Here is a 121896-nt window from a genome sequence, read left to right on the forward strand (position 1 = left end):
GGTCCTTGCGGAACCTTCAGAGCCCGATGGCCTTGAGCCAAGCTTGAGCGCGGGGCTGAAAGAAAGAAAGAAGGATAGTTGGAAAAAAGCAACCGGAAAAAGAACTTGGCGAAAAGAGGCAAGAAAGTAAGAAACTCACCCGGAGGCAGTCGGCATCTGCTTGCGCCCGTAGCGGCGCACACCCACTTGCTTCTCCCCCAAGGGCTCAGTCCGGAAGCGCTTGGAGGGAGGGGCCTGGCTGGGACCGGCATCAGATGCCGGCAGCTTGTTCTTTTGGCCTTGGGCCATGAGTTTGTCCACAAACTCACGGCCGGCCTCAGCGCGCAGGGGCGGCGCGTGCTCGTGGATCTACAAGTTAAACATAGCTAAGAAGAAATTCGCAAGAAGGCAATAACGGAAAAGTATAAGAAACCGGAAAAGAAAATACCTCGAGCATGGTCAGGTCATCGGAGGACCCGGTTGGCTTCGGCGGAGACCGGCCAAGGCGCGCAGCCGGAGTCTTGCCCATCTTCAGATCTTTCCAGAAAATGTAGGGATCTAGGTCGAAGGAATCAAGGGCGCGCTTCACGCAGATCCCGCGTCGCTCTGCTTGGATGAGGGGGAAGCGGTCCTTGGCCTGAAACATGAAAAAAGAGGGTTAACAAGAGCAGAAAGTTACCGGCAAAAACAACCCCAATTGCATAACCTCTTACTTCTTGGGTCGGAGGGTTAGTAGTGCTGAGAGGAAGGAGGCCCCATTCCCAGTCAAATGGCATAGCAGTTTGGCAAATCTGCTTAGCCTTACGAACAACATCCTTCTTGCTAAGGGGACGGCCTGTGATCTTGGTAGGATCGCCAGGGCCGTACATCTCGCTCATCCTATGCACACGGCGCTTCAGAGGAAGCACCCGACGCGAAATAAAGGTGCGGATGATATCATCCGAGCAGATGTTGGTCTCCTTCTTCAAAGAGGCCATGAAGCGTACCACCCGGTTGGTTTCGGCATGATCCGCCTTCGGGTTGTAGCTCCAATTGGCTCTGCTAGGAGGCCCCACTTGGAACGGGGGAAGATCGATAAGATTGGCGCGGTCGTTGTTCTTCACATAGAAAAAGGTTCCTTGCCAGGCGCGGCAGGACTCGAGGCCGGTGAACTTAAAGAAAGGACTCCCCTGGCGGGAGCCAACGATGCAGGACCCGCACTCCACATGCGGCTTGGGCTTAGGAATTTCCTTGCCCTGAACGGAATTAATCCGCAGATAGAAGAAGCGGGCAAACATCTCACGAGTGGGATGGATGCCAATGTAGGCCTCCATGAAGGTGGCGAAGCAAGAGAGGTAGAAGATGGCATTGCCAGGAAGGTGGTGAGGTTGGAGTTCATAAAAGTTTAAGAACTCCCGGAAAAAAGGCGAGGCAGGAAGGCCGAAGCCACGCTCAAAATGAGCAAGGAAAACAACATGTTCACCGGGCTTGGGGTCCGGTTCGATTTCGTCACCGGGAATCCGGCAGGTTACTCCTTCCGGAATCCTGCGGGACCGGTATAACCAATCTATCTCGTATTCAGTGACGTTGGAGCCCATCCAGGCTCCACGAGTGATTAGGGAAGGCTCCGCGCCGGATGATTGGCTAGAGCTACTAGAAGCTTGGCTAAAGCTACCGGATTCTAGATGGCCACCGGACTCTTGGTGGCTACCAGATTCCTGCTGGTTGCCGGAATCGGTATCCATCAGATCTGAAGCCGTGGATTCGCCGGGAGATTGTCTACGACGCTTAACGGAAAGGGAAGAAGAAGGTGCGGAGGAAGATTCCTCGTCAGACATTGGTTTGGGAGGCGAAAAAACAGAAATCCCACACTTGAACCCCGCGCGAAGATCTACGAGTAAGAAGAAAACCAAAGAAAAAGAGGAAATAAGAACACCGTAGACCCAAGATCTAGAAAGCAAGCAGATGGTGAGCAAACTGAGATTGGTACTAACCTTGAGCGGCGCAGTCGCTGAGGAAGATGTTCGCCGGTGAAGGAGCGGACCTATGGCCGCCGACAAGCACCGTCAACGGCGAGGCGAAGAAGGTCACGAAGAGGCAAGAATGCAGCGCGCTCGAAGAAGGTGCTGCAGAAGATTCCCGCACGACGAGGTCCGGCGGAAGCACGGCGTAAGTTCGCCGGGCGACGGAGCTCGAGCAAGCGAACGGCGAACGGAGAGCGGCGAAGGCGCAGAGGCGAGGAGCACTGTGCGCGAAGGTTGGGGAATGCGAGAAGAGGAAGAAGAAGAGGCGGTTGTCCTTATAAAGGAGAGAGGAGGTGGGCCGAAAACCGCCGGGCCGCGGCGGTTCGCCTCGCGGCCCGCGACGATTCGCACCACGGGCCGCCACGTGACGAAAAGGTACACGCGAGAAAATGGGAGGCCACACGGGAGCGCACACAGGATCCCAAGTGGCTAGTGGGATCCGCAGTGGTGCATTTAATGACCGCGCGGGAGTCGAAGCGAAGTGACAACTGACGCTGGCGCGACAGTTAACAGTGCGCATGTCACTGACAGGCGCGGGGCCCAAAATATTCTCGACTTCGCCGAGGAAAGAGTAAATGCGAATGAAACCGGAGAAAAGAGATGCCGGAAGATGCCTTGCAAAGAGAGAAAAGACAAAAAAGGGCAAAGATGCCGGATCCAAGCTCAGGCCGGAGAGATTAAACCGGTATCCTAAAAAGATGAAAACCTGGCATGGTCTGTAGGATAGAATCCGCCAGACTATACCAGCTTCGGGGACTAATGTTGGGGGGATAACCCCCGGTATGCCAAAGGCATGCCAAACCGGATGGTTTGAGCCATCAAGATACCGGTTTAATATTCTTACCGGAAACAAAGGTAGGAGTTTGGGCTAAGTGAAGCTAAGCCGGCATCTCCAAGGGGTATGCCGGAACCCGGTAAAGAAGATACCGGAGAGAAGGGCCTGTCGGCAGGACTGGTCAAAGATTCTCTTCAGAGCAAGAAGACAAGGATGAGCTAAGCAAAGTGGCTTTAATCAGAGCCCTAGCGCCAAAGAGAGAGATGACGCTGAAAGAAGCCGGAGGACGTCAGCGTTCCTGATTAAAGAGGACCCCAGCGTCATCCATGATTAAAGTAGCTTTGTAAAGTAGTTTGTCCAGTCAAAGATACCATTAGGGTTTCTTGTTCTGTAAGCCACCCTCTCCCCTATATAAGGAGAGGGGGTACTGCCTCTTACAGGCGCGTGTCCACAGGGGAGATTAGACGATAGAACTTGTACTCAAGCACTTGTAACCATGTTAAGATCAATGAAGCTAGCGATCTAGTAAAGAGTTCTTCCTCTTGTCTCTCTTCTTGCATACCGGCCTCTGGTTGTGTTCTTGAGGAAAGCATCCGGAAGTTCATCCCATCTAGTCGCAAACCCTCCCCCGAATCCTCTAGCGTCCATTCGGCCCCAATCTAAGCCATCCTATGGCATCTGCTCGTTCGCCACGACGACAACATCCTTGAACATAGCACCAATGTTTTATCCCTAGTGGCAACAGCAAATCCATAATCTTAGAGGTTTCTGTCACTCCCCCAGATTCACGGAGACATGAACCCACTATCGAGCATAAATACTCCCTCTTGGAGTTACAAGCATCTACTTGGCCAGAGCATCTACTAGTAACGGAGAGCATGCAAGATCATAAACAACACGTAGACATAACTTTGATAATCAACATAACAAGTATTCTCTATTCATCGGATCCCAACAAACGCAACATATAGAATTACAGATAGATGATCTTGATCATGTTAGGCAGCTCACAAGATCCGACAATGAAGCACAATGGGTAGAAGACAACCATCTAGCTACTGTTATGGACCCATAGTCCAGGGGTAGACTACTCACACATCACTCCGGAGGCGACCATGGCGGCGTAGAGTCCTCCGGGAGATGAATCCCCTCTCCGGCAGGGTGCCGGAGGCGATCTCCTGAATCCCCCGAGATGGGATTGGCGGCGGCGGCGTCTCGATGGAGTTTTCCGTATCGTGGCTCTCGATGCGGGGGTTTCGCGACGGAGGCTTTAAGTAGGCGGAAGGGCAGGTCAGGAGGCGGCACGAGGGGCCCACACCACAGGGCCGCGCGGCCAAGGGGGGGCCGCGCCGCCCTAGGGTGTGGCCACCTCGTGGCCCCACTTCGTCTCCTCTTCGGTCTTCTGGAAGCTTCGTGGCGAAATAGGACCCTGGCGTTGATTTCGTCCAATTCCGAGAATATTTCGTTACTAGGATTTCTGAAACCAAAAACAACGGAAAACAGCAACTGGCACTTCGGCATCTTGTTAATAGGTTAGTTCCAGAAAATGCACGAATATGACATAAAGTGTGCATAAAACATGTAGATAACATCAATAATGTGGCATGGAACATAAGAAATTATAGATACGTCGGAGACGTATCAACGCGACTGGGCGAAGGGGCGGTGCCATTGAGTAGGGCATCCAAAGGTGGATTCAGTGCGGCTGGAATCAAGGAAAAAGGTGGACTGGTTTGTTTGTAACAAGGTGATGTTTGTGCGGTCACGAAGGTGTTTGATATGTCGTGATGGAGCGAGAGAGCACGCGGGCGTAGAGTGATCATTGCATCATGGTCTAGTCACGGTGCCTTCGCAGTGTGTAGCTGAGCACGGCTGAAGACGCTCCCGAAATTCGGGAACGCGACGGCATCCAAAACGGAGGTGACCACGTCCAAAGGCGGGCAGGGCGTGACTTCTGCAAGGTAGGGCGGGCCTCGGGAGCAAGCACCTCGGGGAAGGGGATGCCAGGACGTCTCCCTGGCGCGGCCTCGGAGGCTGGGACGCTGGCTTCCTTCTTGACCAAGAATGGGTGACCATCAAGGAAGGCTAGAGGAGAGGGAGAAGCTAGGGCTAGCTAGGTAGGTTTTCATGATGCCTTGGGGTAGTGCGAGGGCTGGCTGGTCGTTGGCATTGAGTGGAGGGAGGTGGGGTAGGCTGCAAGCAAGTATCTTTCCAAAAATTTTCATAAGTGCATGTGCATGTGTCCCTCCTCTCTTTACCAAGTTGCAGAATAGTCAAGGGCCACACTCTAGTACTTGTGGAGTCGACCAAAGAGAGACGGTGAGGTGCAGGTTTGTGATATTTGGTGGTTTGTCCAAACTAGAGAGTGTAGAGAGGGAGGATTAGGGCACATACACATGCATGCGTGCAATACATGGTATGGCCGGCTCACCTTTGGTCAAAGCAGAGCAAGTGATCAAGTAGGTTTAACAAGAGGTGGTGTGGTGCTAGTGATGTAGAGGTTAAGGTGATGATGGTAAATCAAAGATGGGTGCTATGTGGTGGATGGAAGAAGGTTGTTACTTGATATGGAACTTACCTTTGAAATTTTGGGAGAGGTAGAGATGCACATTTGAGTAAAATAGGTCTTAAAGGCATAGAATATTCTAAAAAAAAAAATTTGGCAACACAAAGTGCAAGAATGGCATATGTAACAAAACCATGTTTTTATTTTAAAGCCAAAACAAAATGTGCAATAGCACTAACTTTTTAGGGTGAAAATGGGATGATGTGAAATAACATTCACATCCTCCATTTTAGTTGAGAATTTTTTTTGAAAGCTTTGATGAAGCTAGAGATTATTTTGTGGCTAAAACTAGAAAAGAATAGTAATAGGGCTTTTGGGAATTTTTCCCAAAAGAGAAAGTAAAACACTTGGAGGAGTGATCTCAAGGGTAGAGTGGTGGCTACATGATTTAGCTACCATCTTCACTCTTGGTTTTGTGGAGGTTAATCTTGGAATGAAGATAAACAAAAGATAAGAGAGGAGCAAGTGATCTAGTGCTGAAATAGTGGATAGGGTGCAAGATCAAGTGAAAGTAAGAATTGTAGGGGTAGGTTGGGACATGCACGACGTGGAAGTTGTAGAGGATCTTGCATAGATGAGATACATGTATTGAGGTTACCAATAACAGTTAAGGGTGCTTAGATAGCAACTGCCAAAGTTTGGACATTTTAAGCCTGTCAAAACATCTTATTGACTTGGCTTCAAAACCAACAAGCAAAAAGTGGGTATAAGAGTGATATGGCCCAAGGCATTGGTATGGTTGAGGAGTTCATATGACAAGGTAGGTCTAGGGCCAAGTGCATTGCCTTATATGGCAAGGGGTAGCTTAATCCAGGGGCTCCAAAATGGAACCTGGAAACAGATTTAGGACTTAGCCAAATTTATGATGCCTTAGGGTTTTTGACTAGGGTAAGAGGGAAGGATGTATTAAGGGGTAGATGATCCCAAGTTTTGAATTCAAGGATGATTTTACCACTAGAGGTGTTGTTCTTTGAGGTAGCTCAAGACAAAACTTAACAAGCAAATCAAGACAATTCATCTATGAGCAGATCAAGCCAATTCATTATAACAAACAGATCAAGGCAATTCATCTAATTTGTCTTTAGAAAAAAAATTTGTTCCCCCTGATTTTTTGCAATATGGACAACTAATCAAGGTTGCAAAAGTTGGGGTGTGACAGATCTTCCACCCTTAAAATAATCTCGTCCCGAGATTACTAAGCGTAGGACTAGGGAGGTTGTATATGTCGACTTAAGTTAGACTCCATCTTCCTGTAGATGTGTTGTTGTTGCTGGGGTCATAGCTTCAGCTTCCGAGAGACATGATTATATTCTGTCGAGGGCAAGCTTCGTGAGGAGGTTGACTACTCCATTTAGGTGTTAGATCTGTAGCTTCTAAACGATCCTAGCGGGGGTTCAAGATTCTAGGAGAGTTAGTGCACTCCAGCTGTGCTTTAGTAGGGTTGAAGAAAAAAAATTAGAGTTAGCTTTAAATTTTAGGGGAAGACGAAGTCTTCCACCCTTAAAATTGTTCGTCGGGGGGGTTAAAAAAACTCTAAGCTTCGGGCACGGGTCTTGTCGGGCGCCTTTTTGGAGAAGTCATTGATCTCCCGTCTTGAGTTGAAGCATCTTCAAAGAGCGAGGTGCAATCCACAGCTTCATGGGGAGTTAGTGCATTCCAAGTTCCCAATGGTGTTTTAGAAAGGTTTAAAATTTTAGGGTCAGCTCCAATTTTTAGTGGAAAACGAAGTCTTCCACCCTTAAGATTTTTCATCGGGCTTTTGGAAAAACTCAGAGCTTCTGCCTTGTAGTCCTGTCTGGGGCTTCTGAAGAAGTCATCGATCTTCCATAATGCAGTTGAAGGATCTTCGGGGGAGACGTGTAGACCATGGATTCAATTGGTAAACACGGTGTTTACTAAACCATATAACGTGCGGTAGGTTAGTATGTTGATGAAACGCCTGGTTGGTATGCATATGAAGCAGCAACAAGGTCGTCTCAGACAATCTTCAGTTTGCGGGTCGGTGCTAACTTATACCAGTTGGGAAGTGAGTGGGTAAGTTGCACCTAATCTTGAGTCTTGAGGTATCTTCAGGAGCTTCACTTGGTGAGGAGCGGATGAACCAGGTGATGCAGCTTGGCTTTGATGCTATTGTTTTCTCAGCTTGTTAGACAGTGTGTTAGAGGGTGGTTTTCAAGAAGTTATCCTCGAGGTTAGCGCAATTATATTCCAAGGTTAGACCAAGTTAGTTTGTCTTCTCGCAAAGGTGCAGTCACTCTTGAAGGTAGGGGCTTCTGCTTTCTTGGCGTAGTAGAGATGCTCCATCTGATCTTGAAAGTAGTTAGCGTAAAGGGGGGGTCTGGGTTAGTTTTTATGACAGTTGAAAAAACAACTTTTAACGGGTTTAGAGCTAGAGTCTTTCGTTAATCTTAGCAATACATCGGCGAGGTAGGTAAGGGTGAAAACATCCTAGGGAGGCTTCCTACGCTAGGTTATCACACTAAGAATGTTTTTCACATCTAAGGACCAAGACAATCATACACACAATAAACAGATAAAAGACACTCAAGGCAGCACACTAGGGAACTACAAGCAATCATCAAACCAAACATGGTACTCTAAGTACCCAGGGATGCCTAATTCGTGGGGGTAGTTCAATCAAAGCGATTGAGTTTGTCCTATCCATCCTATAGGTTTGGGGCTGGTCGCGTATGATGGCGTCTTCATCTTGCGGACAATGAGTTCATCAAGGATTCTCGAACAAGGTCAGCTATTTGACATACTTTGGTGACAACCAAAGACATGATCTTATCCCCTACATGAGCACGGCTAAGTCGGCATCCAATCTTCAATAGCCGTTGTTGGAGACACATGAGTCTTCCCGAGGGGTTGATCCATCTTTGAGTTCGAGTCTCCGGGTCTGGGTTGGGGACATCGTCCAATATGTAGGTTTGAAGTGGACGAGACAATAGAGTAAGAATTTTCAAACATTTTTATAAAGCGGAGAGATAAGAACTTAGAAGTTTTGAAGAAATAAGAGGGGTAGAAGCTATGCTTCCGACTAAAGAAAGAATTTGTTTCGTAAATAGTTTTTGCCCAAGTACTTGTTTCCTAACTAACGTCCATGCTAACTAAGGTCTCCTACAGTCAGGATAGCTCTGATACCAGCTCTGTGGGGACCCCGGACTAGCTGTCCGAAATTCCCTGTTATGTATACAGTTCACGATCCCATGATCAGTGCGTCGTGAACACATAACCGAACTGATATCAAATTACACCATCCATTACAAAGCGGAATAATAAAAATTACAATGCGGTCACATGACCAATACTTACATAATAGCCTCGAATGGCCTAACTAAACATCAGAGTAGCATCATCACTTCAACAGCGCAGAGCCCAAGTCATCTGCCATAAACCCTACAGGCAACTGACTGGGAAGACGTTCCTAGCTCGCATAGACGTCGTCCAAGTCCTTCTTCATTTGTCGAATTCCTCCAAGTCTGGCCAAGTAAATAGCCAGGGACAAAGCCGTGAGTACATTTGAATTGTACTCGCAAACCATCAAGAAGGTGATAATATTTCTAACTAAAGAAGACAAGAGAGGAAGAATAGTTTCTCTTGTGGATATAGCATGTAGAAGAGAAGAGATGTTTTTGGTGGAGATAGCATCCCAACTTCTCGATCGAAGGGGACACTTCACGAATTTATCTATGACATCCCTATATCTCTATTGAAGAAGATTCTTCAAAAGAGGAACTACAACATAAAACACTAGGAAGGGTAAACCCATTTTTGTTTCCTTCCCGACCATCTCCACATGGTCACCACCACTTTTCAGTACCATCCCGGTACTCCAAAACAAAGTCCTTTTCTTTCTTTACTCAAAACACTTTCGTAAAACCAAAACACATTAGGCTAAGCAACAGCCATTTCAACCGTCCATGACCACGGACGTGGCTATTCGAATAGATTTTACTCTGCAGAGTTTGCACACTTTCCCCACCTCTATCCGGATACCTATCGTGTGGGCATCATCCCCGCATAACAACATATGCCACGATGGATACCCGAACATAGCCTTTCGCCCATTCGACTTAGCAAGAGGTCCTACCCGATGGAGTATGTACCTCCCCGGCACCATGGCAGCTCACCTCCCTTTGAGCGTGGCTCCACCGCCAAGCCAGGAGACCCATAGTGTCTTCCGAACGGGTCAGCCCCGAAGGCCTCCCGTTATACTATTGTCCCAACCATGACAACCCGGACTCGGGGGTAACCGTACCCTTGTATAGTTGTGCGGTGTCTCATGCTAAGAAGAACAAACGTCAAGCTAAGCTCTGTGCCCACGTTGGAGTAGCTGTGGTTGCGTGGGTTAATTGTCACGGGTGAATACTTAGGCGCCAAAGTTTTCGAAAACAAGATTTTCTTTCCAACCATCTTTGCCAAGATCCTTTCCTTTCATAAACACACGCTTGGGTAAGTCCAACTCACCCAAGGTTTTCAAAAATTCTTTTCAACAATGTATTTTTCCAAGGGGGTTCCCAACCTATAGTTTTATGGATGAACTAAGATACATCAAGGCATGATGCTAGCCATCATACCACTAAGGAGATGATAATTGAGGTGTCAAGCGGATCATACATACTTAGGATAAGCATGCATAGGGACATCATAAATAAGATGATTCAACAAGGGTCATGATGTTAATCATCGTACCACTAAGAAGGTGACAATATAAGTGGTCAAGGGGGCATACATGCTTAGGGTAAGCATGCCTAACATCAACAAGGGGTTCAACATACTTGGGAGTAAGTATGCATAGCATCAACAAGGGGTTCAACATACTTGGGAATAAGTATGCATAGAGTAGAGGACCAAACATCACACATGATACAAGGAACGAAGTATATAATGGAACAATGAACACAACAAGAAGGATAAATAGCAAGAGATCAAAAGATGGCTTGCCTTGGTTGGCTTATTTGTCCCTGGACTTCGTCAACTCCATCAAAAATAATTCCAACAATATCAATAAAATCTTCGTCCGAAACGCTTCCTCTTCTTCTCCGAAATTGCTCGCATCTATCGCCGAAAAATATAAAAGGAACACAATCAACACATGGCACCAACAAACAAACATGCAACAATCATAATTTAACCATTCAACTAAGAGCTAACATACAAAGAACTTATGGTTACTACAGAACAACTTTATAATTTCTATTTTAAGAAATCCCCATTTATTTACCTAGTAAAGGTATGAGAGCATCATACTTAGCAATTGCCTCTCTCGGTATCACCATGGAACAAACTAAGTATCCCCTGGTAGATAACATTAGAAAGAGTAAAAGTGCATAAGTTTGGCACCACAAACATTTATATTTTAATCAAACATTTTTGGAAAAGCACAAATCATTCTTCTTATCTTATTTTGTTACAAAACACTACCAATAAAAAGGAAGTAAAAAATTACCGCACCATTTGAAAACTTAAGCCAAACAATAGAACTAAGGTTAAGTTGCAGCGGTTTTGTTTTTCAAGAACAAAACATAGGTTGATCATTTTTAAGGAAAAGAGGTGTCAAAATTTTCAAATCAACTAAAAGTTTTGGTTTAACAATTCATGTGATACACCACTAACACAAACAGTAACAATAATGCATGAACAGAGACTAACAATATTTTTCCTAGATGGCCAGTACTAAAACAAGACTAACCTAATTGGATTCACCCAAAAATATTAATCCTACAATTTTAGGAATTATCTAGAGTCTGTAGTACACATAGAACAAGTTTAATTTACCAAACATCGTACAAAAATCCTAAAAATATGGTACCAGTGGCATTGGAAAGATATTTGAATTTGTGAACTAATGCAATTTGTTTCATTGGATTTGGGTCTGTGGATAAGGAGTTATTCACAAAATGGTGCTACTGGTTATAACAGCAAATTTCAATTTTTCAAATGAATATATATGGGCGGGAAACTGACTGGGCCGTGCGGGGGTGGAAGTTGGGCCGGCCCAGGGGATTATCCAGGTGGAGAGGTGGAAGAAAAAAAAGAAGGGGCCCAGGCGGGCCAGGCCTGTGGCTGACGTGGATAAGTGGCCACGCAGCCCTCCCTCGATCGGGAGGATCGGCTCGAGGCCATCGTCTTCACGACGCCTCACAGAGACGCGAGCGGCGGACGGGATAGGGCTCACCGGCGGCGGGCGGGGCGACGGCGAGGTCGGGGCGGGGCGGTGGCGTGCCGGGGCGGTCCAGGGCGCGTCCAGGGCGCTTGGTGGCAGCTCTCTCCTCCACGGTAGCTCCTCCCGGCGGCATCTTCCTCGCAGCACGTTCCGAACCGAGCTCAACGACGGCGTCCTCCGGCAGACCTGGGTGGCGTGCATATGTGCATTAGATCGGGGAGGAGATGGAGGACCAAATGGAGAGGAGGGGGAGGGAAAAGAGAGGCCAGGGCGACGTCCATCTCGCCTGTCACCTTCATGGTGACCACGGACAGGAGATGCCCTTGCCGGCGAGCAACTGCGGGGCAGAGCTCCTCGGCATCTTCTGGGTGGCCTTCTGGGAGGTGGGAGAGGTGGTGAGGAGTGGTGAAGGGGAGACTGGCCGGCTGGCTCGGGTTTTATAGGCGGGCAATGGTGTACGGTGCACCGAGAGCACGGGAGGAGGGCACGATGCTCCACGGACGCGACTGGGCGGAGGGGCGGTGCCATTGAGTAGGGCATCCGAAGGTGGATTCAGTGCGGCTGGAATCAAGGAAAAAGGTGGGCTGGTTTGTTTGCAACGAGGTGATGTTTGTGCGGTCACGAAGGTGTTTGATATGTCGTGATGGAGCGAGAGAGCACGCGGGCGTAGAGTGATCATTGCATCATGGTCTAGTCACGGTGCCTTCGCAGTGTGTAGCTGAGCACAGCTGAAGATGCTCCTGAAATTCGGGAACGCGACGGCATCCAAAACGGAGGTGACCACGTCCAAAGGCGGGCAGGGCGTGACTTCTGCAAGGTAGGGCGGGCCTCGGGAGGAAGCACCTCGGGGAAGGGGATGCCAGGACGTCTCCCTAGCGCGGCCTCGGAGGCTGGGACGCTGGCTTCCTTCTTGACCAAGAATGGGTGACCATCAAGGAAGGCTAGAGGAGAGGGAGAAGCTAGGGCTAGCTAGGTAGGTTTTCATGATGCCTTGGGGTAGTGCGAGGGCTGGCTGGTCGTTGGCATTGAGTGGAGGGAGGTGGGGTAGGCTGCAAGCAAGTATCTTTCCAAGATTTTTCATAAGTGCATGTGCATGTGTCCCTCCTCTCTTTACCAAGTTGCATAATAGTAAAGGGCCACACTCTAGTACTTGTGGAGTCGACCAAAGAGAGACGGTGAGGTGCAGGTTTGTGATATTTGGTGGTTTGTCCAAACTAGAGAGTGTAGAGAGGGAGGATTAGGGCACATACACATGCATGCGTGCAATACATGGTATGGCCGGCTCACCTTTGGTCAAAGTAGAGCAAGTGATCAAGTAGGTTTAACAAGAGGTGGTGTGGTGCTAGTGATGTAGAGGTTAAGGTGATGATGGTAAATCAAAGATGGGTGCTATGTGGTGGATGGAAGAAGGTTGTTACTTGATATGGAACTTACCTTTGAAATTTTGGGAGAGGTAGAGATGCACATTTGAGTAAAATAGGTCTTAAAGGCATAGAATATTCTAAAAAAAAAATTGGCAACACAAAGTGCAAGAATGGCATATGTAACAAAACCATGTTTTTATTTTAAAGCCAAAACAAAATGTGCTATAGCACTAACTTTTTAGGGTGAAAATGGGATGATGTGAAATAACATTCACATCCTCCATTTTAGTTGAGAATTTTTTTTGAAAGCTTTGATGAAGCTAGAGATTATTTTGTGGCTAAAACTAGAAAAGAATAGTAATAGGGCTTTTGGGAATTTTTCCCAAAAGAGAAAGTAAAACACTTGGAGGAGTGATCTCAAGGGTAGAGTGGTGGCTACATGATGTAGCTACCATCTTCACTCTTGGTTTTGTGGAGGTTAATCTTGGAATAAAGATAAACAAAAGATAAGAGAGGAGCAAGTGATCTAGTGCTGAAATAGTGGATAGGGTGCAAGATCAAGTGAAAGTAAGAATTGTAGGGGTAGGTTGGGACATGCACGACATGGAAGTTGTAGAGGATCTTGCATAGATGAGATACATGTATTGAGGTTACCAATAACAGTTAAGGGTGCTTAGATAGCAACTGCCAAAGTTTGGACATTTTAAGCTTGTCAAAACATCTTATTGACTTGGCTTCAAAACCAACAAGCAAAAAGTGGGTATAAGAGTGATATGGCCCAAGGCATTGGTATGGTTGAGGAGTTCATATGACAAGGTAGGTCTAGGGCCAAGTGCATTGCCTTATATGGCAAGGGGTAGCTTAATCCAGGGGCTCCAAAATGGAACCTGGAAACAGATTTAGGACTTAGCCAAATTTATGATGCCTTAGGGTTTTTGACGAGGGTAAGAGGGAAGGATGTATTAAGGGGTAGATGATCCCAAGTTTTGAATTCAAGGATGATTTTACCACTAGAGGTGTTGTTCTTTGAGGTAGCTCAAGACAAAACTTAACAAGCAAATCAAGACAATTCATCTAGGGATTTCTATTTTCGTGCCCTCGGGTCCTTAGTTGCACTCAGTTTTTCCCAGCTCCTTAGTTTTTCCTCAGTTTTCCCCAAGCCCTTGTCTGTAACCCGCAGAAAGAGCTCGGACGGAAGGAATCCCGTTTAGTTGATGTTGGTTGGTGCTGGCAAGTGGGGCTGCTGTTGGTGCCCCGCAGTGGACACGTCTCCACTTATCCAGATCATCGTGGGACCCACAACTTGTCCACGTTAGCGCGCCGGACCCACAGCTTACCCAGGTGACCGTTGCAAAATGGGAGCCCGAGCCAGCCCCGCGCCCGTGCTCGTGCCATTGCTTCCCCTTTCTTTCTCCGTGCCCCATTGTTCTTCTTCTCCGCCAGCGGCAGACCTTCTCCGGTAGGCGGGTGATGTCTAGTTTCTCTTCGACCTCCCGTTCTTCATGGCCGCAGTATGGACCCATGCCTTTGACAAGATGCCCTGACTGCCCACGCCAGGAGCCTCTGAAGCGGTCGATCTGTAAGACGGACGAGAACGGCAACCGTGGACGTGAGTTCGTTGCATGCGAGAGCTTGCCATATAGAGAGGGGGATAAGGTTAGATCTCGCTCCAATTTCTCTGTTTTCTCTCGATTTTCTTGTTATTCCCTCGAATTTGGGATTTAGGGTTCACGTTGTTGTTTTCAGATCTTGAAGAAATGCAGGCATTTCGAGTGGATCGATGTGTACGTTCAGAGGCTTCAGTTGCAGGAATCAATTGGCGCTATTGGGGGGCGCAATTTGGGAGGGGGACTTGCTGTAGAGAATGCGGCGGAGAGAGGAGCCGTTCCGATTATGCCTAATGCTCCCAATGCAGAACTGGTGGAAGTGAAGGGAGAACTGAAGAAAATGAACAAGCAGTTAAGGCAGCTGATCGAGTTGAAGAAGCAAGCTAACCTGATGGCTGGTTGTTTTTTTGTTGTATAATTACAATCGGATTCTTATCATTGCTCACCAGGCGCTAGAAGTTGTTACAAGGGATACCTTACAAATCCATTATTCAGTTACATGTACTTGTAGTTGTTTTCAAAGTTAGTGTGTGCATTCACCGAAATTACCAACTATATTCCCTAAAAGAAAAGGAAAGCTAAAGATAGTTGATAATTGTTAGAGGGGTGACAAATAATGCAATCACCGAAATCCGCAAATATGTATGCCTCATGTTTATACCAAAATTATACCACTTTTAGGCCGTTTCAAAATACCAATACCATATCCCAAACTATATTCCCTAAAAGAAAAGGACAGCTAAAGATAGTTGATAATTGTTAGAGGGGTGACAAATAATGCAATCACCGAAATCCGCAAATATGTATGCCTCATGTTTATAACAAAATTATACCACTTTTAGGCCATTTCAAAATAGGGTCCCTTCAAAATACCAATACAATATCCCAAACTATATTCCCTAAAAGAAAAGGACAGCTAAAGATAGTTGATAATTGTTAGAGGGGTGACAAATAATGCAATCACCGAAATCCGCAAATATGTATGCCTCATGTTTATAACAAAATTATACCACTTTTAGGCCATTTCAAAATACCAAACTATATTCCCTAAAAGAAAAGGACAGCTAAAGATAGTTGATAGCAATCACCGAAATCTGCAAATATGTATGCCTCATGTTTATAACAAAATTATACCACTTTTAGGCCATTTCAAAATACCAATACTATATCCCAAACTATATTCCCTAAAAGAAAAGGACAGCTAAAGATAGTTGATAATTGTTAGAGGGGTGACAAATAATGCAATCACCGAAATCCGCAAATATGTATGCCTCATGTTTATACCAATACTATATCCCAAACTATATTAAGTGGCAAACTCGTTATTGCACATAAATAGAGGGGTGGGCATTCTCCACCGACAGAGAGAGAGGGGTGGCCACGAAGAGAGAGAGAGAGAGAGAGAGAGAGAGAGAGAGGTTGCCACGAAGAGACGGATAGGGGTATACTGCCCGTTAGATCAGTGGATCAACGGTTCGTGGAGTCGATCCGTGTGACAACGGCTCAACCAATCAGGATAAGTTTGGGCTTCTCAGAGCATTTGTGACAGTACTTGAGGGCAAAACTGAGTAGTACTAAGAATCCAAGGGCACATAAATAGTAAATAGACTAAGGGATTCAAACAAAAGAATTACAAAATGAAAAATGTGTGTTTTGTACAATATAATTCATATTGGGCTACATCAAATTATTTGCAATTCAAATATACATGAGTGTGACAATTATGGCATCATTTAGACAAACTATGTTTTGGGAAAGATGTTTTGCAAAGGGGTTTGGGTGGAAAACCATGCATCTTCATAGCTACACTAGTGATTCTGAGAAGTGGCAATTTGTGGTAAAACTTGATTTATATATGTTTGTTAAGGTTTTCTAGGTGGCAGGTTGCGTAGGAAGACTCCATGAGTAGTTGCCACTATGTTTTTATTTTTTTGGATTTTTTTGCGCATGAAATGACTCAATTAGCTATGTTAATCTCATTTGTTGACTCTCTGTTGACCAGCTACTTGGGGGTAAAACTGAGTATATTGCACTTGCCGGTCTAAGTCCTCGAGGGGAAAACTGAGTACGTATAAAATTTCTGTATAAGGCCTGAGGTTATAACCGAGTACACCAAACGTCCCGTGGTTAGACTCGTGTAGCGGTGCACGCTGCAGCCGTGCATAGCGGACGCGTGTTGCGGTACACGCCACCTTCGTCTTTATAGAGCCCCTCTTTCTCTCCCTCGACGCACGTTCTCACCGGCTCACCGCAACCGCCTCTCTGTCCCATCATCTTCTCCACAACCGAAGAAAAAACCCCGAAGAAAACCGCCGGCGATGGAGAAGAATGAGATGCCCATTGTCGGCACATCAGCCGCCGCCCCCGTCCAGGCCCCTGTCGCTGCTTCCAACGTAGCAGCCGGCGCATTGGCCGCCGCCCCCGTCCAGGCCCCTGTCGCTGCTTCCAACGTAGCAGCCGGCGGATCGGCCGCCGCCCCCGTCCGTGCCCCCTGTCGCTGCTTCCAACGTAGCAGCCGGCGGATCGGCCGCCGCCCCGTCCAGGCCCCTGTCGCTGTTTCCAACGTAGCAGCCGGCGCATCGGCCGCCGCCACCGTCCGATCCCCGTCGCTTGGGACCCGTACGAACCAGTGCAATACGACGCCCGGAGAACTCCCTACGACACCAAGCATCGTCGACAACGAGCCGGAGGTAACCCTTTGTTCCCTTGTTCTTATCTCATTTCAATCATTTTGTGTTAGATCTAGCGTTATTACGGTTCATCTGTTCCTAGTTCAATCCTTTTGTGTTAGATCTTGCGTTATTCTTGTTCGTGTTCCTAGTTCGATCCTTTTGTGTTAGATCTTGCGTTATTAGTGTTTGTGATTTGCTTTTGTTTAAGATTTGTGCCGATGATGATGAATATTTGGGCATAAATTGATTCAAGTGTTTGGTCGATAAACAATTGGTGTGTACAAATTTGTTGTGCATGATCTTTGGTTTGCCGACTCAAATCCTGGATATAAGTGTGTCCAATGTAACCGAGGCTACCTCTTTTTTCGAGCCCATATTATCATGCATGATTTTTTGTTCACTCTCTGTTCCATCATCGTTGCAATTGACTCCGTTTTTTGCACGATCTTTGGTGCTACGTGACAGTGCGAGCAGCGACGTCGGCAATGACGATGAGTCCTTCCACACCAAGACTCGTCACGTCCTCGGGAGGCTGCAGTCCGGCCATAACTATGGCCCCTTTGCTCGAGGCATTTACAAGTGCCCCTTCTGCAACAGGAAGCTCCGCGCCACCGACTTCAACTCCCTGGTGAACCATGCTGAATCCATTGGCAGATGTGGCGCTAGAGTTGGAAGGACCGTGAACGTGCATGCGTACATGGCCAAACACAAAGCACTTGGGATTCACCCGCGCAACCTCCAAGCGAGTCACACGCGCTACCTGGAGGCGTTGAACGTGCCTACTGCACTCTCAGTATGTGACTGCTCTATCTGTAGAGCAGCTTAAATTCATGTAAAATGTAGCTTATGTTGGATCTATCGGTACTACTTTTGGATCTGTCCTGAATATATCTATGCTATGTTGGTTGTTGTATGCAGCTTATCCTATATTTTCTCTCTGGATTTGTGCCCTAGATTTCCTACCTGATTGGGTAAAAACGAAGGCATAAAGAAATGAATGGCGTTAAAAAACAGAAGGACAAGCTGCTCTAGATTTGCTACCAATTTGGGCTATCAAATATGAATGAGATCGAGCGAGAGAGAGGAAAAAGGTACATTGAAAACTGCTAATCTGGGCGAAAGAGACAGAAACCACTCGTGCTCCCGTCCCGGACCCACACGGCTCCACACGCTACGGCCCCACAAACATGGTCTCGTCCTGCCCCACGCGGTCCCTTCCTACCAGCCCCACACGACGCGGTCCCACACGACGCGACCCCACAAACGACACGACCCCACTCGTCAGCACGGAACGGTCAACTTAACGGATTCCTTCCGTCCGAGCTCCTTCTGCGGGTTCAGACAAGGGCTTGGGGAAAACTGAGGAAAAACTAAGGAGCTGGGGAAAACTGAGTACAACTAAGGACCTGAGGGCACGAAAATAGAAATCCCATTCATCTATGAGCAGATCAAGCCAATTCATTATAACAAACAGATCAAGGCAATTCATCTAATTTGTCTTTAGAAAAAAAATTTGTTCCCCCTGATTTTTGCAATATGGACAACTAAACAAGGTTGCAAAAGTTGGGGTGTGACAGAAAACAAAGGAAAAATCAGTTAGCCACAACGCGAAAGTCACCGGTACGGCAACCCGGGTTGCACAGTATCTTACTTCATCGGTAGGAGGGTTGGTGGAGCTGAGAGGCAGGAAGCCCCACTCCCAATCAAGCGGCATAGCAGTTTGGCAGATCTGCCTAGCCTTGAGGACTACGTCCTCTTTGCTTAGAGGAAGGCCGGTGATCTTGGTGGGATCGCTAGGGCCATACATCTCGCTTATCTTGTGAGCCCGGCACTTGAGGGGAAGCACCCGGCATGACATGAAAGTGTGAATGATGTCATCAGAGCAAATGTTGGTTTCTTTCATCAACTTCTCCATGAAGCGTACGACCCGGTTCGTCTCAATATGATTCATTCCAGGAAAGTAGCCCCAGTTGACCTTCGTGGGTGGCGCCGGATTGAAAGCTGGCAGGTTAATAAGATCCGGGGCGCCGGTGTTCTTCACGTAGAAGAAAGTCCCTTGCCATAACCGGCATGATTCGAGACCGGAAAACTTAAAAAAGGGGTTCCCTTGGCGGGAGCCGATGATGCAAGACCCGCACTGTACGGGGGGTTTGGGCCTAGGAATTTCCTTGCCCTGGACGGAGTTGATTCTAAGAGAGAAGAAGCGAGCAAAGGTCTCGTGAGTGGGACGGATGCCGATGTAGCCCTCCATGAAGGCAGCATAACAAGAAAGGTAAAAAACGGCATTGCCGAGAAGATGGTGAGGCTGGAGTTGGTAAAAGTCCAAGAACTGGCGGAAGAAGTCGGAGGCAGGGAGGCCGAAGCCGCGCTCGAAGTGAGCGAGGAAGACAACAAACTCACCGGGTTCAAGTACCGGCTCGATCTCGTTGCCTGGAAGCCGGCAGGATACTCCTTCCGGTATCCTTCTAGACCAGTAGAGCCAGTCGATCTCATGCTGATTCACATCGGAGCCTTTCCAGGCCCCGCGGGTGACGCCGGATAAATCTACTCCGGAGGCTTGGCCAGAGCTGCCGGCCTCTTGACCTATATCGGTTTCGGTTTCCATCCAGGCAATCTCGGCTGAGAGTCCATCGGAGGATTCACTCTGATGGTTGCTGGAAGAGGATTCGGAAAGAAGATCCTCGCTAGACATACGAGTTTGAGGGATGCTGGATTCTACCAAAAAACAGGTTTCCCAAGATCTACCCTTGCGCGAAGATCTACGAGTAAGAGAAAAAAAGCAAAAGAAAAGGGGAAGTAAATACCCTACCGGCCCAAGATTTGGAAAACAAAGAAGAGAGAGGTAAATGCATTTCGAGCCTAACCTGAGGCGGCGGAGGCACTTAGGGAGAAGGTCGCCGGAGCAGCGGGAAGCTCGTGAGCGCCGATGGAGGCTGGCGACGGTGAAGGGTGCAGACCGCCGAGGAAAGCTCAAAGCAGCGGCGGCGAAGAAGTACCAGTGGGTCTCTCCGCGGCGAAGATCTTCGGAGCAGCGAGAGCGGCGGCGCAAGTTCGTCGGGAGCAGGGCTCTGGCGGCGACCGGCGGCGATGAGGTTGCACGAGACGAGGAGCTCGAAGCACTGGGAAGAAGGCAAATGCGGGGAAAGAGACGAAGTGGAACCGCACTCCCCCTTTATAGGAGAAGGAGTTAATGGGTCGGCAACCGCTGGGCCGTGACGGTTCAGTTCGTGGGCCGCCACGTGGCGCGATGATACACGCGCAGAAAATAACATGCCACAGGGAGGCCGCACGGATCCGGAACGGCAGCAGGGATCCGGTGCGGCGCCATAAATGCTGGCGCAGAAGCCGAAGGGAAGTGACCCCTGACACTGGCGCGTCAGGCACAGTGCGCATGTCACTGACAGGCACTGTACCCGAGAAATTCTCGACTTCGCCGAGGAGGAATTTAATGTCAATGATACCGGAATAAAAGACACCGGAAACACTTTGTAAAGAAAGGAAGATGTGAGTTCGGCAAAGATGCCGGAAGATATAGATTTGCCACCGGAAAGGTTAAACCGGTACCTTGTGATATGGGAAACTGGCATGGTCCGTCGGATGAGATCCACCGGACTATACCAGCTTCGGGGACTAATGTTGGGGGGATGACCCCCGGTATGCCAAAGGCATGCCAAACCGGATGGTTTGAGCCATCAAGATACTGGTTTGATATTCATTCCGGAGAGCAAAGTTAAGCGTTTGGCTAAGTAAGTCTATACCGGTATCCCCAAAGAGAAGCATACCGGTATGGGCTAAGAAGACACCGGACTGCCGGTAAGAAGTGCACTGTAGCAAGTCGGCAGGACTGGTCAAAGATTCTCTCAAGAGCTAGAGGACAAGGGTGACCTAAGCAAAGTAGCTTTAAACGAAGCCCTGGCGCCAAAGAAGAAGGTGACGCCAAAAGCAACCGAAAGACGTCAGCCTCCCCGATTAAAGAAGATACCGGCGTCACCTGTGATTAAAGTAGCTTTGTAAAGTAGTTTGTCTGTTCAAAGATGCCATTAGGGTTTCTTCCCCTGTAAGCCACCCTCTCCCCTATATAAGGAGAGGGGGCACACCCCCATCACGGGCATGTACGATGAGATGTATGCACAAACCTGTATTCTGTTGAAATCAATATAGAGAAAGATCTAGAGCAGAGTTCTTCCTTGTGTCTCTCTTCTTCTACCCCTGGCTTAGGCCAAGTTCTTGAGGAAAGCACCCGGAAGTTCATCCAATCTAATCCAAAAACCCTCCCCCGAATCCTCTAGCGTCCAACTCGGCCCCAACTTAAGCCATCCCATGGCATCTGTCTGTTCACCACGACGACAAGCTTGCCATCTCCGGAGCGGAGGAAAAGCTAACCATAAGGAATGGGCCATTATCCTTCGTGGGTGTGGCTCAGAGAATAGGGTGAGCTTTCGTGGCGCGGGGAATCCTTCGTGGGACCTCCACTCCTCCAAACGTGGCGTACCTTCTTGCAAAGGAAGGGAACACGGGAATACATCCTCATCTCCGCGTGCCTCGGTTATTTCTATACCCGAGCTCTCTTTCCTTGTGATAGCCATCGTGCTTGAAGTAGATATATCTTGCTATCACTTGTGCTACATATATCTTGTGCCTATCTTGCTTAGCTCTAGTTGTTATTGTTACACTTAGTTGAGCTTAGCATATTTAGGGTTTGTGCTTGTAAACTAAACGTTAGTTTAATTCCACATTCTTACAAGACAAATCCGTAAGAGTTTTTAAACGCCTATTCACCCCCCTCTAGGCGACATCTCATCCTTTCAAGGAGAATCCGTGGCATGGCTTCGCAAGCCAGAGCAAGGAGAAAGAGGAGGGAGGAGAGGTGGCGGCTAGGGTTTCTGGTAGGAGCCTTGGCCGGCCACCCCTCCCCTGTTTATATAGTGGGGAGGGTCGGTTGGGGTGGCCCCCACGCACAAACCCATCTAGGGCCGGTGTAAGGGAGGAAACTTTCCTTCCCCCCAAGCCTACCAAATTAGGGTTTCCCTAAACCCTAGGGGCGTTTGGCTGGCCTGGGCCTTGAGAGCTAGTGCGTCTGGCCCATTAGGGCTAGGCTGCACCCCCTCGGCTCAGGTGGCCCCTCCCGGGGTAGTGGGCCCATGGGTGGACCCTTCGGAACCTTCTAGAAGCTTCCTAGTCTTCCACCGGAAAAATCCCGAACTTTTCCGAACCCCGGAAATTTACTTCTCTTATATGAATCTTATTCTCCGGACCATTCCGGACCTCCTCGTGATGTCCTGGATCCCATCCGAGACTCCCAAAAACATTTGGTCTCCATCTCATATTCCAAATCTACTATACGACATCGAACCTTAAGTGCGTCACCGTACGGTTCGTGAACTATGCGGACATGATCGAGACTCTTATCCGATCAATAACCAATAGCGGGACCTGGAGATCCATAATGGCTCCCACATATTCAATGATAACTTAGTGATCAAATGAACCATTAACATATGATAACAATTCTCTTTGTCGTGCGATACTTTACTTATCCGAAGTTTGATCATCGGTATCTCTATACCTAGTTCAACCTCATTACCGATAAGTACTCTTTACTCGTACCATGGTATGTCATCCCTTGTGACCTAGTCACATGCTTGCAGGAGGGCCCAGAGTATATCTATCCGTCATCAGAATGGACAAATCCCACTCTTGATCCATGTGCTTCAAATCATACTTTCCAAACACTCAATCCCATCTTTATATTCACCCATTTACGAAGTGGCGTTTGATATAATCAAAGCATCCATCCGGTGTAAGTGATTTACACGATCTCATGATCGAAGGATTAGGTTACTATGTATCGAAAGCTTATACCAAGTTGAACTTAATGACTTGATCTTATGCTATGCTAACTATGGGTGTGTGTCCATCACATCATTCACCTAATGATATGATCTTGTTATTAATAACATCCAATGTTCATGATCAAGAAACTATGATCATCAATTAATTAACAAGCTAGTTAAACGAGAAGCTTACTAGGGACTCTGGTTGTTTACACAACACACATATATCAATGTTTCCACTCAATACAATTATAACATGAGATGTAAACATTTATCATGAACATTAAGATATAAGAATAACTACTTTATTATTGCATCTCGGGCATATCTCCAACAGTCTCTCACTTGCACTAGAGTCAATAATCTAGTTAACATTGTTAAGGATCTAACACCATGGCCCTGGTGCTTAGCATGTTTGCTCATGGGAGAGGTTTCAGTCAACGAATCTGACACGCTCAGAAACGTATGTATTTTTGCAATTCATTTGCGTCTCCACGCATCACTCATTTTTCAAATGAGTCAAAATTAATCGTATATGTTTGGTCTTCTGGTGGAACCTTAATTTTGCGGTCTAAAATATGTTACCAATATTGTCACATACAATATATCTTCATAGTTCTGACACTACCAGAAGTACACCAAGTTCTTAAAGAACTCCTCGACTCAAACACCCTCGGTCATTGTTAAAACAATGATATACTCTTCCTTCATTTATAGATTCCGTCACAATATTTAGAACTCATCTAAATGTATCATAGACTTCTTCTATCCCATTGTGCTATCTTTTAATGAACACTTAGCCTAATTGAGATTGAAATTTATTTTTATATGTGACCAAGCTAATATCCGTACAACACCTTACATCGATGTGTTTGTCATTACCTCATACAAAACTATATATATATGCTTAGCTCTTCCAAAGTACCCAAGTATATTCTCACTGTTGTCCAATGATCATCACATGAATCATTCTGGTATATGCTCGTAAAACTTTAGAGCATAGGACATCTGATTGTGTACATATTATTCGTGATCTAAAATCACTTCATAAGTTTTTACTCACTGAGTGTCAAATACACTCAAGTCTTGTTCAAACCTCCATATGTAAAAGAACTCCTTCTTGATGTTTTTATATTGAACTACTTCAATATTCATTCTATGTACTTTGACTTATACTTTTTATGCGTTTCAATCTATCTTCATAGATCTTGACGCTAAATATGTTTTTAGTACACATCCTTTCACTGAAGGTAATTTTCAATGAAACCTTCTAATCACATCAAGTACATGATTACACTATTTATAATCAATGATATGTCATCTACATAACGTATTATAAATATGTCTCAGTGCCCCCACTTAATTTCTTGCAAATGCAAGCATCTTCATCGCTTCTGATGAAATCAAAACTCTTTGATTATTTCATCTGGTGAAGATTCCAACTCCGTGATACTCACTTCATCCAGTGAAGTTTGTATACCTATCTAGTATTCCACGGACTAGCAAAAACTCTTGGTTATATCTAGTACACATCCTTAATATACACTTCTGGTAGGGAATGTATTTCTGCCTTCCTACTATCATATCTCATAAAAGAAATATGTAGCAATTTCTAGAATAATCCGCATAGACTATAAGCATCACTACAGAAGATCTAATCTTATCATAGTCAATTCTTTGAACTTTGTCGTAAACAACTTTTCGACAATTCGACCTTCTTCAAGGATATTGCATCCATGTCCATCAATTTTATAGATCGATTTACTTTTAAAAAGTATTCACCTACCTTGGATTTCATGGCACTTAGCTATCTTAACGGAGTCAGGGCCCATCATAGCTTCTTTGTATGTAGTTGGTTTATCATTGTTCAAAATCAAACCTTTATTCACAAATCATTTATCTGATCACAAAGTAAACCAGAACCTACAAGGTTCAATAGGTACTTCGATCTCCATGACTATAAAAATTTGTAGACATGGGAGCCATGATCGTCGTGACCGCTTCCGGAACCATTTCCGATGCTGCGCTACTCTGATCATCATGCTCAGATTCATCAACCTTATCTCAAGTTCCATTGTTCTCCCACTCAAATACTTTGCTAGAAACAATTTCTTGAAATAAGCAAGTAACATCAACAAACACTTTTGTATTTGACTTCATAGTGGAAAGAATTCCCAATTTGTTCTCTAGGAAAACAACAAAGACATTCATCCGATTTTGGTTATAAACTCATTTACTTATGCTATGCATATCAAAATTTAAGAAATCACTATTGCGGTTTATACCCACGCCATAACTCATATGGTGTCATTTCAACGAATTATGATGATGCACTATTTAGTGTAAAAGCGGTAGTCTCTAAAGCATAATCCACAAAAATATAATGGCATCATTTTATTTTTATATCATCATTAATTCAACAAAGTTTGGATACGTCTCTCGAATACTCCATCATAACTATGGTGTTCCGAAAAACGTGAGTGTTGAACAATTTCGTAACTCTCTTAGATGTTTGCTAAAACTCGTAATTCAAATATTTCCAATCATAAATATTTGATTTTTTCATAACATGACTTCCACTTCATGCTGAAATTTATTTGAATCTATTCAAATATTACAAATTTCTTCCTCATTGAATAAATATGTCCATATATATACACTCAATTCATTGTTGAATGTTTTCATGAAGTAGAGGAATCTTTCGGACACAACTATGCGTAAGAACCATATACATCATCATGTATGTTTCCACTAAGCTAGTTGCCTGTTCAACTCTTGGCCTATGAACGGTATTTCAGTCATTCCCTTTAGAAGAGATTTGCAAGCGCCGAACGATTCAAAAATTGAATGACTCCAAAAATGCATTTGCATGGAGTTCCTTCATGTGTTCCTTTCTAACATGACCTAAATGGCGGTTCCACAAATAAGTGGAATTCTCATCATTTTCCTTATGGCATTTTAGCGTCAGTGTTATGCATGTGTGTTTCACCAATAAGGTTTATAATAACTTCTCCATTGTACATGGAGTACGATCATAATTTGAACAACTCATTGTTTTCATTTGACCAGAACAAAATAACAATTATAAAGTTCTTTATTATAAATCTGAAGGGGTAGATAGAATGCCAACGATGAACATAATAACATTTTATTTTGTTCCAGACATGCGTTCTTACCATATTTCTTGTTAGTCACTTAGGCCATTATGTTCTTATATTACGTTGTGGTGTATGACTTCTCATACCAACCAATATGGTACAAATACATAAGAATTTCATAGTGTGACTAAACAAAGAATACATTCATAACATGTATATCATCTATATACATCTGAGCTAGAATTTCTAGTCTTTTCTTTCTTTCTGCCAAAAAAGTTTTGTAGTTTCTCTTTTGGCTTTCCTCATTTTTCAGAAAACACTTCAACATGACAAGTGAAATACCAATAACTTTGAGGTTCTTACTTTAAAGTTGATCATCACATGACAAGTGTTTCAGATTTCTCTATTTGTAAATTTTTAATGTGATGAACAATTTCACTCACAATTTTTATCCATCAAATCATGACGACTTCCAAGACCATGTCTGTACATGCTAGGCTTGTCAAGTTTAACCTCAGTATTCGCATGTGCAAATCTAGCTTGCAACCGTTGTATGCACACGTAGAAACTATAACACCCAATCATCACGTGATGCTTCGAAACGACGAGTCTTAGCAATAGTGCATACTAAGGACGACCACTTCATGGATGTGCGAATATCGTTAGTACCCAAATAGTTGGAGATCGGGACGCCTAGCATCTTCAACCTTCGTACATTCTCATAAAACTTATGAATTTATGTCGTCTCACTAAATTATACTCTATCATCTTGCAACAAGGTCTTAGACATCACATATATCTCACACCTGGCTTATTTCTGAAAACAAACTTACAAGCTCCTTACTTTTCAAACAGATTTGAACATCAAGTTTCATGGAGACAAGATAATTTTTTATACTAATTGAAACCATTGCTCTTTGAATCAGCAATTTGAGAATTACCAAAAATTTGCAATAGTACTTAATCAATTCTTGATTCTTTAACAATACGGTACCAGTTCGTAGAGTTACTTGTCAGATTTAACAGTGTTTCTATCTCAGTTATCAGACTAGCGCATGGTAGATAACGGACGCCAATTATACAAAATTAATTCAAAAATACAATTCAGACTATGTTCAGGATAATTAGTTCAAGTTTTAATCTAATTACTAATGAACTCCCACTTAATTCAACATCCCTCATAGTTGTTAAGTGGCGATCCAAATTTACTACACCAAGTCCGATCATCACGTGAGATGATGTAGTTTCAATGGTGAACATCAACATGTTGATCATATCATCTATATGACTCGTGTTCAACCTTTCGGTTTCATGTGTTCCAATGCCATGTATGTACATGCTAGGCTCGTCAAGCAAACCCAAGTATTTTTGCGTGTGCAACATGGATTACACCCGTTTTATGTGAACGTAGAATCTATTACATCCTATCATCACGAGATGCTTCAAAACGATGAACTTTTGCAACTGTGCATACGAGGGGAGAACATTTCATTATCTTGATATTAATTTGAGAGATCATCTTATAATGCTACCATCGCGATCTAAGCAAAAAAAGATGCATAAAAGGATTAACATCACATGCATGGATAATGTGATATGATATGGCCTTTTCTTCTTGTGCCTTTGATCTCCATCTCCAAAGCACATGAGCATGATCTCCATCATCACTAGTATTGCGCCAAGGTCCATGGCGCTGCTTCATGGTTGTCCATCGCTAATAGCAACTATAACAACTACTTGAAATAAAGCTATTACATGATGAATACACATGCAGGTCTTAACAAAATTAAAGACAACCATTAGGCTCCTGCAGGTTGCCATAATACAATAGTGAACATCTCATACATCAAATATAGTCATCCTCACATAGCCATATCACATCACATGCTCCTGCAAAAACAAGTTAGACGCCTCTAAAAGTGTTTGCATGTTTTACGTGGTTCGGGGCTGTCGAGTAAGATCCGATCTACCTACCAACAAGAACCACAACGTTGATACAAGTGTTGTCAAGTGCAGATTACAAATTGGATCTTAACTATGGTGGAAGAGACAGACACCCACAAAGCCACTTATGCAATACAAGTTGCATGTTAAGTGTGGAGCAAATCTCATGAACGAGGTCATATAAAGTTAGCTCGGGCGGCTTCATCCCCCCATCCCGCAAGATGCAAAGTGCATAAAAAGCAAGCGACAACAAAAGCATCAACGCCCACAAAACCATTGTGTACTACTCGTGCAACAGATCTATGCATAGACACGGCTCTGATACCACTGTGGTTCGTTGCATAGGAAAGAAAAAATTCTACCGTGAATAAGAACAAAACCAAGATCCAATCTAGGAAAAGCCACTATCTAATCTATGAAGATCAAAGCAACGAGAAAGAAGAGAGACTAACCCTCAAAGATCCAAAGCCTAAACGAGATCAGATCTCGTGGTTGATGTAGACGATGTTACGGTGCTGCAATCCGGCAGCACTTTCGTACTCGGTTGCACGTACGGTGTCGATGAAGTCCTTTCTCTCCCCGTTCCAGCGGGTAGAGGAGGTGTGGTAGATCTCCTCGGAATCCCAGCAGCACGACACCTGGACGATGGGCTGCTTCTACACGGGCGCCACCTTTTCGTGCCCGCCCATGGTGACCTGCGCCACCAGGTCTTGTCCCTGGTGCACTCTGCTGGACACGAGGACGTGCAGAAGACCCTCCATCGCCTCCGTTCTGATTTCTACATCCCCGGTGATGGCGCGTTGGTCCGTGACTGGGTGCGGTCATGTGTGACATGAAAGCGGAACATGACGGAGACGCTGATGACCCACAAGTATAGGGGATCGCAACAGTCTTCGAGGGAAGTAAGACCCAATTTATTGATTCGACACAAGGGGAGCCAAAGAATATTTGTAAGCCTTAACAGCGGAGTTGTCAATTCAGCTGCACCTGGAAACAGACTTGCTCGCAAGAGTTTATCAGTAGTAACAGTTTTATAGCAAAGATGGTGAAATATCAGCAGCAGTGTAACAAAGACAGCAGTAGTGATTATAGTAAACAGCAGGATTAAAATACTGTAGGCACAGGGATGGATGAACGGGCGTTGCATGGATGAGAGAAGCTCATGTAACAATCAAGGTAGGGCATTTGCAGATAGTAATAAAGCAGTATCCAAGTACTAATCAATCAATAGGCATGTGTTCCATATTTAGTAGTACGTGCTCGCAATGAGAAACTTGCACAACATCTTTTGTCCTACCAGCCGGTGGCAGCCGGGCCTCTAGGGAATCTACTGGAAATTAAGGTACTCCTTTTAATAGAGCACCGGAGCAAAGCATTAACACTCCGTGAACACATGTGATCCTCATATCACCGCCTTCCCCTTCGGTTGTCCCAATTTCTGTCACTTTGGGGCCTCGGGTTCCGGACAACAATAGGTGTATAAATAACATGTTCAGATCTGAGATCATGGCACTCGGGCCCTAGTGACAAGCATTAAGCATAACAAGTTGCAACAATATCATAAAAGTACCAATTACGGATACTAGGCACTATGCCCTAACAATCTTATGCTATTACATGACCAATCTCATCCAATCCCTACCATCCCCTTCAGCCTACAGCGGGGGAATTACTCACACATGGATGGGGGAAACATGGCTGGTCGATGGAGAGGCGTCGGTGGTGATGATGGCGATGATCTCCTCCAATTCCCCGTCCAGGCGGAGTGCCAGAACAGAGTTTCTGGTCCCGAGACGGAGTTTCGCGATGGCGGCGGTGTTCTGGATGTCTTCTGGCGATTTCGTCTAACCCCCCATGCGTTTTTAGGTCGAAGACGTTAAGTAGTCTAGAGGGGGGCATCGGAGGCCGACCGAGGGGGCCTCACCATAGGGCGGTGCGCCCCCCTCCTAGGCCGCACCGGCCCATGGTGTGGGGGCCGTGGGCTCCCCTGGCCTGCCCTTCTGGCTCCGTGAATCTTCTGAAAAAATAAGCCCTTTGACATTAATTCCGGGGATTTTCCTGAAAGTTGAATTTCTGCACAAAAACGAGACACCAGAGCAATTCTGCTGAATACAGCGTTCGTCCGTGTTAGTTGTATCCAAAATACACAAATTAGAGGCAAAACAATAGCAAAAGTGTTCGGGAAAGTAGATACGTTTTGGATGTATCAACTCCCCCCAAGCTTAGCTTATTGCTTGTCCTCAAACAATTCAGTTAACAACTGAGTGCGATAAAGAACTTTCACGAACACATTTGTTCATATGATGTAAATATTCTCATGACATGGACAAGTACTTAAGCAATTCATAATAAGACACATGCAAATAAAATCATCTAATAGCTATGTCAATCATGGAAAAGGTACCAACAAATTAATAATAAGCATCATGAATCATGTCTATCAGCAAGATTGTAATGTTCATAGAAGGATATGATAAAGTGGTATCTCGCTTGCCCGTATTTGTAAAGCAAAACATAAATGCTCGGGCACCTTTGAAGTTCACGGAAAGACTGGAAGTAGAGATTATCAAAGATAAAAGCATCAAAGTTATACCACAGTTAATCACATTTTGGGACAAGCATATTATACTAAGAATGACAGTTGTGCTCTCAAGAAGGTGCTCAAAGAAAGGATGGAGACTCAATGTAAAAGTAAAAGATTGACCCTTCGCAGAGGGAAGCAGGGATTAACATGTGCTAGAGCTTTTCATTTGTAAAATAGGAGTAAAATTATTTTGAGAGGTGTTTGTTATTGTCAACGACTGATAGTGGGTACTCTAACTACCTCGTCAACCAGACTTTCAAGAGCGGCTCCCATGAAGGACGTTATCTCTACCAGCAAGGTAAATCATCCCTCTTCTCTTTTGCTTACACAAGCCATGGCTAGCCGAATCCTCGGGTGCCTTCCATCAATCACATACCATGGAGGAGTGTTTATTTGCAATTTAAGTTGCTTACTGATAAATCAGGGCAAAACATGTGAAGAGAATTATTAATGAAAGTTGATTAATTGGGGCTGGGAACCCCGTTGCCAGCTCTTTTTTGCAAAATTATTGGATAAGCGGATGTGCCACTAGTCCATTGTGAAAGTCTGTCAGGAGTCAATGACAAGATTGAAAGATAAACACCACATACTTCCTCATGAGCTATAAAACATCAACACAAATTGAGAAGCATTTTGAAGGTTTAAAGGTAGCACATGAGAATTTACTTGGAATGGTTTGAAATGCCATGCATAGGTATTTATGGTGGACACTCTGGAATAACTTGGTTTTCAGGGGTTTGGAAGCACGAGCAGCGTTCCCGCTCAGTACAAGTGAAGGCTAGCAATAGACTGGGAAGCGACAATCAAGAGAGCAGTAACTGTCATAATCATGCTTGTGACAAAATAAATTAACGGAGGCATAAAAGTGATACAAGAACTCTGAGGTAAAGTAAATCATCGAGGCTTAATTGACTTTTGTTCAGTCATATGCATGCGTGATCATGTGCCAAGTTGATTCAAGTGAATTATTCAGAGGAGGATACCACAATGTCATATCTATCTATGAATAAAACAATGCAAGCAAATATTTATGACATGCTACTCATATTAATAGATTGGAGCTAAACATGAGAGATCATGAACTACTAGACTTTCTTAAATGACATATACCTCACATGAACCAACTAAGCATGCTCACATGGATGAGTATATGTACAAAAATGAAAACAAATAGAGTTCATACCAGCCTCTCACCACAGTCGGATTGTCGTAGATCGTCATTATTGCCTTTCACTTGTGTAGCTTGAATAATATGGAATGAAAGCCAAGCTCCAACCACCGAAGACCACTGAACTCCATAATGAACTTTACAAAACCAAAGAAGAACAGCAAATATTTTTGGTGTTTTCGAATTGGAGACAAGAACAAAAGTAAACAAGCAAACAAAGCAAAATCTTTTTGGATTTTCTTATAGCAAACCAACGATAGCAAATAAAGCAAAATAAGAGCAAGAAACCAAAATAAACAAATGGTAAAGAGAAACAACAAAAATATTTTTGGTCTTTTTGTGTTTTAGGAAAGAAACAAAGCAAAAACAAGAAAATGAAAACTAAAAGAATCACATAAACACAAAGCAGCAGAAATTCTTCAAACTTGACAGCAGTACAGTAATCGATTTCTACAAAAATCTTCCGCTACCCAGCTCGAAAAGTGCTCAACTAATGAAAGTTATATAACAACCTGGGGAACATGCACAAAAATTGTCTTCGCAAAATAACGTTCTGGATGTTTTTGAGAATTTTTTTGGTATCAGTCCAGAATCTGTTTTCAATCAGCACTTCCCCAAATATCATCTTCCTCTTTTTAGAAAACCATTTTAAGAAGCTAAACAAGTATGTACAAGTATCCAGCAATTGTAATATGCAATGAATGAGTGATGCTGGTATACCTCCCCCCAAGCTTAGGCTTTTGGCCTAAGTGGAGTTCAATCCCATGGTGCCCATGAAGTAGCACCTCCGTAGTATGACGAAGATGGATCCTGTTCCGAGTATGTGCTGGAAGATGCACCAGGATACGTGACGGTGTACCCGTGGGAGGGCTCGGCATCCTTGGAGTCATGCTGCTGGTGGAAGTCATGTATCTTTAGCTGCTCATCCACCTCCTCCTTAGAGCGCGACCATGGTTTCTTGTGAATACTGAACAAATCTGGCTGCGGCAAAGGGATTTCCCTCTCATCCCCGTCAGTAAACAACATTCTATAGACAATATTATCTAAACTAGAGTCAGTTGTAACAAATTGATGACTCTTCATAGCAGCAATATCAAGCCTTATAGGAGTTAATTTCACATCAGTAGGGTCAAGAGGAAGATCTAGATATGCTAAAATGCGTGAGGCAACAATTCCTCCAAAAATAGGCCCCTTGTTAGAAAAACGGCGAGCAACAAGAGCACCAAGATGATAAGGTGTCTCTCTAGTAAGTGCAGCAACTAAGAAAGCAAGATGGTAACTAGAAATATTGCTAGTGTTCTCCCTACCAAGAATGCTAGTAGCAAGATAGTAAGCGAAATATTTAATGGCAGGGAGTTGAATGTTTCTTATCTTGCCGCGCTGAATGGTGCGGCAATCATCATTGGTGACTCCTCGATAGAGCTCCAGCAAAGCCTTGGGATTGTTCTCGATCTTCTTCGTTGTACCTACAGGAGCAATATCCAATGCAGTACAAAAATCCTTCAACTTCATAGTAATAGGATCATCATAAATCCTGAATGCAACTGATGGTTGGTAGTGTTTGTTGTTGAACTGAAAGCTCTCAACAAAGATTTTAGTTAGCATGTAATATTGATCCCTCTCATCTTCCATATAGGTGGTTAAGCCCACATTACCGACGAGGACCAAGAAATCATCCAGCAACTCTGCATTACTCAAAAAGTTATAACATGGAAAAGATGAAGCGTTAGGGACTCCATTGTCTTCTTCGGCTTCGAAGCTCGGTGCGAGGACATCCTCATTATAGGATCGTCTGAATCGAGTGGCTACCCTTGAGGGCCTCCCCGTGCTTGTCGTCTCTCTTTCAAACACTTCTCCAAAGTTATAGTTATCCATCTTCCTTTTCTGAAATTTTTCAACAAACATTATAAAATTTGATTTGGTGACATATAATTGAGGGAAACTACTATAGGAACTTGGTAGAGTACTAAACATGCATCAAAACTAGTTTTTACCACTTAGAACAAGCATGCAAGCTCACTAAACATGTTACCTACAGCAGCAAAATATTCAAGATATACTCAACCAAACAAAATTCTACTTGGATAATCGGAGGAGTCACATACCGGAGAGAGAGAGTAGAATGGGAGGAAGAGATGAGTTAGTGGGGCAAAGAGGGGCCCACACCACAGGGTGGCGCGCCCCCCTCCTTGGCCGCGCCGGCTGGTGGGGTGCAGCCCTGGTGTGCCCCACTGGTCATCCCCAGGTGCTCCCAGGTAGCTCTTCGAAAAATAAGACCAACAGTATAATTTTTGTAACTTTTTGAAAACTTTGAAAAATGCACATTTCTGGGTGTCAAAATTATTATTACAGGGCAGAAAAAGATTTTCAAACCTCTAAGCAGCTAAGAATCTTGCAAAATAAGTAGTGCTACAACAAGTAAAGCAATTGGAGAAAAAAGAAATATTGTTTAGCTCTTCTATGCATATAAAATGTACTTGTTAACAAGGTTGATCAAGTCTTGCTACCAAATAAATCTTACATGTCATAAGAAGAAATAAACCTCAAATCAATCATGTTACCTTATATGTATTGATATGGATCCAATCACAAGAGTTTGATATTCTTCCTTAGGCTCATATATTGGACAATCAATATCTCCCACTTTGATAGATCTCAAATTAGAAATTGTATTAACTCCATATACTTTATCAATCCTCTTGGGCAAATAAACAGTATGTTCCTTGTCATCGACATTGAAAGTAACTTTTCCTTTATTGCAATCAATAACAGCCCCTGCGGTGTTAAGAAAAGGTCTCCCAAGAATAATAGACATATTATCATCTTCAGACATTTCCAACACAACAAAATCAGTTAATATTAAGCAATTATTAGTAACTTGAACAGGAACATCCTCACATATACCAACAAGAATAGCAGTAGATTTATCAGCCATTTGCAAAGATATATCAGTTGGTATCAACTTATCTAAATAAAGTCTCTTATAAAGAGAAAAAGGCATAACACTAACACCTGCTCCCAAATCACATAGAGCAGTTCTAACATAATTATTCTTGATGGAACAAGGAATAGTCGGTATACCTGGGTCGCCAAGCTTCTTTGGAACTTTGCCATTGAAAGAGTAATTAGCAAGCATAGTGGAAATCTCCTCATTAGGAATTTTCCTTTTGTTAGTGACAATATCTTTCATATACTTTGAATAAGGAGGCAATTTAATAGCATCAGTCAAAGGGATTTGCAAAAATAAAGGTTTCATCCAATCACAAAATTTATTATAGTGTTCTTCCTCCTTTGATTTTAGTTTCTTAGCAGGAAAAGGCATTTGCTTTTGAACCCAAGGTTCCCTTTCATTACCATGTTTCTTAGCAATAAAATCTTCTTTAGTATAATTTTTATTTTTAGCATGCTTTTCAGGTTCATCTTCAACCTCTTCTTTATCGGAAGCATCATTCTTATCATTATCTTTATCATGTTCATTACCACTTTCAGTTTCAGCATCAGAAATAGAAATACTATTAGGATCATTAACAGGCTCAGAGGATTCTACAACGGTTTTATGTTTCTTTTTCTTTTTCTTAGAAGGAGCACTAGTTTCAGTTCGTTGAGAATCTTGTTCAACTCTTTTGGGATGTGATACATCTCAAACGTATCTATAATTTCTTATGTTCCATGCTACTTTTATGATGATACTCACATGTTTTATACACACTTTATGTCATTATTATGCATTTTCCGGCACTAACCTATTGACGAGATGCCGAAGAGCCAGTTGTTGTTTTCTGCTGTTTTTGGTTTCAGAAATCCTACAAAGGAAATATTCTCGGAATTGGACGAAATCAACGCCCAGGGTCTTATTTTTCCACGAAGCTTCCAGAAGACCGAAAGGGATACGAAGTGGGGCGACGAGGCGCCGCCACCATAGGGCCGCGCGGCCAGAGGGGGGCCCGCGCCGCCCTATGGGGTGGGCCCCTCGTCAGCCCTCCGACTCCGCCCTTCCGCCTACTTAAAGCCTTCATTGCGAAACCCCTAGTACCGAGAGCCACGATACGGAAAACCTACCAGAGACGCCGCCACCAATCCCATCTCGGGGGATTCAAGAGATCGCCTCCGGCACCCTGCCGGAGAGGGGAATCATCTCCCGGAGGACTCTTCATCACCATGATCGCCTCCGGATTGATGTGTGAGTAGTTCACCCCTGGACTATGGGTCCATAGCAGTAGCTATCATGTTGTCTTTTCCTCATTGTGCTATCATGTTAGATCTTGTGAGCTGCCTATCATGATCAAGATCATCTATTTGTAATGCTACATGTTGTGTTTGTTGGGATCCGATGAATATGGAATACTATGTCAAGTTGATTATCAATCTATCATATATGTTGTTTATGTTCTTGCATGCTCTCCGTTGCTAGTAGAGGCTCTGGCCAAGTTGATACTTGTAACTCCAAGAGGGAGTATTTATGCTCGATAGTGGGTTCATGCCTCCATTGAATTTGGGACAGTGACAGAAAGTTCTAAGGTTGTGGATGTGTTGTTGCCACTAGGGATAAAACATCAATGCTTTGTCTAAGGATACTTGTGTTGATTACATTACGCACCATACTTAATGCAATTGTCTGTTGTTTGCAACTTAATACTGGAAGGGGTTCGGATGATAACCTGAAGGTAGACTTTTTAGGCATAGATGCATGCTGGATAGCGGTCTATGTACTTTGTCGTAATGCCCTGATTATATCTCATAGTACTCATCGTGATATATGTATGTGCATTATTATGCCTTCTTTATTTGTCAATTGCCCAACTGTAATTTGTTCACCCAACATGCTATTTATCTTATGGGAGAGTGATTGCGCGTAGTTAACACATCCGTTGGAAACCCCAAGAGGAAGGTATGATGCGCACAGCAGCAAGTTTTCCCTCAGAAAGAAACCAAGGTTATCGAACCAGTAGGAGCCAAGAAGCACGTTGAAGGTTGATGGCGGCGGAGTGTAGTGCGGCGCAACACCAGGGATTCCGGCGCCAACGTGGAACCTGCACAACACAATCACAGAACTTTGCCCCAACGTAACAGCGAGGTTGTCAATCTCACTGGCTTGTTGTAAACAAAGGATTAGATGTATAGTGTGGATGATGATGGTTGTTTGCGAAGAACAGTAAAGAACAATTGCAGCAGATTGTATTTCAGATGTAAAGAATAGGACCGGGGTCCACAGATCACTAGCGGTGTCTCTCCCATAAGATAGCAGATGTTGGGTGAACAAATTACAGTTGGGCAATTGACAAATAAAGAAGGCATAACAATGCACATACATATATCATGATGAGTACTATGAGATTTAATCAGGGCATTACGACAAAGTACATAGACCGCTATCCAGCATGCATCTATGCCTAAAAAGTCCACCTTCAGGTTATCATCCGAACCCCTTCCAGTATTAAGTTGTAAACAACAGACAATTGCATTAAGTATGGTGCATAATGTAATCAACACAAATATCCTTAGACAAAGCATCGATGTTTTATCCCTAGTGGCAACAGCACATCTACAACCTTAGCACTTTCTCACATCGTCCCGTAGTTTAATGGAGGCATGAACCCACTATCGAGCATAAATACTCCCTCTTGGAGTCACAAGTATCAACTTGGCCAGAGCCTCTACTAGCAACGGAGAGCATGCAAGAACATAAATAACATATATGATAGATTGATAATCAACTTGACATAGTATTCATTATTCATCGGATCCCAACAAACACAACATGAAGGATTACAAATAGATGATCTTGATCATGACAGGCAGCTCACAAGATCTAACATGACAGCACAATGGGGAGAAGACGACCATCTAGCTACTGCTATGGACCCATAGTCCAGGGTGAACTACTCACACATCGATCCGGAGGCGATCATGGCGATGAAGAGACCTCCGTGAGATGATTCCCCTCTCCGGCAGGGTGCCGGAGGTGATCTCCTGAATCCCCCGAGATGGGATTGGCGGCGGCGGCGTCTCAGTAAGGTTTTCCGTATCGTGGCTCTCGGTACTGGGGGTTTCGCGACGGAGGCTTTAAGTAGGCGGAAGGGCAGGTCAAGAGGCGTCACGAGGGGCCCACACAACAGGGCCGCGCGGCCAGGGCCCAGGCCGCGCCGCCCTGGCGTGTCGTCGCCTCGTGGCCCCACTTCGTGATCCTTTCGGTCTTCTGGAAGCTTCGTGCAAAAATAGGCCCCTGGGCGTTGATTTCGTCCAATTCCGAGAATATTTCCTTTGTAGGATTTCTGAAACCAAAAACAGCAGAAAACAGCAACTGGCTCTTCGGCATCTCGTCAATAGGTTAGTGCCGGAAAATGCATAATAATGACATATAATGTGTATAAAACATGTGAGTATCATCATAAAAGTAGCATGGAACATAAGAAATTATAGATACGTTTGGGACGTATCAAGCATCCCCAAGCTTAGTTCCTACTCGTCCTCGAGTAGGTAAACGATAACAAAGATAATTTCTGAAGTGACATGCTATCATAATCTTGATCATACTATTGTAAAGCATATGAGATGAATGCAGTGATTCGAGGCAATGATGAAGATAATGAGTAAACAAATGAATCATATAGCAAAGACTTTTCATGAATAATACTTTCAAGACAAGCATCAATAAGACTTGCATAAGAGTTACTCATAAAGCAATAAATTCGAAGTAAAGGTATTGAAGCAACATAAAGGAAGATAAAGTTTCAGCGGTTGCTTTCAACTTCAACATGTATATCTCATGGATAATTGTCAACACAAAGTAATATAACAAGTGCAATAAGTAAACATGTAAGAATCAATGCACACAGTTGACACAAGTGTTTGCTTCTGGGATAGAAAGAATAGTCAAACTGACTCAACAATAAAGTAAAAGATAGGCCCTTCGCAGAGGGAAGCATTGATTACTATATTTGTGCTAGAGCTTTTCATTTTGAAAACAAGAAACAATTTTGTCAACGGTAGTAATAAAGCATATGAGTTATGTATAAGACATCTTATAAGTTGCAAGCCTCATGCATAGTATACTAATAGTGCTCACACCTTGTCCTAATTAGCTTGGGTTAACACAGATTATCATTGCATAGCATATGTTTCAACCAAGTGTCACAAAGGGGTACCTCTATGCCGCCTGTACAAAGGTCTAAGGAGAAAGCTCGCATTGGATTTCTCGCTTTTGATTATTCTCAACTTAGACATCCATACCGGGACAACATAGACAACAGATAATGGACTCCTCTTTTTAATGCATAAGCATTCAACAACAGTTAATATTCTCATAAGAGATTGAGGTTTTGTGTCCACACTGAAACTTCCACCATGATTCATGGCTTTAGTTAGCGGCCCAATGTTCTTCTCTAACAGTATGCATACTCAAACCATTTGATTGTGAAAATCGCCCTTACTTTAGACAAGACGAATGCATAGCAACTCACATGATATTCAACAAAGGTAAAAGTTGATGGCGTCCCCAGAAACATGGTTACCGCTCAACAAGCAACTTATTAAGAAATAAGACACATAAGTACATATTCTTCACCACGATAGTTTTTAAGGCTATTTGTCCCATGAGCTATATATTGCAAAGGCAAAGAATAGAAGTTTTAAAGGTAGCACTCAAGTAATGTACTTTGGAATGGCGGAGAAATACCATGTGGTAGGTAGGTATGGTGGACACAAATGGCATAGTTATTGGCTCAAGGATTTGGATGCACGAGAAGAATTCCTCTCAATACAAGGCTAGGCTAGCAAGGTTGTTTGAAGCAAACTCAAGTATAAAAGGTGCAGCAAAGCTCACATATGAATATATTGTAACTATTATAAGACTTTACATTGTCTCCTTGTTGTTCAAACACCTCAACCAGAAAATATCTAGACTCTAGAGATCAATCATGCAAACCAAATTTTAACAAGCTCTATGTAGTTATTCATTAATGAGTACAAGGTACATGATGCAAGAGCTTAAACAAGATCTATATGAGCACAACAATTGCCAAGTATCACATTATTCAAGACATTACACCATTTACCACATGCGGCATTTTCCGTTTCCAACCATATAACAATGAATGAAATAGTCCAACTTTCGCAATGAACATTAAAGATGAAGCTAAGAACATATGTGTTCATACGAAACAGCAGAGCGTGTCTCTCTCCCAAACAAAGAATGCTAGGATCCGATTTTATTCAAACAAAATAAAAATAAAAACAAACAGATGCTCCAAGTAAAGCACATAAGATGTGACGGAATAAAAATATAGTTTCACAAGAGGAACCTGATAAGTTGTCGATGAAGAAGGGATGCCTTGGGCATCCCCAAGCTTAGACGCTTGAGTCTTCTTAAAATATGCAGGGATGAACCACGGGGGCATCCCCAAGCTTTGATTTTTCACTCTTCTTGATCATATTGTATCATCCTCCTCTCTTGACCCTTGAAAAATTCCTCCACACCAAACTCGAAACAAACTTATTAGAGGGTCAGTGCATAATTCATATATTCAGAGGTGACATAATCATTCTTAACACTTCTGTACATTGCACAAAGCTACTGAAAGTTAATGGAACAAAGAAATCCATCAAACATAGCAAAACAGGCAATGCGAAATAAAAGGCAGAATCTGTCAAAACAGAACAGTTCGTAAAGACGAATTTTAAAGTGGCACCAGACTTGCCCAGATGAAAATGCCCAAATTGAATGAAAGTTGCGTACATATCTGAGGATCACACACGTAAATTGGCAGATTTTTTTTAATTTTTCTACAGAGACTACTGCTCAAATTCGTGACAGCAAGAAATCTGTTCCTGCGCAGCAATCCAAATCTAGTATTGGCTTTACTATCAAAGACTTTACTTGGCACAACAATGCATTAAAATAAAGATAAGGAGAGGTTGCTACAGTAGTAACAACTTCCAAGACTCAAATATAAAACAAAAGTGCAGAAGTAAAATAATGGGTTGTCTCCCATAAGCGCTTTTCTTTATAGCCATTAAGATGGGCTCAGTGATTTTAATGATGCTCTCGCAAGAAATAAGAATTGAAGCAAAAGAGAGCATCAAAAGCAAATAAGAAACACTTTTAAGTCTAACCCACTTCCTATGAAAGGGAATCTTGTAAATAAACAAGTCATGTAAGCATAATGCAACAAGCATAGAAAGGCAACACAAGCGCGACTTCAAGATTCTCAACATAAAGAGGGGAAACTTAATATTATTAAGATGCATATAACCATGTTTCCCTCTCTCATAATAACTTTCAGTAGCATCATTGATGAAATCCACAATATAAATATCACATGAAACATACTTATCATGAGCTACATGCATAAAATTATTACTCTCCACATAAGCATAGTCATTACCATTAATTGTAGTGGGAGCAAATTCAATAAGATAGCTATCATTATTATTCTCATCACCATAATTATCTTATATAGGAGGCATATTGTAATCATAATTAATTTTCTCCTCAATAGTAGGTGGACTGAAAAATATGATAGTCATCATTGTAATCATCATATATAAGAGGTAAAGTATCATCAAAGTAAATTTTCTCCTCCATGCTTGGGGGACTAAAAATATCATGCTCCTCAAAACCAGCTTCCCCAAGCTTAGAAATTTCCATAGCATTAGCAACAATGGTGTTCAAAGCATTTAATAACATTTCCATTAGCATGCATATAAAGTTCCATAGGTTTTTTAATTTTCTCTTCAAACACCTCATGTCCTAACTCAAGATAAATACTATAAAGATCTCTAATATTTTTGTTGTTTTCCATTAAGCCTAACTAGTGAAATCACACTACTTAGTGTTCTCAGGAGTATTCATTTTAACAGTAATAAAAATAAGTAAAGCAAACTAAATTAAGTAAAGTAAAACAAGTAACTAATTTTTTTGTGTTTTTGATATAAAGAACGCAAACAAGACAGTAAATAAAGTAAAGCTAGCAACTAATTTTTTTGTGTTTTGTTTTAGTGCAGCAAACAAAGTAGTAAATAAAATAAAGCAAGACAAAAACAAAGTAAAGAGATTGGAAGTGGAGACTCCCCTTGCAGCGTGTCTTGATCTCCCCGGCAACGGCGCCAGAAATTTGCTTGATGCGTGTAGTTGACACGTCCGTTGGGAACCCCAAGAGGAAGGTGTGATGCGCACAGTAGCAAGTTTCCCTCAGTAAGAAACCAAGGTTTAATCGAACCAGTAGGAGTCAAGAAGCACGTTGAAGGTTGATGGTGGCGGAATGTAGTGCGGCGCAACACCAGGGATTCCGGCGCCAACGTGGAACCTGCACAACACAATCACAGAACTTTGCCCCAACGTAACAGCGAGGTTGTCAATCTCACTGGCTTGCTGTAAATAAAGGATTAGATGTATAGTGTGGATGATGATGGTTGTTTGCAAAGAACAGTAAAGAACAATTGCAGTAGATTGTATTTCAGATGTAAAGAATAGGACCGGGGTCCACAGATCACTAGCGGTGTCTCCCCCATAAGATAGCAGATGTTGGGTGAACAAATTACAGTTGGGCAATTGACAAATAAAGAAGGCACATACATATATCATGATGAGTACTATGAGATTTAATCAGGGCATTACGACAAAGTACATAGACCGCTATCCAGCATGCATCTATGCCTAAAAAGTCCACCTTCAGGTTATCATCCGAACCCCCTCCAGTATTAAGTTGTAAACAACATACAATTGCATTAAGTATGGTGCGTAATGTAATCAACACAAATATCCTTAGACAAAGCATCGATGTTTTATCCCTAGTGGCAACAGCACATCCACAACCTTAGAACTTTCTGTCACTGTCCCAGATTTAATGGAGGCATGAACCCACTATCGAGCATAAATACTCCCTCTTGGAGTCACAAGTATCAACTTGGCCAGAGCCTCTACTAGCAACGGAGAGCATGCAAGAACATAAATAACATATATGATAGATTGATAATCAACTTGACATAGTATTCAATATTCATCGGATCCCAACAAACACAACATGAAGGATTACAAATAGATGATCTTGATCATGATAGGCATCTCACAAGATCTAACATGATAGCACAATGAGGAGAAGACAACCATCTAGCTACTGCTATGGACCCATAGTCCAGGGGTGAACTACTCACACATCGATCCGGAGGCGATCATGGCGATGAAGAGACCTCCGGGAGATGATTCCCCTCTCCGGCAGGGTGCCGGAGGCGATCTCCTAAATCCCCCGAGATGGGATTGGCGGCGGCGGCGTCTCTGGAAGGTTTTTCGTATCGTGGCTCTCGGTACTGGGGGTTTCGCGACGAAGACTATATGTAGGCGGAAGGGCAGGTCAGGGGGCCACACGAGGGCCCCACACAACAGGCCGGCGCGGCCAAGGGCCAGGCCGCGCCGCCCTAGTGTGGCATCGCCTCGTGGCCCCACTTCGTAAGTCCTCCAGTCTTCTGGAAGCTTCGTGGAAAAATAGGCCCCTGGGCGTTGATTTCGTCCAATTCCGAGAATATTTCCTTACTAGGATTTCTGAAACCAAAAACAGCAGAAACAAAGAATCGGCTCTTCGGCATCTCGTCAATAGGTTAGTGCCGGAAAATGCATAAATATGACATATAATGTGTATAAAACATGTGAGTATCATCATAAAAGTAGCATGGAACATAAGAAATTATAGATACGTTTGGGACGTATCAATAGCGCTAGCGACAGGGGCCCACCAACCATAACGGTTGGGCGCCCCCGATCAGGGCACAGGTCAAAGGGGCCCGGTGGGCCGTTGGGCCCACGCGGGAGAGATCAATCTAACATTCTCCCCCTTGATCTCAACTTTACTTTTAACTTTATACTTTCGCTTTATTCGTTTATTTTGGATCAGTCCATAGGGCATGTTTCATCGTCACAGCTCTATTGCCGATAGAATCAGACAGCCACAATACACTTCTCTGTTTTGAAACAAATTCTTTTACTTTTGGGCCTCTTATGATCCAGGATAGGTAAGACTTTCCCTTAAACCCATGCCGGCTACGTGTTCCTTGAACATGCTGGGTGGTAAGCCTTTCGTTAGCGGATCCGCAAGCATATCTTTTGTCCTTATATGCTCGAGACTTATTGTTTGATCCTGCACCTTGTGTTTCACAACATAATACTTAACCTCAATCGGTTTCGTAGCATTACTCGACTTGTTGTTGTGAGCATAAAATACTGCAGGCTCATTGTCGCAGTACATCTTTAGTGGTTTGTCAATACAATCTACCACTTTCAAGTTGGGTATAAATTTCTTTAACCATAATGCCTGCCCCGTGGCTTCATAACATGCTATAAATTCTACATACATCGTGGATGATGCAAGTATGGTCTGTTTGGAGCTTCTCCACGAAATAGCTCCCCCTGCGAGGGTGAATACATATCGAGATGTGGATTTTCTATCATCTTTATCCCCCGCAAAATCTGCATCTGAATACCCTCTTATTTCTAGGGAATCAGATCTTCTGTATGTTAGCATGTAGTTCTTTGTGCCTTTCACATAACGCAATGCCTTCTTTACCATTTTCCTGTGTTCAAAACCTGGATTTTCTTGATATCTACCGAGTACTCCGGTGATAAATGCTAAGTCAGGGCGAGTGCACACTTGTGCATACTGTAGGCTTCCAATAGCCGAAGCATATGGAAACGCTTTCATTTGATTGAGCTCGTATTGATTTTGGGGACTTTGATGTTTCTCAAAACTGTCGCCCTTGACTATAGGGGCAGGTGTGGCACTGCACTTATGCATATTATACTTACTTAGAATCTTTTCTAAATAAGCCTTTTGTGATAGTCCTAATACTCCATTGTTTCTATCTCGGTGAATTTCTATGCCCAAAACATATGACGCTTCACCAAGATCTTTCATATCAAAATTTGAGGACAAGAACTTCTTTGTCTCTTGCAGTAGACTAACATCACTGCTGGCAAGCAGAATATCATCCACATACAAGATTAGGAAAATATATTTTCCACTTTTAAACTTTGCATAAACGCAATTGTCCTCAATATTTTCTTTAAATCCAAATCTCTTGATTGTTTCATTAAACTTTAGATACCACTGTCTGGAGGCTTGCTTTAATCCATAAATTGATTTCTTTAGGTGGCATCCCATTTCTTCCTTGCCTTCCATGATAAAACCCTTGGGTTGTTTCATGTAGACATTTTCTTCTAAATCCCCGTTTAGAAATGTCGTCTTTACATCCATTTGATGCAACTCTAAATCAAAATGTGCAACTAGTGTCATGATGATTCTGCAAGAATCCTTACATGAGACCGGAGAAAATGTCTCATTGTAATCTATCCCTTCTCTTTGTGTAAATCCGTTTGCCACAAGTCGTGCTTTGTACTTTTCGACATTCCCATTGGAGTCATATTTTATTTGTAGACCCATTTGCAGCTGATGACCCACAAGTATAGGGGATCGCAGCAGTCTTCGCGGGTAGTAAAACCCAATTTATTGATTCGACACAAGGGGAGACAAAGAATACTTGAAAGCCTTAACAACGGAGTTGTCAATTCAGCTGCACCTGGAAACAGACTTGCTCGCAAGAGTTTATCAGTAGTAACAGTTTTATAGCAAGAGTAGTAAAATAACAATGAAGCGAGTAACAGCAGTAGTGAATATAGTAAACAGCAGGATTAAAATACTTTAGGCACGGGGACGGATAACGGGCGTTGCATGGATGAGAGAAACTCATGTAACAATCAAGCAGGGCATTTGCAGATAATAATTAAACGGTGTCTAAGTACAAAGCAATCAATAGGCATGTGTTCCAATTATAGTCGTACGTGCTCGCAATGAGAAACTTGCACAACATCTTTTGTCCTACCAGCCGGTGGCAGCCGGGCCTCAAGGGAATCTACTGGATATTAAGGTACTCCTTTTAATAGAGTACCGGAGCAAAGCATTAACACTCCGTGAACACATGTGATCCTCACATCACTACCATCCCCTCCGGTTGTCCCGATTTATGTCACTTCGGGGCCATTGGTTCCGGACAGCGACATGTGTATACAACTTGCAGGTAAGACCATAAACAATGAATATCATGATGAAACAATAACATGTTCAGATCTGAGATCATGGCACTCGGGCCCTAGTGACAAGCATTAAGCATAACAAGTTGCAACAATATCATCAAAGTACCAATTACGGACACTAGGCACTATGCCCTAACAATCTTACACTATTACATGACCAATCTCATCCAATCCCTACCATCCCCTTCAGCCTATAGCGGGGGAATTACTCACACATGGATGGGGGAAACATGGCTGGTTGATGTAGAGGCGTCGGTGGTGATGGCGGCGATGATCTCCTCCAATTCCCCATCCCGGCGGAGTGTCAGAACGGAGACTTCTGGCTCCCGAGACGGAGTTTCGTGATGTGGCGGCGTTCTGGAGGGTTTCTGGCGACTTCGACTTCTCCCCGTGCGTTTTTAGGTCGAGGGCGATAAGTAGTCTGAAGGAGGGCATCGGGGGCCAGCCGAGGGGGACACACGCTTGGGCCGCGCGCCCCCCTCCTGGGCCGCGCCGCCCTAGGGTGTGGGGCCCTCGGGCCTCCACCTGACTTGCCCTTCTGGCTCCGTGAGTTTTCTGGGAAAATAGGGCCTTCTGTCAAAATCCCGAGGTTTTTCCTGAAAGTTGGATTTCTGCACAAAAACGAGACACCAGAACAGTTCTGCTGAAAACAGCGTTAGTCCGTGTTAGTTGCATCCAAAATACACAAATTAGAGGCAAAACAATAGCAAAAGTGTTCGGGAAAGTGGATACGTTTTGGACGTATCAACTCCCCCCAAGCTTAGCTTATTGCTTGTCCTCAAGCAATTCAGTTAACAACTGAGCGATAAAAGAACTTTCACGAACACATTTGTTCATATGATGTAAATATTCTCATGCTATGGCTAACACTTAGGCAGTTCATAATAAGATACATGCAAATAAGATCATCTAATAGCTATGTCAATCATGGAAAGGTACCAACAATTAATAATAAGCATCATGAATCATGTATATAAGCAGGATTGCAATGTTCATAAAAGAGTATGATAGAGTGGTATCTCGCTTGCCCATATTTGATCAGCAAAACATAAATGCTCAGGCACCTCTGAAGTTCATAGAAAGACTAGAAATAGTGATTGTCAAAGATAAAAGCATGAAAGTTATACCACAATCAATCATATTTTGAGACAAGCATATTACACTAAGAATGACAGTTGTGCTCTCAAGAAAGTGCTCAAAGAAAGGATGGAGACACAACATAAAAGTAAAAGATTGACCCTTCGCAGAGGGAAGCAGGGATTAACATGCGCTAGAGCTTTTCATTTGTAAAACAGGAGTAAAATTATTTTGAGAGGTGTTTGTTATTGTCAACGAATGGTAATGGGTACACCAACTACCTCGCCAACCGGACTTTCAAGAGCGGCTCCCATGAAGGACGTTATCTCTACCAGCAAGGTAGATCCTCCCTCTTTCTCTTTTTGTTTACACACGTATTTTAGTTTTATTGTGGGTGACACTCCCCCCAACCTTTGCTTACACAAGCCATGGCTAACCGAATCCTCGGGTGCCTTCCATCAATCACATACCATGGAGGAGTGTCTATTCGCAAAATTAAGTTGCTTACTGATGAATCAGAGCAAAACATGTGAAGAGAATTATTAATGAAGTTGATTAATTGGGGCTGGGAACCCCGTTGCCAGCTCTTTTTGCAAAATTATTGGATAAGCGGATGTGCCACTTGTCCATATGAAAATCCGTCAAGATTAAATGACAAGGTTGAAAGTTAAACACCACATACTTCTTCATGAGCTATGAAACGTTAACACAAATTGAGAAACATTTGAAGGTTTTAAAGGTAGCGCATGAGAATTTACTTGGAATGGTTTGAAATGCCATGTATAGGTATCTATGGTGGACACTCTGGAATAACTTGGTTTTCATGTGTTTGGAGGCACGAGCAGCGTTCTCGCTCAGTACAAGAGAAGGCTAGCAAAAGACTAGGGAGCGACAAATCAAGAGAGCAGTAACTGTCATAATCATGCTTGCGGCAAAATAAATTAACTGAGGCATAAAAGTGATACGAGAACTCTGAAGCAATGTAAATAATTGAGGCTTAATTGACTCTTGTTCAGTCATATGCATGCGTGAGCATGTACCAAGTTAATTCAAATGAATTATTCAGAGGAGGATACCACAATATCATACCTATCTATGAATAAAACAATGCAAGCAAACATCCATGACATGCTACTCATATTAATAAATTGGAGCTAAACATGAGAGATCATGAACTATTAGACTTCTTAAATGACATATACCTCACATGAACCAACCAAGCATGCTCACATGGATGAGTATATGTACAAAAATGAAAACAAATAGAGTTCATACCAGCCTCTCACCACAATCAGATTGTCGTAGATCGTCATTATTGCCTTTTCACTTGTGTAGCTTGGATAATATGAAATGAAAACCACGCTCCAGCCACCGAAGACCATTGAACTCATAAAGAACTTTACAAAACCAAAGAATAACAGCAAATATTTTTGGTGTTTTCGAATTTGGAAACAAGAACAAAAGGAAACAAGCAAACAAAGCAAAATCTTTTTGGGTTTTCTTATAGCAAACTAGCAATAGCAAATAAAGCGGAACAAATGCAAGAAACTAAAGTAAACAAGTGGTGAAGAGAAACAACAGAAATATTTTTGGTCTTTTTGTGTTTTAGGAAAGAAACAAAACAAAAACAAGAGAATGAAGACTAGAAGAAACACATAAAAGCAGGATGACAGAAATCTGCCAAAACCTGACAGCAGTACAGAAATCGATTTTTACAAAAATCTTCGGTTGCTCAGATCGAAAAGTGTTAAACTAATGAAAGTTAGATAACAACCTGGGGAACATGCACAAAAAATGGCAGCTCAAAATAACGTTCTGGCTGTGCGCACGAATTTTTCTAGTAACAGTCCAGAATCTGTTTTCAGGCAGCACTTCCCCAAATATCATCTCCCTCTCATTAGAAAACCACTCAAAGAAACTAAACAAGTATGTACAAGTATTCAGCAACCATAATATGCAAAGAATGAGTGATGCCGGTATACCTCCCCCCAAGCTTAGGCTTTTGCCTAAGTGGAGATCAATCCCATGGTGCCCATGAAGAAGCACCTTCGTAGTACGAAGATGGATCATATTCCGGGTAGGTGCTGGAAGAAGCACCCGGATACGTGACGGTGTAGTCGTAGGAGGGCTCGGCATCCTCGGAGTCATGCTGCTGGTGGAAGCCTTATATCTTCAATTGCTCATCCACCTCCTCCTTGGAGCGCGACCATGGTTTCCTGTCAATACTAAACAAATCTGGCTGTGGCAAAAGGATTTCCCTTTCTTCCCCGTCAGCAAACAATATTCTATAGACAATATTATCTAAACTAGAGTCGGCGGTAACAAATTGGTGACTCTTCATAGCAGCAATATCGAGCCTCATAGGGGTTATTTTTACATCAGTAGGGTCAAGAGGAAGATCTAAATATGCTAAAATGCGCGAAGCAATAACTCCTCCAAATATAGGCCCCTTGTTGGACAAGCGGCGAGCAACAAGAGCACCAAGATGATAAGGTGTTTCCCCAGTGAGTGCAGCAATTAAGAAACCAAGGTGATAGCTAGATATGTTGCTAGTGTTCTCCCTACCAAGAATGCTAGTACCAATGTAATAAGCAAAATACTTAATGGCGGAGAGTTGAATGTTTCTTATCTTGCCACGCTAGATGGTGCGACAATCATCATTGGTGATCCCTCGATAGAGCTCCAACAATTCCCTTGGGTTGTCCTCGATCTTCCTTGCTGTACCTACAGGGACAATACCCAATGCAGCACAAAAATTTTCCAACGTCATAGTAATAGGTTTACCATAGATCTTGAATGAAACTGTTGGGTGAAAGTGCTTATTGTTGAACTTGAAGCTCTCCACAAAGATTTTAGTGAGCGTGTAGTATTGCTCACTCTCATCTCCCACATAGGTGGTCAAACTTGCCCTACCGACGAGGGTAAAGAAATCATCTAACAACCCTGCATTACTCAAAAAGTCATAGCATGGAAAGGATGCAGCGTTGGGGACTCCATTGTCCTCCTCGGGTGCGAAGCTTGGTGCGATGAGATCCTCATTGTAGGATGGCCTGCATCGGGTGGATGACCTAGAGGGCCTCCCCGTGCTTGTTGTCTCCCCTTGGAACACTTCTCCAAAGTTAAAGTTGTCCATTCCCCTTTTCTGAAATTTTTCAACAAACAATATAAAACTTGATTTGGTGACATATAATTGAGGGAAACTACCATAGGAACTTGCTAGAGTACTAATCATGCATCAAAACTAGTTTCTACCACTTAGAACAAGCATGCAAGCCCACTAAACATGTTACCTACAGCAGCAAAATATGCAAGATATACTCCACCAAACAAAATTCTACTTGGATAATCGAAGGAGTCACATACCGAAAAGCAAATGTGCCAAATTTCAGACAGAAATCTGGGCTGAGCAAAGAGATCGAGAAATCTGGAGTTCTTGAGCAAAAACACGAGTGAGAGGAAGCTGGTGTCGATTTTTTCGGGAGAGAGAAGAGTGTGAGAGGAAGAGATGCTAAAGTGGGGTAAAGGGGGGCCCACACACCAGGGTGGCGCGCCCCCCTTGCTGGCCGCGCCAGCCTGTGGGGTGCCACCCTGGAGTGCCCCACTGGTCATCCCCAGGTGCTCCCAGGTGCCTCGTCGAAAAATAGGACCAACGGTATAATTTTTGTGAATTTTTGAAAACTTTGAAAAATGCACATTTCTGGGTATTAAGTTTATTATTACTGGCCAGGAAATTTTTTGAAATCTCTAAATAACTAAGGAACTTTGCAAAATAGAAGTGCTATAGCAACTAGAGAAAGTGGAGGAAGAAAGAGATGTTGTTTACCTCCTCTATGCATATAAAAAGTATTTGTTAACAAGGTTGATCAAGTCTTGCCACCAAATAAATTTTACATAGCATAAGAAGAAATAAACCTCAAATCAATCATGTTACCTTGAATTGTATTGATATGGATCTGATACGTCTCCGACGTATCGATAATTTCTTGTGTTCCATGCCACATTATTGATGATATCTACATGTTTTATGCACACTTTATGTCATATTCGTGCATTTTCTGGAACTAACCTATTAACAAGATGCCGAAGTGCCAGTTGCTGTTTTCTGCTGTTTTTGGTTTCAGAAATCCTAGTAAAGAAATATTCTCGGAATTGGACGAAATCAACGCCCAGGGTCCTATTTTGCCACGAAGCTTCCAGAAGACCGAAGAGGAGACGAAGTGGGGCAACGAGGTGGCCAGACTACAGGGCGGCGCGGCCCAAGCCCTGGCCGCGCCGGCCTGTAGTGTGGGCCCCTCGTGCTGCCTATTGACCTGCCCTTCCGCCTACTTAAAGCCTCCGTCGCGAAACCCCCAGTACCGAGAGCCACGATACGGAAAACCTTACTGAGACACCGCTGCCGCCAATCCCATCTCGGGGGATTCTGGAGATCTCCTCCGGCACCCTGCCGGAGAGGGGATTCATCTCCCGGAGGACTCTACGCCGCCATGGTCGCCTCCGGAGTGATGAGTGAGTAGTTCACCCCTGGACTATGGGTCCATAGCAGTAGCTAGATGGTTGTCTTCTCCTCATTGTGCTTCATTGTTGGATCTTGTGAGCTACCTAACATGATCAAGATCATCTATCTGTAATACTATATGTTGTGTTTGTCGGGATCCGATGGATAGAGAATACTATGTTATGTTAATTATCAAGTTATTACCTATGTGTTGTTTATGATCTTGCATGCTCTCCGTTATTAGTAGAGGCTCTGGCCAAGTTGATGCTAGTAACTCCAAGAGGGAGTATTTATGCTCGATAGTGGGTTCATGTCTCCGTGAACTGGGACAAGGATGAAAGTTCTAAGACTATGGATGTGCTGTTGCCACTAGGGATAAAACATTGATGCTATGTCTAAGGATGTAGTTATTGATTACATTACACGCAATACTTAATGCAATTGTCTGTTGTTAGCAACTTAATACTGGAGGGGGTTCGGATGATAACCTGAAGGTGGACTTTTTAGGCATAGATGCATGCTGGATAGCGGTCTATGTACTTTGTCGTAATGCCCAATTAAATCTCACTATATTTATCATGACATGTATGTGCATTGTTATGCTCTCTCTATTTGTCAATTGCCCGACTGTAATTTGTTCACCCAACATGCTTTTATCTTATGGGAGAGACACCTCTAGTGAACTATGGACCCCGGTCCAATTCTCTTTACTGAAATACAATCTACTGCAATACTTGTTTTACTGTTTTCTGCAAACAATCATCTTCCACACAATACGGTTAATCCTTTGTTACAGCAAGCCGGTGAGATTGACAACCTCACTGTTTCGTTGGGGCAAAGTACTTGGTTTGTGTTGTGCAGGTTCCACGTTGGCGCCGGAATCTCTGGTGTTGCGCCGCACTACATCCCGCCGCCATCAACCTTCAACGTGCTTCTTGGCTCCTCCTGGTTCGATAAACCTTGGTTTCTTTCTGAGGGAAAACTTGCTGCTGTGCGCATCATACCTTCCTCTTGGGGTTCCCAACGAACGTGTGAGTTACACGCCATCAGGATCCAATCACAAGAGTTTGATATTCTTCTTTAGGCTCATATATAGGACAATCAATAGTTCCAACTTTGATAGTTCTCACATTAGAAATTGTATTAACTCCACATGCTTTTTCAATTCTCTTGGGGAAATAGACGGTATGCTCCTTATCATCAACATTGAAAGTAACCTTTCCTTTATTGCAATCAATAACAGCCCCTGCGGTGTTAAGAAAAGGTCTCCCGAGAATAATAGACATATTATCATCTTCAGACATTTCCAACACAACAAAATCAGTTAATATCAAGCAGTTATTAGTAACTTGAACAGGAACATCCTCACATATACCAACAGGAATAGCAGTAGATTTATCAGCCATTTGCAAAGATATATCAGTCGGTATCAACTTATCTAAATAAAGTCTCTTATAAATAGAAAAAGGCATAACGCTAACACCCGCTCCCAAATCACATAGAGCAGTTCTAACATAATTATTCTTAATTGAACAAGGAATAGTTGGAATACCTGGGTCGCCAAGCTTCTTTGGAACCTTACCATTGAAAGAGTAATTAGCAAGCATAGTGGAAATCTCCTCATTAGGAATTTTCCTTTTGTTAGTGACAATATCTTTCATATACTTTGAATAAGGAGGCAATTTAATAGCATCAGTCAAAGGGATTTGCAAGAATAAAGGTTTGATCCAATCACAAAATTTATTATAGTGTTCTTCATCCTTTGATTTTAGTTTCTTAGCAGGAAAAGGCATTTGCTTTTGAACCCAAGGTTCTCTTTCATTACCATGTTTGTCAGCAATAAAATCTTCTTTAGTGTACTTTTTATTTTTAGCATGCTTTTCAGGTTCTTCTTCAACCTCTTCTTTATCAGAAGCATCATTCTTATCATTATCTTTATCATGTTCATTACCACTTTTAGTTTCAGCATCAGAAATAGAAATACTATTAGGATCATTAACAGGTTCAGAGGATTCTACAACATTTTTATGTTTCTTTTTCTTTTTCTTTGATGGAGCACTAGTTTTAGTTTGTTGAGAATCTTGTTCAACTCTTTTGGGATGCCCTTCAGGATATAGAGGATCCTGGGTAGAAACACCACCTCTAGTTGTTACTTCATAAGCATGTTTTTCTTTAGAATTATTTCCCAATAAGTCATTTTGCACTTTAGTGAGTTGATCAATTTGAGTTTGAACCATATGAAAATGTTTAACAAGCATCTTAACATCATTGGAGGTTCTCTCTACAATATCATGCAATTCACTAATAGCTCGAGAATTTTCCATTAGATGATTCTCTACTCTCATATTAAAATTTTCTTGCTTAACAATATAATTATCAAACTCATCTAAGCATTGCGCAGGAGGTTTTGAATACGGAATATCTTCCCTAGTAAAGCGCTGAAGGGAATTTACCTCAATCATGGATGCAGGGGGAATTATCTCACATATATCTTCTATGGGAGGTAGATTCTTCACATCTTCAGATTTAATACCTTTCTCCTTGAGAGACTTCTTGGCTTCCCTCATATCTTCATCATTTAATTTAATCATACCCCTCTTCTTCAATATTGGTGTCGGGGTTGGTTCTGGCGTAGTCCAATCATCATGATTCCGGTCTATTTTAGCCAATAATTCTTCAGCTTCGTCTGGAGTTCTTTTCCTGAAAACACAACCAGCACAACTATCCAAATATGCCCTAGACTCAATGGTTAGTCCACTATAAAATATATCAAGTAAATCATTCTTTTCTAAATCATGTCCAGGTCGAGCTCTGATAAGAGAACAAAATCTTGCCCAAGCCTCAGGCAATTTCTCTTCATCTCCCTGGTCAAATCTATAAATTCTCTGTAAAGCAACATGTTGAGCACTAGCAGGAAAGTATTTTCGAAAGAAAACATCACGCAAATCAGTTGGATTTTTAATAGAACCAGGAGGCAAATTATTATACCAAGTTTTAGCATCATCCTTTAATGAGAAAGGAAAAAATTTAGCGACAAAATAAGTACGCATCTTGATATCATCAGAAAACAAACTACTCATAGAAGAAAGTTCAATCATGTGTTCTACAGCACTTTCTTTTTCAGTACCACAAAAGGGTGCTTTCTCTACAATATCTATATGAGATAGATCAAGAGAAAAATCATAATCTTTATCCTTAATGCATATAGGAGATGTGGCAAATTTAGGATCAGGAGATAACTTATGTCTAACAGTATATTGTGTGAGAAACTTTTTAATTTTACTTGCATCAGCAGTAGCATTGCATCTATTAATTAAATCATCATTAAGCTCCACATAATCTTCATTAGGATCATCACTAGAATAATCAAGTTCAGGTGAATTAACAGGTGTAGTAGCATTAGGAGTTTCAGCATTTTCAATTTGTCTAGACCTAGCAATTGTAGCATCTAGAAAAGATCCCAATGAACCACTATCATCAAGCACAGCAGAAACATTATCAATATCATAAGAGTTTTCAGATTCAGCAGAAGTACCAGCATGTGAAGCATGTGGTGGTGAAACAAGTTTATCAATCACAGATGGTGAATCAAGAGCAGCAGAGGTACTCAGAGTTGTACCTTTTCTTGTAGTGGATGGTAATATGGCGACTTTAGGATCGCGAGGTTTACCCATGATGGAGAATTTGCAGCGAACAATATCAATCCAAGTGAACTTCCAAATAAAGCTATGCTCCCCGGCAACGGCGCCAGAAAACAGTCTTGATGACCCACAAGTATAGGGGATCGCAGCAGTCTTCGCGGGTAGTAAAACCCAATTTATTGATTCGACACAAGGGGAGACAAAGAATACTTGAAAGCCTTAACAACGGAGTTGTCAATTCAGCTGCACCTGGAAACAGACTTGCTCGCAAGAGTTTATCAGTAGTAACAGTTTTATAGCAGTAGCAGTAGTAAAATAACAGCAGCAGAGTAACAGAGACAGCAGTAGTGAATATAGTAAACAGCAGGATTAAAATACTGTAGGCACGGGGACGGATAACGGGCGTTGCATGGATGAGAGAAACTCATGTAACAATCAAGCAGGGCATTTGCAGATAATAATAAAACGGTGTCTAAGTACAAAGCAATCAATAGGCATGTGTTCCAATTATAGTCGTACGTGCTCGCAATGAGAAACTTGCACAACATCTTTTGTCCTACCAGCCGGTGGCAGCCGGGCCTCAAGGGAATCTACTGGATATTAAGGTACTCCTTTTAATAGAGTACTGGAGCAAAGCATTAACACTCCGTGAACACATGTGATCCTCACATCACTACCATCCCCTCCGGTTGTCCCGATTTCTGTCACTTCGGGGCCATTGGTTCCGGACAGCGACATGTGTATACAACTTGCAGGTAAGACCATAAACAATGAATATCATGATGAAACAATAACATGTTCAGATCTGAGATCATGGCACTCGGGCCCTAGTGACAAGCATTAAGCATAACAAGTTGCAACAATATCATCAAAGTACCAATTATGGACACTAGGCACTATGTCCTAACAATCTTACACTATTACATGACCAATCTCATCCAATCCCTACCATCCCCTTCAGCCTACAGCGGGGGAATTACTCACACATGGATGGGGGAAACATGGCTGGTTGATGTAGAGGCGTCGGTGGTGATGGCGGCGATGATCTCCTCCAATTCCCCGTCCCGGCGGAGTGCCAGAACGGAGACTTCTGGCTCCCGAGATGGAGTTTCGCGATGTGGCGGCGTTCTGGAGGGTTTCTGGCGACTTCGACTTATCCCCGTGCGTTTTTAGGTCGAGGGCGATAAGTAGTCCGAAGGAGGGCATCGGGGGCCAGCCGAGGGGGCCACACACTAGGGCCGCGCGCCCCCCTCCTGGGCCGCGCCGCCCTAGGGTGTGGGGCCCTCGGGCCTCCACCTGACTTGCCCTTCTGGCTCTGTGAGTTTTCTGGGAAAATAGGGCCTTCTGTCAAAATCCCGAGGTTTTTCCTGAAAGTTGGATTTCTGCACAAAAACGAGACACCAGAACAGTTCTGCTGAAAACAGCGTTAGTCCGTGTTAGTTGCATCCAAAATACACAAATTAGAGGCAAAACAATAGCAAAAGTGTTCGGGAAAGTGGATACGTTTTGGACGTATCAGCAGCCCACTGTTTTGGCTCCTTTAGGAATATTCTTTAGGTCCCAACCATGGTTGGCACTCATCGATCTCATTTCGTCTTTCATGGCCTCCACCCACTTTGATGAATCTGGGCTTCTCATGGTTTCTTCTTATGAAGTGGGATCACCTTCCATATGAACTTTTTCTGTGTTGTAAACTTTGTAATCAGTCGAAATGGCTGATTTTCTAGCTCTTGTAGACCTTCTAGGGGCCACATTCTCTTGAGCATTCTGTTCCTCAACTTGTGGCTCAGCTTCTGGAGGTGCCTGTTGTTGCTCCCTTTCATGCTCAACAAATGGTTCATTCGGCTCCTGACGGACAGGTTCCGAATTTTCACACATCGTTGTCATGGGTGGAGTCACAACAGGCGCTTGCACCACAATCGCAGGGATCGTCGGTATAGGTGCACATGGTAGCGCAAAAAATGGCTCCTGAGTCATCGGATTAGGTGCATGCACCCTCTTCTCCTCAAGATCAATTTTCCGAGCTACCATGCTCCCCCTCATCATTACGTCTTCTAAGAAGACAGCATGTCTCGTTTCCACAAACTTTGTATATTTCTCTGGACAATAGAAACGGTAACCTTTTGACTTTTCAGGATAGCCAATAAAATGGCAGCTGACTGTTTTGGTATCTAACTTTGCGATATTTGAATTGAATACTTTGGCCTCAGCAGGACTCCCCCACACTTTCAGGTGGTTTAGAGAAGGCACTCTCCCTGTCCATAGCTCATACGACGTTTTGGGCACCGATTTGCTTGGTACTCTGTTTAGAATGTGAATAGCGGTTTTTAACGCCTCAATCCACAATCCCAATGGTAGGGTGGAATAGCTCATCATACTGCGCACCATATCCATAAGGGTACGGTTGCGCCTTTCAGCTACCCCATTCTGCTAAGGTTCGCTCGGCATCGAGTACAGGGCGTCTATTCCAGTCTCCTGTAGGAACCTTGCAAAAGGTCCAGGGACTTGGCCATATGGAGTATGTCGACCATAGTACTCCCCTCCACGATCAGACCTGACTATCTTTATTCTTTTATCATGCTGATTTTCAACTTCAGCTTTGAATATTTTGAATTTATCCAACGCTTCTGTTCTTTCTTTTATTGGATAAATATAACCATATCGGGAGTAGTCATCCGTGAATTCTATGAACGAATCATAGCTGTAACACCCCAACTTTTGCAACCTTGATTAGTTGTCCTTATTGCAAAAATTAGGGGGAACAAAAACTTTTTCTAAAGACTAATTAGATGAATTGCCTTGATCTGTTTGTTGTGATGAATTGCCTTGATCTGTTGGTAGATGTATTGTCTTGATTTCTTGTTGAGTTTTGTCTTGAGCTACCCTGAAGAACAACACCTCTAGTGGTTAAACCAGCAACTCACCCAATAAAACACATGTGTGGCTTAGGAGGAATTGTTTTCCTTCTTACTACATCAAGCTCTTCTTCTAATGATAACATGAGTGTGCCATCATGATCTTCCTCTTTGTGGTACAAGATAGCTCAATCCTACTTAATTCAAAACTTGGGATCATCTACCCTTGAGAACACTTCTCCCTAAATTAGTTCTCTTTCTCAAAAATCCTACAGTTTTCCTTCTCTAGTTTTGATCACAAAACTACCTCTAGTTTTATTAAATCTTTTCAAGATATTTCTTCAAAGAAAACAAAGAACTGAAATGGGTTTTGTTTTTCATCCCATTTCTACCAAGCACTGATTTCTAAAACACTACTCACTATTTTGCTTTGTTTTTAACAAAAGGCTTGTTTATGGTACCTATACCATTTCTTGTTTACTTTAAAATTGAGAAAACTCTACTTTACTTGAGAAAGTAAGTAGAATATTTTGAACTCCTATGTTCCAACTAGTTTTCTCCCAACATCTTCAAGATTCCATTTCACTTGGGTTCATTCCCAATTGTCTCTAGACAATTGAGGTGTGTCCCATACCTTTCAATTAAACTCTTTTTCAAATGGCAACCCTTGCACATCTTATGCACATCTCTGATCCACCACATTGTATCCCCTCCATCCTCCAATTCTTGATCAAATGGATAATCATTTGATACTCTCAAACCACTTCCAATTGACCTCTCATTATAGAGTACTTTATATTCTCTCCCATCATCACCTTGATCTCATAAATTGATGATTTATGTCAATATATTCATCCTTGTGAGTATATGGATACTTCACTCACCATCTCTCTTAATCCTGCTCTATCATTGGCTAAGCCACCATCACCATCCCATCTACCTTGACATGCTCATGCATTGTTGCATGTGGTCAACCCCAATATTTCCAAGTTTGAATTCAAATGAAAACTTCTATTCATTAACTCTACCTTGGGAACTATCTTCATCATAAGTTGGTCTCCACCAAAGTGGTGAAGATTATTCTCATGGCACATGTCACCTTCATACCCCTTTTTTATCTATATGCATATACTCCTATTTTTATCATTATCAAAGTCACTCATTGACATTATCTTCTCAACATCATGCCTTGGTCTATACACGTGAATGTTGTGCACCTCTCTCATTGTTCACTTGTGTTTGGCAAAAATGGAGCCGGCCATTGTGTTGGCATGACAATTTTGGCCAGCCATTGTGCTCCTCATTTTCTTCTCTTGCAAGCCTTGCCTCCCAACTACCCCAACAATTAAATGGGCAGCCACCCACCTTGGCCAATCAAAAAAGGAGGCAGCCACCCCTCTCCCTCTATATAAAGAGCTTGGCCGGCCACCCCCTTCACCTTTGGCTCTCATTTCTCTTCCTCCACTCCCTCAAACTCTCCTCCACCACTTCCCCACGAAATGCTGCTGCCCCTTGCTTGCATGGCCGGCCATGGCCATGGAAAGCCACCAAGATGGAGCTCCCCTCCTTCCTCAAGCTCATCCTCACCATGAGAGCATCTCTCTCACTCTCTTCTCCCCTAACCTTTGACGAATCCAGCTCCCTTTCTCTTCTCCCCTCTCACAAGATTGGATCTTGATGCAGGTGCATGTTAGTCCAAGCATGGAGAAGGTTGAGCTATCCTCAGATCTGAAGTTCTTGAGCAAAGTTCGTCCAAAACCTTGCAGTAATTTCTGTATCTTGCTGTTTCAGATTCTTGTACGAACTTGTAAAATCCGCCAAATCTTGTGTGCAGATCCAAATCGAGTGATTCAAAGTTCTACAGATAGGTATTGAAAGGATCTACAACTTGGCGTTGGTCTCATCCTCAAATTCGTTACGGATTTTGCATGGTAAATAAAGTTCTGCAAACATGCAGAATCACTGTTTGTGAGATTTCTTCCGTTTTACAAAACCTTTTTGAGCAAACTCAACTGCGGTTGAAAGCCCTCTCTCGTACCTTCATTTTGGCGGTGGTTTCACTTCGATTGACCTCCTGAAACTGAAATGGTTCGCAGATCAAGATCTGGTCAGATCTGACTTTGTCGAATTAAACCAGGAGCTTGGAAACTAATTTTTGAATGAAACAAACTGGGTAAGAACCACCTATTCAATACCTTTCAGATGCAGCATACCTCATATTTTTGTGATTTGTGTATGATTTCTGGCGAATTAAACTTGTTCTGTGTGTTCTGCAGACATTGCTGTTAGATTTTAATTCATCAAAAATCCATTTTTGAACCTAATTGAGTGATTCGAATTCTGTAGGATTACTGAATGTTTTCTTAATCATCTCAAACAAGTTTCAAACCTTTATCTGTTCTGCAACTCCATAGTTAAAGCAAATGGTGAAAACATGCAGTAAACTTGTAAATCCATTTGTGAGAGTTTCAGAAACAATTTGAACCCAAATCCAATTGTGTGTGAATCTCTGTTTAAATATCTTTCAAATGCCAGTGGCCTCATATTTTTAGGATTTTTCTACGATTTATGGCTTACAGATCTTGTTTTCTGTACAGTCAGATTCAAAGAAATTCCTAAAATTGTAGGTTTAATATTTTTGGGTGATTCCAATTGGGTTAGTCTTGTATTAGTATTGGCTATCTAGGAAAAATATTATTAGTCTCTGTTCATACATATGTGTTGCTGTTAGTAATGTTTATGTGTGACATGCATTGTTGAAACAAAACTTTTCGGTTTATCTAAAACCCTTGACCAACTCTTTTTAGTAGAGGTGGTCAACCTTTGTTTTATGCTTGCAAAACAAAACCTCTGCAACCTAACATTAGCTCTTTTGTCTTGCTTAAGTTTCCAAATGATGTGGAATATGGTTTGCTTTCTATTTTGGTTGTAGTGTTATGGGAACAAATTAAGTTAGGAAAACTGTTTTCTACTTTTCCAAAAATGTTTGAAAATGCTTTGTGAATGTATTTGATGTCAAACTAATGCACTTGTCCTCTTTAGGATGTTATCTACCAGGGGATATTTGGTTTATACCATGGTGATACCCGAGAGAGGCAATTGCTAAGTTGTGATGCACTCATACCTTTACTAGGTAAATAAATGGGGTTTTCTAAACTAAAACTCTTAAAGTTGTTTTGTGGTATCTATAGGTCCTTAGTATGTTATACCTTGGCTGCATGGTTAGTTGTTGATTGATGAATGTTGTCTTGTTGATGCAATGTGTTTGATTGTGTTCCTTTTATATTTTCCGACGATAGATGCGAACAATTCCGGAGAAGAAGAAGAAGAAGTGGTTCGGACAAGGATTTTATTTATATTGACGGGATTCTTATTTTGATGAAGTTGAAGAAGTCCAGGGACAAATAAGCCAAGGCAAGCCATCTTTTGATCTCTGATATGATGTCTCTTTGGATGTCATCTTGTGCTATCAATAGCATCTTGGTTCTATGTGTGATGATCTCCATATTGGTGTCATATATGCTTGGATGCAAGCATGGTACCTCTAGTAGTTTTATCTTGTCAAGGTCTTGGTAATTGGTTGGGTGTATGGTATCATGGACATTGCTATCCAATTTGTTTTCTATATTTAGCTTGAATATGTTCCACCTCGGGACAAGATTCACACTACACCCCCTTCTAGTGTAGAGGTATCAATACCATGTTTTTGGTGTATTCTCAAATTGTGATGAGTATGCCTGATTCCCTTAATGGTGTTGGTGTTGGTCAATTCTCATCCCTATCTATTGATTGGGTTAGATAGCACCACAAATCTGAAAGTATATTTCCTCTTGTGTTGTCATAATACATGCTTAGCTCAAGCAAGTATGATCCACTCCAATACCTCTTTTTCATACCCTCAATGGCGTGATGACCCTCATCTCGGCCATAGTGTTGTATTAGTTCAACTCATGAAACTTTAGGTTGGGAACCCCTCAAGGTTTACCTTGTTGTAAATGTTTATGAAAACCTTGGGTGAGGCAATCTTACCCAAGCGTATGGTTTATGAAAGGAAAGGATCTTGACAAAGATGGTTGGAAAGAGGAAAGTGTGTGTAACTTGGGTTTTTGAGAAAAACGACACATGGCTCTTTGTATTCGCCCGGAACAACTAAACAGCGCAACCATAGCTACTCCAACGTGGGCACGGGGCTTAACTTGACGTTTGTTCTTCTTAGCATGAGGCACCGCACAACTATACAAGGGTACGGTTACCCCCGAGTCCGGGTTGTCGAGGTTGGGACAATAGTATAACGGGAGGCCTTCGGGGCTGACCCGTCCGGAAGACACTATGGGTCTCCTGGCTTGGCGGTGGAGCCACGCTCAAAAAGGAGGTGAGCTGCCACGGTGCCGGGGAGGTACATACTCCATAGGGTAGGACCTTGTGTTAAGTCGAATGGGCGAAAGGTTATGTCTGGGTATCCGTCGTGGCATATGTCGTTATGCGGGGATGATGCCCACACGATAGGTATCCGGATAGTTGTGGTGAAAGTGTGCAAACTCTGCAGAGTCAAAACTATTCGAATAGCCGCGTCCGCGGTCATGGACGGTTGGGATGGCCGTTACCAAGCTGTGTCGAGTTTTGGTTTTGAAAATGATTTCCAAAGGAAATGCGTGTGTTGAAAGTACCGGAAGGGTACGGGAAAGATGTTGTGCCGACCATGTGGAGATGGTTGAGGAAAATGAAACAAGATGGGGTGACCCTTCCTAGTGTTTTCATGTAGAGGAACTCTTCTTCAATAGAGATATAGAGATGTCTTAGATAAATTCTTGGAGTGTCCCCCCTTCGATTGAGAAGTTGGGATGCTATCTCCACCAAAAACATCTCTTCTCTTCCACATGCTATATCCACAAGAGAAACTACTCTTCCTCTCTTGTCTTCTTTAGTTAGAATTGTTATCACCTTCTTGATGGTTTGCGAGTACAATTCAAATGTACTCACGGCTTTGTCCCTGGCTATTTACTTGGCCAGACTTGGAGGAACACGATGGATGAAGAAGTAGTTGGCGATGTCTATGCGAGCTAGGAACGTCTTCCCAGTCAGTTCCCTGTAGGGTTATGGCAGATGACTTGGGTACTGCGCTGCTGAAGTGATGATGCTACTCTGATGTTTAGTTAGGCCCTTCGAGGCTATTATGTAATTGTCGGTCATGTGACCATGTTGTAATTTTCTTATTCCGCTTTGTAATTGGATGGTGTAATTTGATATCAGTTCGGTTATGTGTTCACGGCGCACTGATCATGGGATCGTGAACTGTATACATAACATGGAATTTCGGACCGTTAGTCCGAGGTCCCCACAATAGCCATCCACACTTTTCACAGGAAATGGTCCACATATATCGGTGTGAATTATTTCTAGTGTTGCTGTGCTTCGATTTGCACCCTTTTTAATTTGCTTTACAAATTTTCCTTTAATGCAATCGATGCACTGTTCTATGTCTGAGAATTCTAATGGAGGAAGAATATCATTTTTAACGAGTCTTTCTATTCTCCCCCTCGAAATATGGCCTAGGTGACAGTACCATAATTTCGATGATTCATCAGTTCTTTTTCTTTTCTTTCCTTCTTTTTCCGACGAGGGTATTTGTTCATTCACTTTACACACAGAGAATACTTTTTCACGCAAGGACAATAAATAAAGCTCATCATGGAGTAAAGCAACCCCAACATAAGAATTATTACACCATATGGCACATTTGCCATGTCCAAAATAACATTGATAACTGTCTTTATCCAAGCGCGATACACTTATTAAATTTCTATGTAAAGAAGGAACAAATAAGACATCTCTAAGCAGAATAGTTAAGCCATCAGCTAGCTCCAAGAGGACGTCGCCAACAGCTTCAACTTCTGCTTGAATTCCATTCGCGACTTCAACGCATCCTTCGCCTCTTTTCATAGTCCTCGTCGAATGGAATCCCTGTAAAGAATTTTTGCAACATGAACAGTTGCACCTGAGTCAATCCACCAAGTAGATTTCGAAAACTGTGTATACAGGGATTCATTTACAAGGGAAACTAAATTGTTACCTTTCTTTCTCATTAATTCTTTCAGAAAAGCAGGACAGTCTTTCTTGTAGTGCCCAGTCTTCTGACAGTGAAGACACTGATCTTTGTTCACTGGCAATGGCCTGTGCTGGAACTTCTGATGTTGCATTGGGGCTTTACCATATTGCTTTGAAGGAGAACCATTGTTGCTTGGTGTGAAGGTGTAATATCCCAGGTATTGGGGTTACAAAAATAGAGGAAACAGATGTGTGCATTGCATTCATGCATAGAAAATCGGGGGAATTTTCGCGCTTTAAAGTAAAACAGTCACAGTAAATGAAGTTTCACTTGACCTTGGTGAAATTGAAGTAGCCCATCAAGTCAAGCGCTATAAACCTCAATGTGACTTTGATAAAACCTTGTTTTGGGTAGAGATGATTTGATCTAAGGGGTTAGATCAAATGGAACTAATAATCAACACAACAACACTTTACTCAACGATCAATTGCTTGATCTTATAAAAGATCATAATATGGAATTTCTTGCCATAACATATGAACATCCATTTAATTGGAAATCAAGTAACATTAATTGGAGAAACTATTCTTCACTTGTATTTTCCATGTCTTAAACTAATCCTTGATCCTACCATGAACCTCATGGTATTCATTCTACTTTAGTCTTGAAAACATAACAAGGAGATCAACCCTAGAGATATATATCTTCTCTATTCCAAATAGTTAAGAATCAAACCTAGAGAGGTGAGAGTTCTATTATAATTATTAGAGAAGCATCAACAAATCTTGAGTTAAACCTTGAATATACATCCATGCATTTAAATTATCATCTTTAAGAGAAACCTTAGGATGATATTCAAGATATTTCCTAGAAAGAGAATCCATGTATGTAATCACAGATATTGGTGACCACATCATTCTCTATGGAGCCTAACCTTAGGTTAGTACTAAAGTCCTTTCCCAAATGAGAGAGAGACCAAGCATACCAACATTAGCTTTACCTATCTAAGAATTAAGGACAACCTTTGGACTAAAGTATTAGGAGATTAACCATTTCATCTTGAAGTGGTGAGATAACCAAATACCAAATGGAATGAGACTATATCCATGAATTAGTGAAATAAGGATAGGACTAATCCAATTAAGTTAGACAATTGAATCTTTAGCTTAGCTACCTAAATAAATATTAGGAGTACACCATAAACCCTAGAATAACTATTCTTATATGAGAGGGATCAAGTTATGGAGTTACACATAAGTAGTTGAGGCAACACTTGAACCTTAGGGAGATAATTAACCAAACATCAGGATGATTATATCATCATTCCTTGAGAAGAATCATAAGTAATTATCTCAGGAATTCTCCTGGGATATAAATCTAATGAGATAACCATGACCATGTCCACCTAAGGAATTATAAGAGAAGTACTATACCCTAGCTATTCAAGTCAACACTTGATACTGGGAGTGAGAAACCAAGTTCATAAGAGATACCTTAAGAAGCCAAACCTTGATCATTATAATTGAGTGATGATCATAAACCCTAAAAACTTGAGGTAAGGATATTTAGAACAAGTGGATCATGCCTAATCCATGACCATGCTTTGGAGAAATAGGAGTATAATCCAAATGCTAACACTTATATGATCAGTAGATATTATTCATCACGTGAAATCATGGGGAGATCATTAGTAAGCAAATCTAGACTTATATCCCAACCTTAACTTGTGAACCACTTGATGATCACAATTAGAATCCTACCATATCTATATTTCATAAATTAATGAACCTAAGAAAACCTTAGAGTTAAACTCTATATTTTATATGGTGAGAAACCAATCACCCATAAAATCAAAGTTAACTATAAAAAGAACCATAACCACTTTAGTTACTTCAACAATAGATTAAGGATAATAATAATAGAAGTCTATTAGTAAAAGATAACACCAATTCTCAGATCCTTAGTAATTAGAGAAGCACATGAAATATTAAGCAAGTAACCATCTTATCTTCGTTAGGGGAGATGATGGCGTGTAACTCACACGTTCGTTGGGAACCCCAAGAGGAAGGTATGATGCGCACAACGGCAAGTTTTCCCTCAGAAAGAAACCAAGGTTTATCGAACCAGGAGGAGCCAAGAAGCACGTTGAAGGTTGATGGCGGCGGGATGTAGTGCGGCGCAACACCAGGGATTCCGGCGCCAACGTGGAACCTGCACAACACAACCAAAGTACTTTGCCCCAACGAAACAGTGAGGTTGTCAATCTCACCGGCTTGCTGTAACAAAGGATTAACCGTATTGTGTGGAAGATGATTGTTTGCAGAAAACAGTAAAACAGTATTGTAGTAGATTGTATTTCAGTAAAGAGAATTGGACCGGGGTCCACAATTCACTAGAGGTGTCTCTCCCATAAGACAAACAGCATGTTGGGTGAACAAATTACAGTTGGGCAATTGACAAATAAAGAGAGCATGACCATGCACATACATATCATGATGAGTATAGTGAGATTTAATTGGGCATTACGACAAAGTACATAGACCGCCATCCAACTGCATCTATGCCTAAAAAGTCCACCTTCAGGTTATCATCCGAACCCCTTCCAGTATTAAGTTGCAAAGCAACAGACAATTGCATTAAGTATGGTGCGTAATGTAATCAACAACTACATCCTTAGACATAGCATCAATGTTTTATCCCTAGTGGCAACAGCACAACACAACCTTAGAACTTTCTCACATGTCCTGTGTCAATGCAGGCATGAACCCACTATCGAGCATAAATACTCCCTCTTGGAGTTACAAGCATCTACTTGGCCAGGGCATCTACTAGTAACGGAGAGCATGCAAGATCATAAACAACACATAGATATAACTTTGATAATCAACATAACAAGTATTCTCTATTCATCGGATCCCAACAAACGCAACATATAGAATTACAGATAGATGATCTTGATCATGTTAGGCAGCTCACAAGATCCGACAATGATAGCACAATGGGGAGAAGACAACCATCTAACTACTGCTATGGACCCATAGTCCAGGGGTAGACTACTCACACATCACACCGGAGGCGACCATGGCGGCGTAGAGTCCTCCGGGAGATGATTCCCCTCTCCGGCAGGGTGCCGGAGGTGATCTCCTGGATCCCCCGAGATGGGATCGGCGGTGGCGGCGTCTCAGTAAGGTTTTCCGTATCGTGGCTCTCGGTACTGGGGGTTTCGTCACGGAGGCTTTAAGTAGGCGGAAGGGCAAGTCAGGAGGGGGCACAGGGGCCCCACACCATAGGCCGGCGCGGCCAGGGGGCCGCGCTGCCCTAGGGTTTGGGCACCCTGTGGCCCCACTTCGTTTCGTCTTCGGGCTTCTGGAAGCTTCGTGGAAAAATAGGCCCCTGGGCATTGATTTCGTCCAATTCCGAGAATATTTCCTTACTAGGATTTCTGAAACCAAAAACAGCAGAAACAAAGAATCGCACTTCGGCATCTTGTTAATAGGTTAGTTCCAGAAAATGCACGAATATGACATAAAGTGTGCATAAAACATGTAGATAACATCAATAATGTGGCATGGAACATAAGAAATTATCGATACGTCGGAGACGTATCAGCATCCCCAAGCTTAGTTCTGCTCGTCCCCGAGTAAAACGATAACACAGATAATTTCTGGAGTGACATGCCATCATAATCTTGATCATACTATTTGTAAAGCATATGTAGTGAATGCAGAGATCAAAACAATGTATATGACATGAGTAAACAAGTGAATCATATAGCAAAGACTTTTCATGAATAGCACTTCAAGACAAGCATCAATAAGTCTTGCATAAGAGTTAGCTCATAAAGCAATAATTCAAAGTAAAAGCATTGAAGCAACACAAAAGAAGATTAAGTTTCAGCGGTTGCTTTCAACTTGTAACATGTATATCTCATGGATATTGTCAACATAGAGTAATATAATAAGTGCAATAAGCAAGTATGTAGGAATCAATGCACAGTTCACACAAGTGTTTGCTTCTTGAGGTGGAGAGAAATAGGTGAACTGACTCAACATTGAAAGTAAAAGAATGGTCCTCCATAGAGGAAAAGCATCGATTGCTATATTTGTGCTAGAGCTTTGATTTTGAAAAAGATGAAACAATTTTGTCAACGGTAGTAATAAAGCATATGTATCATGTAAATTATATCTTACAAGTTGCAAGCCTCATGCATAGTGTACTAATAGTGCCCGCACCTTGTCCTAATTAGCTTGGACTACCGGATCATCACAATGCACATGTTTCGACCAAGTGTCACAAAGGGGTACCTCTATGCCGCCTGTACAAAGGTCTAAGGAGAAAGCTCGCATTGGATTTCTCGCTATTGATTATTCTTCAACTTAGACATCCATACCAGGACAACATAGACAACAGATAATGGACTCCTCTTTTATGCATAAGCATGTAACAACAATTAATAATTTTCTCATTTGAGATTGAGGATATTTGTCCAAAACTGAAACTTCCACCATGGATCATGGCTTTAGTTAGCGGCCCAATGTTCTTCTCTAACAATATGCATGCTTAACCATAAGGTGGTAGATCTCTCTTACTTCAGACAAGACGGACATGCATAGCAACTCACATGAAATTCAACAAAGAGTAGTTGATGGCGTCCCCAGTGAACATGGTTATCGCACAACAAGCAACTTAATAAGAGATAAAGTGCATAATTACATATTCAATACCACAATAGTTTTTAAGCTATTTGTCCCATGAGCTATATATTGCAAAGGTGAATGATGGAATTTTAAAGGTTGCACTCAAGCAATTTACTTTGGAATGGTGGAAAATACCATGTAGTAGGTAGGTATGGTGGACACAAATGGCATAGTGGTTGGCTCAAGTATTTTGGATGCATGAGAAGTATTCCCTCTCGATACAAGGTTTAGGCTAGCAAAGCTTATTTGAAACAAACACAAGGATGAACCGGTGCAGCAAAACTCACATAAAAGACATATTGAAAACATTATAAGACTCTACACCGTCTTCCTTGTTGTTCAAACTCAATACTAGAAATTATCTAGACCTTAGAGAAACCAAATATGCAAACCAAATTTAAGCATGCTCTATGTATTTCTTCATTAATAGGTGCAAAGCATATGATGCAAGAGCTTAATCATGAGCACAACAATTGCCAAGTATCACATTACCCAAGACATTTATAGCAATTACTACATGTATCATTTTCCAATTCCAACCATATAACAATTTAACGAAGGAGAAACTTCGCCATGAATATTATGAGTAGAAACCAAGGACATACTTGTCCATATGCAACAGCAGAGCGTGTCTCTCTCCCATAAAGTGAATGCTAGGATCCATTTTATTCAAACAAAACAAAAACAAAAACAAACCGACGCTCCAAGCAAAGCACATAAGATGTGATGGAATAAAAATATAGTTTCAGGGGAGGAACCTGATAATGTTGTCGATGAAGAAGGGGATGCCTTGGGCATCCCCAAGCTTAGACGCTTGAGTCTTCTTGATATATGCAGGGGTGAACCACCGGGGCATCCCCAAGCTTAGAGCTTTCACTCTCCTTGATCATGTTGCATCATACTCCTCTCTTGATCCTTGAAAACTTCCTCCACACCAAACTCGAAACAACTTATTAGAGGGTTAGTGCACAATAAAAATTAACATATTCAGAGGTGACACAATCATTCTTAACACTTCTGGACATTGCATAATGCTACTGGACATTAGTGGATCAAAGAAATTCATCCAACATAACAAAAGAGGCAATGCGAAATAAAAGGCAGAATCTGTCAAAACAGAACAGTTCGTATTGACGAATTTTAAAATGGCACCAGACTTGCTCAAATGAAAATGCTCAAATTGAATGAAAGTTGCGTACATATCTGAGGATCATGCACGTAAATTGGCTTAATTTTCTGAGCTACCTACAGGGAGGTAGACCCAGATTCGTGACAGCAAAGAAATCTGGAACTGTGCAGTAATCCAAATCTAGTACTTACTTTTCTATCAACGGCTTAACTTGGCACAACAAAACACAAAACTAAGATAAGGAGAGGTTGCTACAGTAGTAAACAACTTCCAAGACACAAAATAAAAACAAAGTACTGTAGGTAAAAACATGGGTTGTCTCCCATAAGCGCTTTTCTTTAACGCCTTTCAGCTAGGCGCAGAAAGTGTGTATCAAGTATTATCAAGAGACGGTGTGTCAACCTTACCTTGGGCTTTACCCTTACCTTTCTTATTGTTTTTCTTTCCCTTTGGTTTAGGAAATATATGATTTCCCCCTGGTATAGAGGTGAATTTCAGAGTGCCTTCTCCAACATCAATGACTGCTCCCAATAGTTTCAGCAGGGATCTTCCGAGTATGAGTTTTCCTGTTTCAACAACAAGATAATCAATGGATATTGTTCTTCCAAGAATGGTTGTATGCACACCTGCGGCTATTCCTTTAGGAATTATAGTAGAGTTATCAATGAGAGTTATTTCTTCTACTCCTTCATCGACTCCCCAAAGTTTCAAAGATTTATAAATGCTTTCAGGCATAAGGCAAAATTCATACATAATATCACAGTAGGCATGAAGAGTTCGATCACCGATAACAATTTTAACAGTAGGATCCCACAATGAAAGTTTAGAGTTCACTAAAACTTGTTCAAGACGATTACGAACGTGGCAATAGTTATCATCCAAGCGAGATGTACTTATCTCGAGATTGTTTAATCTACTATATATGCTAGTGAGGGCTGAATTATTAGCTGAATCATGTGATGCAACCAACTTCTTTATGGCATTAAAAGCTTGATCCCCATTGCAATGAAGGAAATCTCCTCCCACTAAAGTATCCAAAGCATATCTATAGCAAACCATAAGACCAAAATAAAAATTACTAAGGAGCAAACTTAGAGTCATTTGAGGTTCGGTTTTACGATAAGAAGTAAAAATTCTAGACCAAGCATCCTTAAAACTCTCCTCATCCCCTTGTTTAAAAGTGAAGACTAATTCTTCAGGCGAAGAAGTAACAGGTTCAGAGCTAGACATGGTAACAAAAGTAACTAAAATTTTTTTTTTGTATTTTTAATATAGAGTGCAAGACAGTAAATAAAGCAAACTAGATAAAGTAAATGCAAGTAACTAATTTTTTTGTGTTTTCGATATAGCAAACAAGATAGCAAATAAAGTAAAACTAGCAACTAATTTTTTTGTATTTTGATTTAGTGCAGCAAACAAAGTAGTAAATAAAACTAAGCAAGACAAAAACAAAGTAAAGAGATAGAGAAGTGGAGACTCCCCTTGCAGCGTGTCTTGATCTCCCCGGCAACGGCGCCAGAAATCTAGCTTGATGGCGTGTAACTCACACGTTCGTTGGGAACCCCAAGAGGAAGGTATGATGCGCACAGCAGCAAGTTTTCCCTCAGAAAGAAACCAAGGTTTATCGAACCAGGAGGAGCCAAGAAGCACGTTGAAGGTTGATGGCGGCGGGATGTAGTGCGGCGCAACACCAGGGATTCCGGCGCCAACGTGGAACCTGCACAACACAACCAAAGTACTTTGCCCCAACGAAACAGTGAGGTTGTCAATCTCACCGGCTTGCTGTAACAAAGGATTAACCGTATTGTGTGGAAGATGATTGTTTGCAGAAAACAGTAAAACAGTATTGCAGTAGATTGTATTTCAGTAAAGAGAATTGGACCGGGGTCCACAGTTCACTAGAGGTGTCTCTCCCATAAGACAAACAGCATGTTGGGTGAACAAATTACAGTTGGGCAATTGACAAATAAAGAGAGCATGACCATGCACATACATATCATGATGAGTATAGTGAGATTTAATTGGGCATTACGACAAAGTACATAGACCGCCATCCAACTGCATCTATGCCTAAAAAGTCCACCTTCAGGTTATCATCCGAACCCCTTCCAGTATTAAGTTGCAAAGCAACAGACAATTGCATTAAGTATGGTGCGTAATGTAATCAACAACTACATCCTTAGACATAGCATCAATGTTTTATCCCTAGTGGCAACAACACAACACAACCTTAGAACTTTCTGTCACATCGTCCCTGTGTCAATGCGAGGCATGAACCCACTATCGAGCATAAATACTCCCTCTTGGAGTTACAAGCATCTACTTGGCCAGAGCATCTACTAGTAACGGAGAGCATGCAAGATCATAAACAACACATAGATATAACTTTGATAATCAACATAACAAGTATTCTCTATTCATCGGATCCCAACAAACGCAACATATAGAATTACAGATAGATGATCTTGATCATGTTAGGCAGCTCACAAGATCCGACAATGATAGCACAATGGGGAGAAGACAACCATCTAGCTACTGCTATGGACCCATAGTCCAGGGGTAGACTACTCACACATCACACCGGAGGCGACCATGGCGGCGTAGAGTCCTCCGGGAGATGATTCCCCTCTCCGGCAGGGTGCCGGAGGCGATCTCCTGGATCCCCCGAGATGGGATCGGCGGTGGCGGCGTCTCAGTAAGGTTTTCCGTATCGTGGCTCTCGGTACTGGGGGTTTCGTCACGGAGGCTTTAAGTAGGCGGAAGGGCAAGTCAGGAGGGGGCACAGGGGCCCCACACCATAGGCCGGTGCGGCCAGGGGGGCCGCGCCGCCCTAGGGTTTGGGCACCCTGTGGCCCCACTTCGTTTCGTCTTCGGGCTTCTGGAAGCTTCGTGGAAAAATTGGCCCCTGATACGTCTCCAACGTATCTATAATTTCCGATGTTCCATGCTTGTTTTATGACAATACCAACATGTTTTGTTCACACTTTATATCATTTTCATGCATTTTCCGGAACTAACCTATTAACAAGATGCCACAGTGCCAGTTCCTGTTTTCTGCTGTTTTTGGTTCCAGAAAGGCTGTTCGGGCAATATTCTCGGAATTGGACGAAATCAACGCCAAACCTCCTATTTTTCCCGGAAGCGTCCAGAACACCGAAGAAGAGTCGGAGAGGGGCCAGGGGGCCACCACACCACATGGTGGCGCGGGCCAGGCCTAGGCCGCGCCGGCCTAGGGTGTGGCGCACCCAGGTGCCCCCCTGCGCCGCCTCTTCGCCTATAAAAGCCCTTTCGACCTAAAAACGCAGTACCAATTGGCGAAACTCCAGAAAGACTCCAGGGGCGCCGCCACCGTCGCGAAACTCCAATTCGGGGGACAGAACTCTCTGTTCCGGCACCCTGCCGGACGGGGAATTTCCCCCGGAGCCATCTCCACCGCCGTCTTCACCGCCATCTTCACCGCCATCGCTGCCTCCATGATGAGGAGGGAGTAATCCACCCCCGAGGCTGAGGGCTCCGCTGTAGCTATGTGGTTCATCTCTCTCCCATGTACCTCAATACAATGATCTCATGAGCTGCTTTACATGATTGAGATTCATATGAGTTTGTATCACAATTTATCTATGTGCTACTCTAGCAAAGTTATTAAAGTAGTTCTATTCCTCCTGCACGTGTGTAAAGGTGACAGTGTGTGCACCGTGTTAGTACTTGGTTTATGCTATGATCATGATCTCTTGTAGATTGCGAAGTTAACTATTGCTATGATAATATTGATGTGATCTATTCCTCCTACATATGCATGAAGGTGACAGTGTGCATGCTATGCTAGTACTTGGTTTAGTCTTTTGATCTATCTTACACTAAAGGTTACTAAAATATGAGCATTATTGTGGAGCTTGTTAACTCCGGCATTGAGGGTTCGTGTAATCCTACGCAATGTGTTCATCATCCAACAAGAGTGTAGAGTATGCATTTATCTATTCTGTTATGTGATCAATGTTGAGAGTGTCCACTAGTGAAAGTGTAATCCCTAGGCCTTGTTCCTAAATACTGCTATCGCTGCTTGTTTACTGTTTTACTGTGTTACTACTGCTGCAATACCACCACCATCAACTACACGCCAGCAAGCTATTTTCTGGCACCGTTGCTACTGCTCATATTATTCATACCACCTGTATTTCACTATCTCTTCGCCGAACTAGTGCACCTATTAGGTGTGTTGGGGACACAAGAGACTTCTTGCTTTGTGGTTGCAGGGTTGCATGAGAGGGATATCTTTGACCTCTTCCTCCCTGAGTTCGATAAACCTTGGGTGATCCACTTAAGGGAAAACTTGCTGCTGTTCTACAAACCTCTGCTCTTGGAGGCCCAACACTGTCTACAGGAAAAGGAGGGGGCGTAGACATCAAGCACTTTTTCTGGCGCCGTTGCCGGGGAGGAAAGGTAAAGGTACTCACACTCCGGACCTCGGCTACCAAGCTATTTTCCGCCATTGTAAGTACTCGAAGCTATTTCCTTTAGATCCTGCAATTGCAACTTTTTGTTTCTTGTTTACACTAGTTAGGCATAATGGAAAACAACAAAAAAATTGGTGAGCTTTTTAGTCTTTTTCCTGATTTAGAATTGTTTGATGCAAAAATTAAAAAACCTATGGAACCTTATTTGCATGCTAGTAGTGATGTTATTAGTATGAATGCAATTACTGCTAATGCTATGGAGAAGTCTAAGCTTGGGGAAGCTAGTTTTTGTGATCTTTTTAGCTTCCCATCTTTAGGGGAGAAAATTTGTTCTGATAATGCTTTATCTCCCATATGCGATAACTCTAATGATGCTTCTGATATTTTGAATCCACCTGCTGAAAGTATTCAGTATAAAATACCTATGAAAATTATTGAACGTGTTATGGACAACCACTATAAAGGGGATGGAACTGTCCATCCTAGAGATCATTTACTGTTTTTGCACGAATTATGCGGGTTATTCAAGTGTGCAGGTATCTCTATGGATGAAGTGAAGAAGAAGCTATTCTCCGTTTCGCTGTCTGGTAAAGCGGCACATTGGTATAAATTGTTGGAGAATAGACATTCTCTTGGTTGGGAGGAAATTGCATCTCTCTTTTATTCTAAATTTTATCCTCCTCATGAAGTGCATATTGATAGGAATTATATTTATAACTTTTATCCTCGTGATGGAGAGAGTATTTCTCAAGCGTGGGGGAGATTGAAGTCACTAATGCTCAAATGTCCCATTCATGAGCTCCCCGTAATGTTATTGTTAATAATTTTTATGCGAGGCTTTCAGGACAACACAAGGACTATCCGGACGCGTGTTCGGAAGGATCTTTCACAAGCAAAGAGGTTGAAGCTAGGTGGGATCTTCTTGATCGGATTGAGGACAACGCGAAGGATGGGAGAACGACAAAGGTAAAGAGTCTTTTATAAATTATGATTATGAATGCATTGAAGCTTTTATGGATACCGATAAATTTCGAAATATGAGTGCTACTTATGGTCTTGACTCTCAAGTTGCTGCAAATCTTTATAAAGCCTTTGCTTCTCATTTTGAATTGCCTAAAAATAATTTTGATAAGTATCATGAACCTTTTAAAGAGGCTTGCATGAAGAATGAAATTGTTGTTAATTATTGCAATAAGCATGCTCAAACTCCTAAAAATGCTATTTCTTATAAGCATGTTAATTTTTGTGGAATGCATAGGCCTTGCGGAATTAATCAAGTCAAAGATGAATATTGCATCCATCATATTAATGAAAAAACTAGAAAGTGGTTTAGGGCTCTAGATGATCTTGGTAAAAAAGTTTGTGCCCTCTATCCTTTTATTTGTGAAGTTTGCCATGAAGTGGGTCATTTTAATTTTCAATGCTCCTCCAATGATAATTTGAACCCAATGAGTGCTGCAAATTTGTATTGTGATGATGAAATTACTCCTAATCAAAGATGATGAACTTACTTTATTTTTGGGGTGTGAAGAACTGTCGAGAAAAATCTCTTTGTTACATATGAGTGATCTTGATATTGATGATGTCCTGCATGGGTGTTTTTCTTATTGCATTGATAATAGCCATACAAATACTTACATACAAAATATTTTAGAAGATGACACCTTGCCAAAATATGATAGGACCCGTGTGTTTTCAACTAATTAATGAAAAGGAGGGATCCTCCCAAGTTTCTTCTATTGTTTCTGAAAGTAAATCAGGTTATGCGGACGAGCCACCCTTCAAGCCTCTTCCTCCTAAAGAAGGGAACGAGGAGAAGGAAGAGAAGAAGAAGAAGAAGGGAACGAAGAAGAAGAAGAAGAAGAAGGAGAATAAAAAGAAAGAGGTAACGGCGTATCCCCGCGTGAATGAGATAACGCTAGGTAACCGTAAGTATGTTGCTCCTAATGATTATTGTGATAATGAATCTGAATACGATGATCTTCCTATGCCCTTTACATACATTAGCAATCATGATTTGAATGAACACACTACTTTTGATATTGCAAATCTCTGGGAAACTAATTCTGAAAATGATGATAATAATTGCCATAGTGTCAGTGCTATCCATGCTTCCTCCCATAATAATATAGAAAGCTGTAAGCTTGGGGAAGAGGTGTTTGAAAATCCTTTTGCTACTGATCATTATGTGTTTGATACATCTCCTTCTAATAACAATGATGGTATGGTTATAGATAAACCGACTGTGAAAGATAACTATTCTATTTCTTATGATGACACTGTGCCTCCGATCTTTGATGATTATTATAAAGAATGCTATGATATAGGTTATAATTATCCTTATGAAACTTGTCATAGTCATGATTGGATTACCAAAAACAATTCTTTTAATATGCAACTTGTTTACCATGTTCAAATTCTTGATAATAATCTTGCTCCAATTACTAATAATGAGAATAACTCTTCTTATGCCAAAATTAATGATACTTCTATGCATATGAACCATGATAAGAATGTTTTAAGTGATGGGTATATTGTGGATTTCATCAATGATGCTACTGAAAGTTATTATGAGAGAGGGAAATATGGTTATATGCATCTTAATAATATTAAGTTTCCCCTCTTTATGTTGAGAATCTTGAAGTTACTCGTGTTTTATCCTCTTATGCTTGTCACTTTGTTCTTCATGAATTCATTTGTGTACAAGATTCCTCTTCATAGGAAGCATGTTAGACTTAAATTTGTTTTGAATTTGCCTCTTGAAGCTCTCTTTTGCTTCAAATACTATTTCCCGCGAATGGATTATTAAAACTACTGAGCCCATCTTAATGGCTATAAAGAAAGAACTTCTTGGGAGATAACCCATGTGTTATTTTGCTACAGTACTTTGTTTTATATTTGTGTCTTGGAAGTTGTTTACTACTGTAGCAACCTCTCCTTATCTTAGTTTTGTGTTTTGTTGTGCCAAGTAAAGCCGTTGATAGAAAAGTAAGTACTAGATTTGGATTACTGCGCAGTTCCAGATTTCTTTGCTGTCACGAATCTGGGTCCACCTCCCTGTAGGTAGCTCAGAAAATTAAGCCAATTTACGTGCATGATCCTCAGATATGTACGCAACTTTCATTCAATTTGAGCATTTTCATTTGAGCAAGTATGGTGCCATTTTAAAATTCGTCAATACGAACTGTTCTGTTTTGACAGATTCTGCCTTTTATTTCGCATTGCCTCTTTTGCTATGTTGGATGAATTTCTTTGATCCACTAATGTCCAGTAGCATTATGCAATGTCCAGAAGTGTTAAGAATGATTGTGTCACCTCTGAATATATTAATTTTTATTGTGCACTAACCCTCTAATGAGTTGTTTCGAGTTTGGTGTGGAGGAAGTTTTCAAGGGTCAAGAAAGGAGGATGATATACTATGATCAAGAAGAGTGAAAGCTCTAAGCTTGGGGATGCCCCGGTGGTTCATCCCTGCATATTTCAAGAAGACTCAAGCGTCTAAGCTTGGGGATGCCCAAGGCATCCCCTTCTTCATCGACAAATTATCGTGTTCCTTCTCTTGAAACTATATTTTTATTCGGTCACATCTTATGTGCTTTACTTGGAGCGTCTGTATGCTTTTGTTTTTGTTTGTGTTTGAATAAATGCTTGTGTGGGAGAGAGACACGCTCCGCTGGTTCGTATGAACACATGTGTTCTTAGCTCATAATATTCATGGCGAAGGTTGAAACTGCTTCGTTAAATTATTATATGGTTGGAATTGGAAAATGCTACATGTAGAAATTGGTGTGATGTCTTGAATAATGTGATACTTGGCAATTGTTGTGCTCTTGTTTAAGCTCTTGCATCATATACCTTGCACCCATTAGTGAGGAAATACATAGAGCTTGTTAAAATTTGGGTTTGCATGAGTGGTTTCTCTAGAGTCTAGATATTTTCTAGTAAGATGTTTGAACAACAAGGAAGACGATGTATAGTTTTATAATGCTTGTAATATGTCTTTTATGTGAGTTTTGCTGTACTAGTTCGTGCTTGTGTTTGCTTCAAACAACCTTGCTAGCCTAAACCTTGTATCGAGAGGGATTACTTCTCATGCATCCAAATCCTGAGCCAAACAACACTATGCCATTTGTGTCCACCATACCTACCTACTACATGGTATTTTCTGCCATTCCAAAGTAAATTGCTTGAGTGCTACCTTTAAAATTCCATCATTCACCTTTGCAATATATAGCTCATGGGACAAATAGCTTAAAAACTATTGTGGTATTGAATATGTAATTATGCACTTTATCTCTTATTAAGTTGCTTGTTGTGCGATAACCATGTTCACTGGGGACGCCATCAACTATTCATTGTTGAATTTCATGTGAGTTGCTATGCATGTCCGTCTTGTCTGAAGTAAGAGAGATCTACCACCCTATGGTTAAGCATGCATATTGTTAGAGAAGAACATTGGGCCGCTAACTAAAGCCATGATCCATGGTGGAAGTTTCAGTTTTGGACATATATCCTATATCTCATATGAGAAAATTATTAATTGTTGTTACATGCTTATGCATAAAAGAGGAGTCCATTATCTGTTGTCTATGTTGTCCCGGTATGGATGTCTAAGTTGAGAATAATCAATAGCGAGAAATCCAATGCGAGCTTTCTCCTTAGACCTTTGTACAAAGCGGCATAGAGGTACCCCTTTGTGACACTTGGTTAAAACATGTGCATTGTGATGATCCGGTAGTCCAAGCTAATTAGGACAAGGTGCGGGCACTATTAGTATACTATGCATGAGGCTTGCAACTTGTAAGATATAATTTACATGATACATATGCTTTATTACTACCGTTGACAAAATTGTTTCATGTTTTCAAAATAAAAGCTCTAGCACAAATATAGCAATCGATGCTTTCCTCTTTGAAGGACCATTCTTTTACTTTTATTGTTGAGTCAGTTCACCTATCTTTCTCCACCTCAAGAAGCAAACATTTGTGTGAACTATGCATTGATTCTTATATACTTGCTTATTGCATTTGTTATATTGCTTTGCATTGACAACTATCCATGAGATATACATGTTACAAGTTGAAAGCAACCGCTGAAACTTAATCTTCCATTGTGTTGCTTCAATGTCTCTACTATGAATTTATTGCTTTATGAGTAACTCTTATGCAAGACTTATTGATGCTTGTCTCGAAAGTACTATTCATGAAAAGTCTTTGCTATATGATTCACTTGTTTACTCATTGCATTTACATTGTTTCAAATCGCTGCATTCATCTCATATGCTTTACAATGGTATGATTAAGATTATGTTGGTAGCATGTCACCTCAGAAATTATCTTTTATCGTTTACCTACTCGAGGACGAGTAGGAACTAAGCTTGGGGATGCTGATACGTCTCCAACGTATCTATAATTTCCGATGTTCCATGCTTGTTTTATGACAATACCAACATGTTTTGTTCACACTTTATATCATTTTCATGCATTTTCCGGAACTAACCTATTAACAAGATGCCACAGTGCCAGTTCCTGTTTTCTGCTGTTTTTGGTTCCAGAAAGGTTGTTCGGGCAATATTCTCGGAATTGGACGAAATCAACGCCAAACCTCCTATTTTTCCCTAAGCGTCCGTAACACCGAAGAAGAGTCGGAGAGGGGCCAGGGGCCACCACACCACATGGCGGCGCGGGCCAGGCCTAGGCCGCGCCGGCCTAGGGTGTGGCGCCCCCAGTGCCCCCTCGCGCCGCCTCTTCGCCTATAAAAGCCCTTTCGACCTAAAAACGCAGTACCAATTGACGAAACTCCGTAAAGACTCCGTGGGCGCCGCCACCGTCGCGAAACTCCAATTCGGGGACAGAACTCTCTGTTCCGGCACTGCCGGACGGGGAATTGCCCCCCGGAGCCATCTCCACCGCCGTCTTCACCGCCATCTTCACCGCCATCGCTGCCTCCATGATGAGGAGGGAGTAATCCACCCCCGAGGCTGAGGGCTCCGCTGTAGCTATGTGGTTCATCTCTCTCCCATGTACCTCAATACAATGATCTCATGAGCTGCTTTACATGATTGAGATTCATATGAGTTTGTATCACAATTTATCTATGTGCTACTCTAGCAAAGTTATTAAAGTAGTTCTATTCCTCATGCACGTGTGTAAAGGTGACAGTGTGTGCACCGTGTTAGTACTTGGTTTATGCTATGATCATGATCTCTTATAGATTGCGAAGTTAACTATTGCTATGATAATATTGATGTGATCTATTCCTCCTACATATGCATGAAGGTGACAGTGTGCATGCTATGCTAGTACTTGGTTTAGTCTTTTGATCTATCTTACACTAAAGGTTACTAAAATATGAGCATTATTGTGGAGCTTGTTAACTCCGGCATTGAGGGTTCGTGTAATCCTACGCAATGTGTTCATCATCCAACAAGAGTGTAGAGTATGCATTTATCTATTCTGTTATGTGATCAATGTTGAGAGTGTCCACTAGTGAAAGTGTAATCCCTAGGCCTTGTTCCTAAATACTGCTATCGCTGCTTGTTTACTGTTTTACTGTGTTACTACTGCTGCAATACCACCACCATCAACTACACGCCAGCAAGCTATTTTCTGGCACCGTTGCTACTGCTCATACTTATTCATACCACCTGTATTTCACTATCTCTTCGCCGAACTAGTGCACCTATTAGGTGTGTTGGGGACACAAGAGACTTCTTGCTTTGTGGTTGCAGGGTTGCATGAGAGGGATATCTTTGACCTCTTCCTCCCTGAGTTCGATAAACCTTGGGTGATCCACTTAAGGGAAAACTTGCTGCTGTTCTACAAACCTCTGCTCTTGGAGGCCCAACACTGTCTACAGGAAAAGGAGGGGGAAGTAGACATCAGCCCCTGGGCGTTGATTTCGTCCAATTCCGAGAATATTTCCTTACTAGGATTTCTGAAACCAAAAACAGCAGAAAACAGCAACTGGCACTTCGGCATCTTGTTAATAGGTTAGTTCCAGAAAATGCACGAATATGACATAAAGTGTGCATAAAACATGTAGATAACATCAATAATGTGGCATGGAACATAAGAAATTATCGATACGTCGGAGACGTATCAGGAGACTAAACCTTACCAAATACATTATGGTGCCATCTCATTCCTACAATCTAGAATTATATCTCAACCCTAGTTTGTGTATCACTTGAGTGATCACAATCAAAACCTAGGCCATAATTGAGAGTTAAACCAATTGCCATTAGGTAAATATCATTAGAACCCTAATGGTTCATTAATTAAATACAATGTTTCTATTATAAAACATAAGAGCCACCTAATGCTAAATCCTATAAGTAAACCATATGTGTAGTGATCAACCATTTATCTTTGTAACCAAGATAAACCATGATGGAAACAATCCCTACTGAGATACTTTCTAATGTAGTGATAGTATTAAACTTAACAAGGGGATGGTACTAGAAATGATAAAAACCTTAATAAATATGTGCTCACATAAAATCATATGCAAGTGATTAATTTCCTAAATAGAAAACAAGACATAACCAAAACTTCTGAAATACTTTGAGAAGAAAGTAGTAACTTTTAGATTTATAAATTGAATGGAATTCATAACAAAAATGGAAAATAAAGTGAAAATATCAATTCATGTCTAATTGCTATTTTGAATAAGACACCGATATGCAATATAATCTAATACCAAATAATTATTTCAAATGAAATAGTGGTGAAATAGTCATTGCATTACATCCTCATTGAATTAACATAATTGAGACACCTGAAATTAAAAATTGGATTAAAAGCAGAATACAAAATAGAAAATATATAAAACATGAAATAAATAAAAGGGAAAAAAAAGAGAGCCTCACCTGGACTCACCTGCCGTCGCAGCCCACCAGGAGTCCAGCAAAGGAGCCCATCAGCAGGAGCCCAACACGGCCCAGACCAACCCACCGTACCCCTTCGTCCAAAATATCGAGGACGAGTTCATCCTCATCCTCTTCACGTCTGGAGGCCAGCGAGACGCCGTGGTCAGCTTCTCCCTTGCGCTGGCGCCTTCTCCTCGACCGAAGCCATGACGAGGCACGCGCCCAGGCATCGTATAAAAGGCCTGGATGAAACCCTAGCTCTGTTTCCCTCTCTCTCTGCTCCATTTCTCCCCAGAACCGAAACCCTGGCTCCGCCAGTACCCATCGTCGCCGGCGATGGAAGCCTCCCCGAGCCCCGGCGTGGTCACCGTCGTCACCACCACCCTCGACATACCCAGCCTACGGGAGGAATCGAGCTGAGAAGCCCCAGAGCGTCGCCGTCGAGCTCATTTCCTCCGACGGTCGGAGCAGTCGATTCCGGCGATCCAGAGCTCCTCCGACCATGTCGTCGCCTCCACTCTGCTCGCGGTGAGCCACTGAGTCTCCCGAGCACCTTAGCTCCCCCTAATTTCCGTTGCATCGTCGTAGCACCGTTCGCATGTGAGCGCCGCCGTCGGGCATCACCGCCGCCGTCGCTCCGGCGACCATTGGGGGCGGCGTCACCATCAGTCTGTTCGTCTTGAAGCCCTTGTTCGATTGAGCCTAAACACAGCCCCACGCGAACCCAGACTCGCCGGCGGCGACCACCACTGGCCGCCGGTGATGCACATGGTTGCCACATCGGCACCATGTGGCAGCCACCGTGGCAATGGCCCACTGGCCAGTGGCTGTGGGTAGACTCTGCCTCGGGTAGCTTTAGCATTTAGCATTTAGTTTTAAATCCAGGAAATTACTGCAACTTCAAATAATTATAGAAAAATCATATTAACTCAGAAAAATAAAAATAAGACATCAAAATTCTTATAAAAGTAAATTCTATTTAATAAAAATATAATATGAAATTTTTATTTTTAATAAAAATTGAATTGTTTAATACTTGTTATTTAAAGCCTTTAAATTTAATTCTAAATTCAGTTAAAATTCAATAATTAGGAAAAAGTATAAAATAAATAAAAACCAGAAAGTAAATAAGGGAAACATTAAGATTAATTTTCCTTTTCTATTAACTTATTAAATCCTTATTAGGAGGATTTAAAACCCTGATTAATAAATGCCTTAATTATTAATTGTTTAAAATAATAAAATATCAAATCTAATATTATTTTTATTTCAAAGTTATTAATAACTTCAACTTTATTAATGAAGTTATTAATCCAAGAATTATAGGGTAATCAGGAAACCCTAGTTCCATTGAAACAAAGTGATAACCCCATCATTTCGTGTGAAACCCCAAAACCCTAATTCAACTAGGAACCCCAAATCCATTACTTCATATGAACCCTAAAATTGTTTCCAAACCTAAAACCCTAAGTAACATGTGATCATGTTATTTCATTAGTAATCATAGACTCATATTTAACAACTCAATGCTTGTTCCAATCCACATAAGATATGGGAACCCTATCACTACTAATTAGTATCCCATGTGTTCATTTAAATCAAACCTAATTCTTATTACCAAGGATCTTATCCTTACTCTTCCATGCTTAGCATCACACCATTGTGATGAACTCCAATAGTATCTATACCCAATGTCTACCATTAAATAGCCATAGTCCACTGAACCTACAACTAGTTCATAATTATGGACCATCTTATTTAGAAACCAATTATTCCTTACTTAGTGAATCCAATAAGCAAACCCTAGACAACCTCAACCCTAATTGCAATACTTCTTATTACCTAAGAAGTATGTTCTTCAAAAGTTATTCTTTTGAAGAAAATAAAGAATCATCATCAACCCTGCTTATAAGAACCTATAAACCCTAGCTAACTATCACCAGCCAGATAAATTAACCTTGATAGTAACCTTATATGAATAGTTGCTTAGGATGCTTAGGCTTAACTCAACCCTACAAGTTCTAGTTATTGATGAATTCCACTATGTTGTGATCCATCTAATATCTACTCCAGAAACTAGATGAAACCATAGTCAACCATAGAACCCCACCAATCTAATTATCATACTTGTTCTTGATATGAGGACATGTTCTTCAAAAGTTATTCTTTTGAATTATATAATAAGTAATCATTAACCATGCCATATAGCACTAAAACTGACCACTGTTCTTTACTTGATAACATTATGCCAATTATCAGTCTTTATGTGCTCAATTGATTATTATGCTTTATTATTTACCTGTTCCTGATACCAAGTAATCACACCTGAATAAGAACCTTGTTTGTGAATCACTCTAAAAGTGCAACACACCCTGAATCAATTATTACCACTCACTAATCCTAAATCATCGGGGTTAGGTCACGCTTAGAGCGATTGCATCTCATTCTTATGCATTATTGCATCCTTGCCAATCTTTTAAACATCGTCCTTACCGGACGATGATGCTATTTCAGAAATTGGAGTTATTGCGTATCGAAGACCTTGCCTGCATAATCTTGCAGTCAAGAAAGGCAAGTTCATCACTTGCTCATGCCATTTGAGTATTTCTATCAAATTACTTGCAAAGTACTATGTTTATCACTATTGCATAAAAACCAAAACCACTATTTTCATAACTATGAATATGACTATGTGGTGGGCAATGGAACCATGGATTGTGTTGATATGGTGGAGGTTCCATTGCAAGGGTTTATATCCATCTAGGATTAAACAACAAATGTCGCCAGTGATTCTTGTGCCGTAATATCCGTGTTAACCATAAGATCTAGAGTGGGACGGAGTAGTCAAAAGTGTTTCCACCTCTCGTTCATCAACGGATGCGCTTACCGTAGCAGTTGTATCTTGCGGAGCAACTTGAGGGTGGGGAACCCATTCTAAGTCCCCACGGTTATGCTGTGCATACCGTAGCAGTTGCGGCTTGCGGAACAACTTGAGGGTGGGGATCCCATTCTAATTCCCCACGGTAATGTGGTCTATGATGGGTTGCAGCTACCGGCGAAGGAGTTTGGTTCGATCCTGCATCGTCGTCGTGGTCGGGGTCCACCCTGAAATTACGGGAATAATGGGACCGGCGAGGACCCAGGGTCGGGGCATGCAACAAAGGGTGGGTGTTCGAGGTAGCCGAGGAACATGATTGGCTAGACCTTATACCGGGCCTCACACCAAAGGAAGTGTGGACGGGAACATATGCCCGGTTGGCACCAAGGTTAAGATCTCTTATGGGTAAAGCAACACACCTCTGCAGAGTGTAAAGAACCGTGACCTGTCACTCCCTGTTCCGGATATGGAATCGCGAACGCGGCCGGAAAGGAGCTCCATGAAGTTCTAGTAAACCGGTGAAGGCTGACGGACATAGTTCTTCTGAATAAAAGCAACCTTTTGAAGAAATGATTATGAAAACCTGCATTGGTATTAGACTTTCTGGTCTAATGCCGTAGCCAGTTCATTAAACACCTCTTTCCTATAATGAACTTGTTGAGTACGCTCGTACTCATCCCACTCTTAAATCCCCTGCTTAGATATGGAGGCATCGAAGGAGGATCTACAGTGCAACTCGAAGACCGAGGAGCCAACAACTACTTCACGAGACAGGACCCTGTCAGCGGAGTCAGATACGTCATCCAACAAGGAGAAAACCTAGATTAGCAGTAGAAAGGAACTAGCTTCCTCAACCTAGCTCCTACTTAGCTAGAATCTATTCTTAGCCTCTATAGCTAGTCAAATACTCTACAAATAGAGTTCGTGATAGAATGAGACTACGAGTCGTTCTTCTGGAGTTTATTTGCAGATTTACCTCATTGTAAAGTAGGAGGTTATGCTGATCTTATGTAATAGAGTCAATGTTGTAATTCTATAGACATGCCTTGGACCCGCATATGTTTCTGTTGTACCACTCTGAGCGATATAATACTAGTGGAACGGTGTTTCATTGGTGTTATATCAGACTTGCATACTACACCATGCAGTGGTATGCCGGGTCACCACAGTTGGTATCAGAGCAAATGCTTTGACCCTAGGATTAAAACCCTTTAAAGGAGACCTATAGGATTGGTAGAGTCTATAGGAAGTTGTCCTAGGTAAACCAAATACTTTTTATGACTTAAGATGGGTATTCACTTGAGAATAATCCTGACACACTTGAGTCAACATTTCCTACCTATCCTTCCTAAGTGAAGTAAAGTTAGCTAATCTCAAACAGGTAGTACACAATTAAGTTCCTAAACAATAGATGGGTAGATCAGAGTTGGTATACAATTCATGGTAGTCCAAAGAGAGGATACAACCATAAGGAAGATATCCTATTGGAAGATGTGTACCAACACATGTTATGGTTAAGTAAGAGTTATCCAGACCTGTAATAGAAGTAATATCAAGTGATATGAGGTAGTATAGACCATGATGAGCCAATCATGGGAAATAAGGAAGAGTGATAGGAATAATATATGCCTACTTACATGGTAGAGATAGAAATCATATATGATTCACCTGAGAATCGTTATGTGATGGACTAGAATATCATAAATACCTAGGAGGAGTTTGATAAGAAGTTAGACGTGAAACAATAAAGTAAGAATTTTGTTCCAAAACCATAGGAACTATGTCAAGTACATCAGAACCCTAGTTATTTGGTAAGAACATATGGAAGTATATGAGCTATATTTCCATAGTTAGGTGTTTAGAGTAGCAATGTTAGAACCTAAACATATCATGTGAGACAGTCTTCAATAAAATGAAAGTTAAGTAGTACATCCAAAGAAAATTAGGTTAACCTTAACCATCCCAAACCACTTTGTTTCAAGTTTATCTTATTGCAATTGTGCAATTAAGGTAAAGGTTGAGACAAATAGTAGACTTCCATATATTCGTGCCAAGTATCACGATATAAACCTATATTATGTGGTGTTATATACTACACATCTCAGCCTGATGTTTAGAGATGTCATACTCAAATATTATATTCAGGCTTATGATGGTGTGTATTCTATGCACAAAGCTGAATCTTCTTGGATTTTATTGGAATTTCATTGTTTGACTAGATCCATACATGAAGTTTGACTTTGATATGCAAATGCATGTTGCTATATCAAGTCCTTACTTGGTGCTATAGATCTAGAGGGTAATGGTAAACGTGTGAGGAAGTGACGAACTCTGAAGGTCTTAAAGACAAGATGAAGGTTCATCAGAAAAAGGAAGTAAAGTTGTGGGAAGTAACCACAATACTCTGAAGGAAGTACAATCAGAAACTCATGCTTTGCCTCAACAGAGGAGTACTTTAGTACATAAGAGACATGAAGGTGAGAAATATAATGATTATGGTGAAGCTGAAGCAGATCCATAGTTAATATAGAAGAGGGAATGCATGGGAAATCACTTAGGATACTATATTCATAGTGTCAGCTAGTGGTTTTCTTGCAAAATAAACCCTGAATGAAGGAAGATGATATATGAAACCATATCAGACATAAGAAGACCATAGTCGATATCAGAAGACCACAATTGGTGTAAGATCAATACTACGAGATGGAGTAGAAGATGTCTCGTCCAGTTGATCAAGACCTATAATAGAGTACATTTTTAAATATCAAATAGCCACAGTTGGTATAATAATCACAGCTGGTATCAGTTGGTATTACAAATAGTCCACGATTTAATTATTTGTAACAAAAGTTTGTAAACAAATAAAAATCTTGTCAGCCAAATAGCTAGATCTATAATCATTTAGTTGAAGGATTCACATTGGATGTCCACAATTGAGTGGATACACCACAAACATTATTCACGAGACCTAAGAAGAAATACGAACCATAAGCTACACCTAAACCAATATTCTAATCATAAGTCCAATAGTTGGAAGAAAAGGAGCTGCAGACCATAAGAAAACTCTAAGGGGTAGAGTAAAGATTGAGTTGGCTGTATAATAACTCAATATTTTGAGCAAGATCGTTGATGCAAGGTCTGAACTGAGAGGAAGTCTATCTTATTTTCATAAGATTTTTGGACATTACTTTCAGAAGGATGTCAGACCAGAAGTCGAGATTCATACCTCGAGAAGTAAGAGGTGGACTATAACTTGAGAAAGTGAGTAATATCTACTCAAAAATACGAGAGCTCAAGTCAGCTAATGATAATGAAGTTGGATGAAGGAAATACCGTATATTAAATACAGCTCAAAAGGGCCAAATACCGAAGAAGATTGAATATACCAATACCAAAGACTAATAGAATGATTCCTTTCATGGAACCTAAAAAACCCAAAATAGTTATAGGTATCAACTATAAACCAAGATTGGATGGACTAAATGAGTCTAATCCATTCTTAGAGGAATAAACCACCATGATAAATTCCATAGTAAGTACCTTACCAAGTACCATTATTGCAGTTTTGGTAGTAAGGGAAAAACAAAGACCTATTTTATCAAATAGGAGAATGTTATCCAATTAGTCCTCAATTAAGACTGTCAGGACAAGAAGAAGTCCCAATAATTGAATATTCAAGGAGAGAGGAAACAAGCTAATAATATTGGAGGAAATCATGGAAGTAAAGGAAGTAATAGTTGTTTGATGACAAACCCTAATGGATTCCAGGAAGAATCTGGACAAGGGATATATTCAATTATATCCAGTGAGATCACCAAGGAGTTTGAGAAAAGATGTAGTCTGCCCAAGTCAGATCCACACCCCGAAACGTGAGAGATATCAAACTTCGAGGACGAAGTTTAGTTTAAGGGGTAGAGACTGTAATATCCCAGGTATTGGGGTTACAAAAATAGAGGAAACAGATGTGTGCATTGCATTCATGCATAGAAAATCTGGGGAATTTTCACGCTTTAAAGTAAAATAGTCACAGTAAATGAAGTTTCACTTGACCTTGGTGAAATTGAAGTAGCTCATCAAGTCAAGCGCTATAAACCTCAATGTGACTTTGATAAAACCTTGTTTTGGGTAGAGATGATTTGATCTAAGGGGTTAGATCAAATGGAACTAATAATCAACACAACAACACTTTACTCAAAGATCAATTGCTTGATCTTATAAAAGATCATAATATGGAATTCCTTGCCATAACATATGAACATCCATTTAATTGGAAATCAAGTAACATTAATTGGAGAAACTATTCTTCACTTGTATTTTCCATGTCTTAAACTAATCCTTGATCCTACCATGAACCTCATGGTATTCATTCTACTTTAGTCTTGAAAACATAACAAGGAGATCAACCCTAGAGATATATATCTTTCTCTATTCCAAATAGTTAAGAATCAAACCTAGAGAGGTGAGAGTTCTATTATAATTATTAGAGAAGCATCAACAAATCTTGAGTTAAACCTTGAATATACATCCATGCATTTAAATTATCATCTTTAAGAGAAACCTTAGGATGATATTCAAGATATTTCCTAGAAAGAGAATCCATGTATGTAATCACAGATATTGGTGACCACATCATTCTCTATGGAGCCTAACCTTAGGTTAGTATTAAAGTCCTTTCCCAAATGAGAGAGAGACCAAGCATACCAACATTAGCTTTACCTATCTAAGAATTAAGGACAACCTTTGGACTGAAGTATTAGGAGATTAACCATTTCATCTTGAAGTTGTGAGATAACCAAATACCAAATGGAATGAGACTATATCCATGAATTAGTGAAATAAGGATAGGACTAATCCAATTAAGTTAGACAATTGAATCTTTAGCTTAGCTACCTAAATAAATATTAGGAGTACACCATAAACCCTAGAATAACTATTCTTATATGAGAGGGATCAAGTTATGGAGTTACACATAAGTAGTTGAGGCAACACTTGAATCTTAGGGAGATAATTAACCAAACATCAGGATGATTATATCATCATTCCTTGAGAAGAATCATAAGTAATTATCTCAGGAATTCTCCTGGGATATAAATCTAATGAGATAACCATGACCATGCCCACCTAAGGAATTATAAGAGAAGTACTATACCCTAGCTATTCAAGTCAACACTTGATACTGGGAGTGAGAAACCAAGTTCATAAGAGATACCTTAAGAAGCCAAACCTTGATCATTATAATTGAGTGATGATCATAAACCCTAAAAACTTGAGGTAAGGATATTTAGAACAAGTGGATCATGCCTAATCCATGACCATGCTTTGGAGAAATAGGAGTATAATCCAAATGCTAACACTTATATGATCAGTAGATATTATTCATCACATGAAATCATGGGGAGATCATTAGTAAGCAAATCTAGACTTATATCCCAACCTTAACTTGTGAACCACTTGATGATCACAATTAGAATCCTACCATATCCATATTTCATAAATTAATGAAACTAAGAAAACCTTAGAGTTAAACTCTATATTTTATATGGTGAGAAACCAATCACCCATAAAATCAAAGTTAACTATAAAAAGAACCATAACCACTTTAGTTACTTCAACAATAGATTAAGGATAATAATAATAGAAGTCTATTAGTAAAAGATAACACCAATTCTCAGATCCTTAGTAATTAGAGAAGCACATGAAATATTAAGCAAGTAACCATCTTATCTTGGTTAGGGGAGACTAAACCTTACCAAATACATTATGGTGCCATCTCATTCGTACAATCTAGAATTATATCTCAACCCTAGTTTGTGTATCACTTCAGTGATCACAATCAAAACCTAGCCATAATTGAGAGTTAAACCAATTGCCATTAGGTAAATATCATTAGAACCCTAATGGTTCATTAATTAAATACAATGTTTCTATTATAAAACATAAGAGCCACCTAATGCTAAATCCTATAAGTAAACCATATGTGTAGTGATCAACCATTTATCTTTGTAACCAAGATAAACCATGATGGAAACAATCCCTACCGAGATACTTTCTAATGTAGTGATAGTATTAAACTTAACAAGGGGATGGTACTAGAAATGATAAAAACCTTAATAAATATGTGCTCACATAAAATCATATGCAAGTGATTAGTTTCCTAAATAGAAAACAAGACATAACCAAAACTTCTGAAATACTTTGAGAAGAAAGTAGTAACTTTTAGATTTATAAATTGAATGGAATTCATAACAAAAATGGAAAATAAAGTGAAAATATCAATTCATGTCTAATTGCTATTTTGAATAAGACACCGATATGCAATATAATCTAATACCAAATAATTATTTCAAATGAAATAGTGGTGAAATAGTCATTGCATTACATCCTCATTGAATTAACATAATTGAGACACCTGAAATTAAAATTTGGATTAAAATCAGAATACAAAATAGAAAATATATAAAACATGAAATAAATAAAAGGGAAAAAAAGAGAGCCTCACCTAGACTCACCTGCCGTCGCAGCCCACCAGGAGTCCAGCAAAGGAGCCCATCAGCAGGAGCCCAACACGGCCCAGACCAACCCACCGTACCCCTTCGTCCAAAATATCGAGGACGAGTTCATCCTCATCCTCTTCACGTCTGGAGGCCAGCGAGACGCCGTGGTCAGCTTCTCCCTCGCGCTGGCGCCTTCTCCTCGACCGAAGCCATGACGAGGCACGCGCCCAGGCATCGTATAAAAGGCCTGGATGAAACCCTAGCTCCGTTTCCCTCTCTCTCTGCTCCATTTCTCCCTAGAACTGAAACCCTGGCTCCGCCAGTACCCATCGTCGCCGGCGATGGAAGCCTCCCCGAGCCCCGGCGTGGTCACCGTCGTCACCACCACCCTCGACATACCCAGCCTACGGGAGGAATCGAGCTGAGAAGCCCCAGAGCGTCGCCGTCGAGCTCATTTCCTCCGACGGTCGGAGCAGTCGATTCCGGCGATCCAGAGCTCCTCCGACCATGTCGTCGCCTCCACTCTGCTTGCGGTGAGCCACTGAGTCTCCCGAGCACCTTAGCTCCCCCTAATTTCCGTTGCATCATCGTAGCACCGTTCGCCTGTGAGCGCCGCCGTCGGGCATCACCGCCGCCGTCGCTCCGGCGACCATTGGGGGCGGCGTCACCATCAGTCTGTTCGTCTTGAAGCCCTTGTTCGATTGAGCCTAAACACAGCCCCACGCGAACCCAGACTCGCCGGCGGCGACCACCACTGGCCGCCGGTGATGCACATGGTTGCCACATCGGCACCATGTGGCAGCCACCGTGGCAATGGCCCACTGGCCAGTGGCTGTGGGTAGACTCTGCCTCGGGTAGCTTTAGCATTTAGCATTTAGTTTTAAATCCAGGAAATTTACTGCAACTTCAAATAATTATAGAAAAATCATATTAACTCAGAAAAATAAAAATAAGACATCAAAATTCTTATAAAAGTAAATTCTATTTAATAAAAATATAATATGAAATTTTATTTTTAATAAAAATTTAATTGTTTAATACTTGTTATTTAAAGCCTTTAAATTTAATTCTAAATTCAGTTAAAATTCAATAATTAGGAAAAAGGTATAAAATAAATAAAAACCAGAAAGTAAATAAGGGAAACATTAAGATTAATTTTCCTTTTCTATTAACTTATTAAATCCTTATTAGGAGGATTTAAAACCCTGATTAATAAATGCCTTAATTATTAATTGTTTAAAATAATAAAATATCAAATCTAATATTATTTTTATTTCAAAGTTATTAATAACTTCAACTTTATTAATGAAGTTATTAATCCAAGAATTATAGGGTAATCAGGAACCCTAGTTCCATTGAAACAAAGTGATAACCCCATCATTTCATGTGAAACCCCAAAACCCTAATTCAACTAGGAACCCCAAATCCATTACTTCATATGAACCCTAAAACTGTTTCCAAACCTAAAACCCTAAGTAACATGTGATCATGTTATTTCATTAGTAATCATAGACTCATATTTAACAACTCAATGCTTGTTCCAATCCACATAAGATATGGGAACCCTATCACTACTAATTAGTATCCCATGTGTTCATTTAAATCAAACCTAATTCTTATTACCAAGGATCTTATCCTTACTCTTCCATGCTTAGCATCACACCATTGTGATGAACTCCAATAGTATCTATACCCAATGTCTACCATTAAATAGCCATAGTCCACTGAACCTACAACTAGTTCATAATTATGGACCAACTTATTTAGAAACCAATTATTCCTTACTTAGTGAATCCAATAAGCAAACCCTAGACAACCTCAACCCTAATTGCAATACTTCTTATTACCTAAGAAGTATGTTCTTCAAAAGTTATTCTTTTGAAGAAAATAAAGAATCATCATCAACCCTGCTTATAAGAACCTATAAACCCTAGCTAACTATCACCAGCCAGATAAATTAACCTTGATAGTAACCTTATATGAATAATTGCTTAGGATGCTTAGGCTTAACTCAACCCTACAAGTTCTAGTTATTGATGAATTCCACTATGTTGTGATCCATCTAATATCTACTCCAGAAACTAGATGAAACCATAGTCAACCATAGAACCCCACCAATCTAATTATCATACTTGTTCTTGATATGAGGACATGTTCTTCAAAAGTTATTCTTTTGAATTATATAATAAGTAATCATTAACCATGCCATATAGCACTAAAACTGACCACTGTTCTTTACTTGATAACATTATGCCAGTTATCAGTCTTTATGTGCTCAATTGATTATTATGCTTTATTATTTACCTGTTCCTGATACCAAGTAATCACACCTGAATAAGAACCTTGTTTGTGAATCACTCTAAAAGTGCAACACACCCTGAATCAATTATTACCACTCACTAATCCTAAATCATCGGGGTTAGGTCACGCTTAGAGCGATTGCATCTCATTCTTATGCATTATTGCATCCTTGCCAATCTTTTAAACATCGTCCTTACCGGACGATGATGCTATTTCAGAAATTGGAGTTATTGCGTATCGAAGACCTTGCCTGCATAATCTTGCAGTCAAGAAAGGCAAGTTCATCACTTGCTCATGCCATTTGAGTATTTCTATCAAATTACTTGCAAAGTACTATGTTTATCACTATTGCATAAAAACCAAAACCACTATTTTCATAACTATGAATATGACTATGTGGTGGGCAATGGAACCATGGATTGTGTTGATATGGTGGAGGTTCCATTGCAAGGGTTTATATCCATCTAGGATTAAACAACAAATGTCGCCAGTGATTCTTGTGCCGTAATATCCGTGTTAACCATAAGATCTGGAGTGGGACGGAGTAGTCAAAAGTGTTTCCACCTCTCGTTCATCAACGGATGCGCTTACCGTAGCAGTTGTATCTTGCGGAGCAACTTGAGGGTGGGGAACCCATTCTAAGTCCCCACGGTTATGCTGTGCATACCGTAGCAGTTGCGGCTTGCGGAACAACTTGAGGGTGGGGATCCCATTCTAATTCCCCACGGTAATGTGGTCTATGATGGGTTGCAGCTACCGGCAAAGGAGTTTGGTTCGATCCCAGACTGTCGTCGTGGTCGGGGTCCACCCTGAAATTACGGGAATAATGGGACCGGCGAGGACCCAGGGTCGGGGCATGCAACAAAGGGTGGGTGTTCAAGGTAGCGGAGGAACATGATTGGCTAGACCTTATACCGGGCCTCACACCAAAGGAAGTGTGGACGGGAACATATGCCCGGTTGGCACCAAGGTTAAGATCTCTTATGGGTAAAGCAACACACCTCTGCAGAGTGTAAAGAACCGTGACCTGTCACTCCCTGTTCCGGGATATGGAACTGCGAACGCGGCCGGAAAGGAGCTCCATGAAGTTCTAGTAAACCGGTGAAGGCTGACGGACATAGTTCTTCTGAATAAAAGCAACCTTTTGAAGAAATGATTATGAAAACCTGCATTGGTATTAGACTTTCTGGTCTAATGCCGTAGCCAGTTCATTAAACACCTCTTTCCTATAATGAACTTGTTGAGTACGCTCGTACTCATCCCACTCTTAAATCCCCTGCTTAGATATGGAGGCATCGAAGGAGGATCTACAGTGCAACTCGAAGACCGAGGAGCCAACAACTACTTCACGAGACAGGACCCTGTCAGCGGAGTCAGATACGTCATCCAACAAGGAGAAAACCTAGATTAGCAGTAGAAAGGAACTAGCTTCCTCAACCTAGCTCCTACTTAGCTAGAATCTATTCTTAGCCTCTATAGCTAGTCAAATACTCTACAAATAGAGTTCGTGATAGAATGAGACTACGAGTCGTTCTTCTGGAGTTTATTTGCAGATTTACCTCATTGTAAAGTAGGAGGTTATGCTGATCTTATGTAATAGAGTCAATGTTGTAATTCTATAGACATGCCTTGGACCCGCATATGTTTCTGTTGTACCACTCTGAGCGATATAATACTAGTGGAACGGTGTTTCATTGGTGTTATATCAGACTTGCATACTACACCATGCAGTGGTATGCCGGGTCACCACAGAAGGGCCTTTTCTTATTGTCCTTCACATAATTGATGGTACCTCCATTCTGTGCCTTGAGTCTGTCCTCCTCTTGCACACACATGGCAATGGTCTTTTCAATGTCCCATTTCTCAGGGTTCATGTTGTAATTGACAACAAAGTTGTCAAACTGTTGTGGCAATGAAGCCATCACCAAGTGAACCAGAAATGCAGGCTTCAGCTCCAGGTCAGCATGCATGGGCTTCAGCTTTGCAGCCAGGTTGCTCATCCTGAGGATGTGCTCCCTGATGCCATGTGCACCTCCAGTATACTTTTCTGTCACCAGCTGCTTCAACAGCTGGGTTGCATATGTCTTTGAAGAGCCAGTGAACTGGCTCTTTATCTTTTATAAGTACTCCCCAACGGAAGCACACTCTGTAATTGAGCCCACGATGGCGTTCTCAATTGTATTCTTTATAAATGCCATGCACTTTTTGTTGGCAGTCTGCCACTTTCTGTTCTCTAGTGTGTAGGACATCTCCACAGGAGCATGGTCCCTTTTCTTTTTAGCCCATGCATCATCAGTATCCGTGTCATCTCTGACAGGGTCAGCAGGCTTGATGGGCTGCTTTGTGTCAACCACCCAGTCCACCTCAGCACAGACAAAGGCGAAATCCACCTTCTTACTCCATTCTGTGTAGTTATCCCCTCTAAGGGTGGGAACATCCTTGATGCAGCTCATCAAGTAGAACCCTCCTGAAAACCACAAAGAAGTGAGAACAATACAATTGCAAATTATAATCCAATGTTGGTCCAAATTAAAACATGCAACTGTTAATGCAAATAAAACTATATCACCGTTGGGCAGAAATAGAGATAAATGCACATATCATTGCGACAAAACATGGTCATGTCATTAATAACGTTGGTCAAAAAATAACAGAACCATAATTGTCACAATAACCACTTTTCATTTAACTTGAATTTTAACTATCATTTTGCATTAAAAAAAATGCTTTTTTACTATTTGCAGCGGAAACTGTGACTTTAAACTTTAAACTTTGAACTTTTCAGAGGCATTTCCTTTACTTTTTAATTTCTGAACAAATTTTTCGTTGGTCCTATTTATTCAGAAAAAAACTAGACAAAAGTTTGGCCAAAAAATGACCCAAAACTGCCTAAAAATGCCTCTGTAATTAATAAAACTGTAAAAACTATCTTACTGTTGCGGCCCATGCGGCCTGCTCGCACCGAGCGGCACGCAGCAGACGCGGCGCCCACGCGGCAGAGCGGCACGCAGCGACGCTGCGCCCACGCGGCCTGCTCGACGCGGCCCGGCAACGCGGCCTGGCCACGGTGCCGACGCTGCCCACGCGGCCTCCACGCTGCCTAGCCGCGGAGACCACGCGCCGCACGCTGCTGGCCATCGGATGAGATCCGACGTTCGGCCTTCTCTTTCGCGCGCATAAAAAAGGTGGCCAACGGCCAACCCTAACCCTAGACCCATTTTCTCCCCCAACCCGCTCTCTGTGTGTGCCTCCGACGGCGGCGGCGGTGAGGTCACGTGCGCGCGCCCTGCAACTGTGCAGCAGCCGGCGACGGCCGGCGGCGGCAGCAGCCCGCGCCTGTCCCGTCCCGCTCGCTCTGCCGGTGACGGCCGGCGGCGGCAGCAGCCCGTTCCTCCCCCTTTTCTTTTCTTTCTCTGTTCTTTCACCACCCACGTCTCCTACCCACCACCAGAAGACCCGATGGCCAACGGTGGAGAAGAACACGTGGCGGCGCCCCCTGTACCTCTTGGCGGCGGCGCGTGCACCCTAGGGTGGGCGCGTTGCCGTCAAGCGGCGCAGAGGCGGCGCTTTTCTTTGCCGGCAGCATCCGGTGTCTTTCGACGGTGGCAGCGCGCAGCCCCACTGCCCCTTTTGGTAAGCTATTCTTTGCCCCATCTCGCACAGCCGCCGCAGCAGCACGTGGATGTGAGGTGGTTCTTCTTCCAGGTGCCTCGGCTTGCCGATGCGCACCTGGATCGAGAGGAACGACGCGGCCCTGCGGCGGCGCATACTTTGCCGGCGAGCCCGAGGGCGTCGGCCGGTTACCTTTTCTTTTTCTTTGGTTACAAGGCTAATCTAGGGTTTGCTGTTCGCTTTTTCTAGCCAAAAATAAGATCTGTACATGCTAACAATTGCTCTGATACCAATGTTAGAATAGCCAACGACTACAATAGATCCTTTACGGGTAGAAGCTGTAGTTGTTGGGTACACTGCGAGATTTGAGACAGATAGACAGGGGCGTACCTTCTCCCTTTGAGGAGGAACCGGATGAGGTCGACATGGTGGCGACGTCGTTGGCGTGGATGAGCGGTGACGGCGGTGGAGCTTCCCGTCGGCTCAGCGCTAACCCTAGATCGGATTGGTATGTCGGTGGGGCGTACGGCAAACGCGGTGAACCTCGTACTGCGAGCCGCCGGCCCCCCACCTCTCTTTAGAGCGCTGGCGACAGGGGACCACCAACCATAACGGGTTGGGTGCCCCCGATCAGGGCGCAGGTCAAAGGGGCCCGGTGGGCCGTTGGGCCCACGCGGGAGAGATCAATCTAACATGGTAAACACACTATAAAAGGGAATCGACGGAGTCCCTGAGCAACACGACATGTGCTAAATCAGGACGATTCCACGAATATGCTAAACTAGCACAATATCTGTGCGTTGCTACGGCGTCGTATTATCTTTCCATATGTTTATATGTTTATATCCATGGGTCGATAAAATACAAATACAATAGAATCTTTAATTAACCTATCTATTATAGTGTTTATTAGTGAAAATCATAGAGCCCATGCAGTTGCGATTTCCCTCTCTGCCCCGCCCCTTACTACGTCCGTGACCCTTCCTTAGCTGATATTGGGTTGAAAGTTTGTTTCTCTTTCTTACTTTTTCTTAGACTATGATTTCGGCCAAAATTATGAAAAAAGATATGGGTAACTTTTTCTTAGACGCCGCACGCTCCCGCCCTTGGCCATGTCCGTCATGGTCGGAAGTACCTCCGCCGCCTTGTCAAACGGCAATGTCAGTGCACGTCCTCCTTTTGTGGAGTGCATCATGGCTAGGCATTGTACTCGAGAACATATCTAGTGCTCCCACCCCTTCCTATGCTACCATTGCTACCGTATAAAAAATGTATTTTATACTTGTCAAAAAATTATACGAAAAATTGTGAGTTCTCATGAAATATGTTCCTACAACATCCCAAAATTTCATCTCCAAATTCGACATGAACACTGAAAAAACAAAAAAGAGAAAATCTGCATGAATAGTGCTACCTAGTGTCACAAAAAGACAAAATCAGAGAATGACACTATTCATGCTGATTTTCTCTTTTTTGTTTCTCAGTGTCCATGTAGAATTTGGACATGAAATTTTGAGATGTTGTAGGAACATACTTCATGAGCACTCACAATTTTTCGTATAATTTTTTGATACGTATAAAATACATTTTTTTATACGGTAGCAATGGTAGCATAGGAAGGGGTGGGAGCACTAGATATTCTCTCCATTGTAATCGACCTCCCTCCCTGATTTTCCCCGCCACGTCCCTCTGATTATGCACGCTCGTCTTCCTTTAATTTCGCATCATGCAAGGCAGCCAACCATCCCGACTAATTATGAAGCCAATAATACATGTGCGTTGCCACGGCCAAAAACTATTATACCTAAAAAGACAGATACTTAATTCGTTGCCTCTTAAATTTACACAAAACAAATTAAGAAGTGATGAAGGCTATGGGATATCTATAGTTAAAATACATTAAAATAAATTTGCATCTAGATAAAGTTGGATCACTTATTTATGGGATAGAGGAAATATTATATTGAAAATTATGCTACTACAAACAGTTATCAAAGTATTTATGGAGACACCGCCTAGCAAAGAGAAAGAAATATGCTCCATGTCATGTCGTGTAAAAATAAAATTGTCTATTAACACAACCCTTAACAAAATCTTGGTATCCTAAATACAAAATGCTTTTCAAGAATGACTATAATCTTACCTCGTTAACCAGCCTTTTGACAAACTATATTCCTACCAATTTACGGGTTAATAATAACGAAAAACTGTCGAGTATGTTTTGTGAAATAAGTTTGCATATATACAAATAAATGTGAAATGTTCAAGAAGATACAAACCTGATGGGTTGCCCATTTTGTCGTGCAATAACTTGATAGCCTTCCAGCTGTTTATACACCATCAACTGAAATTGCGTCCTGCATTAGCAATGAGCAAGCACCCACTTATTGATGCCTCTCGTCACTCCAGTACTTGCCATGTTCCTCTAATCCAGCACCATTCCAACCTAAAAATAAGAAAGAAAAAATGCACAAGTCCGATACATAATTACAGTGTCGGGAATACATGCGTAAATCAGTTTTCCAAATTATGCAACAGAGATTGGATATCAATTTATAAGAATCAACCAATTCCACTTTTTTTTTATAGCAAATCATCCTTCAACCGTTCCTACGCTTACCTCAAACTCTGAAAAACAACACGCACGCTGCAAAAGCGAAGCACCAAGAGCAAGCGGTCAGTCCAGCACATCGATCGGCAACAAAAATTCCAAAACAACTTGCAGTCTCATTGTCGTGGTCGTCCAGGAAGGCAGTAGGCCGTGCTGCAGCAGCGGCTGTCGAGCCGTCGACCAACAACATAAGCGGCGACGGCCGCCGCCTCTTGGCGATTTGCACAAAAATAACCCTTTTGTCAAACTATAGCACATACTGACCCTCCAGCGAAACTATTTCACGGATCTAACCCTTTTGTGTGGCGCCCTCCTCACGGGCGCCACACATGCCCATGTGGCGTCCCTGGCCCTGGCGCCACACACCCATCCGACGTGGCCCGTCGACGCTGAGCTGGTTACCCCGATCCGACGTGGCAGCAGGAGTGGCGCCGCTCTCGCCGGCGCCACACTTTGAAAATGTGGCGCCCGTGGCAAGGGCGCCACACTTTCACTTAAGTTTTGGCCGCGCGCGCCCGCCCAGCCCGACCATCTTCTTTCTCCTCTCTTCTTCCCGTGAAGAACAGAAGGTGGCCGGCGGTTCCTCTCTCTCCCCCCCTTTCCCCCCACAAAATCCACGACCAAATCACCAGATCTGTCCGTGGAGATCGTTCCCCATCCATTTGTCAAGGTAATCTCCTTCAAATCTTCTCCATTCATCCACTAATTTCATAGATCGGGCTAGATTTGGACATGAACCCTACACATGTTTTTTTTTCTTTTGTGCACTCTATATTGTATTGTTTGTGTTGGAGATGGTAGCCTCATGTATGCATGTGTTTGAACCATAGATTTGTAGAAATCTACATATGAAATTTCACATGTATGTGTATGAACTCTATGTATGTATGTGTATGTATGTGTATGAACCCACATGTATGCCTAGTATTTGTGATAGAGTAACTCATATTTGTTAGTGGAATGGATCGTAATATGGTTCAAAAATGTAAACATGTAGGATGGCCGGTCCCGGTGGACGGGGAAGGGGCCGCCGCGGTCCTGGGCGCCCCCCGGGCCGGGGAAGGGGCCGCCGCGGTGGAGCAGCAAGGGCCCCACGGTCACCGTCACCTGCATCCTCCTCGTCTTCGCATGAGGAACGCTGCTTCGAGTTCCTCCTCCGCATCGACAACGACCCACTCGGCATCAAGCGGCTACCGGACAAGTTCGCCGAGTTCGTCGACGGCCACGAGCCGGCGCACTTGCAGCTACGGGAGGCTAGCTGCAACTTCTGCCGCTGGTCCGTGGAGGTCCTGTTCGACGGGCAGGGCAAGATGTACCTGCACACGGGGTGGGACAAGTTCGCCCGTGACCTCCACCTCGAGCCCGGCTGCCAGCTCACCTTCCTGTACGAGGGGGACGGCGAGATGATCGTCAAGGTGTTCGACGACACCGCCTGCCGTGTGCACTACCCCCACACCGGCGAATCCGGCTCCGACACCGATAGTTAGATCGTCGAGTGTTGTCAACTCTATCTTCGTTGCTTCGTGTTGTTTGAATGCTATCTTAAATTGTATGAAACTATGTGCTACGATGTTAGGTATGATGATGTTATGTCCATGATGTGTGTACAAAATGGCTGTTGATATGATGTGTGTATGACATAGCTTTTGACATGATGGCAGTTTTGTTGGAATATGGTAGGATTTTTCATGGTTTTAACACAAGTCAATGTGTGGCGCCCTTCCCACTGGCGCCACACTGCACTGTGTGGCGCCCGTGGCATCGGCGCCACACATCCATGTCTAACTGCCCAAAACATACTGTAAGACAAATCGTCTGGGACTTAGCCATTTTGGCGAGGCTCTTTGTGTGGCGCCGATGCCACGGGCGCCACACAAGCATGTGTGGCGCCAGTGGGAAGGGCGCCACACAAAGAGCCTCGCCAAAACGGCTAAGGACTTATCGTCCGGAGCCCCTGGATGTTTTCGACCCAATAGTTCATATAAGTTGGCACGTGTGGCGCCGATGCCACGGGCGCCACACTTGCATGTGTGGCGCCGGCGGGGAGGGCGCCACACATTGACTTGTGTTAAAACCATGAAAAATCCTACCATATTCCAACAGTTTTGACAACAAGAAGATTGCACTGAATATGTACCACACATTGACACAGCATAATGGTTCAAATGACAAATAAGGTTCGACGACATCAAGGTTTCAATTAGAATAAGGTTCAACGACACGAAGGTTCGAGAAGATCAAGGTTCACACAACATAAAGGTTCGACAACAAGAACATAGCCAAAGGGACATCACTGCGTCGCAAAGGCTCCCTCCCCCCTTGCCTTCTTCTTCTTAGCTTCTTCAGCCAATTCTTCCTTCTCCCTTAAGTCACGAGCCAACTGAACGACCGAATCGAAGAAGTGGTGGCGCTCCTCCGTCTTTGCAGCTTCCGCTTGAGCTCTCTCCTCCTTGATGCGTTCAGCCTCCCTAGCCACCTCCTCTAGGTGCATCCTATTGGCCCTCTCCCTCGCAATTTGCTCAAGTTGACAGCTCCTCAGGAATTTTATCCGTGCCTCGCGCTCCCGTTCGGCCTTCAGCTTGGCATTCCTCCTCTTGTGGAACAATATGTATTCGTCATACTGTTTTTGCATACGCTCATCTTCCTCCTTCTTCTTAGCTATCTCCTCCCGCCTCTTCCTCTCTAGTTCTTCCTTCTCCTTCTTCCGCACCGTCCTTACCGCCTCCTCCCAAGCGGACTCCTCCTTCTCATTGCCCTCCCATGCTCCCTTCCCCTTGGTGGGTTGAGTTGCCATACCTGTAAACCAAATTGAAAAACCAAAGTTAGTCATGGAATATGAAAATAGAAAGTACAATGCAATTAGTAACTTGGAGACACATACGGATAAGGCCCCGCTAGGTATCGTAGCATACTAGCACCGCGACGGCCACCTCTACTAAGCCCTATGTGAATCCTTTGTTGCCTTGGAGCTTGTCGCCATTGTGGTTGATGCCTTGAGGCTTGTTGCCTTGGAGCTTGTTGCGTAGGAGCTTGTTGTCGTTGGGCTTGTGTGTTTGGAGCTTGTTGCCGTTGGGCTTGTGTGCTTGGGGTTTGTTGGCGTTGGGCTTGTGTGCTTGGAGCTTGTTGGCGTTGGGCTTGTGTGCTTGGAGCTTGTTGGCTTGGAGGAGGTTGTTGCCGTTGGGCTTGTGTGCTTGGACCCATTCAACATTGTCATAACATGTAGCCGTTTGGGAGTCCGCCTTCCTCGCCTGAAATTCCATGAACTCTTCAACCTTCGTAGGGAACTCGCAATTCCTAGCTATTTCCTTCTCCGTTTCATCGGTGTAGTTCTGGAAGTAGACATTCAACTTCTCGAATGTGTATTGAATGATTGCCGTCACGGGCAATGCACGGACACCCTTCAACACATTGTTGAAGCACTCGGCCATGTTGCTTGTCATTTGGCCATATCTCCTCCCATCCTCATCATAAGCTCTTGCCCACTTTGAGTTAAATATGAGGTGTCTATGAAGAAACTCTTGACCACCCGCGTTGAGGTCTTTGTGCTTCAGCAAGCCGTTGTATAGGTTTGCGAAGCGGCGCTCAGAGTAAGCGAGGCAACAATCTTGAAGGAGGTCAGACAACTCTTTGCTCTTGCATGCCCGGTAGAAGTTTGCACAAAAATGCCTCATGCACCATCGGTGATGCAAGGGAGCATGCCCGGGAATTGCAACCTCCACCGCATTGAGAATTCCTTGATGACGATCGGAGATGACACACACTTCCTTTGAGGGTGGTATGACCCTCGTCCTCAATATATGGAAAAACCATTGCCAGTTATCATTGTTCTCAATCTCTACCAATGCAAAAGCCAATGGTACTAAACGGTTGCTCGCATCACTTGCTATTGCCACCAATAGTGTGCCCTTGTACTGACCGGTCAAGAAGGTACCATCCACGGCTATGACGGGCCTACAATGTTCGAATGCCCTCGTGCATTGCTCGAATGACCAAAATGCACGGTGAAATACCCTCACTCTTTTACCATCATGCAAAGTCATTTTGGTTGCGGAAGGCTCCACCACATGCACCATGCCCGGGTTAGTTGCGGCCATCGCTAACAACAACCTAGGGATACGGTTGTATGCTTCCTCCCAATCACCGTACAACATCTTGAATGCGGCTTGTTTGGCCTTCCATGCCTTCCCGTACTTGACGTCGTATGCAAAGGTGGATTTGACCGTATCTTGCACGGACCTAATGCTCATGATAGGAAGTGATGAGATCTCCGCCGAGAGCTTGTATGCAATGAACTCGGATGTGAGTTGACGGTGGTCCTGTGCATCCTTGCCATCAAGCCTCGGGCCCCGGCACATGTGAGTGGCTACACAACTTGTTATGTGCCAAGAGGGCCCTTTTTTGAAAGGTCGTGCACGGACAACCCATGGGCACCTTTTATCCACACATTTTAGCGTGTACCGCTTCTTCAAGTCCGAGTGAACAACGATGTAAGGGCGATGATGCTTAATGGAGAACTCCTTCAACCATATCTTCAATTCCAAGAATGTATCAAACGTTAGCCCTTTAGAGATCATAGCCGTCCTACCATCCACATCTCTCTTGGATTGTGGCCTAGCTCCAAGAAGAAAACTTTTGCCACCATCAACCACGGCTCCATCCGCAAGACTAACATCACGGAACAATGGTACCCGGATATCCCGTCCGGTTACCTTCTTGAAGATCTCGGCTCTTTCGGCTTCCTTAGCCGTGAAGCCATCCTCGTCAACCTCCTCTTCGGGTCCATCATCATCCGAGTCCGACGCATAGCATCGGGAATAAGGAATGGAGTGGTCCATCTCCTCTTGCGTCCAATATTTATCCAAATCACCGATATTGTTGCAATTCATCTCGAAACCATCATCACCATCGTCATGCTCATCATACTCATTATCCAACGGAGGTTGTTGGGCAATGGGAGATTGGACAATGGGAGATTGGGTGGCCTCTTCTTGGCTCATGGGTGGAGGAGTCCTCTCTCGAACGGGGGAGGAGGGACGGTTAAGGTCAAGCTCGATACAAGCCTCAACCGTCTTGGTTGCAAACAACTCCAAAGCCTTATCTTGTGACCCGGCCACCGTCTCCTTGTAAATGGACCAACGTTGCTCGGAGTTGATACGCATTATCTTCCAACGGGTGTGCATTCCAAACCCCACATTATGCCTTCCCTCTAGCTCAACACCATCATTTGGCTCATTCCAATTCAACTCAACCCTAACTTGTGCTACCACCTCCGCAAAGCTAGGGCTAACGTCAAACACCAAGTCAACCTCTTCCGGGTCCGGCTCTATGTTTCCCTTCAAGAAAGCATCCTTCTCCACATGATGAACATGGACAATTCTATCCATCCCCCTAGCATAATATGAACAACACATACATACATGTGTTCATTAGTTACCATAATCAACATAATCTACCCATACCAACCAAATCCATCTCCACCCTCAAATCAACCAAATCCACATCTAGGGTTTCATATATACATTGGAGCAAATACACAAAATCAATGGATGAAAAGAGGGGAAACGGAGGAGATTACCTCAAGCAACGAGTTGGGAACGATCTCCACGGACAGATCTGACGATTTGGTGGTGGATTTGGTGGGGAGGAGAGAGGGGGAGAGAGAAAACCGGGCGCCTCCCTGTGAGAGAAGAAGAAGAGAGGGAGAAAGAAAGAACTGGTCGGGCTGGGCGGGCGCGCGCGGCCAAAACTTAAGTGAAAGTGTGGCGCCCTTGCCACGGGCGCCACACTTTCAAAGTGTGGCGCCGGCGAGAGCGGCGCCACTCCTGCTGCCACGTCGGATCGGGGTAACCAGCTCAGCGTCGACGGGCCACGTCGGATGGGTGTGTGGCGCCAGGGCCAGGGGCGCCACATGGGCATGTGTGGCGCCCGTGAGGAGGGCGCCACACAAAAGGGTTAGATCCGTGAAATAGTTTCGCCGGAGGGTCAGTCTGTGCTATAGTTTGACAAAAGGGTTATTTTTGTGCAAATCGCCCCGCCTCTTCAGCACCTATCCGGCGCGGGCGGAGCCGGGCTTGTGAGGCGTCGGAGAGGCTACCTCACGGATCTGCGCGAACAGCAGTCTAAGGGCATCTCCAACCGGGCGACCCAAACGGACGCGCTGGGCCGTCCGTTTTGGGCCGTTTGCGTACCCGAGCGGACGCGCGGACGGAGCCCCGCGTCCGCGCGTCCGTTTGGGTCGCAGGCTGCGCCCAACGCAGCGGCCACCCATTTGGCCATTTGGCCTATTTCTTTGGAAAATAGGTCCTCTGGCCACAGATCCTTATAAACAATGTCTAACAAATATAGAATAATATCTCGTAAACATAGAAGAATATATAATAAACATAAAATATTATCAAATAGCATAAAATATTATCAAATGTACCATGATAAATCAAATAAAATGTGCCATAGTTTGCGAAAAATATAAAAATTACAATTGAGATTGTCTAACTCAATTTGGGCGCTCGAGGATCTCCTTCTGTCTCTTCTCGAACCAAGCTCTCTTTGCCTCGCTCATGTTGGTCAAGTCGGCGTTCATGATGAGGTTGTCCTCGGCTTGGCGTTTGAGCTCAACTTCCTTCGCCTTCAGCTCCACCTCTTTGGCCCTTGCCATTGCTATGAGCTCAAGTTCTCTCTCTTTGAGCTCAAGTTCTTTAGCTTTGGTCTTGGCCTTGACCTCTTCAATCTCAAGCTTCTTCTGCTGGACATCAAAGAATTTCTTCCTGTCCTCTTCTTTCTCCTGACGCCTCCTCTCATCCCTCTTGTCCGTGGACACCTCTCTGTCCGCATGCATCTCCTTCAAAGTGCCGTACAATAGCATGGACGAAGCATCACGCTTCATGTCGGCTTTGGTTGACTTGTGGCCGCGTGGACGACTTGCACGAGAAGCGGAGCTACCGCAAGGCTGCCCACCATCAAGGTCAATGACAGTGGCATCTTTGGCGGGATTGTTGCCAGTCAAGGTCGCCATGTACCCCTCGTACCCCTCCTGGAACTTGGGGGTGCCGTGGAGTTCCTTCCAACAATGAGGGAAGGCAAAGGTCTTCTCTCCATTGTTGACTTTGTAGAATTCCAAAGCTCGCCACACCTAGAGCAAAGTGAGACAACAACGATAAACAGATGTGCAAACATCGGATGAATAAGTTGAGGTTAAGAATCATACCAAGTCCTTCACACCCATGCCACTAACGGGGAGCCGCTTCGCGTGATCATACGCCGCCTGGAACTTGTTGCATTCCGTTTGAATTACTCCCCACCTCTTTTGGAGCGATATTTCGCTGCGGTCGCTCTCAAATGGCTCCTGTCCATATTTGCGATGTTCATGGAAGTATTCATAGATCCTGGCGCTGCATGCGGTCCCCTTCGCTCGGCACCCGTCAACACATCTTGCCCGATGGTCAACCATCCATCGACGAGCACCTTGTCCTCCTTCTCCGTGTAGTTGCCGGTTCGTTTGCTTACCCGGCGGGCTCGAGCTTGTGCAGCTGCGGCTTGTGTGAGGGCCTCACCGAACAACGGCTCCTCCACGATGTTTATGCCGCCGGACCGGCAGTTGTGCCCTCCCGTGTGTCAATGGGAGGTGCACTGGGAGCCCGCCGTGTCGAAGGATATGGCAGGGTCGTCGGCATTGTCTGCGCGAAAGACGGAGGGGCTCGCACGGTGGACGGTGACTGCGCGCGCGCGCCGACATATCGTCGAACAAAGTTGCGTGCACCGGCCATCGTAGCTGCTTCCAAGTTCTTCGGGCCTTTGGAGTTCGCCGGCGCACGGTTCAGGTCAATGGACGAAGGTGACGGCCCCGTCATGGACTCGCCCTCCTCCGGTGACCCATCCCGTGACGAGTACGCTGCCGCCTGCATGCGCCCCATTTCGTGCCCAAACGGGGCGATCGGTGGGGCGATTGACCTTGGAGGAAGGGGCCGGGTCACGGACGAGGCCAAGCTCCCCCAAGGCCGCGCCGGTGCCGGATGATCATGTCTTGGTGAGCGCGGCGTGGCCGTAAAGAGAGCATGGCTGCGCTGCCGCTCTTGAAGGAGAGTGGTCTTCGCGACCGTTTGGAGTTCGAGGAGCTGCTCCGCTGCCCGCACCCGCTCCTCCTCGGCGGCGGCCTTCTTCTTCCGCAGATCACACGCCCTGCGCCGCACCCCCCGCTTCTTGCTCTCCAGCGCCCTCTGCTCCGCGGTGAGGTCGGGCTTCGCCTTCTTCGTCGGCGGCCCGGGCTCCACGACCACCGGAGCGTCCGATTCAGAGCCGCCTCCACGGCAGAGCGGCAACGGCCGCGGGCAAGGCGTCCTCTCGGATGGTGGCGGTGGTGGCGGTGGCGGCGGCGATCGCTTCGTCGGCCATCTCTAGGTTTTGGGAGTACAGTGGAGTGTTTCTGTTTTGGGAGGCAGACAGGCGGGCCAGGGGCGGACAAGGGGAGGACGCGAGCGACCAGCCTTTCGCGTCCGCGGGCACGCAAACTCGTCCAAGATTTGGGCCGGGTTTGGGTCGTCCCGGACGCCGCGGCCATCCGTTTTAGGGATGGGTCCGCGCGCTGGGCCGCGTTTTTGTCCGTTTCGACCCATCCGCGCGCGTCCGGATGGGTCGCCCGGTTGGAGATGCCCTAACCGAGCTGTGAGCCAGCGGCACAGCGGAGGGCACTGCTCGTGAAGGGGACCCCAAACAAATCCATTGAGCTAACCGCCCACGCGCATGGATTGAGTTCTCCGTCTCCCCCCAAACTCCCCTTCCTTCAATCAAACAAAATCAGAAAAGATCATCCATCCTTTTTCCCAAATCAACCCCCATTGAGCCATATCCGTCATCTTCCATGATGCAGGTCCTGGACCGTGCCAACCAAGCTAATGCGAATCGAGGCGCGTCGGCAGAGGTTGGGTGATTCAGCGGCTGGGTGTGTGTAGAGCTCATGGGCGGAGCGAGGGAGCCCAGAAAACCTGGGCGCTGCCTCATCTCCATGTTGTTCCTCTATTTTCCTTGATCTGGAGGCCTCATTTTTTCGAAAATGGGCTCTTTTTTTTTTTTTTGACAATCAATACCACATATATTTATAGTAACAAATAGTACATAGTAGAGATACACGAGCTGATTCTAACGATTACAAAATAAAGTCTAAAAGATACTAACAAATCTTCGAGGTCTTTAAATTCTTTCTTCTTCCAGAACACAATCTTCTACTCTTCCGAAGGCAGCCAAAGATAAATAACAAACCATAGACCTGTAAATACCGACGAAGGTTCTCCCATAATTTTAATTTGATGGGCTCTTTATTACTCATGTTGCTCTAAAAAGAATCCCCTTTTACATGAGCTCACGAATTGGCCTCCCTAAAACTCGATCGACCGATTTCAACAGATTTTGGATTCGCGCAGATAGCTGGGTCGTAGTGCAAAGCTCGCGGTCGGGTCGAGTTCACGGCCGGGGCCCGGGGGTTGCCACGATGATGGGGCGGAAGTCGACTGACTCCACGCTCGGGGACAAAACGGCCGGAAGAAGAAAAGAAGAAAAGGAAATGAACCGGTACAATGTATGATGGGAGGGTAAAATAGTTCAATAAAAAATTGGATGATTTTTCTTTTGAAATTAATTTGGACTAAAAATTTGGTAGAAATCTTAACTCCTTTATTATTAGGTATAGAAGGCCATCGCTTGTTCGACCAAAATACTTTCCCGATCAACACAGCTGACCGTGTTCAACAAGAAGACAAGTGACGCCTGATCATAATACTTTTCCGATCGAATCGTATTAGTGTTTCGACCCAATATAAACGTACAAGTTACGACTCTAGTTTTGTTTTCCCCACGAAAGCCACACGCGAGTTCAGGAACAAGGGACACGCCGAGTTTCGCCTACTCCACGCCAAGTTCTGCCTAATCAATAACTTCATCATCGACAACTACGTTGTCAGTGCCGTGCCATGTAAGTAGAACCATCCAACCGCCAATAACGTCCGTAAATATTTACTATTATACATGGCCGGCGGTGCTCCGGTCGTCGCTGGGGCCAGATAAGAGGTCTTCGGGGTCGGCGGCATCGAGGTGAAGATGATGGCGCGGTCACGGAGCTCGGGGTCGTCGGGTCTTGTAAGAGTTGATGACACAAGGAGCTTCTCAGATCGGTCTTATCGTGGGCACCTCTTCAGGGGTCTGAGCGGAAAAACGACTTGCGTTGGATGTTTGCATTGTCGTGAATATGACCTCCGGGAGGCCTTTCTAGAGTAGAAAAGCTTCCTCTGGCGGAATTTCGCTCACAGGACCATGGCAGTAGCCGATCTAGCACGCCCAACCCTTTCCTTCTCTTCTACTACCTCTGGTCTGAATTAATCGACGCGCACCGTGCCTAGCCATTGTTTACTTTTGGCATGACCCCGCGTCAATTAATTAAGAACGGAGGGAGTATGTGTAAGATAGTAGCATCACACTGGACTTGGGGAATTTCACTCCAGGTGGGATGGGATATGGAGTGGAGGAGATGGATGGAGGGTTCAGAGAAGGGGTAGCATGAGCCGAGTCGTCGACCGAAGGAAGAGGAGGTTGAGGTGCGGGCCGTGAGGCCCAAGATGTTCGGTCATGCCACCCACGCGGCGCACGGTCGTAGCTCTGGCTGCTGGGCTTACAGGAGCAGTAGCGTCAGCAGGGTTGATCGTTGTCAATGTTTGCGTTGATTTTTTTGGGAGGCATGCTTCATGACGCTATTTAGTATCTGAAGCTATTGCAGCTCAAAGTGGAGGTTAGCAATATGCACGTCTTGATGATGTATATGTTAACTTGCTAATGCATTTAATTTGATTGATCCAAATTGCAAGAGTTTTTAAAACGTGGTTGCAAGAGTCAACTATAGAACCAAAATAAGTAACAATTCGTTTTTTCGTTTACGCAGCAAACCTTGCGCGGGCATAGTGCTAGCTGCTATTGTAGTAATAATGTACGGAGTATATATATACCACGCGGTGGAGTGGTCCCCTGGTTATCTTGGACCAATGAAAAGTCAGGTACGGGCTTACGGCAGGAGGAAAAAGATGTCGGCGTACGTCTTGGGCCCAATCTTGGCGCCTGCCTATGGTATGGCACTCTGGCCTCTGGGGTTGCTCGTCACATCGGGCGTGGGCCTCCTGACATCATGCACAAACCCTATACGCCCTGCTTTTTGGGCATGACCTCGACGCCTTTCTCTTTTCCAACCTGCGATGCAATCCCTAACCACCGCCGCAATCCCCTTCGCCTGCACCGCCGGCCACCGCCGCAGGGCGGACGGCGAACGGCGAACGGCTTCGAGCCTCGGCTGATGGCAGTAATCGATCCGCGCACACGGACAAGCAGGGGGCGATAGACATCAGATCCGATGAAATATAGATCTGGATCCACCAGATCTGGTGCTACCGGTGTCTGGCTAGCTGATTTGAGGGGAAATCTTTTTATGTGCGGCCACAGGTTGGTTTCGAGTTGACTTTTTTAATCAGGCCGTCGCTTCTCTTGTTGGATGCGTCTAACCATTTGGCAGTGCAGGGACCTATGATTGAAGCCAATATCAACAGCCTCCTCCCCGTCAACGGCTGGGCCCTTGAGAATCCAGTGATTTTGTTTTTGTTTCGCACGACTGCTATGTCAATCTAAGGAAATTGTTTATCTCTATTTTTTGAAGGTAATTTAGATTGAAAGATGTGTAACTACTTTTGTTAATTCTGTTACTTGATAGTTTAATATTGTATTATTATCTGAACGAGATGTAGTTCTGATTTTATAGTATGATTTATAGTGTCATTTTATTCGTGATCTCTGTTAATTCTGTTTGTGTTCTTTGTGTTCAATATCAACACAGAGTATACTTTATTATTAAAATTACATATTTCTCTTTTGCTTAATTTTTTATAATAAGTTTAAATATATGCATGTTTTTTGAAAAACGAATTTGTATCATTTATACCAAAATTAAAGATAAGTATATATATAATTTATGGTGAAAAAAATTGAATTGATATTTCATATGCGCCTTTCACATATGTATAGTCATCAGTATTTATGTATTTTTTCATCCTTGGCGGAATTCATTGTTATTAACTAAGTAAAACACAATCATGTGTAACATTGATCTCCATCCATATCAAGTGGTAAATGTGATAGAGATGGCATAGTCATGTGCCTCGTTTTACATGTTTTAATAAACATAAATTGATGACTTGCTTGAGGAAGAGTTCATATTGTAATAAATCATGATGATAGATCAAGTGTTCTAGTGTGATATATGATTATGCTTTTGTGCTTAGTATACTCAAATTTGATGACGACATGGACAATATGATTACATTTATCTTGTACAAAGGTCTAATAAACATAATGTATACTTTTTTGTGTAGACAACTATCGCCATCTAGTATGATTCCATAGGTCGATTTGTGTTCATATGCCATATCGGCATAGTCTGGTGGTTTGTGGCACCCACCTTTAATAGACATCAGTATGATTTTTTTGCGAAATAGTATTTAAATTTTTAGAAAGCATTCGTACTTTCAGTTTTCTATATAACGTATTGTCTTATTGGTGAATTTGTGTCCAGCGGACTAGAATTAAAGATAGAACACTTATGTTCGTTGGACTTGTATTTAAGATTAGTTCTTCCTTATGATTGAGTTTACTAGCTTGTTCTATGATTTATATCATGTAGTTTGATTGATATCTTCATATGAGAATCAGCCTTTTAACTATGTACAGAGTAAATGTCTAGGTGATTTATGCTGATAGCTAACAAATCCACTGTTCAAAGAATTGACTTGATATAAAAGAGCAAACAAATTACAACTAGGAACACCACAAATATTGTGTTATGTAATTTAAAATCTCAAAACAATGCACAGAGATTGTGAATGGACATGCCTGCTTATCAAGTTACCTCTGGTAGAGGGGAAGTGCGAGTGGGCAGGCTGATCATCACCACTAACTCTAATATTTATAGGAGTAAATATGGGAGTAAAAATAGCGCTGTTTTTTCTCATATAACCATGGATTGTTCTCATCCTTGGACCTAAATGCTACCAACTGCATGTGATATGAAGTATAAGAGCATACCTCCTTACAATGCAACAGAAAATCTAAATTGCTGAACATATAAACAGAGCCATCATCGTGTTTGGTCCAACCACATTGGTCTCATTGACAATCTAAGCAGTGTCGTGTCTGAGGAAGCGAGTGTCAAATAACCATCATACTGATGCAGCGTCACATACCAAAATTCAGCTCATGTTAAAAATATGTCAGATTTTCTTCCATATTCGGCCCAAATCAGTCTTGCAACTGGTGAGTCCAGACTCCCACTTTTTGTTGTTCAATCTACTTGAATAACATATCATAACGTACAGACTTACATTATTTTCCTTACCTTCAACTTGAACCACGAGAAAATTTGATCGGGCTGAGAGGTGATAACTTCCATAGCAGCTAAGTTTCTGAAACAGAATTACTGCCCACAGACTGGTACAGTGCTTCACATATAGTGCAAGTGGCTTCTAGGGGCCAAGACTATCAACGCTTTGGAAAATGTACTCTGATGTGGCACGGGGACGTATCCTTTGCAGAAGAATTGCCATCAAGACTGCATGCTTAAATATTGGAGCAGAAGATCTCTGTTTTTTTCCCATACATGAACCCTGGATAGTTTTCTCATCATTTGAGCCAAGTGCTACCAGCTGCAGGTGATATGAAGAGCATACCTGTTTACAATGTAACAGTGAATCTAAATTACTGAACATATAACCAGAGCCATCATTGTGTTTGGTCCAACAACATAGGTCTCAGTCACAATCCAAGTAGCGTTGTTGCTGAGGAAGCCATGAATCATGATCCACCTGTCGTACTAATGCAATGCCACATACGAAAATTCAGCTCATGTTAAAAATAAGAGGTTTTCTTCTGAATAATATTATATTATTTGGCATAGAGCAGTCTTGCAATTGGCGAGTCCAGAGTCCCACTTTTAATAGGTCAATCAACTTGAATGCAAAAGATCACACCGTACATAATTTTTCCTTAGCATCAACTTTAACCACAAGGAAATTTGATCAGGCTGAGATGTGATGACTTCCATAGCAGCTAAGTTTCTGATCCAGAATAACTGCCCACGCACTGGTACGGTGCTTCACATATAGTTTTATTGACTTCTAGAGGCCAAGACTTTCAACACCTTGGAATATGCACTATGATGTGGCATGGGGATACATCCTTTGCAGAAGGAATGCCATCATGACTGCATACCCCTTGAAATGGTGTCATCTAGCATACAATTTGAAATATATCAATTACAAAAAACTAAATGTTGCGATTCTGGGGCTGCAGATTCGATGTGCATGATGGTGACTAGATGAATTTATGAAGCAAGAAGGTGGAGAACTCCAGATTTGCCCCAAAAACACATATTTTTGGATGATGCAAATGGCACTAAACCAGCCATATGTGTTTGTTGCGAAAATAACAGCATTTAAATGTTAAAATACTCAGTTTTGATAATTGATGAAACCATCATTTTCAGGCAGTCTCACCTTCTCCTTTATATAGAGCATCTTAGATCCATGTAATCAGAGAGAGCTATGTAGATTCAGTGGATTCATTGTCTCAAATGTTGTCTCAAACATTCAACTATGAAGCATGTCCACTGAGACAATCCTATGTCTAAACATTCTATGGATTCACATTGACCATCCAACTGAGTGGGTAAACAAAACTGTGTTGTTTATTTCAAGTATCCTCACATGCAACTATTGTTTGCTTCTCATGGCAGTATGGCACCCATGCCATTTACAGATCACAATTTGCAATATTCTGTGATGAGATCAAATGTTTCATCTCAGTATAAATGGTTCACCAGATGAAAGATAGACTGAGAGTGTTTGCGATTGCTTTTTTTTTTTTGCATTTGCAGAACATTTTTGCAACCTTGTTTCAGAAAGAACTTTCCCTGCATGTGCAGATCACAATGTGAATTACTTACTGGAGATGTACCAGCAGCCTAGATGAGTTTAGTTATCTAGTGGTATCTGATTTTTTTAAACTACCTTCGGACTCCATCCTACGCATCCTCTGAGGTCACAAAAGTGTTATGACACATCTAAAACGACTTCTATTGTTGTTTAATCTGATGTTGGAAAATTGTTTCGTTGGGAACTTGTTTGTATTGAAGATGTTGATCATCATATCTAAAATTGAGACTTCAACTGTTGTTTAATCTGATGTTAGAAAATTGCTTGGTAGTAACTTTTGTATTTTAGATGATCACATTGCTACAAACACGTCAAAATTTACACTTGCTCATCCTCAGCTATACACTGAATCTCACATCTGACCTTTCAATGAATCATTATACCTTTACATGAACATCGTGTTCACGGATGATGCTTGTTTCACCAATGGCACAGTGTGTTTCTATGATATCTTGGTCAAGGTACACTTTCATTTATCGCTGCTTTCTGATAAATAACTATGCTGTCAGTAAGTCATCATGATTCTTATTCGGTCGGTTTTTCTAGTTATCACACCCACCTTAGTAAATTCGTTCTTGAGAATGTCAACAATTTCTTAAGCTCAGGCTATTATAACTAGAGCAGGTTGGAGGGCTTTAATGTGATCTACTGGTCTGTACCAGTTGCCTTATTGTTAATATACTACTCAAAGTTATGAACTCATAAAGATGACAAGGTATGTTAGTTTTATTTCCTCGAGTATAATTATTTTCTGTTTTGAAACCTACTGCTGTGATAACTAATGCTCAAACTGTTTCTTGAGCACCTGTTTGCATTATCTCCAACATTTACATGCATTCTTTTTTATTTCGATTGAACTTTACTATCTTTCAGGGGAACATTGAAGATGAAACTGGGGGTTTTCATCGTGCATGACAAGAAATTTCATAACCAATATCAAGGTCAACAGCTTGGAATTTCACTTGTATTACTGAGGCAGATGTAACATAGCCACACCTCATTGTGGCGTGTGGTCCCGCTCAGCAGGCTCCGAAGCCCCCTCACAAACACTAGCTGAAACATGCAGTTTTGGGGGATGAGCGGTCTAGCAAGGTAATCCATCCACGAGCTTGTGCTACCTACAAACTCAGATTATGTTTCTGGTGGCAGTGCTGTATACAGCTTACTCCAGGTCTGGTGGGTTGGTGATTAGGGGAGATGGGGTCAAAGAGTAGCTACTGCCTCATAGACAAGCATAGATCCTGCGGAAACATGGAGAGAAAACCAGTTTAGTCACTTACTATCTGTTGGTCTTACTTGTAGGCGTTAAACTCCTCGTTTATGTTAGTAGAAAACAAGCAATCAGCATCGCTCAGAAAATATCTTATACATCTCTAAACTGTATGGCCGCTTGAAATGCTGTGCCCTGGCTGCTCCTGTAGTTCCCTGAGCTGCCAGTTGCTGAGATTGTTCTCCGTGGTGATGGCAAGTTATGCGTCAGCTTGCGTGTTAGTGCGAAGTCGCCACCTGCTCCCTGAGTAAGGCGGTAGTTGAATGGCGTTATTTTTTTTCCCTCTTAATTCTCCTTCCTCCATGGATTTGGCAGAGTTTGTGTGGTCTGCGGTGTGCACCAGTGCTTTGTGATTGTCTCTACGGTGGTAGTTCCTGTTGGGAGGGTTGTCGTCGACCTGGTCCTTGCTGCTCTGTTTCTTCCTTGACTGAGGTTGGTTCTTTTATCTCCCCTGTTGCAGCTGTAATTTGTTTATGTTTTTGGTTTAGGGACCTGCTGATGTGTGGGCTGGTGCTTATAGAGAGTGCCTGTGTTGGATATGATTTCCTCGGGTTGGATTGTTTGTGTGTTCCTGTGATGAGGGCTGAGGGGTTTGGTGAATGGGGACAGGGGGTATGGACGATTTCCTAATTTGTCTGATTTATTAGTTGTCACTTTCTTGGGGTTCGCTTTTTCCATCTTACGCTTTTGTGCCCGGGATTGGAATTTGTTACTTCTGTTGTTTGTTTGGTGATGGTTTTGGTGTTATCTTATGTTGTAGATGCGTTTCAGGTGGCGTTGGGCAACCAGTTGCATGCGCCTGATATTGGTCTTTTGTCCAAATGCTTTTTACTCTGTTTGTGCTCTTGTTCATTTGTTCCCCTTGCTGCCTCCTTGTGCTTGCCGTGGCTCTGAGAGCAGCCTTCCAGGCCATAGCGTAGGTATGGTCTGCCAGGTGTGTTCGTTGGCCTCAAAGATCGCCTCAAGTATGTGTTTTGCCGCAGCAAGTCGAGTCAACCGCATATGATCTGCTATAGGGAGATGAATGCTGCTGTTATGTACTGGCTTTGCATTGCCACGTCACCCAAGTAAATGCAATTATACGCATGTCTTTTCTTTTCATGAATGAATTGATAAACAGCGTGTGTCCCTGCGCATGGGGAAATTTGTGCTGTGTGTAACGTTAGCTTGCAAAAATAAACCTGGTGGTTCTGAGGATGAATATACATACTAAATGAACCTATTTTCCTTCTTCACAGACTATACTTTGGACTGATGCAACGAAATATATCCGTGGGTATTAATTGGTCATTGGGTCATTGACATGTTTCCCTTTTTCACAGACAGCAGTAAATGACTTCCATCCATAGGCTTGAATGATCAAAAGCAAGTACAGAAACAGTTTATACTGGCGTTGGTGCAGACTTTAAAACCTTGGGAGTTTTACACGCATCATAGGTAAGTAGTCACATCGACATAAGTATCAGTCTGACATCATTGCACTAAGCCACAGTTTCTCTTTGCCTCTCACATTGCAATGTCTCTCCTGCTTAATGGTTCTTCTTTTTGTGACGGATCTGTAACAAGAAACATTATGTTAGTAATACTATCGTAGAAATTATAGTAGCAAAATAGTATACAGTAGTTCCATGCATGATCATGATCATTTGCTAAACCAGGCCCATGTTATTTGTAAAAAACAGTAGGTTGGTGTTCAGACTCAAGTCATCATAGGCCATTCCATCGCGCACACTGTGTGAATACTGCACCACTGCAGGCACACTACACTGTTCAAAACTCAGGTATTGCTGTTCGTATTCCTAAAGAGCATTGAATAGTTCAGAAAGTAAAACTCAACTACACGCCTATGCTAAAAAGCAGCCTGTCGCCTAGGACCTTAAACTCTGCACTCCACTATTTATTTCCTTTTGACCTTTTCAAAGCATGGATATGTTAATTTAAGTCTGGTTTTATTTGCTCCAAGTTAGCACAAAAGAGTTGTACAGTATAACTCCTATATTATATTGACAAAAATCTGATTATCTGGTACATCCATCTACTTTTCCCTGTGATGTAGTCATGAATATGGTCAAGAATTGGCAGCTTTGTGAACAGGCAGTCATTTCTTATTTAAAACAAAATTGATTTCCAGAAGTTGCTCTCCACTTCGTGAAAGTTGAAAGACCAGATTTATCCTAGCCCTCGAAAGCAGCAACATCCAAATTGCTGTTGCTTCAGCAAAGGAGATTGATGACAAGTATCATTGGTACAAATTGGGAATTGAGGCTCTGAAAGCAAAGGAAATGTCGGTATTGTTGAATATGCATACCAGAGGACGAAGAATTTTGACAGGCTTGCTTTTCTGTATCTGATAACTGGTTATTTGGACAAGGTGGGCTTTATCGACTGTTTACCAAAAACACAGTTCTCCGCAATGTCGTAAGATCGTTTATGGGGGCTGACACCTGCCCAGTGCCGGGAGGTCAAGGAAGTTGGTAGTTAAAGTTAAAGAGCCTTATAGACAGCCTAACATATGTACATCCAAGGTTTCTGGTAGCACTATTCTCAGGCCCTTGGCGCCGGCCTTAGACCAGAGCCTAGCTTTTTCTTTGATGCGTCACGCACAGCCTAACATTCCTGCAGAATACACAATTTGATGGGCCAGTTCCACAATGCGTTGTTTCTTGTATGTTAGGAAAAGAGTTGAGATCCTGGAGAATGCGGGACAGCTACCTCTTGTATATGTAGCTGCTGCCACTCACAGACTTGCTGAAATTGCTGATAGTGATAGGCTTGCTAGTGAATTGGGATAAAATGTAGTGATTAGCCACTTTTAATTCCTCCTGAATGGAAAACTAGTTCACTTTTAATTGCTCCTGCACCTCACAAGCTTGTAGTGATTGGCCATTGTTGAGGGTGCTGCGTGATATTTTTGATGGTGGACTAGATGCTACTGGGAGGGCAGAGCAGGAGGAAGACTATGAATATGCTGGTGCTGGAGGTGATTGGGGATATGAAGACCACATCGAGGAAGTGAAACAAATGAAGAGGATGGAGAAGAGGAAGGTGGCTGGGACCTTGAAGATCTGGAATTGCCACGCGAGGCAGATACGGCAAAAGCTACCGGTTCTGCCTGCTCCGCTTTGTTTGTGGTTCTCACACCAGGCATGACTCATCTCTTGCTGGGTAGCATGCCGCAGCTGCGAATTTTGACAGCTGCAATGCGGGTGCTTGGCCGGCAGTTGGGCATCACGAAATTTGCTCCTTCGAAGGCCTTGTTTCTTGATGCACATATGGGAAGTCATACATATCTGCGTGCATTTGCAAGCGCTCCAGTGATACCTGTTGCTGTTGAGAAAGGCTGGTGTGAATCTGCTAGTCCCTTTGTGAGGGGCCCACCTGCACTTGTGTTTAGCTTCTCACAGATGGACGACAAGCTCAAGGCTGCGAGGGTAAATTCCCAGAAGCGCTGAGGCAGTTCAACATACTGTATATATATATATATTTAAAGTCTAGGCAGAAAATAAGTACCCGATACACAGCATATATGAGTAATACACTAGACACATTGGGATTTTGACTTTCAGGCCACTGGTTTGGAAACTGATGATTATGGTGGCAGTACATGGAAGTACAAGGTTTAGTTCCATCGGGTAGCATCTTAAACCAGTTTATCATTTATCATCTATTGTTACGCATGCTAAATAGAAATGGTGTGCCAATTCTGGTGGCAGGGAGAAAAATAGTGACGAATTGTTTTGCACACTAACAAATCGATGGATAACGAGAGCAAGGCCAGGACAGCTGAATGTTGTATAAGTTTTTTTTAACAGTAACCAGAGTTTGAATTACCCTCTTCAGCGCCTCCCTCTTTGCTGCTTTAGCTTCTTGGGCTCGGACGAACTTGAGCATGTTTGAGCACCGATGTTCTGCCCGCACTCTGTTGCTCACGAACCTCCCTCGGCACGCATCGCAAACTGATGGCAAGTCAACCATCTCTACACAAAATCAAGGAGATGTGACAGTCAGCGCGGGTATCGGAAGAATCGGGAATCAGATGTCACGGCGCGAGAATCGGGAATCAGATGTCACAGCGCGAGAATCGGGAATCAGATTGCAAAATATGCTAGGGATCTGATCGGAAGTTTCCCAGTTTGGACTAAAATAGGCGATGGGGGCTTGAGGTGGGGTACCTTCACCGCAGGATCAAGCCGGTGATGCTCTTCTTCGCCGGCAGCGTCTCCGTCGGCGGCGGATTGTCGGCGGCGGATTAGATTAGGTCTTTTGGCTATGCTGGGGCGTGAAGACTGAGACCCGTGGGCTAATGTCCAGTCGCGTTCCCCAAATGACGCTGGATCGAGCGTTTGGGGGACGAGTTTTGTTCGTGCCGCGTTTGGGGGACGTCGCTCCCAGTCGCGTTCCCCAAAGGCCGTCCATGGGCTCGCGTTGGTGGCAGCGATACACCCGGCCATCGCCTGCTGGTGCGCGCGTGCCGCCAACGCCTTCTTCTCCAGCTGCGCCGCCCTCCGTCCTTTCCGCTCCGCCGTAGACATCTTTCGGCGCAGACAATCTTGATGCCACTGATCATCGGTCCAGCCTTCCGGCTTCTTCTTCGGAGTCGGCGCCTTCCGCGCCCTTTCGTCTCATTGCCCGGCGGCTTCTTGGCCGCTTTCTTGGCCATTTTTTGGGGGCAGTCGGTGGCGCCATGGATGGGGAGAGGGTGGCGGCGGGAGGAATAACATAGCGACGGCGGGAGGGAGAAATGAATCGGCGGGCGGGATAGGTCAAATGTGTTGGGATGCAGAAATGCGCGGCGGGAGAGGCGCGATGTGGCGGGAGAGGCGCGATGTGGCGGAGAGGCGCGATTAGGCGGGAGCGGTGAACGAATTTTTTCTGTGCCGCTGACGCGTCGGGCCCGCGCCGCTTCGCTTCGCTTTTCGGTGTGTCCGGCGTTTCGGTGTGGACGGGCTCGGGCCGCCGGACACCGTATCGGGCCGCACCGGACAAAAAGAGGCTTTGGGGGACGCGGCTGAAAACGTTTTTTTGTCCGGCGCACCCCAAATCCCTATAGGGGACGGTTTAGGGGACGCGAGTGGAGATGCTCCTATCCTAAAAAAATCCATCATCTAAAATCGTCTTTGGAGGATAAAAGAGATATTGTGACATCTTAAGCGGCCCGATTTATTTTAAACACTAAAAATATCTGTTTGATCTGTTCAGGACACAAAGTCGGATAAAAGAGATATTGTGTACTCTTAAGCGACCCGATTTATTTTAAACACTAAAAAATATCTGTTTTGATCTGTTCAGGACACAAAGTAACCCGTCTTGTTATTATTTTTGAGAATCATCCGCCACTTTTTATTATATCAAAATTCATGGGATACAAACATCCGCGAGCGGATTGCCGAACCGAAGATGTCTCCCAACAGAAAGGGTTAACAGCAAGCGCACAAAATAAAGGAGGCGGTTTTGGATCATAGGAGCAAATGCTTCTATTATACAAAATAATTTAGAAAACAATTTTAAAAATGTTAAAAAATTCTGACATATTTTTTGTGTGTGTACATTCTGACATTCTATGTTAGTGCACAAGTTTTTGTGGAGAAACAATATTTTATGTGGCGTGTAAAAAAAAG

General features: G+C 42.9%; 1 long non-coding RNA gene and 2 pseudogenes across 1 annotated transcript; 2 read left to right on the forward strand and 1 right to left on the reverse strand.

The window, feature by feature from the left end:
- Positions 1 to 59387: 59387 nt before the first annotated feature.
- On the forward strand, positions 59388 to 61123 carry LOC127309139 (uncharacterized). The gene is made up of 4 exons (XR_007856959.2): positions 59388 to 59654; positions 59743 to 59839; positions 60005 to 60081; positions 60951 to 61123. It is a non-coding gene; the product is annotated as an uncharacterized lncRNA (long non-coding RNA).
- Positions 61124 to 63822: 2699 nt separating this feature from the next.
- LOC139832696 (uncharacterized) lies at positions 63823 to 103428 on the reverse strand (annotated as a pseudogene).
- Positions 103429 to 111085: 7657 nt separating this feature from the next.
- On the forward strand, positions 111086 to 120113 carry LOC127305164 (coatomer subunit alpha-3-like; annotated as a pseudogene).
- Positions 120114 to 121896: the final 1783 nt, after the last annotated feature.

This window comes from Lolium perenne, chromosome 6 (genome assembly GCF_019359855.2).
Source record: "Lolium perenne isolate Kyuss_39 chromosome 6, Kyuss_2.0, whole genome shotgun sequence".
NCBI classification, from domain to species: Eukaryota; Viridiplantae; Streptophyta; class Magnoliopsida; order Poales; family Poaceae; genus Lolium; species Lolium perenne.